The sequence below is a fragment of the Etheostoma spectabile genome, chromosome 12 (genome assembly GCF_008692095.1).
Source record: "Etheostoma spectabile isolate EspeVRDwgs_2016 chromosome 12, UIUC_Espe_1.0, whole genome shotgun sequence".
Lineage (NCBI taxonomy): Eukaryota > Metazoa > Chordata > Actinopteri > Perciformes > Percidae > Etheostoma > Etheostoma spectabile.
In genome coordinates this window covers 6,688,854-6,830,488 of record NC_045744.1, presented here as the reverse complement: position 1 = coordinate 6,830,488, position 141,635 = coordinate 6,688,854, and the positions used below count along the sequence as shown (strand labels likewise).

The 141,635-nt window shown below is 41.0% G+C and overlaps 10 protein-coding genes across 21 annotated transcripts; 4 read left to right on the top strand and 6 right to left on the bottom strand.

Moving 5' to 3' along the window:
- Window positions 1-992: 992 nt before the first annotated feature.
- On the bottom strand, window positions 993-2,090 carry arl14 (ADP-ribosylation factor-like 14). The gene has a single exon (XM_032531524.1). It carries the CDS (start codon window positions 2,018-2,020, stop codon window positions 1,466-1,468), a length of 555 nt encoding a protein of 184 aa, XP_032387415.1. The 5' UTR covers window positions 2,021-2,090; the 3' UTR covers window positions 993-1,465.
- Window positions 2,091-6,368: 4,278 nt separating this feature from the next.
- On the bottom strand, window positions 6,369-15,502 carry ppm1la (protein phosphatase, Mg2+/Mn2+ dependent, 1La). The gene is made up of 5 exons (XM_032531521.1): window positions 14,970-15,502; window positions 14,477-14,937; window positions 10,954-11,128; window positions 9,638-9,799; window positions 6,369-8,857 (listed from the first exon to the last, which is right to left on the bottom strand). The coding sequence occupies exons 2-5, from the start codon at window positions 14,873-14,875 to the stop codon at window positions 8,502-8,504; spliced, it is 1,092 nt and encodes a 363-aa protein (XP_032387412.1). The 5' UTR covers window positions 14,876-14,937; window positions 14,970-15,502; the 3' UTR covers window positions 6,369-8,501.
- Window positions 15,503-23,541: 8,039 nt separating this feature from the next.
- Window positions 23,542-27,048, top strand: LOC116699288 (inner ear-specific collagen). The gene is made up of 5 exons (XM_032531801.1): window positions 23,542-24,471; window positions 24,585-25,041; window positions 25,466-25,555; window positions 25,703-25,774; window positions 25,942-27,048. Exons 1-5 carry the CDS (start codon window positions 24,130-24,132, stop codon window positions 26,823-26,825), a joined length of 1,845 nt encoding a protein of 614 aa, XP_032387692.1. The 5' UTR covers window positions 23,542-24,129; the 3' UTR covers window positions 26,826-27,048.
- A 3,205-nt stretch (window positions 27,049-30,253) lies between these two features.
- On the bottom strand, window positions 30,254-35,902 carry LOC116699289 (T-cell acute lymphocytic leukemia protein 1-like). Its single transcript, XM_032531803.1, is given in 5 exon segments — window positions 30,254-32,323; window positions 33,256-33,344; window positions 33,775-34,240; window positions 34,243-34,322; window positions 35,628-35,902. Coding segments are annotated over 5 exon segments (1,224 nt in total). The 5' UTR covers window positions 35,687-35,902; the 3' UTR covers window positions 30,254-31,793.
- A 1,136-nt stretch (window positions 35,903-37,038) lies between these two features.
- Window positions 37,039-51,283, bottom strand: si:ch211-13f8.1 (uncharacterized). Of its 2 annotated transcripts, none has more exons than XM_032531790.1 (10): window positions 50,810-51,283; window positions 49,057-50,294; window positions 47,412-47,484; window positions 45,944-46,096; window positions 42,066-43,234; window positions 40,769-40,919; window positions 40,172-40,400; window positions 39,567-39,679; window positions 39,238-39,428; window positions 37,039-37,988 (listed from the first exon to the last, which is right to left on the bottom strand). In XM_032531790.1, the coding sequence occupies exons 2-10, from the start codon at window positions 50,258-50,260 to the stop codon at window positions 37,795-37,797; spliced, it is 3,477 nt and encodes a 1,158-aa protein (XP_032387681.1). In that variant the 5' UTR covers window positions 50,261-50,294; window positions 50,810-51,283; the 3' UTR covers window positions 37,039-37,794. The 2 variants fall into 2 exon arrangements, with proteins under 2 accessions (XP_032387681.1, XP_032387682.1); XM_032531791.1 differs by having other exon boundaries at window positions 40,769-40,916.
- Window positions 51,284-52,180: 897 nt separating this feature from the next.
- On the top strand, window positions 52,181-70,685 carry rc3h1b (ring finger and CCCH-type domains 1b). 5 transcript variants are annotated; one of them, XM_032531795.1, is made up of 20 exons: window positions 52,181-52,340; window positions 53,642-54,050; window positions 55,824-55,944; window positions 57,612-57,851; window positions 57,979-58,154; window positions 58,408-58,608; window positions 59,000-59,132; window positions 59,521-59,639; window positions 60,206-60,318; window positions 60,422-60,667; window positions 61,446-61,660; window positions 61,796-62,205; window positions 62,338-62,496; window positions 62,603-62,758; window positions 63,063-63,285; window positions 64,664-64,754; window positions 64,908-65,004; window positions 65,386-65,598; window positions 66,580-66,680; window positions 66,804-70,685. In XM_032531795.1, the coding sequence occupies exons 2-20, from the start codon at window positions 53,820-53,822 to the stop codon at window positions 66,958-66,960; spliced, it is 3,402 nt and encodes a 1,133-aa protein (XP_032387686.1). In that variant the 5' UTR covers window positions 52,181-52,340; window positions 53,642-53,819; the 3' UTR covers window positions 66,961-70,685. The 5 variants fall into 5 exon arrangements, with proteins under 5 accessions (XP_032387686.1, XP_032387684.1, XP_032387685.1 ...); XM_032531793.1 differs by having other exon boundaries at window positions 66,577-66,680; XM_032531794.1 differs by having other exon boundaries at window positions 64,661-64,754.
- Window positions 70,686-77,526: 6,841 nt separating this feature from the next.
- Window positions 77,527-80,954, bottom strand: zgc:110366 (uncharacterized oxidoreductase ZK1290.5). The gene is made up of 7 exons (XM_032531808.1): window positions 80,613-80,954; window positions 79,962-80,210; window positions 79,688-79,789; window positions 79,440-79,531; window positions 78,884-79,066; window positions 78,713-78,772; window positions 77,527-78,390 (listed from the first exon to the last, which is right to left on the bottom strand). Exons 1-7 carry the CDS (start codon window positions 80,686-80,688, stop codon window positions 78,295-78,297), a joined length of 858 nt encoding a protein of 285 aa, XP_032387699.1. The 5' UTR covers window positions 80,689-80,954; the 3' UTR covers window positions 77,527-78,294.
- Window positions 80,955-81,046: 92 nt separating this feature from the next.
- extl2 (exostosin-like glycosyltransferase 2) lies at window positions 81,047-85,566 on the top strand. Of its 3 annotated transcripts, none has more exons than XM_032531807.1 (6): window positions 81,047-81,117; window positions 82,382-82,833; window positions 82,959-83,029; window positions 83,197-83,312; window positions 84,503-84,948; window positions 85,208-85,566. In XM_032531807.1, the coding sequence occupies exons 1-5, from the start codon at window positions 81,110-81,112 to the stop codon at window positions 84,900-84,902; spliced, it is 1,047 nt and encodes a 348-aa protein (XP_032387698.1). In that variant the 5' UTR covers window positions 81,047-81,109; the 3' UTR covers window positions 84,903-84,948; window positions 85,208-85,566. The 3 variants fall into 3 exon arrangements, 2 of the variants coding, with proteins under 2 accessions (XP_032387698.1, XP_032387697.1); XR_004334406.1 differs by lacking the exon at window positions 81,047-81,117 and adding an exon at window positions 81,130-81,387 and having other exon boundaries at window positions 84,503-84,958; window positions 85,209-85,566; XM_032531806.1 differs by lacking the exon at window positions 81,047-81,117 and adding an exon at window positions 81,130-81,387.
- A 1,803-nt stretch (window positions 85,567-87,369) lies between these two features.
- On the bottom strand, window positions 87,370-93,288 carry parla (presenilin associated, rhomboid-like a). 2 transcript variants are annotated; one of them, XM_032531804.1, is made up of 10 exons: window positions 93,057-93,288; window positions 91,577-91,760; window positions 91,377-91,481; window positions 91,003-91,135; window positions 90,772-90,867; window positions 90,464-90,613; window positions 89,987-90,057; window positions 89,795-89,896; window positions 88,537-88,634; window positions 87,370-87,906 (listed from the first exon to the last, which is right to left on the bottom strand). In XM_032531804.1, the coding sequence occupies exons 1-10, from the start codon at window positions 93,134-93,136 to the stop codon at window positions 87,756-87,758; spliced, it is 1,170 nt and encodes a 389-aa protein (XP_032387695.1). In that variant the 5' UTR covers window positions 93,137-93,288; the 3' UTR covers window positions 87,370-87,755. The 2 variants fall into 2 exon arrangements, with proteins under 2 accessions (XP_032387695.1, XP_032387696.1); XM_032531805.1 differs by lacking the exons at window positions 87,370-87,906; window positions 88,537-88,634 and adding an exon at window positions 88,666-88,806.
- A 5,754-nt stretch (window positions 93,289-99,042) lies between these two features.
- fgf12a (fibroblast growth factor 12a) lies at window positions 99,043-140,100 on the top strand. 4 transcript variants are annotated; one of them, XM_032531809.1, is made up of 6 exons: window positions 113,255-114,413; window positions 115,660-115,707; window positions 118,586-118,696; window positions 123,058-123,161; window positions 136,255-136,453; window positions 137,310-140,100. In XM_032531809.1, the coding sequence occupies exons 1-6, from the start codon at window positions 114,218-114,220 to the stop codon at window positions 137,423-137,425; spliced, it is 774 nt and encodes a 257-aa protein (XP_032387700.1). In that variant the 5' UTR covers window positions 113,255-114,217; the 3' UTR covers window positions 137,426-140,100. The 4 variants fall into 4 exon arrangements, with proteins under 4 accessions (XP_032387703.1, XP_032387702.1, XP_032387700.1 ...); XM_032531812.1 differs by lacking the exons at window positions 113,255-114,413; window positions 115,660-115,707 and adding an exon at window positions 99,043-99,283; XM_032531811.1 differs by lacking the exons at window positions 113,255-114,413; window positions 115,660-115,707 and adding an exon at window positions 107,755-108,240.
- The last annotated feature ends 1,535 nt before the right edge of the window (window positions 140,101-141,635 follow it).

Genomic DNA, 141,635 nt, shown 5'->3' with positions numbered 1-141,635 from the left:
TTCCCCCGGCTTTACCATCGAGGCTCACTGGATCATTTCTTACTTTTGAACATCATCATGCTTTTCTACAAATGCCAAGCAACGGCGGTGTTCACAGTTTGCTTTCTTGTTCGCACAGTAGTTCATTCCATCCGAAAATGTGGACAGGACATTTGTCGGGATGACCAGGTCTGCTGCGCGCAGGGAAACAACACCACTGCCGTCACCTGTTGCAAGCAGTTCGTGGACAACACATACTACAACATCGCCATGGTCACCCGGAAACTTTCTGGGGTGCTTATTATGCTGCTTCTCTTCGCTGTGGGATACTTTGTCCAGCGAATGTTGTGTTCCAGATCCAGGCAGCTCACCCCGCCAAACAACGGACACCCAACCGTGACCACGTCACAGGACCCGCTCATGGAGAGCAGCACACCGGACCGCTTAATGCATCCCGCTCCAGCTGCTCAACTGCCCTCATATGAAGAATGCAAACGCCTGCCGACGTATGAAGAAACAGTGCGGGATGGGAGCAGAGGGCGGCCGGAGTTCAACGTGGGACAAGCTACAAGGACGTCCTTTGGATGAATTAGGGTTTTACCATATGACATTATAGTTTTGAGATTGTGTTTCATATAGCCTAATCATAATGGACATTTCAAAAACACACAAAACCAAACGGCCCAGGACGTTGTCTGCTATCTCCCAGCAGCCTCATTACTGTGCCTCTGTGCAAGAAGCGCATGACACACTATTGTATCGCTTATTGCTCCATTTGTTCTGAGGAATGAATCAGCGAGTGCTCAAGGTTAGTTATATTTTTGAATAAGGCACGCTTTATCAATATATATGGAAATATCACTAACTAATCTATAGCTATGGTGTATAAATCAGTAATAACCCTTTAATTAGAACAATTTGGGGGTTCCCATCTCGTGAAAAAAAATCCCTTTGGACACTCGCCTTGTGTTTTTGGCTTTTTAATGAATTATCTTGAAATTAATTTGTTACTTATCTTGCTGATCCTGCGTCAGTGAGATGCCTCCCTCAAGGCATCTAAGTTTATTGTAATAATGTAAATGTCCATGGCTAAGTGAGACAATTGATTTATGTTTAATAATTGAAAGAAGATGCTGCACATGGCTAAAATCCTTTCTACATTAACGTGTGTGTGTGTGTGGTTGTAATGCACAGTGACGGACGTCATGGTATCTTGTGTTTCCTGTGGTATAATAGTGTCACAAACGTAGCCTAATAGCTTCAATCCCTCTAAAGTTAAGTAGCTTGCAAGACTCTGTAGTCCCACCTGGTACACTGGGCCTCCATGTGCATTAAAGACGTGTAGGCCTATAGACTTAACCAAACGGTCTGATCCTTTTAATTGATTGTTCATTTAAAGGGATTTAGATCTACCAACAAATTTTAAAACTCAGTTCGTCATATTGTCAGTGGTTTGAAAAGAACACATTCCATATACAGTTATGTTTTATTTGACCATCTGGACCACTCGTCTGAAGGCCTCTTCAACTCCAAATCCTGTCGAGGCGGAACAAGGCTGCACGAACCAATCCCGATCGGAGCAAATCTTTCTCAAGTTAAACTTGTCCTTGATTTCAGTGACAGTCATTGCGCCGTTCACGTCCTGTTTGTTGGCGAGAAGAACCAGCGGACGGCCCCGCAGCTGCTCACTCCTCAGTATGTTCTCCAGCTCCCGCCGCGCTTCCTCCAGGCGCACCCTGCTCGAGCTGTCCACAACAAACGCCACAGCTGCCACGTCCTGGTAGAAACACGTCCAGTGCTCACGCATCTTTCCCTGGCCACCGACATCCCACACTGTTAAGGCGATGTTCTTCATGTTTTTTCTCGCCTCAAACATTTCCACGTTGAAGCCGATGGTAGGAACGGTGCTGACGCACGCGTTGTGTTTCAGTTTGTAGAGGAGAGTCGATTTCCCAGCGTTGTCCAGGCCCAGGAGGAGAACCTGGGCTTCTGGTTGTTTAGATCCTCGCAGTCCCATGGCGACGTGCACATGTAAAGACATGGGATGGGCACATCTTCCACTTACAGTGTCTTTTGACGTAGTGTTTGCTTAATGCGTTGCCCGGAGTTTAATAGATAAGCCGGTCGCTGCATGCTGACTGTAACTCACGGCTCACCGATAAGGTGCCACACCAGGGGGCAAAGTTTGCACCAACCCAAGGATATCCCTTGTTTACATACACTGTAGAGTTATGCAAACGTAGGCTATTGCATCTGTAAAAACAATGTTGTTCAGCATGTTATGCAAAAGACATTCTGCTGCCTACGTTCACAGTCTAAAATCCTATTCAAAAAGGATAATCATACATGATTTGCTATAGGCTGTTAATATTTCTGTGAATAAAACCCACTCTATGCTTCTGAATCAGAAAGAATAAAGGTAAAGGGAGACATGTTTTATTTATTTATGTAAGACCATGTCGCACAGTGCATTTGATACATTGCACACATGCAATACTTTGCCTGAATTACCATTCTGACACAGTTCAGGCATTTTAATCATATAAAACACAAGTTGCCCCAGTGCAGGTGACAATCAATGGGAACACTATCTGGACTTCACCTGCCAAAGAAAGAGATGCAGTTTCTAACCGAACCAGCGCTGTCCTGCTCTTAAATAAATAAAATAATAATAAATCTTTTATTTCAACATACAAAACAATTTCAAAAAGTGCATCCACCTGAAGTGAAATGTCAAGTGGATGTTGTAGTTCTCAGACGATCCACTTATACCAAACCTTTCCAAAAAGTTTCCAGAGCTTCTCAAAAACAGGACATAAACCCCTTTTGATATATATACAATCAGTCTGAATGTTTAAATAGGCAAATCTTCACTAACATGTTCAACATCACAACTTTATTAGGTTAATATACAATACTGTATATACATTATATATATATATATATATATATATATATATATATATATATATATATATATGACACCCCTTCAGTTGTTTGGTTGTCCTGAATCTAAAGGTGGGTCACCTCCAGTCCACGTTAAAACTATACCATCAAATCAATAAAATAAATACAATACAAGCATGTATTCAAATAAAAAAGGAAGGTAAACAAATGAAGGTTGGTCAACCATTGAAAGGATGCACTTGTTTTCCTTAGCACAGTGGGCCGAAGTGCACTGTGATTACAACCCCCTCTTTATAGCAGAGTGGCTGATGAGAGCTGTCATCACAATGTGTTTACTTACTCAACCCAAACTCCCTTCTTTCATTCGATCTACTCCTCATTCCTCTGAAAATTCAACAACAGAAATGACTTAGGTGTATTCATTCTTTCTAACTCAGACAAACATAACTCAGTTATGTTGGAAACAAGCAACTTCCCAAAGAAAAACCGTTATCTCAGTGCGCATGTCACATGGCTCTCTCTTCGCCTCCTCTCATCATTTTCCTCTCTTACAGTCTGGCACTAATATATGAATGTCTCGTTTAGACTAAATTAATAAATTATAGTGATCAGTCCAGCCAACTCTTCCATGTTTCGAAGACTATTTAAATCCACCTTGATTCCACGCGCTGTAGTGTGAATGCGCCATGACGGCGCATCTCCAACCCAAATCAGCATCAGTGGCATCCTGCTGCTCGGAAAACGCCAGAGCTTAAAAATGACACACAGTGTCCAAGTAGCCTAGGGGGCGCTTCCCTTAATTCCATCGAATAATATCACCAGTAGTGGAGATTTAGGTCTTGTATCAAGATCTGAGCCAGTTCTCTCCCGGCTTCACCCACACTCCACCGGTCGGATTGTCCATCACGTACACTAGCCCCCCGGCGTCACAGCGGCTTTGGGTCCAAGTATGGGGTGTTGACTTCTCTATTGCACGGGGGGAAGAGTGAAGACAAGCCGACTGACTGGTCACCTTCTTCTGAATGTGGACAACGGAGGCTGGAGTGCAACAAGCGTCGATCCGCTGACCCATGTCCACCGTGCCAACGCTGTGGAAAATCACCCGCGCTTCAATGGAGGATTTGGAGCCTTGCTGTCCCATACTGTAACTTAAATTCAAAGAGAATCGAAAGCAGAATAGTTTAACTCTTGCTAACGTCTGAGGGTTGGCTGAATGTCAACTTTCTTCCTCTGGTGGCTGACCCCACTTGTCTCACTTATTAAGAGGCAAATCCAGCCTAAATAACATTAGACAACGAGTTCCCGTAAGGTTGTAGTCAATCGCCTGAATGTGGCAACACGGCTCTTAGGCATTTGCATGAGTCCATGTCCGAGCTATTCTGAGTCCCTCCACCTGGTAAAGAGCGTCAATAAACTTGATATGACAGAGCGCTTCCGAGATGCCCGCGCCCCTGGGGGCTGCAGCGGTGTCGAGTTGCAATGGCACAGTCATGGCATGGAAAGCTATTTGTGGTCCAACAGAGGCATCCCAGAAACACTCAGAAGGCGTCACTAGTTTCCTCAACCTTACTCTCTCTATCTCTCTCCTCATTCTTTTGGGATTGTGCATCGCCAAATAAGTCAAAGTAAACTTGAGACAGGTGGTTGGTGGCAAGAAAGCACAGCTGATTCAAAGTCCTGGAGAGGTGATAAAACGCAGAAGAGGGGAAAAATACCTTTGAGCAAGGCACTTACTCAACGGCTTCAGTGGGTGCGCATGTGTTAAAACCCCATGTGGTGTTTAAATATACACTACCGTTCAAAAGTTTGGGGTCACCCAAACAATTTTGTGTTTTCCTGAAAAGTCACACTTATTCACCATCATACGTTGTGAAATGAATAGAAAATAGAGTCAAGACATTGACAAGGTTAGCAATAATGATTTGTATTTGAAATAAGATTTTTTTTTACATCAAACTTTGCTTTCGTCAAAGAATCCTCCATTTGCAGCAATTACAGCACTGCAGACCTTTGGCATTCTAGCTGTTAATTTGTTGAGGTAATCTGGAGAAATTGCACCCCACGCTTCCAGAAGCAGCTCCCACAAGTTGGATTGGTTGGATGGGCACTTCTTGCGTACCATATGGTCAGGCTGCTCCCACAACAGCTCAATGGGGTTCAGATCTGGTGACTGCGCTGGCCACTCCATTACCGATAGAATACCAGCTGCCTGCTTCTGCTCTAAATAGTTCTTGCACAATTTGGAGGTGTGTTTAGGGTCATTGTCCTGTTGTAGGATGAAATTGACTCCAATCAAGCGCTGTCCACTGGGTATGGCATGGCGTTGCAAAATGGAGTGATAGCCTTCCTTATTCAGAATCCCTTTTACCCTGTACAAATCTACCACCTTACCAGCACCAAAGCAACCCCAGACCATCATATTACCTCCACCATGCTTAACAGATGGCATCAGGCATTCTTCCAGCATCTTTTCATTTGTTCTGCGTCTCACAAACGTTCTTCTTTGTGATCCAAACACCTCAAACTTGGATTAATCCATCCACAACACTTTTTTCCAGTCTTCCTCTGTCCAATGTCTGTGTTCTTTTGTCCATCTTAATCTTTTTCTTTTATTGGCCAGTCTCAGATATGGCTTTTTCTTTGCCACTCTGCCCTGAAGCACAGAATCCCTCAGCCGCCTCTTCACTGTAGATGTTGACACTGGTGTTTTGCGGGTACTATTTAATGAAGATGCCAGTTGGGGACCTGTGTGGCGTCTGTTTCTCAAACTAGAGACTCTAATGCACTTATCTTCTTGCTCAGTTGTGCAACGCGGCCTCCCACTTCTTTTTCTACTCTGGTTAGAGCCTGTTTGTGCTGTCCTCTGAAGGGAGTAGTACACACCGTTGTAGGAAATCTTCAATTTCTTAGCAATGTCTCGCATGGAATAGCCTTCATTTCTAAGGACAAGAATAGACTGTCGAGTTTCAGATGAAAGTTCTCTTCTGGCCATTTTGAGCGTTTAATTGACCCCACAAATGTGATGCTCCAGAAACTCAATCTGCTCAAAGGAAGGTCAGTTTTGTAGCTTCTGTAACGACCTAAACTGTTTTCAGATGTGTGAACATGATTGCACAAGGGTTTTCTAATCATCAATTAGCCTTCCGAGCCAATGAGCAAACACATTGTACCATTAGAACACTGGAGTGATAGTTGCTGGAAATGGGCCTCTATACACCTATGTAGATATTGCACCAAAAACCAGACATTTGCAGCTAGAATAGTCATTTACCACATTAGCAATGTAAGAGTGTATTTCTTCAAAGTAAGACTAGTTTAAAGTTATCTTCATTGAAAAGTACAGTGCTTTTCCTTCAAAAAGAAGGACATTTCAATGTGACCCCAAACTTTTGAACGGTAGTGTATATATAAGTACAGTAATGCACAGTTAATGCAGGCCAGCTGGCTCTGAGATAATAAAGACTGAAGGGGGGGGAAACACATTCCAGATGAAAGAGTTTGTTTAATACTGATAGTTTGCATACAGAATTGTTTTACACTGCTTTTTCTTTTTACACTGTGCATCTGCTCACCATGTGTGAATCATTGACAGCTTTTCAAATTAAAGGGATGGGTCCTTTTTTGTAAACTTCTGGTCATGTACAGAAGGACAAAAAATTAATGTACAGTATATTGATTTGGCAAACCGCCAGACACCCCCCCCCAAAAAAAATCAACAACAAATAAGGCATTAGGTAAAACCTTAAATAAAAAAAAAGACTTCTCTCAATTGATGCAAAGGTCATGCAACAGTTGTAAAACATAGTTGAACACAAAAGGTATACGTCTGGTTTACTGTAACCTTCCTTGACAGGTTGTTGCTGTTGATGACACCAGTTGTATTGCTTCAGGAGCATATCATGTCACTAGCTACTAGCATTCCGGCTGTGCAGTTCACCATGCGCCGGTTTCTCCTGGTAGAAGAGGTGTGGAAGTCTGTTGCACCTCCTGTTTCGTGCTTTCAGGTCAAAAGGCAGCCAACATTGTGTCAATGGATACGTACTGTATGTGAGTACTTTGTTCATGAACATGGATAAGCCGAAGCACATGCCCTGATACAGATGGTGTAAAACAACTTTGATTGAACAGCTTACATTAGTTCCGCCAAGAGGTTAAGGTCAGCAAGTAAATCAGGTTGTACATACATTAAAACCCTCTTGTATTACTGAGGACATACAGTATATATGTAACAATTCACCATTCCAAAAAAATAAACATTTGAAAAGTGCAATTTTTGACATAACTGATTGTGTGTCTGTGTGCATGTGTTGTATGTATGAAGAAAGAAATACTACAACCTAAAATATAACTTCTGAGTATCACTAACCTTTGGTTTACTCAAAAAGCGGAAGTAAATTTAGCAGTTTCAGCCTTCAAGAACAAAAGTGGCCTGAGGAGCCCCCCTCCAGCACATTCATTGGTTCATTCATTATTTTGCTGGTTGGCTGCTGCAAACAGTCCCATCCATAAATTGGTCTACTTAAAAATAAAAATAAAGTTATAAGTTGTTAAGTTACTCTACATTAAAATCCCTAAAAAACTCAAAGTAAAAAGAAATGCCAATTACTAATTTAATTTCTTATTCCATCTTTAAATGATAAATTAGTAATTGCATTTTAAAATGGAAACCCATTGATTTAAAAAAAACTTTTAAATGTAAGTTTTTTTGTAATTCAAATTACTCTTGTGTCCACTTTTCATATTCCATCTCAATTCTTTAGTTTCCTGCTTAACCATTTACAGTTTGCAATTGTGTGTCTGCTTGAACTTAAGACAGTACTCTTTTATTTATAGATGTGTCCGTACCTAAATGTTTAATGAACTCCAACCCACAGAGTAGTAGCAGAATTGTGATTGAGTATTGTGACACTGTTCACAGCTGCCTGCAGCCAGAGGGTGAAACTACAGATGGTTAACAGCTACCATTTAAGTCTACAGGCGGCCAGCAGTTGATACTCAAAAGTTAGATTTTAGGTGCAGCATTACTTCAAGTTAAATAAAGGTATGGATCCACTGGAGTCTTTTTATGTTTGACATTATCCCCATAAAAAATGTAACAGACACATACATTACTTGAGAGCATCATTAAAAAGCAGCAAGCAGGGTGGTGTTTTAGCAAATACATTTTCAATAGCTTCCTGTGGTTGCACAGTAGTTTTTGAATAGGCACTAGTTGAAGCCTCCAGTGGAGCTGTACCATTCATGTGCATTAACGGTATACAGTAGTAATCACAGTCTAAAGTGTGCTGGTTAAGAGAAAGTATCCCCTGCTGCTCGGAAAACGCTGTGTTTATGCATCTCCACTGTTGGAGAACTTCAGTATTTTTTCATGTATTCGTTATTAAGTTTGCACATGGTTATGATGTCTGTATTGTGTTTGAATGCCCTTATCTCAATCAGAAACCTACAAACGAAACAAAACCCTAATTTGACACGTGTTTTTACATGTGTGCGTATGTCTGTGTGTGTGTGCGTGCACTTGTACAGTTCTCAGTAACCTTTAACTTCCTCCGGTCCTGATGTGGAAAATCATTGATAACATTGATCGCAATATGATCCCTAAACTTGAGCCTGACCTACTCCCCCGCCTTGCTGCTCCCCCCAGCTCCACTTTTGAACTTCACCACCATGACAGTGATGTTGTCGGGGCAGCCGCGGTAGAAAGACTGGAGGACGATGCTCTTGGCGCCAAAGTGAGGCTCGTCTAGCCGCTCGCGGACAAACCGAATGGCCTCCTCGTTGCTGAAAGCGTCCCACAGGCCATCAGATGCCAGGATCATGAACTCCGGTTGGAGCTTGTCCATGTCAAAGGTCATGATGTCGGGGTCGGGGATGACTACGTTGAGGTTCTTCAGCGGGTAGTCCCCTAGAGAGCGGGACATGGCCAGGATTCCCTGGACTCTCCAGGATCCATTAAAACTGATGAAACCTCCTGGAAGTGAAGAAATAAGAACAACAAAGGTTAGGCCCAGTTTATGATCTGTTAATATGGAAATACTTGAAGAAGTATAAGTGCTTTAAGTAAAAGTACAAATACCACACTGAAAAATACTCTAAGTCCTGCATTGAAAATGTTAATTAAGTAAAAGTATGTAAGTATCATCAGGAAAATGTACTTAAAGTATTTTAAAGTAAAATAACTGTTTAATCGGCCAATCATTTCAGCTGGACATTACATTTATAATAAAACATTGTATTTTACACATTGCATGTGTTTTATGTGCAAAAATCTTAATTTGTAAAGTAACTCAAGTAACTAAAGCTGTCAGATTAATGTAAAAAGAACAATACGTCTCTCTGAAATGTAGTTGAGTAGAATTTAGAGAGAGTGGCACAGAAAGAAAGGAGTCAAGTAAAGTACCTTACATGTGTACTTATGTACAGTCCTTGAGTAAATGTACTTAGTTACATTCCATCACTGGACAGAAGTGGCAGAAAACTAGACTGAGCTGGAAAAAGCTGTTATAAATACTGGAAAGATTTGTGATAACTTGATAGGCAGAGCTCACCTTTAAAAATCCTTTAATCACACAGCTTAGGTGTCTATTTCATCTAAATCTGAATCTAAATCTGTGCTTTGTTTAACACGATGCTGTTCCTAAACACACCCACAGATGGCGTCCAAGGAGCCTACATTCATCCACATAAGAGTGCAGTGCAGGTAAATTCAGTATGGGATGTATACTACACGGTTGTTTCTCTCATCATCTACCTGCCCTCTTGATCCTCTTGCGCTCTTTGAGCTGGTACGGCTTGTGGTCGTGTGATAGTGCAACAGCGTTCCCGTCTTTGTCACACAACACACCACGAGAGTCTCCGACGTTAGCCACTGTGAGCTCTCTGTCTGACAGCAGCGCCACAAGACATGTCGTTCCTGCACGGATATATAGAAGAGAAAGACAAAAATGAGAGCTGAGAAATACGTTTTAAGTAAATGCTACAACAATTCTGAATCAAATCTGGTTGCGTGTTTATTTGAAACAATAACAGAGGCTAGGGGGTTGACCACATTTTTTTGGTATCCTACGTTGCAAGTTAAAAATGATCCGTAACAGGTATTTGCAAGTATTTGTGCCAGATTACATTTAGCACACAAAACAAAACAAGTGTTGCTTACGGCAGCTGTTGAGAGCAAATAAAAGAGATAGAAAGTCAATAATTGGTTAAGGTTTGGGATGTTATACAGAGGCAGTAAAAGGCAAAGATAACAATGAGACTCACAACATTCTTGGACAAAGTCCAAAATGTCAGTATAATATATCTCTAGGAATTAAACGGTCAAGAGATCTCTGGTATGATAGTATCTGTCACTATTATATTTCCTTTGATGTTCCACACTATAAGAAACACAGTGATTTATAGGGATGAGAGAGAGAGAGAGAGAGAGAGAGTCATAAATGTGTCATATGCTGAATTGACACAATGTCAGACTGCCACCAAACCAATCAACACTGAAAAACAATGGGCCAAAAACAACCGCTTCTTGAGGTAGATGTATCAAATGCCACCAACAGATCAATGTGGTCCGTAGCTCTGAATTTTACATCAGAGCAAAGAGTATCAACTGCAGCATAATATAAATGCAGCATAATGTTACAACTCAGCAGTTATGCTTATATTACTATAAGTGTAAATAGAGGGAACCTGTGCTGAGAGGATATGATACAGGAAATTGTGAGATTTAGTGTGATCACTGAGGTGTTGTGACACGCCATGTCCTGTAAGAGGCAGAGGGCGTGGATGCTGAAAGAGACGAGAACTTGAAGAAGTAATTTCAACTTCTCTACTTTAACCAGGGCCAGGGTGTTAAATATTTCATGCAAATGTTTTGGATTAAACTGTATTACAATACATGTAAAGTGCACCAAAAGGATACGCCTTCATAAATGTGTGTGGGAGTTTGAGGTGTATTTTCACTAAATACTTTCGCTGATTATTTTCATTTCGCAAAACAGCTCTTCTTTTCTACACACACACACACACACACACACACACACACACACACACACACACACACACTCCCCTGACCTGCTTCATCGTGGTTTGCAGAGAGCTTGTCCAGCATCTCACGATCCACGGTGAGGATGCGCTGCTCCAGGATGCTGCCGTAGGAGAGAGCACCATCTCTCCTCTCTCTCTCAAAGGCCTGCAGCTGCTGCTTCAGGGAGTCTGGCAGGTGGGCCTTCACATAGTCAGCTGCAGCCTGGGGAGGAGGGGGGCACAAAGGGAGGAAGACATGTGGATGAGTAAAGCCAAAGCAGTTACCTTGAACCCTACAGAAAGTTACACCTTTCAGATCCAACTTTAAATACAATCAGTCTGAATGTTTAAATAGGCAAATCTTCACTAGCATGTTCAACATCACAACTTTATTAGGTTAATATACAATACTGTATATACATTATATATATATATATATATATATATACATACATATTAACGTATAAAACGTATAGATGTATTTAAAGCAAAACAGTTATTTTTGGTGCTTTCATTTTCTACTTATTAAGCTAAGAAAAGCATGTTCTTCTTTCTTCTATTCACGTAAGTCGCTGCACTGCATTTTATATATAATATTTTCAGATGATCGTTCCTCAGTTTAACAGGTCAACAGAATGGAATAAAGAATGTTGCAAAGTTATGACTGTTTTCCCCCTGGGGTTGCCAGGTAATATGGTCTACAACTCATTTAGAGAAGTGCTTTTTTCATTTCATACAGGACGTGCTCTTAGCTGAATTATTGAACAATCTCCTCTTTCTCCATCCCACTTGCCCTCCTCCTCCTGCCCTTAGTTATCTGCTTCCTTCCTCATTTTCTCTGCCAAGATTTCCATTATGCTAATGCTGTCGCATCAAATCTGAAATGGGAAAATGTAATGCAATCTTAATGTCCCGGTTGATACAGATGACATATTTCATATTTCTAATGTTCTAACCATGCATGACCATTCATGACCATGCATTTTAGTTTATGTGGCGCAAGAGTTTGACTTTAAATGTCTCTGCAGCATTTTCTTCATACGCAAACTAAAACTGACAACCGCTACTTCTACTGAGAATGTGTATCATTACTTAAATGGTATCGGGAGTAAAATGCAACAAAGTAATGAGACCTGGACATGATTTAATATTCCTAATGATCACTAGAGTGTGGCCATCTCTTCCAACTAACCCCCCCCCCTTTCTTCCTCTCTCTTTCCCATATACTGACAAGTGTAATTCATTTATTTAATTGGAGAGCGAAGCACTCAGTAAGCCTTGATCAGGAAAAGTGCTTCAAGTGTAAATTTCCATATGTCGTAAAGAGCTAAAAAGGCCAGGGCCAGTGCAGTTTTAGACAAATTCTTCACTGTCTGAGGATTCAATGGGGGAATGTAAGACGTTGGACCAACGTTATATTACAGGTTGAGCAATTTGTATCTCTTATTGACATCGCTGTTTATATTTAAATCCTATTTGCCCCTCGAGTCGTATAACACATTCAATCTTATGCAGCAAAGCAGTATGAAAACCTGCTACCTAGTCAAAAGTTCCTGCTTCAACAGCAAATAGTCTCAGTAAATCACGGCAAAAGGGGAGCAGCTGCTTGTGCTGACTTTTATAATTCCGGGCCATAACTTACCATCTCGATAAAAATACAGAAAAAAAAAAAGAAGGAAAACAGTGAAGCGTTTGAGAAATATCCTGCAATGTCCTGCATATTTTCAGAGCCAGAACACACTGCACTGGCAGAGACAGCCTTTTCTATCGGGCCATATTTGGTTTGGCGGCAAGGCTTCATTTAGTATTGGGGAGGTTTGTGTGAGTTTGTGTTTACAGTTGTGCCAAACTGCATGAAAATGCACAGCACATAAATGCCCTAGGAGATCCACGCATGCAGTAAAATATACTGAAAACATTAGCATTGAGAGTCCCAGGTAAACACATGCTTTCCCAGCATGAGCATTAGACTCATGTCTTACTTGTTAGTGCTTAGGTTTTGGACTGGGAACACTTTGTGTGTGTGTGTGTGTGTGTGTGTGTGTGTGTGTGTGTGTGTGGTGTGTGTGTGTGTGTGTTAGGTTTTGTCTCTTTCCTCCATTCCCCTGTGTTGCCGAGGGTCACTGGTTTCTCATGGCTGCCTATAAACCATATGTCCTGGGCACCATCTGTCACACCCCCACCCTGGTCCCCAGAGGTTCCAGTGTACGACAGATTTCACCTAATGATGCTGCTTGCGTTTATAATTTAGAGCCCAGTCTTCCTGTTTCACATCGCCTATTGTTGTTTCTTCATTATTGAGACATAAGAACAGATTTTTAGATTGAAAGCAAATCTATAGTGAGTCGAACAACAACTAGTCCATCACAATTTCCCACAGTAACATCTTCGGGATGCTTTTTTTTGTCTGAGAAAAACAGTAAAAATTCACATTTGAGAGGCCGGTGATGACATTTTTTCTTAAGAAATGACTCCCCCATTCTTTGGGTTTCTGAGGTCTTCCTTGACTGCATGAGATGTTTTAGTTTTGAGTAAAGAAAGTCCCTGCAGCTGCAACTAAGGTTGGTTTCTAATTTGAGTTCAGTTCTAGTTGGACTAATCTAAGAATATCTAAGAATATTCCGAAAAAACACCTTTCAGGCTCTGTGTACAAAGTAGTATATATAACTTAAAGATGACTGGCATGGTGAAGCATACTAGTACTTTTATCATATCTCTCACATTCTCTTAATTCAAATGTTCTCCTGCCGGTTTAGTGTCAAGTCATTCCCATTCACCCCTCTGTCTGACAATCTGCATTTTCACTCATTTGATTAGAGAAAACATACTCAGTACACTACCTGTTTGCAAGGTTGCAAACAGGTAGTTTGCTACTTGGTTGCAAGAGTTGACTATAGAGAGGGAACCAACCGACAGAGGAGTGTGTTTACCTATCTGGATTGCCCCTTCTATTCCTGTCTCATATACAAATATTTACTTTTCCCGTCTGTCCTGACATCTCTCACTCGTTCTCCCTCATTTTTACTCTTTCTTTCCTCTAAGGTTTTCTTCTTTTTTGAATCTATGTGTTCATGTCAGTTTGTTTTTTTGTTCCCTCCTTTTTTTTTGTCAGTAGTCATATGTTGTTCCTACTAAATAAGAACGGGTCACTCTGACATTGGACTCAGCTATGACAGTGTCAATGGATCAATGCACAAACATCATCCTGAGATATGGAAACACACACACACACACACACACACAGTGAGGAAGTCAAGTGGCATGTCTGTGCCCCAAAAACAACTCACTGAAATGGTGCTAAACCGAGAGTTGGCCTTGTCCTAGTGTTAGCCTATTTTCTATCTCATTATATGATAAATCTATATAAATGATGTATGGATTTAGAACAGGTTTTATTGAGTAGCCTAAAAAGCAGCACATACTAATCTATTGTTTGCGATCTTCCAGCCTGTCTCGACCTGCTCTGAATCCAAATGATGCGAACTCGACTGCAGCAGCAGATCTTTGGGTCTGAGTCCAAACAAGCCCAGTGATTACACCGGCCTGCGTACCCTGTCCCTCCGAGTCCTACCTCTCCACCGTGACCGTCAAATATCCCGAATATGGACGGGTGGCTCTTGTTGGTGATGTCGGTGAGCACCTCGAAGCGGTCCTCCATGTGATCTCGCCTCCCCTGAATGGAGTACACGGCTACGTTGTTATTCTTGAAATCCCAGGTTTTGGAGAACTCTGCGTCCAAGACACTGAGGCCCCCCAGCCGGTCATTCTGCATCATCTCCGCCACTTTCCCTTTCACCATTTTCACGGCGTCCCGGCTGGACTTGACGATGGTTTTCACCTCGTCCGTGTGAAAGAAATAACTCCACAGCGCCAGACTGATGCACAACAGAAACAATGTCTCAGGCCTGAGGAGAAAATAACGCATAATCCGACCCAGAAGAGACAAGAGCGTCATTGTGTCTCCTATCATCACACGCAACAGAACTGCAGTCCGTCTCTCTCTCTCTCTCTCTCTCTCTCTCTCTCTCTCTCACACACACACACACGCACACACACACTCTCTCTCTCTCTCTCTTTTGGCTCAATTCACTCCATCCGCTCAGCGGAACTATAAGAAATCGATTCACTGGGATACTACGCTGACTGACAAAGGCTGGATTTCAACATTGAAAGTAATGCTCCTCGGAGGACTGTCTTCTCTACGCCGACCGCATTTGCGCAAAGCACGGCAGACTAGTCAGCAGCTGCCGGGACACCGGGCCGAGAGGCGCAGAACAAAAGAAGACAGGCCACGGTCATCGACTCGATCCGATGTCTTGGTCCTATCTTCGGCTGTACAGCTGCGAGAGGATTCTCCGAGTTGAGATCTCTCACAGCCCATTGTAGGATGACGAATATTTTGGGTTAGACCCACCCCGACAAGAGACATGGGAGTCACCGGGGGGCGAGAGCCGACGATGTCCTCCTTTCCGCCGCTGACCCCGTGTCTTCTCTCGGATAGCCTGTGTCTATTCAGTCTCCGCATTTTTTTTTTTTTAACACACACACACACACCTCCATTTTTGGAGTTGTGTTAAACCACAAAAGGAGAGTGAGAATAAGACAGGTGTCCCGGAAGTCATATGTGGTTGTGTTAACAAAGCAAAACACGAGACGGCGCTGGTCCCAGTGAACAATGGATGGTTTTAAAGCCGGGGCTTTATTTTGAAAGTAGTTAGCAGAAGTAGATTTTTTTCTAGTGGCCAGCTTGTCACTGGCTCATTCTTCTGATGTTAGTGGGAGCTGACAAGCGCGCGCAGCTGCAGGAATGAAATGATGATGTCATTACATATCATACTGATATCACAACTAGAAACACATTTGTGGCCGGGTTGGTAGGGTGGTAGAGCGGGTGCACACAGAGGTTTATACCCCGACGCTGAGGTCCAGGGTTCGATTTCCCGCATGGCTTCTCTCTCTCGCTCTCTCCTATCTCAGCTGTCCTGGCCATTAAAGGCGGAAATGCGCCCCGCCCCCCCCAAAAAAATAAAAAATAAATAAAAGAAACTAGATACATTTTCACTCCATATTATCTTCCATTCATCACGGAACATTTTAGTGCCCTTCTGTCTTGTTATGACCAACTGGATATGAATGTAAAACTAGGACTAGAATAGAATATACTTCAAAATATAATATGTAGGCTAGACACACGCACATCAAGTAAATAGCCCACATGCAACATGTGGTGAATTCAAATTATAATGTAATGACAACAATAACTCATTATAGATTATAATATAGATCATTACTGCTCAGTGATTAATGTCAGACTGGGCCTTTGTTCAGATGTTGTTACAGCAGTCGTTGCTTTCACTCGTCACCGCCCCCTTGTGGCTCTCTGTAGTAATACATCTCTGACAGTCCCATTAACGTCACAAGGCAATTCAGTCACACAAAGCGCGCGCGCGCGCACACACACACACACACACACAGGGAAAAATTATATACTGTAGTCTGACTTTTTTATTTCTTTTGTTGACATTCTATACTATTACTTTTTAAATCTTTTTTTTTGACATGATCTAGTGTGGCATTTGTATCACTTTTTTCTACAAACTATGCTACGACTGTTACATGAGTTATTTGGTGAGATAGTGGGTGGCACTAGAAATTAGGCAGACTCTTACCAAAGTTTGATTCCCAGTCCGAGCTGGCCCTTTGGCATGTTCTTCCATACTTTCTCTAGCATACTATTTGACTTTTTATGACTTTTTTCGACACACCATATGTTACTTTTTTCACTTTTCAAGATACTGTATTATGACTTTTTTAACATTTTTTTAGAAATACTATACTATGACTTTTTTATCGCTTTTTTCAACATACTATAGTATGACCTTTTATCACTTTTTTGACATACAACTGTATAGTATGACTTTTTTTGACATACTATAGTGTGACTTTTTATTACTTTTTTTCAACATACTATACTTTGACTTTTTGATCACTTTTTTAGACATACTGTACTATGACTGTTTTATCACTTTATTCAATATGTGTGACTTTTTTTTGACATACTACAGAATTACTTTTTATCATTTTTTGGCATACCATACTGAGACTTTTTATGACTTTTTTTGATGTACTATACTATGACTTTTTTAACACACTATAGTATGACATTTAATCACATTTTGTTACATACTATAGTATAACTTTGAATTACTTTATCAATATCCCATAGTATGAATTTTTGACGTACTATACTATACCTTTTTAATCCCATTTTTTGACATACTATACTGTGACCTCTATATCACTTTTTTTGATATACTATAACCTTTTGACATACTATAATGTGCCTTTTATTACTTTCTTTCAATGTACTATACTATGACTTTTTATATACTAAACTGTGACTTTTATCACTTTTTTTTAAATACTATAATATGAATTTTTGACGTACTATACTATGACATTTTACCACTTTTTTAGACATACTATATGACTTTTTTGATATGCTACAGCATGACTTTTTAATCACATTTTTTGATACACTATAACTTTTTGACATACTATAATGTGCCTTTTTATTACTTTTTTTTCGATATACTATACTATGACTTTTTGGAAACACTAAACTGTGACTTTTTTATCACTTTTTCGGTACTAAACTATGATTTTTTTTTCCAATATACTATTGTATGACTTTTAAATCACATTTTTTGGCACATTACAGTGTGACTTTTTATTACTTTTTTTGACATACTATACTTTGACTTTTTGATCATTTTTTTAGACATACTGTACTATGACTGTTTTATCACTTTTTTCAATATGTGTGACTTTTTTTCGACACACTACAGTATTTCTTTTTATCATTTTTTGGCACACCATACTGTTACTTTTTATGACTTTTTTTATGTACTATACTATGAATTTTTTTTAACACACTATAGTATGACTTTTAATCACATTTTGTTACATACTATAGTATAACTTTGAATCACTTTTATCAATATACCATACTATGAATTTTTGACGTACTATACTATACCTTTTTAATCCCATTTTTTGACATACTATACTGTGACTTCTTTATCACGTTTTTGATATACTATAACCTTTCGACATACTATAATGTGCCTTTTTATCACTTTCTTTCAATGTACTATACTATGACTTTTTTATATACTAAACTGTGACTTTTTATCACTTTTTTGGTACTATACTATGACTTTTTTTCAATATACTATGGCATGACTTTTTAATCAAATTTTTGGACAAATTATAGTGTGATTTTTTATCACTTTTTTGACTTACTATACTTTGACTTTTTGATCACTTTTTTCAATATACTATGGCTTTTTTTGACATACTATAGTATTACTTTTTATCTTTTTTTTTGGCATACCATACTGGGACTTTTTTATAACTTTGTTTGATATACCATATTAGGACTTTTTCGACATACTACAGTGTGATGTTTTTCACTTTTTTCGACATTCTATACTATGACTTTTTAATCACATTTTGTTATATAGTATGACTTTTATCATTTTTTTGACATACTATACAGTGACTTTGTATCACTTTTTGAATGTACAATGGGGGAAATAAGTATTTGACCCCTTGCTGATTTTGCAGGTTTGCCCACTTACAAAGAATGCAACGATCTATAATTTTAATCATATGTACATTCTAACAGTGAAAGACAGAATCCCAAAGAAAATTCCAGAAAATCACATCATATGAATTTATTAAAATTGATAACCATCTGATGAGGAAAAACAAGTATTTGACCCCCTGGACAAACAGCATGTTAATATTTTGTAGAAAAGCCATTATTGGCCAGCACAGACGTCAAACGGTTTTTATAGTTGGTGACAAGGTTGTGCACATTTCGGCAGGGATGTTGGCCCACTCCTCCCTACAGACAGCCTCCAAATCATTCTGGTTCCGAGGTTGTCGCCTGGCAACTCGAATTTTAAGCTCCCTCCAAAGATTTTCAATGGATTCAGGTCTGGAGACTGGCTAGGCCACTCCAGAACCTGATGTGCTTCTTCTTCAGCCCCTCTTTTGTTGCTTTGGCAGTGTGCTTAGGGTCGTTGTCGTGCTGAAACCCATTCTCGACCCATCTTCAGCTCTCTCACTGAGGGAAGGAGATGTTGGTCCAGAATTCCACGATACATGGCCCCGTCCATCCTCCCTCATACGATGGAGTTGTCCCGTCCCCTTGGCTGAAAAGCACCCCCAAAGCATGATGTTGCCACCACCATGCTGACGGTGGGATGGTGTTCTTTGGGTTGTACTCTGTGTTCTTTGCCCTCCAAACACGACGAGTTGAGTTGAGGCCAAAAAGTTCTATTTTGGTCTCATCTGACCACATCACCTCTTCCAGGCCTCTTCTGAGTCGTCCAGGTGGTGAATGGCGAACTTCATGCGGGCCTGTACATGTTTCTTCTTGAGCAGGGGGACCTTGCGTGCGCTGCAGGATTTCAATCCATGACGGCGTAGTGTGTTACCAACCGTTTCTTTTGTAACTGTGGTCCCAGCTGCCTTCAGTTGATTCATCAGTTCCCCCCTTGTGGTTTTGGGATGATTCCTCACCGTTCGCATGATCAGGGACACCCCACGAGGCGAGATCTTGTGTGGAGGCCCAGACCGAGGAGGTTGGCGGTGGTGTGGTGCTTCTTCCATTTCCTGATAACTGCACCGACAGTTGATCTTTTCTCTCCAAGTTGCTTTCCGATTCTCTTGTAGCCCATCCCAGCCTTGTGCAGATCTTCAATCTTGTCCCTGATGTCCGTAGAAAGCTCTTTGGTCTTGCCCGTGGTGGTGATGTTGGATGCTGGTGTTTGAGTGTCGACAGGTGTCTTTTATACAGGTAACGAGGTGAGGCAGGTGTATTTGATGTAGATAATTGGTTGGGATTGGGGCTGTGTCTTAAAGAAAGACTAACTGGCTTGTAGGAGCCAGAATACATGCTGTTGGTAGGGGGTCATATACTTGTTTTCCTCATCAGATGGTTATCAATTTTTATAAATTCATATGATGTGATTTTCTGGAATTTTCTTTGGGATTCAGTCTTTTACTGTTAGAATGTACATATGATTAAAATTATAGATAGTTGCATTCTTTGTAAGTGGGCAAACCTGCAAAATCAGCAAGGGGTCAAATACTTATTTCCCCCACTGTACTATAGTATGACTTTTTAATCACATTTTGTTATATACTATAGTATGACTTTTATCACTTTTTTGACAAACTGTACAGTGACTTTTTATCACTTTTTGAACGTACTATAGTACGACTTTTTAATCACATTTTCGACATACTATACTGTGACTTTTTTATCACTTTTTGTGATGTACTATGACTTTTTTTCAACATACTATAGTATAACTTTATATCACTTTTTTAACATACTATACTGTGTCTTTTTTATCACTTTTTTCAACATATTATAGTATCACTTTTCATCACTTTTTTTCAACGCACTATACTATGACTTTTTCACCACTTTTTTGTTGACATACTATACTCTGACTTTTTTTAACATACCATGCTATAACTTTTTAATGGTTTTTATTTTTCCAACATACCATATCATTACTGTTTTTAACATAATTTATGTGGAGGCACAGTGGCTCAGTGTCATACGATACTATGACTTTTTTATCACTTTTTTTTTAACACTACACTATATGACTAGTTTATTTCATTTTTTGATAAACTATACTATGACTTTTTGTCACTTTTTTCAACATAATATACAATGACTTTTTATTATAGAGTGAAGAAAAAAATATATATAGACGACCAACTACCAGTCCACAATCCGTATTTCAGTACATAAGGGAACTACCTACAGGCTGAGCTACTGCCACACTAACATTTTTGACGAAATTAATACTAATTTAAACCAATCCCGCTTTTTTAATTATTCTCACTACTTCACCTTCTTCTTATGCAAGTATTCCACCAATCCAGTCCAGCTTTATCAATTCAGTTTTTCAGGATTCACAGGTATTTTCTGCAGGAAATGCATTTTCTAGTTAAAACAAACAGTAAATAACGTTCAATTAAGCTGAACTTGTCCTTCAGCCCAGTTCAGAGTTGGTTGTGATGAAGTGTCATGGTTTATCACGAACTCATCTAAAGATGTTAATTGATACAGCAACTTAGATTTCAAAACCTTACAGTGGGGGAAATAAGTATTTGACCCCTTGCTGATTTTGCAGGTTTGCCCACTTACAAAGAATGCAACTATCTATAATTTTAATCATATGTACATTCTAACAGTAAAAGACTGAATCCCAAAGAAAATTCCAGAAAATCACATCATATGAATTTATAAAAATTGATAACCATCTGATGAGGAAAAACAAGTATATGACCCCCTACCAAACAGCATGTATTCTGGCTCCTACAAGCCAGTTAGTCTTTCTTTAAGACACAGCCCCAATCCCAACCAATTATCTACATCAAATACACCTGCCTCACCTCGTTACCTGTATAAAAGACACCTGTCGACACTCAAACAACCAGCATCCAACATCACCACCACGGGCAAGACCAAAGAGCTTTCTACGGACATCAGGGACAAGATTGAAGATCTGCACAAGGCTGGGATGGGCTACAAGAGAATCGGAAAGCAACTTGGAGAGAAAAGATCAACTGTCGGTGCAGTTATCAGGAAATGGAAGAAGCACCACACCACCGCCAACCTCCCTCGGTCTGGGCCTCCACACAAGATCTCGCCTCGTGGGGTGTCCCTGATCATGCGAACGGTGAGGAATCATCCCAAAACCACAAGGGGGGAACTGATGAATCAACTGAAGGCAGCTGGGACCACAGTTACAAAAGAAACGGTTGGTAACACACTACGCCGTCATGGATTGAAATCCTGCAGCGCACGCAAGGTCCCCCTGCTCAAGAAGAAACATGTACAGGCCCGCATGAAGTTCGCCATTCACCACCTGGACGACTCAGAAGAGGCCTGGAAGAAGGTGATGTGGTCAGATGAGACCAAAATAGAACTTTTTGGCCTCAACTCAACTCGTCGTGTTTGGAGGGCAAAGAACACAGAGTACAACCCAAAGAACACCATCCCCACCGTCAAGCATGGTGGTGGCAACATCATGCTTTGGGGGTGCTTTTCAGCCAAGGGGACGGGACAACTCCATCGTATTGAGGGGAGGATGGACGGGGCCATGTATCGTGGAATTCTGGACCAACATCTCCTTCCCTCAGTGAGAGAGCTGAAGATGGGTCGAGAATGGGTGTTTCAGCACGACAACGACCCTAAGCACACTGCCAAAGCAACAAAAGAGGGGCTGAAGAAGAAGCACATCAAGGTTCTGGAGTGGCCTAGCCAGTCTCCAGACCTGAATCCATTTGAAAATCTTTGGAGGGAGCTTAAAATTCGAGTTGCCAGGCGACAACCTCGGAACCAGAATGATTTGGAGGCTGTCTGTAGGGAGGAGTGGGCCAACATCCCTGCCGAAATGTGCACAAACCTTGTCACCAACTATAAAAACCGTTTGACGTCTGTGCTGGCCAATAATGGCTTTTCTACAAAATATTAACATGCTGTTTGTCCAGGGGGTCAAATACTTGTTTTTCCTCATCAGATGGTTATCAATTTTAATAAATTCATATGATGTGATTTTCTGGAATTTTCTTTGGGATTCTGTCTTTCACTGTTAGAATGTACATATGATTAAAATTATAGATCGTTGCATTCTTTGTAAGTGGGCAAACCTGCAAAATCAGCAAGGGGTCAAATACTTATTTCCCCCACTGTATACAATAACTGTATTTTTAAACAAGCTCTGATGTGTAATAAAAATCAAATAGATTTTTTTCATTTTGAGTAAGGTGTTCAACACGACTTTTGTACAACCTGGTATTTAACCATATTTCTTAGTGTATATATAGATAGATTACTTTATCATTTGGGGAAATTAAGATGTCTTTGCAGCCAGGTACCTTAAATACAGTTTAATACAGTAATACAATACAAAGTACAGTACAATAGGATACAATCACAATAATACAAAAACACTGAAAAGGAGGGATACAAACACAACTACAGTGGGAATGCATTGCACTATAAAACATTTTTACAATGTAAAAATTAGATAAAGTGCAGAGATGACATGAGGCAAGGATATTGATATGATTGTAAATAAATATTATAGTGCATACAGTATGTAAGTACATGAGTGAGTGGAAATATAATTATTCTGAAGCGTTGTAGTTGATAGAGACAAATATGTAATGAGGAAGATGAGTTATAAAGGTTGACAGCAGCAGGCAGGCATTATTTCCTGTTGCGCTCCTATAATAGACCTACAATGCTGCACTGTATCCACTAGATTTCCTTGGATCGGAGTAAGAACACCCATGCATTGTACTGTTGTTTCAAATTAGAATCAGAAAACTTTTTTCTCCGTCTTGACAGAAAATTGCCTTGTGGCTCAACATACAGGGCAAAACAAACGTGAACAGTCAACATAAAATATGTTATGTTTACAATATTTCTACGTTCAAACATTTGGAAGCAATACTGCAGTTAATTGTTTGAATGATGTGATTGTGAATTTTATTTACAATGACATTGCAAACGATGCTCAGGGTATTACATGTGAACCTGAACAATTTTCTCTTGTATTTCAAATAGTTCTTGTTTACAGCCCAGCTTACATAAAACACATCAATGAAAAGTAGTGGATTCACGCAATTTGTCAGGAGATTTTCACATTCTTAGCTATGCAAGTGTAAAATGTCTGTAGTGACCTTCTCTGCCATTTTGCTTTTTTGAGTTGTTCATCTGTTCTTTTGCCACACACAGTATCATATGGCGCCTCATCAGATTTTGTGTGGAACCATGGCAACCAATGAGGACCTTAATGTCAGAGGTTTGAAACTACATCCAACACACATCCTGAGACACGTACAGTAAAGCTTGGTTCAGTGGGGCCCGGTTTCCATGAGGTCTACTGGACTCTTTGGGTTGATCAAGGAGGTGAACGGCTGGATTAATGTTGCCACGCCGTCTGTTGTGGGACATTGATCCCTCTCCCACTGGGTGTATGGTGATCCATTTTCTGCTTTGAGGTGCTGCCAAATGGCGTGATCACTACAAGGTGTCACACCCAGCAACTCTCATATGATATGCTATTCACTACCAACAATGTGCGAGTCTCTGTGTGAATACTGTATTTGTAAGTACACATGTTCTGCGAATGTGTATCATCGTGTGTAACATTATACTTCCGCTGTTTGTGTACAAAGCAAACATGTGTGCGAACAACACTTAAGCAGTGCGTGCACTCATGGGCCTTATCCCATATCACAAAGAATAAAGTCTTGCCTTGTGTACAACCTTCTTTATTTCATATCCCTCAGGAGTCATATAATCTGTTCTTTCCAGCCCACCTACCTCATAATAACCCCCCGTGTTCTGTCCCTTGTTCTTTATTTGGGCCACCGGGCCAATATAAGGAAGCAGGCAGCCCACATCAATCAGTAGTTGGAGCGGATGGAGTGAAGAGTCAACGCCATTTCCATCTTCAGGTAAACAAACTTGTCGCTTTATTACGCATTGTAAAAACGCACTGTGGTGCAATAGGAAAAAAACACTGCACCTGTATCTATATTCTTCAAACTTCCACTCTTTTCCCCCACAGCTTATTGTAGCCCTCAGTATGCCTTTCGTTCGCTTAGTTTTCCTGACCACTGTCCTTGCGGTACTGATGGCCATGCTGGCCTCCAGCGCACGGACCACACGCTGGCCCAAACCTCAGACCACCAAGAAGCCCCCTCGAGCTGGGAGCAGCGGTGGACGGACCACCACCACAACCCCATCCCCTTCCAGCAGCCTGCTCACGGACGAGACAACTGAGGCCACAACGGGCGCTTACTCCCTGTCCCCTACAGACAGCACCACATATTCCAGTGACACGTTCTCCACTGAGTTCCACACCAATGCCGTAGTGCCCCCCGGGAACATCCTTGGAAACTACTCGCTTGACTACAATGAATGCTTCTTCAACGTCTGTGAGTGCTGTCCGCCAGAGAAAGGCCCCGTAGGGCCTATGGGAGAAAGGGGGCCACCTGGACCACAAGGAGAGAGGGGCCCTCTAGGTGAGATGGATTATCCTTTGCAGGAAAAATTACCTTTTGGAAGTCAATATTTGTCCTCCATCATACTCCAGCATTTTTCCATTCTGCCATTTCAAGGCTAAGGTGCAGCAGCCAAGCCTTTTGGGGCACCACCTAACCTGAATATGTGGAACTGGTTAACTTTTCTCAGATCTAATGATTGTAGTTGGTCCCCAATTTTAAATTAAAGCATTTTGAGTGTCATTTATTATTTCCTCTCGTTTTCTAAAGTTTTAGACACCGACATGGTAATAACAATGGTCAAAAAGTATGTGAAATTACGTTTTTTCTTTAGTTTAAAAACATAACATTTTCTTGAGGGAGGACCCCTAAACACCTCGCCAAATTCGCGCACCCAAGTCTTCCACAAATGTAGGGAAACACTGTACTCTGCTCTGTTTTCCAGGGTTACCAGGAGAGAAGGGAGATACAGGACTCAGAGGACTTCCAGGACCAGCAGGACTACCTGGAGCCAACGGACTCAACGGCGACATAGGTACAGCGGGGCTTAACAGCAGGAGAGTTTTTGATTGCATCTCCGTTTCTGTCCATCTATCCCTCTCTCCTTTTTTGCAAAACGCTGTCCTGTATAAGCACGTTGTGGATGTCATTTTCTACGCTTTATTTATCAAAACTACCACAGGTGACAAAGGTGATAAAGGACCCATGGGTCTTCCTGGTACACCTGGGATCCCAGGAAAAGCAGGAGAGAAAGGTGTGTAGATGTACAATAGGTCATCTCTTTTAATCTTACCAAATTATATTAGATTAAAATATGTATAAGAACACATTATTTGTGTAAATGTATATTACCATTTAAAAAAGTAAAGCATTCTAATTAAAAAATGTATTATGTGAATGTAACCTCTCTACCTACTTTAGGTGATCCGGGCCCCAGAGGAGAGAAAGGTGAACGAGGCCTCAGTCTGAAAGGGGACCCAGGAGAAAGAGGAGAGCCTGGCCTGAATGGGACTAAGGGCAGCATCGGGCCAGAGGGGCCTATGGGTCCCCCTGGTTTAGCTGGGACTAAGGGTCCGAAAGGTGAACAGGGACCTATAGGTGACTGTTTACCAGGCGAGAAAGGGGACGTGGGTGAGAGTGGGCCCCCTGGTCTGAGAGGTGAGAGGGGCCCCCCAGGAGTTAATGGAACTGATGGTGCCAAGGGAGAGAGAGGGGAGCCAGGGCCTCCAGGAGGGAAGGGGGATAACGGTGCCAGAGGGCCCCCAGGACCTCCAGGAGGGAGGGGCATAGCAGGACTGAGAGGAGAAAAGGGAGCTAAAGGTGGGCGTGGGCCCCGGGGCCCTAAAGGCCCACCAGGTGAGAGCGTGGAGCAGATTCGCTCTGCCTTCAGTGTGGGCTTGTTCCCCAGCCGGTCCTTTCCTCCGCCCGGCCTGCCTGTGAAGTTTGATAAGGTGTTTTACAATGGGGAGGGGCACTGGGACCCAACAATCAACAAGTTCAACGCCACATACCCGGGGGTCTACTTATTCAGTTACCACATCACCGTGCGCAACCGGCCCGTGCGTGCTGCCCTAGTGGTTAACGGGGTACGGAAGCTGCGGACTCGGGATTCTCTGTACGGCCAGGACATCGATCAGGCGTCCAACCTCGTGCTGATGCATCTGACTGAAGGCGACCAGGTGTGGCTGGAGACGCTGAGAGACTGGAACGGAGTTTACTCCAGCAGTGAGGATGACAGCACTTTCTCTGGCTTCTTGCTTTACCCAGACTCAAATAACAAACCTACTGACGTGGAAAACGTGTGACTGCAACTGTTGACCTTTGATCAGCCATGATTGTAACTTCTTGTAGACCCTGCAACCTTCAGCCTATTCCACTGCCCTGTCAAATTATCTTGTGAATCAGCTACATGCTGCTGCTACGCTATCTGCTCGCTGCTGTCGTGCTAATCAAACCAAATGCTTTGCCTGCCTTGCTGTATTTGGAGATAGATGAGGCTTGATCATATTGCTGCATGCAACACTTCAGTTCTTTGTAACAATGCATTAAAAATGTCCACGCTTGAAATGGATGACCCTTGAGTTTTATTTATTTAGAACCATTGCTAAATGCTAATTCATAAGCCATTAGTCATTGCAATTAGAATAGATAAGCTCTGTGTCAGTGAGGCCAACACAAATTTGGAAACAACTGTAAATAATGCATAATTGCATTTGGTTCCCACTAGAGGGTGTAAGGTGTCCAAGTTATGTAAAGAAGAGGGATTGGTAAATGCAGCGATCAGTGCAGAGAAAGTAATAAAAAAGGTTGCAGACAATGAATTAGAATGGGATGTTCAAAAAGAAAACATTTTAAGTTCACAAAAAACAAATTAAGACTCAACATGTGGGGATAGGAGATAAATACTTGAGCCTTTAATTTAATGCAGATTCCACTCACACAGCAGGACGGTAAAGATAATATTTGCGGACTCTCCTACACAATTTCTCACTCCCACTCAATCACCAGAGCTCGAGTTAGAGAGAGAGAGAGTTAGAGAGAGAGAGAGAGAGAGAGAGAGAGAGAGAGAGAGAGAGAGAGAGTTAGAGAGAGAGAGAGAGAGAGAGATATGCTTGCACTATGTATTATACTCTGGTGTACCCACACTGTACAACGAAAAATAGCCTTGACTTTTACAAATGCTTTATCTCATTGGACTCTATTAAGACCTCTCTCCAGATTAAAATGATGACTCGTTTTCCTGTCCACAACAGCAATCCACCTGGAAGATAAATTGCATTTATGCATTTTTTTCTCTGAAAGGTTACTAAAACATTTTAAAGCTGTGGTGTATTTGTTAAAAAAGAAACAGCGGGGAGACTGCATCTCCACTTTTAAAATAGTTAAGTGTTATAAAATTATTACATTGTCCCAAAAACATTTGTCTAACTTTAACAAAAATCTCCAACAATTTGAAAAGAATATGTTTTATCACTGGAAATCCATGTCTCAATCTTACATGTAAAATAACTAAGAGATATTGGTAATATTGATTAATATCAATATTGTTGTGTTTTGAGCAGATTGCACCTGCCATTTTTATGTAATAATGTAGCTATATATATTAGGTTTCATATTTTAGGCTGCTTTTTCAACAAAACGGGGCGCAAGACAAGATTAAAATTCCCATTAAATGAATGATTAGGAACAATTAGAGTGACTAAATCTACATTGCTAGTTTATCTCTATATTTATAAGCAGAATGTTTTGGTGTTGTTTGTGTTTGAGATGTCAATAGGATAAGTGATAGACTTGGTCATAATATTCTGTTTTGATGTTGAACTGTTCCACCAAAATCAGTTATGAATTCATTATATATCTTCTTCATTATTCTCCAAGTCTATCTCACACACTGATTGTTAAATACAATAAAGAAATAAATCGGTGCACACAATGCACTTCAGAGTTGTCTCAACTTCAACATGGAGGAGTTATATTTTTAATTACGTCCAAACAAACATGAGCCTGTTGGTTTAATGTGTGTGTTTTATTAAGGAATAATTAAAAAGCAGGAGCTTTTTTCTTCAAAATCCAGCATGTAAACTCTGGATTTGAGGATGATTTTAAAGTCAAAAGAAAGATAAATTAACCCAGATTAATATTCTGATGTGATATGTAAATGTTTGCATAGGAGTAATAAAAGTGGCACTCTGAAATTAGTTAGATAGTAACTAAAGGTTGTAATGGTTTTATTTCTAGCCAAGTTTGGGTCTTGAAAAGTTAACTTTAATTGAGGGTATGTAATATTTTATGAAGAATAGAGATCAGAGACATAACACTGAAACTTGTTAAAGAGGAAAGCCTAGATTTGCATCTCCATCTACTGGTGAAGGACATAAATTTACCTCAAATTTCCACTATATTTACTTCTGCTGTTAGTGGTGATGATGATGGTGGTGTGTGTATGCATGTCTGTGTGTTAAAATGTTGTTTTGCTTTTTTGTTTATAGGTGTGTGTGTGTTTGTGTGTGTGTGTGTGTGTGTGTGCATTTATGTATTTTCTACAACTAAATATAAATAACTGCCTTGGCAGTGTGTGCCGTGTAATCTGCTCCCAGCAGGCTGGATTCCCACTGTGAGAAAGACAGTATATTGTTCCTGCAGCACCACAGATAACAACTCATTAGCATACTGAATCATTTGGCTGCAAGAGCCACTCTGCCACCCATCTGCACTGAGCTGATAAACACACACACGCACACCTTCTCTCTCTCTCTGTCACACACACAACACACACACACACACACACACACACACACACACACACACACACACACACACACACAGATCTGTGCAGAGCAAGCACAAACTCACACAAGCCTGCTCTAACAAACATTTATACACGCGCGCACACAAGCCTCCTTTCATCCCCTCCCTTTCAATCCCTCATACACACACTCCTTGTATCCCTCTCTTTCTCTCAGTCTGTGTGTGTTTGGAGAGCCAGGAACACTGAAGCAGGTAAATGTTTGACAGGTATTAACCCGGAGGGCCCCTCAGTGGCGTCCCAGCACAGCCAGAGCAGAGCACAAGAGAGGTCCCCAAACACCTGGATGCCTCTGATGCTCTCTGGAAGCAATTTCACTTTTCAGAAATGTCTAAAGAGCCGATGCTGTTGTGGTGGTGAAAAAATTGGCTGTGTGGAGTTAAGGAATATAAGGACGTAGACTTCAGAAAAGTAGCATTTATGTGGCAAAGCAACAACCCCTCTGCTAATTTCTTTTTAACGACCGCAGGTTGGTGAACATAACTTTTCCATTGCGTAAGTGAATAACTTTCAGGCGGTGGGAGTGTCAACCAGTGTGGCTGTTTCACAATGTGTACAGACACAACAGTGTGCAAACGAGTGCAGCGGAGGCTGTCAAAACCACTTTCACAATGGCAGGATATCCTGCAGGTCACGGAGCCATGTTAACCTCTACAGGAAGTTGTCACTTGTTGGGAGGAAGTGAGGATTCCAGCATCCATTGGGGGAGTTTCATGAGGAGGTTGTGGTTTCAACTCTGGACAGATAAGGTGTGGAACAGTTGCATGTCATGTTATGCCATTGCCTGCCTATAGGAATTTGTCAATTATGTTATGCAATTTTAAATAAGTGTAAAAAAGGTATAAAATAGGTTGTATATGATGAAATGGGGCAAAAATGTATCATGTTTTGACTGAATTAAGTTATAATAAGACCCACAACATGCTAGAGTGAGATCAAATACAAGGCTTTTCCTCTGTGTGTTTTATTCAGGAGTTTTGTATAAAAGTCATTGATTTAACATTGGATATATTTATAGATACAGCTATCATACAACAAATATGTCATTACCAAACGTACAATATCCCTTTACTGCAATTCATAAAATACCATAGTTACCAAAGGTACCAATATAGGCTACTAGATCCTGCTAAAAAAGCAGAACAACCAACCACAAGTGAGCAATACGTAACTGAATTAATCAGAAAACTGCTGGTGTTGTTATGATATTAACACTGGTGTGTGTGGTGTGTGTGTGTGTGTGTGTGTGTGTGTGTGTGTGTGTGTGTGTGTGTGTGTAAGTGTGTGTATGTGTAAGTGTGTGTATGTGGGTGGGTGCGTGCGTGCGTGTGAAATGCGGCAATGAAGGGATTTATTTGTGTACCTTACTAAACTACAACTGCATTACAGTTTTTTTTAAAAAAAACACTGAACATTCATATCAAAAGGACTGCATGAGTCATTTGATGATATGACTCATATTTTGTACACTTTAAGAAACACTGCATGTCTTGTACCTCCACAGCAAATTTCAAATAGATAGATTGATTCCCGGCAGTGAAATTGTTTAACTGTCTGTTGCCGTATTTGGTGTCGTTTTCTCACCACCAAAGTGTAACAGAAATAAATGGTACCACGTTTGATGTACTACGTTCAGTTGCTCGCTTTACATTTTGAGTTCACCTCGTCTCTTCGTTCCTCTTTCCTCATGTCATGTCTCCCAAAAGACCATTTTGCTAGTAAACCCATTGACAAACACACTACAGTACATCTCAAACCACATGACTTGAACTTGAGTCACTGTTGTTACATTGTGCAGTGGAATTATGATGCTATTTACAATACATACGTAACTGCATGGGTACAATGGAGTCCAGTCGGTTTATTTAAGGCCTCCAAATGAGGCAAACTTACTTTTGTGTCATTTTTCTAACACATTAAATGTGATGGGCATAAATCTCCAGGGTTTTATTCATTGATGTTTTAGTGCCATTTACTTGCAGCACTCTGCAATCACATTGAACCTACTATTGAAATGTCTAGTGAAGTCCAAATTTCAACATCACACAAATGTGTTAAGTTTCTCTTGATGGATATTTTGTGTTGTCTTGTTGTGTTTGCTTGATCTTTCTTTCTTTTTCTGTCTGTTTTTTAAATTATTTTAGAGTATCCAGTCTTTAGACTTTCAAAACACTGAAAGGTATAATCCGCAAGTCAGTCAAAGACATGAGACATGCAGAATGTACAAGTCTTTTGTTGGATCAAATTCAACCGCTCACCAATCAAACCAAGCTATTCATCAGTGCTGCCTCAGGTGTAGTGTGGAGACAGGAATGTCCTCCACTATCTCACTACGTTTGAGATTGATTCTCTTTTCTACACTGATGACTCAAAGCTAAGGGTTCTGAGCATATCCATCTCTATCTTAGTCCCTCTCATTGTTCTCTTCAGTCTCAGGGGTTGTGTCCGTGGTCTATTGGCATCAGCATCATCGGCGACTGGAGCCATCTGTAGGACGGCCGTTGCGCCTCAGATCTCTAGCAGCTAGATGCAGCGGGGGCCCCCGTGAAGCTGTTAGAGTCCTTGGAGCTGGAGGTGAGTCCTGGTCCTCCATAAAGCTCTCAGGACTGCCCTCGGCATCGCCATCAGGCAGGCTTCCACAACTGGAGCCTGGCGACATTGTCTCCAGAAGATCGTCCCTGGCCAGGCTTACCACTGTGTCCTGATGTGGTCCACCCTGAGGGCCCCCCTCGTGGGCCCCGACCCCAACCAGCAGCCCTGTTTCCCCATCAGTTGTGCTGCCAACATTCCTCCCTCCGTCCTGGTCCTCCAGGAGGTTGGAGAGGAAGCTGATGTACTTCATTGCAAGCCGCAGGATCTCATTCTTGCTCAGCTTCTTGTCTGGGGGGTGAGTGGGGATGAGCTTGCGAAGCTCCGCAAATGCCCCGTTCACGTTCTGCTGCCGCCAGCGTTCACGACTGTTTGTGAAGATGCGACGTACAATCTTTGGCTGGCCAGCTAGCAGAGGAACAGGGAGGAAAAGAGACATAGAGAGTAAGAAGAAGAGGCATTGATAGGATAACACACATATATAATATATGAGTGCAGAGCTGAAACCGATCTGTAAAAGGGTAAAGCAATAAAAAAAAAGTAAAAGTAGCCACAGGAGAACATATGCACACAGTTTTTGAGAAACAATTGTTTATAGGAAAAACAAACTAATTGATAATCCTAAGAAATTAAGATGCAAAATTGTCCGTCCTACAGCCATGGATTTTTAGATGATGGAGCTATGGAGGTTTGCAAAATATGCAACAATATGCTGTGTGCCAAATGCAAATGCAGTGCAAGAAATGCTTGGTTGGGCATACCAAACCCCAGGAAATGGTGTTGACGAGACTATGTGCTCCCAATTCCATTTTCTAGGTAATTTTCTATTTATTTAAGTATGATAAAATTACCCACTGCAGGTAGTCATCCTCCTACCCTCAACAATAGTGTCTTCTAAGCTATTGCCGCCCTTGGAACACACCCAGTCTATCTTAATCCTTCAGCCCACTCTGCAGTAAAACCTTGGCATGGAGGCAGCAGCACCCCCATTCTCCACCCCTGAATATGGCAGTGAGTGGGCAGCAAGGGAAAGGATGTTTCAAATTAAACCCCAAAGATGCCTGAAGAGAGCTTACTTTAATAGCGTGCAGGTACATGTATTTGATATTTAGATTGGCAGCATTCATTTGAATTATAGTGTATTTATTCCTCTGGGTTAAAAACACTTTTTTTTATTTTAGGTATCTTCTGCAACACTCAGAATTGGTAAGCATAGATCCATGTCAGTGGATGAATGGCAATGGAGATGAGGAGGGGACGCTTAGGAGACTAAATTGGCAGAAGGAGGACACAGCAGAAGTGCATCTTACCATACTTATAAAGATCTAAAATGCGCCTACCCTCGTCGAGTTCAACCTCATAAGGCGCCGGGCGGCGCTTTACCCTGTTGCTGGGGTACATGCTGTACTGCTCCGACTCCCCTCCGAGACTACAGCCACAGAAAGCAGACAAAAGGTGCACAGGTATATGAGAAAAAAAAAATTCAGCATAGATAATTTCATTTATTGCATATATCCCGCAATACTCCCCACTCCATGCAGCAGGAGCACATACACACACTCAGAAAAACACACAAACACACACACACACATACACACACATACACATACACACACACACACACATTAATAGGCTAATTCTCATCGCCATTGATGAACATATGCTAAATAATGTCCTCATAATTGAGGCTATTCACAAGCATCTTTAACACTTCAGTAGCCTGTTCCCGCAGGGCATAATGGGACAGCATCTAACAGCCATCAAACTTATAGTGAACACTCTCAATGATCAATGAAAACGTGCGTTATATATTATTATATTATGATTTTTCTTTTTCTTTTTTCTGTCTCCACCTTTACCTGTTGATGGCGGCGAGAGGCTGCGCCAGGTTGTAGAGCATGGCCCGGGCCGGGACAGGAAACGCGTTTGGGCTCAGTTGGACCATTCGAGCGTCGTCTCGTTGCGGCGGCGGCAGCGGCAGCGGTGGAGGTCTGCGAAGTTCCGTGATCGGCACCAAATGGCTTTCAGTCCTCTGCTCCAGCGCTTTTATAGCGTCCCTCCTGGAGAGCTCGATCACCGGCACTTCCCTTTTCAGGTCAAGGGCGTTGTGAGAGGCAGTTTCCTTGGCAACGCCGTTGATGATGATGCTGATGCTGGTCCCGTTGCTTGAGTTCTGCAGAGGAACGTCATCCGTCTCCTCAACCCCCTTAAAGCTCCCTCCCCTCTCCCTCTCCCCCTCCACTCTCCTCGGCTCCTCTTCCTCCTTGCATCCATTCAGTCTGGAGATGATGGACGAGTCCTCCCGCTTTCCAGGACCGGACTGAAATCGGGACTTCCAGGACGAAGCTCCGGCTGCCGTTTTTCCATCATTTTGATACCGTCACCACTCGCTCGAGTCCGCTGCGTCCTAAATAAGATATTCCTCGATTAATGTATTGATTGGAACAATATGCGACAGTTTTAATATAGTCTACATAAATAAGCTGTTGCTTCGCATGGAAGCTTATAGAAATATAAAAATCTTTAGCTTATGAGCATTACAATTCTGGTTCAAGGTTTTTATCATTATTATAGGCTATTATTACTATTTTCAATTGCAGGTTTAATATTTATAACATAACAAATGGTGTAAGAAATACTTAATTATGCCAGTTCATTTTCTTAATTACTATGCCTACATTTTGTTCAACATTTAAACTAAAATGAATAAATAAATAGGCTAAATAAAGCTGGAATGCAGACATTTTTTCCACAAGGGATGATGACACTGATGCTATATCACAACTCAATTTATAAATGCTTTAATTCTAGAGGATTCTTATCATTTTGTGAGCTGTTTCTTCAAGTTAAACCGGATGGGATGGGATACATTCATTTTCAATTATTCCAATTATTTTGCAGTTTTTAAACTTGGAAGCAGGGATATTTTTCAAATGTTATCTTGTTATTAACAATGAGCTTTATCTTTGTCTCTTTATGGATCTCCTATCCCAAGCTGGCTCGGCCTTCAGCACAGTCCACAACGTCCAGCTAATATCTCACTGTATCCTATTCAAACCGACGTTTGAGCTCTGCGTAAAGTCACATTCAAACAGCTATTAAAAAGCTAATTCGGCTGCTATTGAGGGGTGAAATGATCGTCTCATGGACAGAGTGTGCATGCCAGGACCACGAAGAGAGCTTGATATCCATTCTTCATCGAAATAAAAATCCCTCCTTTTTTTGTGTCTTCAGCAAATCCAGAAAATAACCCATAGAAAAACTTGGACCTGATCATTTCCAAAGATGTCAGAGTAGGTGGTGCAGCCCAATCCTTGTTTTATGGCGGTGTAGGCCATGGTGCTGTTGTTGTTAAAGCCGAACATCAAAGGCTTGTCATATTGAATATACACTGCTAGGTGTTTCCATAGCTAATTTAACTCGACAAATGTCCGAGGAATTAATACATCTTTTATTAAAAACGAACAACAGACCGTCAATAAAAAAAAAGCGCCCTTTTATTTCTGGGAATTCTTCCACAGGCCGCGCATCCGTTATTAGCCTGTAGACGTCCCGTACCGTCTCGACCATCCGATCGGACAATGGCATAAAATTGAGGCGAAATATTTCGCACATAACAGCAAAAAAAATCAGACGATGGCAGTCTAATTACAGCCTTTAGGAACAAGGAATACGCCGGTTCGAATAAAGAGGTGTATTTTTTTGCACTTACCGTTCCAGCCGTGTTGTTGATGTTACTGTGTAAGTGGAGCCATTTTGTGAGTGGGTCATCCATGTCTGAGGTTTTTCTTTTTTTTCCTGCCAGTTGTGGAGCAGTGTGTGTGTGTGTGTGTGTGTGTGTGTGTGTGTGTGTGTGTGTGTGTGTGTGTGTGTGTGTGTAGCTGAGTTATTCCTCACCGCATCCAGTGCGCTCCCTCAGTATGGGGAGCGGAACACAGGCCGCAATGTGGCCGAGTGAGATAAGCGCACGGCTGCGGCCTCTTCATTCCCGATAAGCTCCTAAACCCATTATTTATGAAATGATTCATTATTATTTGGCTGTCGTGGGCTATATAGGCTTGTGGAGGGCAAAGCTTAAAAAATAAATAAAAAAAAATAAAAAAGCAAACAGGCACAGCGCAACGGCCTGTAACAACGTGAGGTAGTATACTGTAGCCTGATCTATTATTGGAGGTGTTTTAATTTTTTTTGATGAAAAGAAACAAAAGCTCAGGTTAAGCTGTTGAACTATTTCTATTTTCAACAAAGGGGGGAGGGGGGATAATAAGCCAATTTATTCTGCAATGAGATAACTGATCATAGCAGAGGGTCGTTTTTTTATTTTGTCCTAAAAAAAGAGTATTAATCCATATCCATTACTGCGCCTTGAGGCTGGATGTGCTACTGATAGCCTACAATAGATTGCTAAATTGACAAGGGGGGGTAATTATGATAACGATGCCTTAATAAAATGGGACACAATTATTTATCAATCAATGAAAGTAAATGAATAAATGTGCTGTTGCATGTCATGGTTCGTGTTGGACGGCGGTTCCCCCAGGCCCATGGGGACTCATGTCTGGGGGAGATAAAAGCGTATCGGCTCCTGAACGCATCAGATAAAAGAGCAGCACGCTATCAGAGTACATTCAGGACAGCCTAAATGGTAGCAGGTACCTCCAAATAACGGATTTTACACACAATCTTCTGTAGTCTTCTTTTAGTCAAATACATTTATGAATTTAAATAATCTCATAAATTGTGTCAAATAAACTCGTGACATGGCAAAATATGGAGCGCAGACTGCGTCATTATGGATGCAAATGTGGATGATCTTGGCATCTTACACGTTTTTTAAGCCTAATGTTTAAAGAAAATAGCAAGCCCCGTAATTAGTCACGACCTTTAAACAGACCTGTTGAAGCAGTAGTCACGACCATCATCCCACATCCTGTGCTCGACTACACAGTCAGACAAAATCCTCTTAAAGTTTTTTTTGTAAAAATCTTTTCAGGAAACCTACATTGTCCCAAGATTTCTGTTTTTGAGGAACACAGCAATACTTTAAGCCCAAGTAATTAAAGATCCCAAATTTGCAAATCAACAGACCTAAGTGAGGCATAATTAATGAATGTTACAAAAGGTTTGACAAAATATAACACTTTTTATTAAAAAGAAAAAGGTATCAATTTCCTAAAGCAATGGGTGACACGTGTAAGTAAAAAGGAAGGGACCCTGCGGAGCCCCAGGGGAATATGATCCAGTGAAAAAAATATAGGAAATAGCTCTTTAGTTTGAGGGTCTCGTGGGCCAAGATTGCATTAATGGCACATGCTTCACCAAGTCAATCATCTGAAATAATCAATGGGATTACATCTTAAACATGTGACAAAATATAGTTTTAATCACAAAGCATTTAGGGTCTCAAAATAAATCCCTATTTGAACATTAGAAAAGTGGAGTTGTTAAAATTGTTTTGATTGTCACAAATACTTAGGTCAAAATAAATGCAGCCAACCCATTTTTGGTTTGTAAAATATTTTTTGGTAGGGTTTAAAAAAGATCCCTATAACAACCATGTGCAGAAACAAGTGGCTTATTCTGAAATTCACTTTCTAGCTATAGCGTAATCCTCTACTGGATCTATTTGGTTTAAGATTTGTCATTTTATTGATTTGTCGTTTTAAGTCCCTTGCAGTGTCATATTGTTGAACAATAGTTTGCATTTATAGCAAATGAACAGCTAACCCTGTTATCTCATGTAACCATTTTGATATGTTAAACTGCACTAAAATACACACTGGCTATCCACCCCGGGTTACAGTCCATCAGCAGGGTTTGCAATAGTGAATTATGATGGCTGAAGGAGAAATGGCTCTGTGCCATGCCTATCTTCCCAGTCAGCGCTGGCTGCGTCGGGCCGGTATGATCCGGAGAGAAGCGGTGCTTTCCCGGGTCATGAGCCGCGTCACATGGTCCAGACTCAGTCCAGCCACTGCCTCTCCGTTCACCTGCAGAATTTCATCACCGATGCTAAGGAGACCTATGTAGGGGCCTTCGCCACCACCGTCACCCACTTTCTCTACATACACACCTGGGAGGGAAACAACAAGAGGGCAAGAGGAAGAAGAAAGACAGATGAAATAAAAGGGAAGGAATTGTTGGGGCAAGTAGAATTTTAATAGAGAAAGAAAAAAGGTAAAACAGAAAAAGGAAGATAGAGGTTGCTTTTGTGTTTAGTGAGTCATACATAACTGTAATAATTAACAAATCAGCTTTACCACGAGTAAAAGCAGTAAATCCAAAGGCCAGTTTTTATCTGAAAAATGACGTTTCAATTTAATTCTCTTCTATTCTCTTTTTTCTATTATACAGTATATCATGGGAAGAGGGCCCGGCAGTTAGCTAGGGAAATAAAGTAACCACTGAAATGCAATAACAGCAAAACCTGAGTCATGATTTAAAGATTCCCACATTGTAAAAAGTGAGATTTCCATGTCTTTAACTATAAGAAGGTTTAGGTGCAATATAAATACTGAGAAAGTATCAGAATGCTCAATCCAGAGAAATGCAAACAGCCTGTAGTCAGAAACAGTGCCTTTTTAACATTAATATATGTCCCCCAAGCCTACCTATGGTCCCCCAGTGGCTAGAAATGGTGATAGGTGTAAACCGAGCCCTGGGTATCCTGCTCTGTCTTTAAGAAAATGAAAGCTCAGATGGAGGTTACCTCAGGTTTCTCTGCTTTGCCTGCCCAGAGAATTTGGCCCACCCATGAGAGAGAGACATCATGGCTTTCAAACAAGCAAAGTGGCAGTTGGTCAAGGCTACACCCCCAGCCTCCACCTTGCTTCCCCCCCCCCCCCCCTTAAAAGCTACAGACTCAGAAATGGCACATCCTAAATGAAAGCTCATTGTGGGACTGGCTCCAGTGGCTGTAATTCTGCACCAAGGCTGAATTTTGGTAAAGAGACTTCAGATCCAGTATTAGGGGACCACTAAGGTCTATATAAAAGCATCCAAAGACCACCATGTCATGGGACCTGTAAACCAGCCGTAAGAACTTCTGTAAGGTTGTTATTTCACAACTGTACAATATATAGGTAGAAAGTGTTGCTACAGTGCCAGTACAGTCATTCCCCAGCTGCAATGACGGGGCAGAGATGCAGACAGCGCAGCTATGGAAGACGCTTTTAGAAAGAGGGTGAACAAAGGATTCAAATTCAGACAGACGTGTGAAAAATAAGGATTTTTTTTAACCTTAAAACATGTGAACATGTTCTAGTAGAAACCCCAAATACAAGATTGTCCCCTTTAGAGACAATGTGGATTCAAAAAGTTACCTGTGTCTGGTCGACCTTTGCCCCTTGAGATTACGAAACCAAAAGGACCATTTGGGGGTCTGACGAGCTCCAGGAGGAGGGTCCCATCAGGAAAAGCATGGGTGACCCGGCCAACGGGACGTGCGATTCTGGAGGCTAGGATATCTTCAACGCTCAGGTCCCTGTGAAGCTCGAGCTGAGGGCTATCTGGGCTGTAACAGGAGAGATTTAGCTCTCGTTATTAAAAAATGAATGACGTAAAACAATGTTGGATGTGGTTTAATAACTTAAGTGTTTTGTTTTTATTTCTCTTTGTATTTCTCTCTACTTTATATTTCTATGCCACTTACCTGGGCGCCAGGCCGTACGGTATCTGCACCTCTCCCAGTATTGTCGAACGTTCTGTTCTTCTCTCTAAACTCTGCACAGAGGAGGCTTTGCGCAGTTGGGCTAGTGGCAGCACCTAGTGGCAAATAAATGGCACTGTAACAAATTGCGTTTTAAAAATTCACCAGTTTGGCTTTTGGAAGCATACCTTTTTGGTTCTAACACCCTCTATAACTAGCAATTGTGTGTTTGGCGACACGCATACACATTATGCAAATACACGCTGTAATTGGCTGAAACAGAAAGGTGTTTACATCTGTTTAGTGTACTCTTACAGCTGCCAAGAGGACAACAAGAATGGCAACCACAAAAGGTGCAAGAAAACAACCTGATTGCATTATCTGTGCTCCCATTGTCAGGCAGAAAGGTTGGTAATACTTCAAAGCCTTGGTTGGTCCACTGTGGCAAATAAGTAGTGAAAGGTACTTCAAAGTAGAACTGGAAGTTTAAAGACATGTAAATAAGACGTTTTCTTCCCACGGCCTTCACTTTTTGAGGTAAAAATCTATTTGATGTAGGGAAATAAGACCATAGACGATACAGAGCAGCACAGCAGTCTCTTGCTCACCGTGTGCAGCGTTTGCAGTGAGGGGGTCCTCTGCATGCGATGGTCTGCGGTTCTCTGCAGTGGTCTGCGCGTGGGGCTCGGGGAAGCAGAGCAGACCCGGGGGGCAGCGGGTATACTGAGCTGCTCCATGCTGCTGGAGCGACCTCCTTTCACCAGTCTCCCCACGCTGTTCAGACCAATGGAGGAAAAGAAGCGACGCAGGAAGAGCTTTGGCCGTCCATCCAGCTTTCTGTACAAAGAAAGTTATTTGACAGTGATGGAGACTCAAAATGTAGTATTATAGATATAATTAATTACAACTAAAAAAGGGATGGAGATTGTTTATGAAGAATTGTGAAAGGATTATTTTTGCTTACAGTGTTATTATTCTGCTATAAATGGCCTTAACAAGTAAAGGTCTTCATTACCAGAAGAGGGCAGGATTGTCTTGATATTCATCGAATATTTTTAATAACGCCATCCTGTGGACTGTAGGACAGGGTTTTAATCCCCTAACTGCGACCAGTCTGGCACGCTCAAGCAGTTTTTAGAACAACGCGGTGGGGGCAAAGGATTTATTGCCTAAGCTATGAGAAGAGCGTTGTTATCTTGGCTTACCTGGACCCGTCAGAGTTTTCCTCCCATAGGGCCTCAGCTTTCAGATGTTCTGCTCTCAACAGCTCCGCTCTGAGGTCTTCGGTCCGGGCCATAGCCAGGCCGCGCAAAGCAGGACGGCAATCAGGACCAGAACCCAGATCACTCAGACCTGCTGGTAGAAAAGAATGTACTGAATATTTTTAAAGAATCATTCTCAAATATAATTTTATATTCTATTTGCATTCAATTCTGGTATGTTCTGTTCTATCGTGCATTTTTTTTCTCTTCTATTAAGCAAAGGTTGAAATGAGATAGTGTGAATTCCTTAAACTAATTTCAGTTCTTGATATTTGAACTTCTGCAAAAAGTAAAGTTTTAGGTTGAATGTAACAAGTTATCAAGTCCATCATTTAAGTTCAATTTTAAGGTCTTGTTTTTTACTTGACAAGTAGTCAAATGTTACTTTCTACCACTTTCTCCATAAACATGGATATAATTCATTGGGAATAATAATCCAATAACATAATTTTCTATTCTACATAAAGATTAGTTTTATTTATCTAATTTTATATTTAAAGTGACCATAAATAACTTTTAAATGTTTCTGAAATGTTCCATTTGATGATGAAAAATGACTTGTAACAGCAAAAAAGACTAACAGTAAAAAGAACCCTATTTTTTAACCCTATACATATGTAGTTTTTATTAATGTCTCTGCCCGCATCGGATTTTTCCCACAAAGTCTCAGAATGATTTAGGGCAGGTATACAACGCTACAGTAACACATTCAAGCCTGTGTTATTGTATTCAGCCAGATAAAAGGTAGCAGGAGATGTCTTAATGTAGGCCTAAATGTATTTTTTTTTTTTATTTAGAAGTTGGCCTGCTGTAGTTATGGATGATACTGGGGCAAAGAAGAAAATTAAACAAAGAACAACTAAAAGCTATAAAAGAAAGTGAAAGACGATGGGCGAAACCAAGTCAATCTTGGTCGGGCTTCCAAAAGATGGAGACAATTCCAGGATTGTAAATGATTCAAAAACAACCCCAAATTGCCCCAATTGCCCCTCAGGTATGTCATATGTCTATTTCATTCTTTACAATGCACAATGTGGTTAGTGGTTGGCTAGTAGCCAACATTAATATACTATTAGTGTACAGTATTTTTATGGTGGCATTGCTAGTCAAGAATAGAGTACTTCTTTTCATAAAACGAATGAGGATTATTATTCAACGACATGTATAATACAAAAACAACAGGTACTGAAATCTCTACGTGACCTTCCAGGCTCTACTCATCGTCAAACACTCCACTCACCTGTGCCATCTGGAGTGGCATCCCAGACGTCAACCACTGGTAGGTCCGTGGTGAGCCGGGGCGGGGAGTACCTCAAGGTGGAGGGCCTGATATAGGGCACTGCGTTGCTTGTTGCAAGGGTCCCTTGGGCTACAGCCATTGCACACTCCCTTCTTGCCTCTGGAGAGTCCAGGAGAGCAGAATGCTGGGATCCTCCCTCACCTCCCTGATTGGAGGTAACCTGGAACTGTACTGTGGGCTGACCTGCAGCAGAGCGGTTTCTTGAACTTGACTTCAGAGCTGACTTTATAGGCAGCGATGGGGCAGGTGATTCCCTCAATCCATCAGATGCGTCCAGCAAATGGGGCTCCAGAGCAACGGGGCTATCTGGGGCAAAGGACACAGCTCTGCTCAAGTTGAGCCTGTTCCTGGGATTTGAGTTACGCCGCTGAGCCCAAGACGGACCGTAAGGGCCATGGCCAGACTCCAGCCGACTTTCTCCTTTCCTGCTCCTTCTCCTAAGTTTACCAAACCCTGATGATTTCCACCCTGTGCCGCTCTCTTTATTTTCCCCCAGCACGAAAGCACCGGCAAAAGTGACTGTTAGAGGAGCTTTAGGACGAGTACTTGCCTCTGGCTTGTTATGAGACACCCAGCGTGGAGCCGCATTCACCCGTGGGTCCTCAGGCTGCGGTGGCTCAGTGTTTTGTTGCTCTGGTGGTGATGAGACAGGCTGAGGCTCCCTGACTACAGAGCCACATGCCTCACATTTCTTCACAAGCACTATTATCTCTTTAATCACTGTCGTGGGTTGACCACCGACACCCACTTCTTTCTTCTGTAAAGGAGGCATGGAGACACTTCGGTGGCTTCGGCTCCTCTCTGAACCACTACTACTAGAATCTGTATTACTTTCTTTATTCTTGGACTTGGGCAAGCCAGACCTGCTACGCTGTCTCACTCTATCCAAGTACCGAGACTCTGCTTCTTTCTCTGATTCGTCCTCAAAGCGCACCCGTGTGGGTGAACAACCATACCGTCTGGATCGACCACCTTGGTCCCCGGGGGAAGTGTCTCCTTGGTTGGGGACGAGGAGGGGACCAGATACAGTTTGAGCTGCATGATCTTCTTTGGTTTGAACAGCTTTCTGCACTGGCATTGAATCAGTACACTCAACTTGCTGTTTCTTTCTGAAATAAATAACATGGAAGTTCATATTACAGACATTGAAAAGCAACATATTTTGTCTATAAGAGAGTTACACTTGTGTTGAACTAACTTGTAAGATAGTGTCTTATGAAAGTGAAGCTGAAAATGAAAGTGAAGCAACAGACCAGGTAGATAAAAGACCTCTTCAAATTAACATTTACGTATAATAATATTTGGTGAAAGAACAAATGACACAATAAATTGCAATGAGACATACAGTACATGTAGTGGCTACGTGTAGGTTTGCCGCACAGTCAATGTAGGATCTAATGCAATCCTCCTAATTCAAAATTAAGAGATTGCATCCTTCTGATAAAAGGTAGCCTGGCCTTGCCAGTATAATTTGCAAATATGCATCAATTTCCAAGGGGTGTTATAAACTGTGCAGACCAATATGCCGACCAAAGACTGCATGAAATAGCTCAGGATGCAATTAGATAGACCTCCAACCAATCACAGCAATGAAACGACGTAGAACTGAGTGACACGTGCAAGTTGAGGCAGTGTTTACGGTCCGTTTTGAAGCAGGAAAAAAAGAATTGCAGGGGAGTCACAAACTTTATCAAAATACAGCCACACAATAGCCTACACTAAAATGTGTGTCTAAAAAACATTTTAGGCGAGGAATAGGCAATACAGTCTTGATTCATATTTGAAACTAACTAACTAAGAATTTAGTCTATATCAACATTTCATTTCCGGGATTGTTCCGGTGCCCGCCGTAAATTCCGACGGATGTCTCTCATTTTGGCCGGATGTCCGTCACCTTCTGCTTTCTTTGTGTTGTAATTTGAAATTCCGGTCAATTTCTGAGGACTATGGTTAACTGCTCCTCAGATCTCTGCAGGGTAAATCCAGACAGCTAGCTAGACTATCTGTCCAATCTTTTCTGTTGCACGACTAAAAGAACCTTTGAACGTACACGTTCCACCAGAAGACATTCCTTCCCGAGACCACTTTGCACCGGCGCTGTTGCCCCATCCGGCAATAACAGCCACTCAAACTGATTGTGATTGGTTTAACCCTTGTGTTGTCTTCCCGTCAAAATTGAAAATCAACACTTTTGTTGACACTTTTTATAATTTTTTTTTCATTTTCTCACGTTTTTTCAACACTTTTTTACGTTTTTTTCAATGTTTGTCACTTTTCGACGTTTTCAACACTACGTAACACTAACTTATTAACTATAGTTTTACAGTTATTTTTGGAATTCGTGGTCAATACATAAGGAAATTATACCTAATGTTTGAATTAGAAAAGCAGAAATTAGGAATTACTTAGACTAAAATTAAAGAAATGTATGTCGATGAATAATCACAGACTGGAATATGTCAACCTTTACTCAATACTATTTCAAAACCCCTTCATTCTCCAAATGCTATAAATTGAATAAGACACCCCAAAATTGATGAAAGTAGAAATTTGTGCTTGCCAAAGAGCGTTGTGTGATTTTGGGTAGTTAAAAAGAACATTGATAAAGGAAAACGGGTCAATTTGACCCAAGGACAACACAAGGATTAAAGAAATCAGAATCAGCTTTATTTGCCAGGTATGAGGACACATACGAGGAATTTTTTTACAAGCCAGAGCTAATTTTTCTCCCATCCTGGAATGCTGTGTGGACTAGCCAGACCCTTCTCCACAGTACTGTGTAGGAAGGTCTGGCAAAGCGAGACTGGTTTGAAATTAATCCAAGTTTTGTAAGCCTGCTAAATTGCAGTAGAAGAAGAATGCCAGTTAAGTTCAGTAACTTTGTTCAGAAACTACATTCAAGCATGACGCTCCTCGGTCAGTCATCACCTTAAACCTCCTACAGCCATAATGCACTATCTATTAAAGGCAGTGCATTTTGGAACACACTTCCTCCAACTATAAGGGAGCGTCCCACTTTAGCCTCCTTTAAGAGCCAGGTAAAGCTGTAGCGTTGAGCTAACCAAACATGTAACCACCGCTAACTTGCGTTTCCATTTTTCTACGAATGAATTGTCCTGTTTTTTCTTTTTGTCTCTTCTTGTTTTTATATACTAAATGTTACTATCCTATGTCTTTTTTACTGTAACTCCAACCTGCCTATTGGACTGCAGATGGAAATTAGCCCTCGGGCTACGATCTAGCACATTTACGTGTACTGTTGTGCATGTTCATCAATGTGCATTGTCCTGAATTAATAAAATAAAAAATTAAAAAATTAAAAAACGGCCTTGCATGAGATAAACAGTTGTGATTGGTATTTCTGTCTGAACAGGGAGGAGCCAGATGTATCTGCCAGAGCAAATGAAACATGAGCAAAGCAGATTTGTCTGCTTCCCAGGCTAGATATAAGGGGATTTCAGCAAACAAAACTGTGTGATGTATACACTATTTCATGAACAAAATGACACCAAACATGGTCTCAACATTGTAACAAAGCACATCAGGTTCCAAAGCTTCTACTTATTTTCAGTTATGCAACATTAGCTTTGCTAAAACAGGCCCCGTGCAAAAGAAGACAACGCAGAGAGAAAGATAAGAATGGAAAGCTGAGGGATAAACAGATAAAGGAAACTAAAAGACAGAGACAGTGATAGCATCAAACCATCACACCACTGTGGATGCAAAACGGCCCAAACACAAGTGGGACACACACAGTCTCTAACATCTAACTTGTGAATATGCCAAAGAGGTCATAGCTGATGTAAGTAGATACTTACACAGTGGGTCTCTGATCAGAATGGGAGCGCCTGCAAGGGCGATCGCCTTTAATGTGATTGGAGCGAGCCTTGAGTCTTGCTCGCTCCAGAAGCAGCTTGGCTTGCTCATGTCTTGGGCTCAGAGGATGTTCATCACTGATTACAAGAAGTGACCTGATGATCGACAGAAAGACAAAATAAGAAAAAAGAATTTAGACGGTGAAAACAGCAAGGGAATGTATGGAGTTGAATGTGATGGTTATATCGCCATCTGTTTGAGTGACATTTTATATCTGATGAAGTCTTTAAATGTGCAAAGCAACATCACATTCTCCGCAGATTGACTTGACATTGAGTAAATCAAGCTGCGCGTCCTAAGCTGTTTTATGTAATATAGACCGGGGCGTGGCACTGGCGGTGAGCAGCAGGACGAGACGTCATCCTTCCATCTATCCTTATGCAGACTAGCTAAGCTGCTCTGCATTGTGCTTCATCGTCTGAAGTCATCTTTATTCCCTAGCCCAGTGATAAAGATAGCATGATACACCAGCCATGTGGATTATCCTTGTAATGGACTGAGTGTGATTCATTCTCTCCTGGGTGTCAGGAGAAGAACATATTGTATTTCAATAGATTGTCGCTTGTCTGTTTTGGTACCTCATGCAGCTGTTTTATTCTGCAGTTAATAATGATGATGAACATAATAGTAATAATAATAATAATAAGTCCTCTAAAATATTGCCTCACCCACAAAACATAAACTGAAAACCCGATCAGATGAACGATTACAAAAAGTAATGAGCCAAACTTGATGTTTAACAAATGTATTTATCAATCCATATATTCATTTTGTTTCACTTACTTAAAATCGAATTACGGCTGGAAGAAATAGTCAAACGTTCTCACCTGGAGAAAATATGGTTCTCGCTATCAAACAAACTCAAACACTCATACAGGATTTGGCATCCCTTTTCTCCAATACACTGATAACTCAGACAGAATAGCTGTATAATGTTGACGACCCCGTTGGGAGTTACATGATGCAAGGTCCCGGGAAAGGTTGGTGAGATAAGAGGGTAGCTGTGTATATATCATTTTTTTTGTTTTAACACTTAAAGTATGACTGCTTCAAGTATGGCCTGATGTTTTTTTTGTCTGGGGACTCATCCACAATGATTACAAGGTTTTTAAGACTTTATCTCTACTCACAAAGTAACATAAATACACAAAAGTAAATATCAGCTTCATCAATAAACTGTATTTTGTATATTCATATTTCTTTCTCAATATATTCTATTTTAAAGAGTTCTTTATGATATTGTTTATATATTTGTTTGACATGTCAGCTGCTTCAATCCAGGAACATCAAATAGACTCTAACTTGCGTAGCTGTAGAATGGAATTTACAAGGGGAGGCTATACGTTGTGCTTACAGGAGTTGTATGTCACCACCCCAGCCAAGTACATAAAGAAGCTTTGAATTGCTCACCTCAAATATGGTTCAAGTTCTTGAGCAAGAATGGCTGAGTCTGAGCTGCGTGAAACCGCATGGGCACCTGGGACTGACACAAAACAGAGAGGAAAAGTATATATCACAGCAGATCTGATGTGAATACAATGTGGATGCAAAAGCTTTAAAAGTGATCCAAAGGTTTTATGCCAATAAAACATGGATTACATATAGTTGTTCCCCTCTACATTTAGCTATCCTAGTGTTTTATTCTAATTTAGGTTATGTTCCTATTAAGTGTCTCATGTAGTACTTGCTTGGGGGACACACTACTGCCAAGAAAGCCATCAGCTATAATGTAGTGTAGTCTCGCATTGCCAGACCCATCTCAACAGCGCTGTGTCAGCGATGGAGTATGATCTGGCTACACAGCCTATCTATTCTGGGAAAAGAGAAAAAAGGCTCTGGCTTGTTTGTATTTCTTTAAACCAATCACAACCGCCTTGGGCGACGGTAAGCCCCTATAGCGGAGATAGGGGGAAGGATACCCGGCATCAGTTTTATCCCAGCAATGTACATCCGTGGTGCCAGCAGGGACATGTTGGTATTAAAATAATTGGGTCCTAGTAAGATCAGAAGGATTTTCATAAACCTTCATGCCATTAGATCCAGTGACAGTCTCATACGTTATCCCTGACTGATCCTTAATGTCAGTCACAAAAACAGCACAGCTTACGTAACCAGAGACAAGAGGGAAACATCACCTGATCATCATGGATTTACCCATCTGGATCGCACGGACTGTATTGTTATTGACACACTCAGACACGCACACACGGGACACATATACAGTATCACAAATACATAGTTTGGGAAACTACAAAGTCTGTCACCTAACATGAGTACAAAGACATCCATTAGCACACAGATAGAGCTACAAAAGCAGGGACACTTCCCCCATCGCTTTGACTGCTAATAATAGCAACATCCTCATGCACATCTGCACAGCTGACATCTGTTCAACACTGAATCAGCCAAGTTACATACAGCATTTCTATAACATCGTCGGTAGACAGACAAAGGCTTTCATAAGGAACTTTAAGTGGTTGCGAAAGCTGGCAACCATTCTCAGCAGACAAATATGTTATACATTATGAAAAAGCTTTATAATGTTTTTTGGGAGAGATGCCTTTTCTTGTCTCCACTCTGTAACAGCAACAGACCACCTGACCAGCAAACAACATTTACTACACTGCCCAAAGAAGTGAAAAAACTGTGACTGTTAATGAAAGAGTAAACTGAATCTTTCATTTAACCTGTGTGGACTGTTTCACGTATATACACATACAGGTAGGCCTCTTTCTGCTGGGTTTTTGGCTGTTTTATTTTAACTTACACAACAGATTGTAATGGATTGTTACGGCTCAGAGTCAGACAGTTTAATGTCACCGTCAGAGGCTTTACAACACTTTGTCAGAAATATGTTATGTGATACAATCCTTTTATCAACAAACTACAAAAAAAAAACTCAAGATGAAGAGGGGGATCTTATCTGTGACTCGGCACAAAGTTGGTCTCTGAAACCCTTAAGTCAAGCTTATTTAGCCTTATTGATTATACTTACTTATTTGCAACGTTTTCACATTTGACATTAACTACATACCATTTTCCTTAATAGACTTACCTTCACAATCCACTCTGCATGTCGTGTCTCCATAATAGCCGGCACTTTCTCCCCCACTCTGCTCTTTCTCCTCTCTGCAGTTTTGTTGTCTTTCCCTTAACTTTGCATAAGCTCGCTGCTTCACCTTCAATTTCTCATCAAAAGTGAGTGCATCACTTTGTGAAGAAATGCTCTCCCAGCTGTCTGAACTGCACAGTCCTTTGGCTAGGTCAGCATCTAACTCCTTCTGCTCACACCTGTCCAGGTAGCACTCCACGCTGTCCGAGTGTTTGAATTCTGAGGATGCTTCACTATCATCCACCACAATTCCCACATCGCTCCTGGTGCTTCTTTCGGCTGGTTTAGACTTCCTTTGAGGCTCTGCGAGTGCTTCTGTCTGAGTATGGTCCTTCAAAGGTAAGGTGCTGGGTGTGGTGTTAGGACCAACACCATTTAGAAGCAATGTTTCAGGGCGTGCCACTCTCCAGAAGCCCTTGGGTGGTGCCCAGTGTCTGGTTGACGTGGAAGATGTAGAGGAAGAAATAGAAGATGTTGTAATAGCAGTGGAAGCAGGAATGGAAGAGAGCGAAGGGAGAGGAGGAGGAGGGGATGGGTCATCCTTACTGCTGCTCGAGTTATCAGACAGAAGACTCTCCAGACTGGTGCCCTCCCCGAGCCCACAAAGCTGGCCTGTCAAAAAACTGACCTGGTCCTCATTTCTCTCTGACCTCTCGTCCTCAGCTTCCTCTCCCTCTTCGAACCCCTTCTGTCCTCGTGCTTCAGCTGGAGGGCTGTGGATCTGGAAGCTGACTTGCACCTCTACTTCCTCCTCTTCATCACTACTGCTCAAGTTCTTTGCAGCACTTGATCGCCACGAGAGGGCAGGCAGAGATACCAGACCCTTTCCTCTGGGCCTCTGTCTTAGAAGGACTTCGGATGAAATCTGCCCAGTTGGACTGCTTACTAAGACCTCTGTTTCAAACTTTTCTCTTTCTTTCTCTCGATCTTTCCCTCTTGTCCTTCTCTGTGTGAGTGACTTCACCTTGGTCTGTAGTGCGTGCACAGCAGAACTCTGAGGAGGAGGAAGTTGGGTGCTCAGAGAGGGTGCTGGGAACACAGGTTCAGGGACAGGGCCAGTGATGAGTCCCCAATTAATGGGAATCCCAGTAGGTAAAGGGGTACTGGACTTTGCTTGGATCTTATCAACCACCTTCTCTTCCTCCATTGGCCGGTCATGCACAGAGTAGCCCAGACAGATCCTATAGATAAAAAAGAGAGGTTTTTGTAGGTGTACTTATTGTACATCTGCTCTACATCTCTGTTACCAGCTACATTCTATCTGATCTGCCTGGTGAGGAGATATGTAATGTGGATTCAGTCACGTTGACTTATCCACTGATTACTTTGCAGTGCACAGGATAATCCTCTAGAATGAAAATAAGCAAATGCTGCATGCAACTGAGCCCCTGGACACAAAAAAACAACATTTTGAATGTTTGTTGTCAAGCAAAATCATCAATGTGTACAAAACAAAACTGTCTCTATAAATGAGTAATACATAGTCAATAAAAAAGCAGTGCAAAAATGTATTATTCAGCTATACGAAATGTACATCTCCAAAGATTTTGTGTCCTTCTGTAGATCATAACACCTCGCAATAGGCCAATACAACATATATCATAAACATTATGAACAAAGTAACCTTCACAACACATTCACTTAAGCCATATTTACATAAATGGACTAACACACACAGTGAATAGTGTAAGGCTACCTGAATATTTATTGAAGATGGTGTCCTTTAAAACAGAGTTCCAGCGTTGACCATGGTAACAAGGTTGTCATATAGATTCTGGTGGAACTGCAAAACTGAAAGTTAGGCTACCATCCATTCTAAAACCTGCATGCGCCAACCGTGCAGATATGCAGCGCGCATCTTCAGGTCGGTCGTTAACATTCTCGAGAAGAGGGAGAAACTTTCATCTTCCGATAAAAAGGGAAACCAAATGCATGCACCACCTCTCAGTGATTCTCCGGATCCTTGTGGTGTGCTTCCTCTCAGCTGTTTACACTGCTCCTGGTCCAGGCAGTGTCAGGCGAGCCAGCGGCATCTCAATCATGATTGGTCCGGTAATCCCTTCAGAAATCACTGGGATTAGACAAAATAGGAATACAAAAATGCCTGCTTTAATTTCGTCCATTTCTAGCGAACCCGTTGCAGAGTGAGCTCGTTGCGTAAGGCATCCAGACACACACACCCGACTCCCTGCACAGATGCCGTAAGCCAATGGAAAACATCATACAGAAATGGGCTTTCATCGAGATACCCACAACTGTCATTCCTGAGATAGTTGGATGGTTCTGAAGACCGGCTACAGAAGGCATAGGCAACGTGTTTTTGATAATGTAGCCTTAATTGTAAAAACATCTGTCGGCTGATTCCTTTTTGTCAACACCTTTTCCCTCCCTCTATCTCAGTTCATCCAAATCAGTCTCTTTCTCCCTCTATTTCTATCTCTCTCTGATTTCATGCACGCTTATGCACACACACATGTGCTCGTGCACAGTTCGCCTAATTGGGACAATGTTCTACTTGTCAGTTGTCACAGTCCCCAGATGTGAACCAACCGGATCTGACTCTGGCACATGCTGCTCAGTTTTGGTGTTGTGGCTGTGCATGCGGCCCAATGTCAGTAGAGGGCGCCATTAGGTTGCACACACTAGCCTTCACTTCACATTAACAAACACCATGAACTAGCCTACCATTATATCCTGAACCTAATAGTCCCTCAACATTTTTGCACACAACTTGCATAAACAATATAGCCTTTCTTATTGTTAAACAGTTTGTACATTTGTTTAAATTATATATAGGCCTATAGGTTATTGTAATATTTATATTTTCTGTATGTTCTTAACGGTAACAGTAGGCTTCTTCGCTTTATTGTGTATTCCTTTTAATATGTTTATGTAGCATATGCACCAACCACTAAGGCAAATTACTGAGTGTTAATGTTAGTTACTTGGCTATAAATCCTATTCTGATACTAATAAGCACATACGGCCAGACCACGCACAAGCAAACACACGCACGCGCACACACACACACACACACAACACACACACACACACACACACACACATCTTGCACAGCTAGCTGTAACCGGCTAGCGAGCCTGTTGACGACTCGAGTTGACACCCTCCCCAGACCTCGGCAGCAGCTAAGCTGCACAGTCGACATGGCAAGAAAATATCGCAACAATTTCCTAAAGAAAGATGAAAATCTTCCAAGTCTTTTGGAATGAGTGAGTAGAATCGAGACTAATCATCTATCTGCCCTGTTATAAACTAACTCTAGATGCTGAATATGTAGTTTTAGTCACATTTATGACGCATAGCTATGGTTAGTTGTAGCTAACACGAAGGTAGCTAACATTAGGCTAACAAGCTAACCGCTGCTAGAGGGAGGAGTAAGGTTTGTTCGCTAGAATGTTAGCCTTCTGTGTTCAGTCAGAGAAGAGTATGAGTTATCTGCTTCTCGAAATGTGATAGAAACACAATCTTAGTGGGATTCTTAAAACTCCGAACTCAAGTAAATACATGTGCCTGGTGGGTGCATGCAATTGCAAAGCATTTGGGTTGCTGGTTAGTTTCGGATGCTAGCGTTACATAATCTCGCTGTTGCAAGTCAAATGGTGTCACTGCTTCTGCTCTTTCTCCAACGTTATCGTTTCCTTGACCAGTACACGAGATACTAACTAATGTTCTTGGTAGTGTACTGGATTCATAACGACAGCTACATTTCGAATAATGACTATCATGACCTACCAATAATAACTTTTAGATTATTAAGTTGTTTTGTTTTTTTAAATCAGACGACGTTTGCTCGCTAGCCACCCATAGCTTAGCTTGCTAATAGTGAGCTAACGTTACCTACAATCAGCTAGCTAAGGCATAGCCTCATATTAACGTTAGCTACAAATTATTGGGTGCATAACCAACCATTCAAATGGTTACTGCCAAGATAGCAAACTATTTGACCAAAAATAAAATTGTTTGTAGCTTAATGTTTTGTAACTCCATTAGCAAACGTTAGCTTCATAATAAGTTAGATTGCGCAGAAGAACTCGGTTGTTAGCCTCTTCAGGACCCTTTGTCCATAGTCATAGTGGTTAGCAGGTTCTAAGTAGGCCACAAAGCAGTTGTTTTGATCCTTCTCAGACGCTTGTTTTCCCTGTATCTTACAAATATGTGCTTTATTTATTTATTTGTTGTTTTGTGTTACGGCTGAATACCGTATACCAGCGAGTAAGGAAAGCCAAATAACACTTTCGATTATAGATTTATAGTATAGTGATTTATCAGTAACGTTAGTCCCACGAGAAAGCTACTTTGTCATCCCACTGCCTTTAATGCATTTATCAACTACAGATGCACTCATACACAACCATGTTTTATTAATACACTTAGATAATGTTGAAATTATATCTGATATAATAAAACGATTAATTAGCTAATGTTAATTTGACTCGTATGCACAATAATTTAAATTCCAATTGGTGATTGATTGCACAATTTTAATTTTCATTGTCTTTCTCTTTTACAGTATTCATCACGCGATGTGATACAAAATCCACAATGTGTGAGGACATTTAAGAACAATTGAGTTCGGAAGAAAAATTCTTGATTCCAGTGGAATCTTTCATATATTATTATTAGTTTTTTTTTTCTCTGTGTTAAAGCTTAAATACATTTACACCCACTTGTCCCATCAACATATAACCATGCCAGTGCAAGCACCACAATGGACAGAGTTCCTGCTGTGCCCCATCTGCACACAGACATTTGAGGAGACTGTTCGTAGGCCCATCAGCTTGGGCTGTGGACATACTGTCTGCAAGATGTGCCTGAACAAGTTGCACCGTAAGGCCTGTCCCTTTGACCAGACAGCCATCAGCACAGACATTGAGCACCTACCTGTCAACACAGCCCTGTTGCAGCTGGTGGGAGGCCAGGTAAGACTCCTGTTTGTGTTTGTACACTTGCTTGGCTATTTACGACAAAGATCCTGTGTTGATTATTTATTCAGAACCTTTGCTGATGCTAACATGTGATGAAGAATAATAGCTCTTGGATGTATTTCGAACAGTTTGATACCATTCCCATCTTGACATTATAATGTTTTCTCTAATAAGTGTTTATGGACTGTATTCATCTGTTACGTAGTAGCTATTACATGATGCACATAGCTTGGAGATTCCTTTTATGAGTCATACAACAGTCATTGAGCACTGACTTTAATTTTGTTGGTTTACTGAGTTCCGGGGACAATCATTAAACCTATATTTCTCTGAGACGGTGACTGACCAATAGAGTGATGCATAGCTAATGGGGATTTGGCTTTGTTGGCCAAGTTTCCAGGTATACACTCATAATGTCAGTGTATTGACAAGGAGCCTGTTGTGTTTCTGATATAGTCATGACTGTGATGTCTTGTCTCTTAGCTGAGTGCCTTGCATGTCTGTGCTCCTACATATTAGGATACAATGTACAATAAAATGAATTTCCCCTAATCAAAATGGAAGTTGTTGTGATAGCACTGTACCGTTGTTGTTAGGGATGTGCGATATGGAGAAAATAAAATATCACAATATTCTAGACCAAATACCTTGGTGTCAATATTGCGACAATATTGTAAGGTTGACAATTGGTGCTTTCACAAAATATTTTTTACAATACGATTTTAGATAAATAATCATCAATAATGTTGATTTAATGACTAAGTGGGTAAATAATAGAAAAGCTAGAATAGTCTGGTAAGTTCAGAAAATTACATCACTTTACTGTAATGCAGCCTTTGAAACCAGGAAAAGACAACACTTACTATATTAAGATACCCAGAATCTAATACAATATCTAGTCTCATAACACAATGTCAATATAATATCGATATATTGGCAAGCCCTAACTGTCATTCATTAAAATAATCTAATTCATCATTTGAAATGCCCAAGAGCTGCAGGTTGTTTTGGTCAGTATCAAAGCCAATGGTCTAAAGTGAAGATGGTTATTTTGATTCTTTGGTTGATAGTTTCATTGGATTCCCGGTGGTTATTTAAATCGGTCCATTGCAAAGCTTGGAAAAGGAGGCAGCTACAAAGCGCACAGGTCAACCTAAGCATCAACATAGAAACATGATAAGAAATGTTTCACTCCAGTGTCTTAGCTCTATTTTAAATAGTGATTATTCGCATTGTCAACTGGTATAAGGGCATTTCAACAAGTTACAACATGCGGAGAAGGGAGTGCAATGCAGTGATTTTTAAAATGTGAAATCTGAATTTCCTGTTGATTATATGTCCATACCTTTACCACAGTGTAGGTAGGTCCAGTGAAAACTGCATAAGTGGAGCATACTCTAGTCTTCACTTCTCACCACGCCTCCAATAGGACAATAATAGCTATTTAGGACAGAGGGCAGTATACATTAATATTGCCTTTATTCTAAATCTCTGGTTTTGTTTCAGTAGTATGTGCTGTTTGTAGATGTTTGCAGCTTAAACACATTTCATACATTTGACCATACCATTTAACTAGGTCCCCTTTATGCCAAAATATACTTGCACACTTGTACTCACAAAGAGGTATTTCAATATTAATTGCCACACTCAGTTGTGTCTAGCTTATTTAGCCAAAACATTAGACAATTAAATGAAAATAGTGACTGTGTGGCTTCTGTTATTTCTGTGGGTTGTCTTAATTATTTTCCCCTCTGCGTCCTGCTGCAGGTTCCTAAGGCTCAGCCAGTTGCCTTGATTACCAGTCCAGAGGACTCGCAGCATTATGAAGAGGCCCGGCAGTGTGTGGAGGAGCTGGCCCTCTACCTCAAACCTCTCAGCAACACCAGAGGTACTAAACACACACACACACACAAATGCATGCTTTTTACTTTTATAGTTTTCTCTACCTTTATAATCAGTTGACACTCATGCTGCCTTAAAAAGAAACGCTGGAGGTTGTTTCTAAGGTGGGATGTCCATTACTCAATATTCTTGACATTCAAAGGGTTTAAAATAGAGAATACTGCTGCTAGGTGACTGACAATGGACATGGCCTTGTTTCCTTTTCAAAAATGGTGTGTACATTTTGTTTGCATGTCAGTGACATGGCAGGAACAAGAAAAGGGTAGAAAACAAAAAAGAATTATAAAACTGAAGTAAATTTATTATGTACATTAGAAGTACAAATTTTGAGCAATTTCCTCAATCATTGGTCAAGGTAATCATTGAATATGATTAAATGAAAGAATGAATTGTTAATTGATAGAAAACAAGAAAGATTGATTAATTATGGATTAACCGTCCAAGTATGTAGCAAATTTATTTCTTGTTAAAAACAAAAATTTTTAGGTAGTTCATTAAAACGAGGAAATTGATGGTTACGTTACGTAGAAATGCTTAGAATTGCTGCAGATTCTCCCTCTCCATCTGAAATAATTCCAAAACATTTAGCATAGTAATTCTGTTGAACCTACAGGCATTATTAGAGAGCAAACATCAGAGACATGCAGGGTGCTTAAAACAAAGCCTGACTCATTCTTGTATCAACGAAGGTGTGTGTTTTGCTTAATGCAGTTTCCTGTTGCTAAAAGTTGTAAAATGGGATGTAGCCATGGTAAACTCTTTTAATGTGGGGTACAACTACATCCTCCAAAATAATCTGAAAGTTGAGTTAGGAGCTCGCTAAAATAGTTTCAACAAAAACAACTTTTTTTCACCTTTTGTTAAGGTAAGATTGACTGCATTATTTTTAGCTTATGAACTGGCAACTGAGAGTGTATCCAGTGCAGAGGTGGGTGGAGTAGCCAAAAATTGTACTCAAGTAAAAGTACTGTTACTTTAGAATAATATGACTCAAGTAAAAGTAGTCATAAAAATAATTACTTGAGTAAGAGTAAAAAAGTGCATGATGAAAAAACTACTCAAGTAGTGAGTAACTGTTGAGTAACGTCTGATTTATTTCTTAACACAAGCATCAACCAGACCGACAAAAATACAAAATAATCATATTTAGGCAAATTATAGTCCATCCAATCAATAAAATAAATTAAAATTAATTTAATTAATTTCCTGGTTTGCGTTGCCTTGGCGACGTTTTGCTTCTGACGTCTTTGCTACGACTGTAAAGCTAACCTGTCGCGCTGCTGAAACGAGTATGGTCACAGGACTGAACAACGACGTGTGATTGGTTAAGCACAGTCACGTGGTAGAGCCTTCCGCGGAAGACTCTCTCTCTGTCAAAATAAAACATTAAAATGAGACGTACGCTGGGGTAAAAACAATGAAGCGTAGTAACGAGTAACGAGCTCATTGTAGCCTGATGTAGCGGAGTAAGAGTACAGTTTCTTCTTCACTAATCTACTCAAGTACAAGTAAGAGTAGAGTGATTTAAAACTACTCCTAGAAGTACAATTTTTTCAAAAACTTACTCAAGTAAATGTAACGGAGTAAATGTAGCTCGTTACTACCCACCTCTGATCCAGTGTTTACCATTTGTCCTGTCTAATCTCTTTCCAGGTGTGGGCCTGAGCAGCACGGCCCAGAGCATGCTGAGTCGACCCATGCAGAGGAAACTGGTAACTCTGGTCCACTGTCAGCTGGTTGAGGAGGAGGGTCGCGTTAGAGCCATGAGAGCTGCCCGCTCTCTGGGGGAGCGAACCGTCACCGAACTCATCTTGCAGCACCAGAATCCACAGCAGCTCTCCTCCAATCTGTGGGCCGCTGTGCGTGCACGAGGATGTCAATTTCTTGGCCCGGGTAAGTTGTTTTCCATCAAATGCGAAGTGAGTCAAGCAAATTCCAAGACGTATATCCTCTGTAAATGTTGGCTTTTGGCAATCCGCTGTTAGTCATGGTTTTTATGTTTGTGTTTTTCCTTCCCCAGCCATGCAGGAGGAAGCTCTAAAGTTGGTTCTTCTTGCTCTAGAAGATGGCTCTGCTCTGTCCAGGAAGGTGTTGGTTCTCTTTGTGGTCCAGAGACTTGAGCCACGCTTCCCGCAAGCCTCTAAGACTAGCATAGGCCATGTGGTGCAGCTCCTCTACAGGGCCTCCTGCTTCAAGGTAAGTCACTGACAGAGCTAGAAGAAAATTTCAAACATCATTTGAGGCAAATTGGATATGTCAAGTGGTGCCCGCTTTCTCAATTTTAGAGCAACCCTTGCTGGGAAGTTACCTGAGGTGTTCTTTTAATCATTGCTAATCCAAAAGTGTGTTTGGTGGTAATTCGGATGTTCTCTGTAAAATAAGCCAAACAGAGCTAAAACTAACAAAAAAATTCAACTCACTCTGTCCTTCTTTCTCTGTGGCTACCAAGGTGACCAAACGTGATGAAGATTCATCTCTGATGCAGCTGAAAGAGGAGTTCCGTACTTACGAGGCTCTGCGGCGCGAGCATGACTCTCAGATAGTTCAGATTGCCATGGAGGGTGGGCTGCGCATTGCACCTGACCAGTGGTCTTCTCTGTTATATGGAGATCAATCTCACAAGTCACACATGCAGTCTATCATAGATAAGGTGTGTGAGATAAGTAAATGTTTGCTTTTGTCTGTATCTCGTGTGTTTGTTTTGACATCATGGTACATAAAAGGTATAAAGGCTAGATTTAGTGACTTTTCAGACCCTCTTCATTTCTAAAAAGCAACTAGTAACAATTTCAGACTGTCAGCCAACACAACCACTAATCTTTATGCAAGTGAATTGTATTGATGTCACCAATATGGGTCATCTGGCAACCTTTAGCAACTTTTGGAGTTAGTGCCAGCTACTTTTATTGGAAAAGAGTTGTTACTTGTCTGTTATGCTATACGTTGTTGTTTCTTAGCTCCTATATCCTAGATAGAGACGTCCCGTCTGCCCTAAACCTGGCAAAACATTTACTCTGTTTTTTTTCCTGCTTCTGGCATAGCTGCAGACCCCAGCGTCTTTTGCTCAGAGTGTCCAGGAGCTGACCATTGCCCTACAGAGGACCGGAGACCCAGCCAACCTCAACAGACTGCGTCCCCACCTGGAGCTATTGGCCAACATTGATCCCAGTCCTGGTAAGAAACAAGCAGACTTCAAGAATTTTGGTTTTGTGAACAATGTAAGGAGTAAGTCAATTACATGCAGTTTCATAAGCTGGAATGCAAACGGTAACCTTTGCATCTTATTTGCCCTCTCTCGCACACATTGTGTATTGTCCCAATATATCTTGTCTAAAAAATTGGGTTACAACAAGCAGCTGGGATGCAAAAATATGTCGGGATATGTCTTGGCCAGAGCCCAGCTGTTGCCACACAGTTTAACTGGCCACCAAAACATTGTTTCCCTTGTTAGATTTTGTCTCACCCCAAAATATTTGGGTATATATGTTTTATCAGACAGATAACTACCATCAAATCAAGTATTTAGATTAAAGTCTGTTTTTCTCGTCTTCTGTTTCCCCAGATGCCCCCCCTCCTACATGGGAGCAGCTTGAGAAAGGGTTGGTAGCAGTGAAAACAGTGGTGCACGGCCTGGTGGACTTCATCCAGAACCACAGCAAGAAAGGAGCTGACCCTCAACAGGTTAGTTTATCCATTGGACCACCATATCTTGTATCTTGCTTTATTAATCCAGGCTACACCCATGGGAAATTAAAGTCCTACCACCACCATAATTTAAACAACAAATGAGGGAATATATTTTGAGAGAATGGTGTTTATCGCTTGTAGAATTCCACATGACAAGCTGTTAAGGCTTGTAGTGCTGTGATGTTGTTTTTTCTTTGATTTGTTACACATCCTTATATCCACTCTGAGGTATTTGATTAAAAAATGTTGTGACAATGGATTTTGTCAGTATCACCCAGCCCTAACTGTCATGTCTAATATCACCACTATTGAGTGTTAAAGCAACACAATGCAACTTTTCTCTCTTCGGTCCCCCTGAAGGTTGTCTCAGCCGCACTATCTATAGTTCCAATGTGACAACCTGTGGGAGGACCGAAGAGGGAAAAGGTGCATAGTGTTGATTTAAGCTCTGTTTGTTGTAGTGCTAGGCAACGTCCTCAAATAGAGTTTCACCATAAAAAGTAGTGTTCTCTACTTCAGCAATACTTGATGTCTCAACCATTCTTGATGTCTCTCTATAGCCTCCTCAGCACAGCAAGTATAAGACATACATGTGTCGTGACATGAAGCAGAAGGGAGGTTGTCCTCGAGGAGCCAGCTGCACCTTTGCTCATTCTCAGGAAGAACTGGAGAAGTGAGTCTGAATAATATCAACATCTGGCTTTTAGATTAGGTATTGTATTTTCTCACCACCCAGCGTTTCTTATACATTTTATACTGCATTTCATGTTTGTCAGGTATCGTAAAATGAATAAGCGCCTGGCAGCTCGCCTCCCTGGCTCAGGAGGGCTCATGCCAGATGAGGGCCTTCCTCTCGATGTAGCAGTGACCCGGAAGCCTTCACCCCTTACCAACGGTAGTGGTGGACACTCTTTGCCCCAGCTCATTGCCCGTGGCACTGACACAGTCCCATATGAACTGTTGCGTAAACCCATGAAGATGGATGGAGGGAGTCCCAGTGCTCCAGGATCACCACCTGATGGGTCAGTATAACATTTTTATTAAAATAATCGGCAGCCAAAGAACAGGCAACCTGTGCCATGAAGTCTGCAGATTTTTCTGATGGGTACCAGCTGATTGCACTGTGCAGGGTTAGATGCATCCTGAAATATAGTTTAGACCCAAACATGTTTTTGAAAAATTAGAACTTGGACCTTAAGAAATGATGCATTACTATAAATTAAGTTAAATTGAGATACTTGCAGTATTCATCGAAGAGAAGTAAATTGTATTTAACAGTATGGCTTGTTATCAATGAAACGTTTAGAAATGTACCCCACACCCTTTTTTGTTAATGTACAGTATTAACCGTGGGGTGTGGTATCTCCTTGTAATGCTGCATTTATGAAGACTGGAATGTGCATACACATTCCAATCAATTAGCCTTTCTTTCGGTCAACTTCCCCTATAATGGCAAATTTTCCGTAATGTCTGTTGCTCTCCGGACCTCTACCAAGTGCAAACAATAGTCGGTATTCAGTTAAGTACATGGTATACGGTATAGTATGGTATAGGTCAGTAGTTGCTCATGGCGTGTCTGCAGAGGAGAGGGTGAATATTTTTGTTCAATCTGTAGAATAATGTTTGAATAAAAAGTTAAGGACAAAAAAACTGTCTGCAGGTTGACAATTATTTATTAAGCATCATCAACATTGCAGTCTCTGCCACATACCGGTAGTTGTAGTTAACTGGCATACTTGTTTTTAGCCTACTGACTATGAGCCTGTTAAATTTTCTTTAATCTGACATTTATTCCTGTAGCATGGACCCTGGGCTACCCAAACCTGGTATGCCTCTGCCACCTCATGCCATGGCCCACCAAAGGATGCCAGTAGACCACCTCTCTGGGGTGAAGCACATGCCTGTGGTAGCCAGAGGTTCACCAGTGTATACCCAGCCGCCGCACCCTGAGATGTGCTATGACACCCGCCCACCACCTTCTGCTTCTCAGTATGACCCCCCACAATACTCCACAGGTAGGGCTCAAGTAAACGGTATGATGCATAATGAATGGTCTCCTGTGTTTGTTACTAATGAAAATGTTTTTTACTTTATACTTACAAATAATTTAGGAAAATTATATTAATAATAGCTTGCTATTTTCTTCTCAGGGTACCCCTACCAACAACCACAACAGTATGTCCCCCGGGATTACATGCGTAACCCTCCTCCCCCCAGTGAGTCAGGACCCCCTTATCAGGACCCCTACCCTGGCTACGGTCCTCCAGATCGCCCCTACCAGGCCCCTCACTCTGGTCCACCTTTCTCTTACCCTCATCCTCCACACCATGACCGAGGTCGCCATGGGACCTACACTGGCCCACCACCTCCCCCACAGCCTTACCCATCTCAGAGGGATGGCCTGGTCAGAATGAGTCCCGCACCTCTGGATATGCCCCCCCCATCAGCAGGACAGGCTAACTCCCTTTATCACCAGGAGCCCAGTGCCCGTGATAGATACCCTCCAGATGGCTATTATACACAGAATGCCCAGCCTCCACCAATGAGGTCCTATGGCAGGGTGAGTTTGTTTGGATTGTGCTGTTCTTCTATGTGCTGTTTGCCTTCAATTCTTTGTGATGCCAGCCTAGTTTCAAAACACTAAAATAAACTCTAGCCGTTCAGCTGCAATATTTTTGTGTTTGTTTCGCAGGGGCCATCATATAGTGGTTCACAGCCCAGCCTGGACTACCTGCACCGACGTCGGCAGGAGCTGTTATCCCAGCTGGAGGAAAGGAAGGTCATCTCCCCTCCACCATTCGCTGCCTCCCCCACTCTTTCTCATCCCTTTCCCAGTGACTACCCTCCAGAGGTTAGCATTATGTGTATCTCTGAAACTGGACCAAATCATACACAGGCATTAAACTGTAACATGTGATACATTTAAGTATTAGTGACAGCACTCTCTCTGTTTGCAGTATGGCGAGGAGAGCTCCAAAAACATGGTGAAATGCAGAGAGCCTGACTATGCAGGGCAGTACTCTCCCTGGTCTTGTGAAACCATTGGCTCCTACATTGGTACAAAGGATGCCAAACCCAAAGACGTTATGGTTCCTGGTACCATGGACATGATGGTGAGTTGAGATAGATAACTGTTTTTAACCATGTCAATATTTGAGGTGGGAAAATGATGTGTTGTGCTTCCTTTAATCAATCAGCATTGATGCACAAAACCTGAAGGGGACTATAAACTTGATGTCTAAGTGATTGAAGTGCAAGCTAAGTTATTTTATTAGGTGTGTTTGACCAAGGGTAATTCACCAAAAGAAACACAAGTAAGTGTTTGTCACGTAAAGAAAGAAACATGTTGCCCCCTAAGCCTTTTCCTCAGATCTCTCCATATCCTAACTCATACTCTCTATACCCTGTGACTGGCAGAATGCTGAGGCTAAGGGTCTGAGGGAACCATCGCTGGAGGCTCCTCGGAGGGGTGCAGAAGTCAAAGATGATGACCCTATTATCCCATTTGGCCCCCAGCCTACTGTGTCACGCTTTGGTGCCATCTCCCGCACCTCAAAGATGGGCTACCAGACCACAGGCCCTGTGCAGGCTATGGCCTCCACACCTCAGAACCCAAGCTCTAAACATATGGCCATGTCAGGTAAGAAACAACATATTAATGTATAATCCTATTGATATTGAGAGTTTGATCTCCATCTTTTTGTGTCAAAATGCATAAGTCAAATTTGAAATACTAAAATATATCAAAATGATTCAAACATAAAGGATCTTGAATTAAATTGGATGTACATACATATACATTTGTACCATGTGGCTTTTTATACTATAATCATGTGCAATATGTAAATCGACTAGGGTTTTAAAATAGTTACTTCAGTACAAATTCAAAGTAATGTAGAAAGTTGTCTCTCCATCCTACCTGGACTCAAAGTTCACGGAGGTTGCCAGGCTGAGACCACAGCATCCACAACAATGGCGCTTGTCTCACATAATCAAACGTACTTCACAGCACAGCGGAGCAGCTGATACTGGCTATCTCTGTACTCAACTGAAAGGCTCACTTTTTTGGCTCAGTTACAGAAGGAACCACTAAAAACACATCAACCTCGCCGTCCTCTCCACCCAACAGATAGACTTCCTAGGCTTAAAATAACAGTAGGAACTACTAAACACGATCCTCTCTTCTCAATTTACAGCGTCCTCTCTTGGCTCAAGATAACTCACAGTTGTCGGCTACGGCCGCTGAACAGGCTACATGTTGTAAACAGCCGTGGCCAGCTTGACTGGTCCTCCGGTAGTGTTAGCCGTTAGCATGGTGACGTTAGCCTGGATCCCTTTACTGGCTGTGTCTAAATTGTTTTTGCAAGTAACCAACTCAGATACTCTAGCTATATAATTCAATCTGAGTACACAAATGTTGAAATTACATAAAATGCTAGTTCCTAGTAGCCGTGATAAATTAGCCTGAAGCTAAGGCTTGCCTGTTCAGGACGAAATTAGCCAACTCGGCATCTTTCAAACATATCTCCAATATTTACCTAGGGTTTTTTTCTGGTCACGCAACTGTTAGAAACATGCCGTGTTTTTTTAGGTTGGGTAGACTCTATCTCCATTGAGCCTGTTAGTTTGTTTGCTGCTTTGATGGCTGTACTACAGTCCAGCTGTAGCAAGCTGGGTTTACGTTTTTACAGTTATATCTGGCAGCCCTGCCTGGCAGTTGATAACACACATGCCAAAACAAGGAGAAAATACTGGCATTAGCATTGTTTTTAGAAAATTTCAACCTAGCATATTTCCTTAATATCTGACGATGCCTTTTTGGATTTATTACATTAAATATATTACATATTGGACCTTCAACCTATACATATTAAACTTTACTCATTTTGTCCACACTGACCACTCTTAACTCTTAAACCAAACCTTTGTAACATGTCTATTTTACCTAACTGTGTTTTTTAATCATTACAGTTTGCTATAACAAAAAAAAACTGACAACCATTTTACTACCTCAGCAGAATACACATATGGGAGCCATGGAGGATGGGGTGGAGCTTCATACCCATCCCACCAGACTGCCTCCTCCTCTCAGGGACATTTCAGTGAGCGGTGAGGCCTGCAGTTGTTTTCCTATAATCTTATGATGATAATACTTATCAAGCTTTAAGGAAAATATCAGAAATGCATGTGTGAAAGTTCTTGACGTATAGAGATAATTGCAAAGCAGTTGTGTTCATGTCTTACGGTATCTCACCCTTACAGCCTACCTATGGCAGCCACAGACAGAGAACAGTTAAAGATTGAGCTGCAACAGGTCAACCAGCAGATCAACCAACAGACCCAAATGCGAAGCATGGAGGTGTGTATGCTCTCTAACTAACAAGTGGACCTAGAAAGGTCTGGAAAGTACAGGCATTGACTTGATAATTTCTACAAGATTTTGAATTATTTCATTGTATAAATTGTTTTTAAATGCCAGAGGAGATGTATTTATGTCTGCTATCATTTTACATAATTGATGTGGCACTTTGTTGCGCAGCCTGGACACCAGTTAAAAAAAAAAAAGGTTCAATCAAAATAAAAGCAGTTGGTAATCATGCTGCCTAGTCATTATCAGAATATTAGCAACACTGAATTATCAAAAACAGGTTTTCCATTTCAAACTGCACTTCTTCTGAGTATTCCCAGAAATTTCCAAATTGCACAATCATCCTCTTCACTTCCTGCCTCGCCATTACAGGCTGCCAGTAACTCTTTACTGCTGCAGAGGGAGGCCAGTGCATTGGCAGGCCAGCCTGGGCAGCCCGGCCAAGGCCAGGTGTCAGTAGCTCAGCAGCAGGCCAAGTGGCCAGCAGGGGGCGCAAGTACAACAGCAGTCTCCAGTGAACAGCTAAGCATGGAGCTCCACCAGGTGGAGAGAGAGATTGGCAAGAGGACCCGTGAGATGGCTTTGGTAAGGGGGGTGGTCTGTTGAGCAACAAAAAGGAATGCAACAGTCTAACCATGTATGCTGAAAGAAGTTGGGATCTGGGGGGGAATTATTGATTAGGGGAGGGGATACTTCAGGGCATCCCACTAGGGCCCCAACAAAATTGATACTCAGTCTGTTACACCACAATCTCTGGACAATGCACGGGGTAATTTAATTTTCTTTTCTTTAAGAATCCCTTTAGCTTCTCCTGTGGCAGCTGTGTTACGCCACCATTAGTCTATGCCCTTGATGTTCAGCTTCCGGGATTGCTCACGTGCAGCAGGAAATTCTGCCGAATGCATCTGTATTCCGTTTCCTTCCGCTTTCTTGGAATGTTTTTTTTTTGGGGGGGGGGGGGACTTTTCCCTTTTAATACTGACAGGGGATAGACAGGAAATGGCCGCAGGTCTGATTTGAACCCGGGCCGCTGCAGGACTCAGCCTACATGGGGCGAAAGCTATTACTGGATGAGCTAGAGGCCGCCCTGTATTGGAATTTAAAATTAAGTGGATTAATGAGGACTATTATTAACTGCTCCTCAGATTGCTCCATGTTAAATTGAGACAGCTAGCTAGACTATCTGTCCAATATGAGTTTTCTCTTGCACGACTATTTTGCAGCGGCTCTGTGCTGAGTTTAGCACCGCCCATGACAATTCTGATTGGTTTAAAGAAATGCCAATAAACCAAAGCACATTTTCCTCCACTCCCGGAATGCTATTGATAGTAGCCAGACCCTCCTTCAGCGCACTTTGGAGGAGAGTCTGGCAAAGCGTGACTATACCACCAGATAATACACCTTATTATGCCACTAGTGCTATGTAATAGTTCAGTTGTCTGGGCCATGGCTCAAGTCCTAAAAGATAGCGACTGTGTAGAATTCAGTTGGATCAATTAAGCACAATGTTTAGTCAAAAACAGAACTTTTCAGCAACTAAGTATGTTTTGTCCATCTCCAAACCAGGAAAACCAAGTAGCCCATGAGGTTCAGCAGTACAAGATGAAAACAGAGAATGGACAACCAGAGCACAAAACTCAGCTGGAAGAAATCTCCCTGGCTCTTGGGTGGGTAAACACGTACTTGAACATAAATGTGTATATTCCCTGAACATAAATGTGTTTTTATCAAAAGCCTCCCAGTATTACTTGTTCTCACTTGTATGTTGGTTTTCTCTGTCCTTAATTCAGCGAGGTGTCAAATGGCTCCAGCAGTCTGCAAGAAAGTGCAGTGGGCGGGTCCATGCTGTCACTGACCAATAAGACGTCTGCAATGAGTCTGTGCTCTGATCCAGGTGCCACTGGGTCAGAGATGCAGAAGAATGGCGTTGTCCATTCCTGCTCTTAGGCAGTACACACTTATACACACACACACACACACAGACACACACAGACACATACACCCATGCACACACTCAAGATGCTCAATTGAAAAGCATGCACAGGCACACATACACCCATTCTATTTAGAAGATGAGCAGTATCTGCCGTGATATGAATTTTCTTTCTTTTTGTTCTGTGAATGAGCTTTTTTTTAATGACTTTCCTTGCCTGGAAACCAGAGCATATGATAACATTTCTTGTGTGTTTAATTATTTTCTTTTTTTTTGTACTGGGATTATAGATTAACAAGGCTCACAATAGATATATCAGGAAGAGACAATGGTGGTGATGTTGACAGTTGTACCGGTAATATTGTTAAAGGATAAGCCTATTTAATCCTTAATAAACACAAAAAAACACATTTGATCGATCCTCTCCCGATAAGAATTGGTTTTTGTTGTACCAGAATACATGGAGATGAAGGGTTAGATACAGAGGAGCAGATTAAAAAGCACTTTCACATGCACTCTGAGGAACGTTTCTTGCAATCTGGCGATCTATGAAGGTATTGTAGGAAGCAGCAGAAGTGTGTCACTTGGTTCTCAACCCCAGAATCGTAAAAAAAAACAAAAAAAGTGGTTGCCCAGATCAAGATGGTCTGAGGAGGGAAAATTGGTATAATATTTCACCAGTATTCAGCTGAAATGGAGATGCAAGGTGTTTCAGAAATCACTTTTGCACCACATGTACGTCCTCATCTGCCACAAGAAGTATGGTTTTATTAGTGCATTTTATGAACACATCATATGTCTGTTTCATACTTGAAAGCAGTATATTATATATTTAATTGAAGCATTCTGTTTTAAAGATTGCAACAAGTGTTTTTGATAATAAGCTTTCCACGTTTTCTATAAGGGAATCTACTATGTGCTTCTCTTGGTTGTGATGTGACCTAATGTGGTTTGGTTACAATGCCTTTCGCCTGTGCTCCTTAAGGCTGCATTCAGTCCGATTGCGTTGTGAGATTTTTCACGGCAGGCTCAAAACTGTAATTTGTTTTGGGTGAACGCATACGATCAGGCTGAGAGGAAGGACATCTTTCTGCCTTAGGAGTCAGGCGTATGAGTATCTTTATAACATAGGGTAAATAAGGATTTCCCTCCTCAGAGCTTCTCGTCTCGCCACTCAAAAGGCCTCCCCATTGGGATTATCTTGTCATTTGTTCTCCTAACTTCTATGAAGTTGCCTTCCCTTGTTGTTGTTTTTTTGTTCAATTTTATCTTTTCATGCTTTACGTTGTTACGATTTGGGGTGTGTGGCTTACCTAGTGAAGGCTTTATAGAGCTTAGCTGAAAGCGTGTCCTCTGTCATGAAATGGTTAAATTTCAAGTGAAACTCAGACTTAAGGTAACTATTGTAGCGTTTTTAGCTACACAGTACATTTGAAATCATGTTTACAGCCGAGGACATTTGTGTTGGTTACGAAGGGGTGAACAAAACAAACGCAAATAGCAGATTTGATGAGTTTGTTCATATCGCATTGAGTATATTTAAGCATCTTTATTGGGGAGTATAACAATATCCTGTTTAGTATCACATTTTCCTTTTCACACCTTGATGTCATCATCACCACCATTACCACTGTTATTGCTCTTCCTCCATCATGTAAATTGTTTACTGCTGATGCTCAACATGGAGCTCTTTGCCTTTTGTAAACAATCGGCGTGATTGGCTACAGTTTTACAGCTCTGCCGAGAGCGAGCGAGTCCTTGTGTTTGAACGGTTGGATAGAGGAGACGCTCTGGGTCAAGTCATTTACGTTTAACGTTGAGCCTTCGTTTTGGTCAGACGAGGGTACTGAGAAACTGACCGTTTGACAAATCCCTGATAACCGATGAGTCATAAATAAAGATACAAATGTTTTGTGTCTCTCATCTGGGTTGTTTGATGGGCATCTCTTTCAATTTGTCAGCGCCATGATAGTGGATGTTTGGGTTTTTCCTTTTTTTTTTTTTTTTTTTCCTACCACACTTCAAGCCTCTGGCTGCTCCTTGCTACATTTATTATTTAGGTACACAGCTCACTTATACATATGAGTATGTATACATACATTAATATACTAAAGCACTATTAATGTGCCACCTCTTATTTTACTCGCTCAGCATTTATATTAAATGATCTCTACTTAGAATCAGCAAAATGTTTTTGTTTCTTTTCGTTTGACTTGTTTTCTGTCCACTGGTTGCCAACACAGACATTATCCTTTCCCAGACGAAGGACTTCTGTGCGCATTGTGTGTTCACTTAATCTTTTGTGTTCAAACAAAGATGTTCTTTATAGACTATGCTTCCGAAGAAAAATTTATGGAGACGTTTGTGTGTGCTAGATTGTATTGTAGAATTTACCCTACTTCTCTCCCCCCCCAACAACACCCTGCCCCCCTCTCAAAGTGTGCTGTACTGGGTGATAGTTCTGAGGTATTAGAAAAGTGTTGGGTTTTTCCCCCCCCTGCCCCCAAGAGGATATTCAGGAAGTCTCTGATGATAGGTTGGCCTTAAATCCTCTGGTAATGCTCCTTTACATTGTCTGCTATGGGAGTACGAGGCAATCTCAAAATTACTAATTAACACTGAATTGGCATGATAGAGAGTCCTACTGATTCTACTCTACTGGACTCTACTGTAGTAGATCTCCCCTCCCTTTTGAAAATGTCATGTAAAACAGCAACATGCAATAATGCAAATCTGTTGAGATTTGAAGCAAAATGTGTTTTTATTTTTTTCTAAGGAAATGTTGCCGTAGCTTGGTTTGTAGTTCTTTTCTCTATCTCTTTTTTTCTGTTTCTGACATAGTTGAGTGAATTTACTGACCTGCAAGTCTTACAGTCTTTAATGCATCATCTGATCTGAAAAAAAGTCAACAGCTAAGAGTAAGACATTTACACACTAGTTTGGTTCTTCTTTGTCAAGTATTCACAAGAAAATCGGCCCACCGACTTAATTCTGCTGTAATGTCATCAATTGGCAACACATGGTGTTAATTTAATACAACTCTCTAAGTGCAAGTCAACCAAAACTACCAATGCTGATTCTACCTGATAGGTCCCTGCAGGTCTGACTGAGCCTGGAATGGCTTTAGATTATAGAACTGACATACAAGGATGCATGGGGTGGTTTACTGTGTAGTAAATAGCAAAGATGTTCATTTCAATCTCCTGTGTGTTTTTGTTTCTGAGTGGAACTGCTGCCTCTGCCCCTCATTTACATAACCAGTTATCCCCTCCACTCCCACCCTTGACCACTGAACTCTGTTACTGCTGTTTGAGGCTCACATTTTATTCCCTGACTTTCTGGGGAAATTCGCAAATGGCTATTTTATATGATTACTCCCTTGTAAAATATCTCTTAAATTAAGGTACAGGTTTGATTTCAGCAAGAAAAAAAGAAGTTTTTATATGTATATTATACTCCATTAAGGAATGTCTAGAATTATCTTCCTCCAATGTGGATGTAGCCATTATTACGCCATTTTATGACTTTGTAAGAGAATTCACTGTGTGAAAATTGGTTTGCATTTTTGTATAATACAATCTGCTTTTTTTTTTTTCGTTTGATACGAGAGGGAGGTCAAACTGGAAGTTTGAAGAGAGAAAAAAAAATGAACCTGTGAAATTGAGAAAACAAAGTGTAACTTATGTACAACAGTGATTCTAAGCTGAGGGGAAAAGATTAAATGATATTGCTAACTCGGGATGTTTGTGTCATTGCTTTAATTGTTAACAGAGATCAAGAAAGTTGGAAAAGCTGTAGTTGAACATGTCTTTTTTAATTCCCCCTGACCTTCGGCCACTTTTTGAATGAGAGAAAATTAAGTTTTGGGTCAGTGCACCTTGACAACATTGGTGTGTTAAGGGGGCAACAGATTTAACCAGAAGAAGTTTCTGCTTCTCATATTAAGTGACTAATGAGTATATTTTTACCACACCAGCACAGACTGAAAAAACATCTCATGCATACCACATCATATAAATTCAGGGCTTACTTGCTGTCTTGGTGAGAGTTGGCTGATAAGATCTATCCCACTTATGTTGGCACTGTAACAGCCAGGCTAAGCTGTTTCTTAGCTAAGCAGCTGATGTAGCTTCATATTTATCATACAAACATGACAGCTGTATCAATTTCCTCGTCCAACTCTCAGCAAAGAATTAAAAAAAAGTGTATTTTCCAAAATGTGGAACTATTACTACTTTAAGTAAATCCTCTGAATACGTCTTCCACCACTGACATTCAGTAATAATCGTCATCTCATTATTATGAATGGCCCGGCATACAGACATCATTTGAGTCCAAATTAGTATATTTTCTCTCAAAGTAAAAGTGTGCGTCTGCCAAAGGCGATACCAAATTTAAACTTTGGAAGTTTGTAAAATTTCATAACATCCAAAACCAAAATTAGCAGGCATTAGTTAATTATTTCGGCAGTAAATATACCTTGTGTTACTCCACGTTTGTTGGATCCCAGGACACGTCTCCCACCGCGCAAGTTCTTTGGTCTCCTATAGTGTCTTCCTCCTCCAGCTAGAATCCCAACACCTAAAAAAGTTTGGAAGAAAAGGTAGTGAAAATGTCAAACTTATCAATATGATATTAATTATAATAAATACAAGTTGGAAAGGAATGTAAGACATTTACAATTTCTTTCTTAATGTTATCTACTACACGCTCCTGTTTGGTTGACTTTGGTATTGTAATGACTTCATTCCAAGAGTAGTACGAGAATAATACTACAGTGACAGAAATTTGACCAACAAGTTTATTTTTATTTGGATAGTGAAAGTTTTGACTGAGGTTGTGCATGCATTTTGTACACACACACACACACACACATATATTTATAATAATAGAACAGAAACACTGCAACAGCATCTAAACCTGAACAGATAGGGCAAACTAAAATGCCAATACAGTTCCCCCTTCCTTGTCATTGATGGATCCTCCAGCGGTTGCAGATGTGAGCAGGTGTGCGTCCATACTTCTGTGCCAGGGGGGTCGCACTGACCCATGGCCAGAGGGCAGTTGAAACGCGATCCCCTCCTGACGGCAGTACTCCATCAGCTCATTGGGCTGCTGGTACGGATGGTACTCCACCTGATGCTGTGTGCTGTTAGTTGATATAACAATGCTTATTCTAACAAGCCAACAGTCCAGATTTATGTGACCCAAATTCTCTCATAACTACGTCTATCCCCTTTTGGACAAGGACCATGTCTATCTCTGGGCTTTTTTCAGAGAAAAAAAACAAAACACTTTTCCCTTTGTGAAATTCCTTGATTAACATGTGGCACCACATTACAGTCCTGCTTTAACTGTTCCAGGTGAGGAATCATAAAGTTCCTAACCCTAATAGAACGACACACTGTGTGTGTCACACATGATGTTGATTTGTTTCTAATTTCACGGGATGAGATGACCAATATAATTAAAACAGACAATGACCTGCTAATGTATTAATAATTCCATTCATTCTTTCATGTTACTGCAGGGGCCACGGGTTTGATTCCGACCCGTGGCCCTTAGCTGGATGTCATCCCCCTCTCTCTCCCACTTTCCTGCCTTAATCGGTCCTATCAAATAAAAAAAACAATAAAAGCCCAAATTTAGCTTTACATTGTGTTTTTACGCTGTTCAAGAAGTTCTTACAAAGCTCTCCAGGACTTAGCTCTCAGTTCTTTCTGTTGGAGCGACCTGGCTGCTTTAAGTCGGGCCAGTGCAATATGCAAACATATGAAACGGACAGACAATGTCTGAAACACGGATGATGCAAGTATGACAGAAATTTGGAAATTAACAGACAATAAATAGGAACAAAACAAAAAAATATCCTAAAAAAAATGAGATCCATTCTTTCACTTCTTACCGAGAGAGTCCACTCCCATCTGGGAGCAGGATTTCTGAAAGGCCTCAGGTTACTTCGGGGTACCCCACTATCTCTGATAACTTCAGCCAGGTGCACTGTCACAAGGGTCAAAGAGGCGTCACCACACTCACGGTCAGCATACAGAACAGTCTCTTGAGACAATCCTCCGACTTGAGATGTGCCTTAGAGAGAGGGAACAGACACAATTTAGACAATGTTATGCTTTGACGCTGTGGTATTCTGCATAGTGGACAGTGAGAGGCTGACTGTACGTAGCATAATCCACAATTGTTGTAATGAAACACACATCTGGCTGGTTGCACTTCCATTTACAGGTGTGTCCTGTACTGATAATGTTTCAAAGAAACTTTTAAAAACATCAAAATGATACTTACTCATTACAAGTATTTGGCCTTTGCACCCAATTTGAAAGTTTGAAAAGTCAAATCTTGTGCAGAAGACACGGGTTTCCTGGAAGACTGAAAAAAAAAAACCTGCACAATCTCCCAAAAAGAGGTTTGTTGCTCATGAAGTGACTGCCAGGCGCTTCTTTTGTCAGCCCCTCCTATATGTATGGTTCCACCCACCTATGTCTGAATAGGCAACAAGTGACTGGGTGCTTTACTTATGCACACCCAGCATGTAGTCTCTGAGCAGGTGTGCTATCTGGAGAACAGAGGACTGTACCCTTCAAACACAACTCCCTCCTGACGACAGTCCTCCATCAGGGGATTGGGCTGCTGGAAAGGATGGTACTCCACCTGGTGGATCAAACCAGTTTTTGAGAGGCATCAAAGGAATGTTGTTACATGGTGGCATTACACCATGTGTTGTTTAAAAGCCATGGTTTCTTGAGAGACTGAATCAACCTGACTGAACACCCCCCCCCCAAAAAAAATGAAGTCCCTCAAAAATCGGTCAGTTCTCTTCAGAGTGTTCTGTTGCTCGGGAAGTGACACTGCCAGGGGTTTCTTTCTCACTGTCCTTCTTATATCTTAGCATAATAAGGTGGGTGGGTAGACCCCTCCCCCCCACAGTCAGTTCCAGAATACTTAGTGGGTGCTAGGGAGTATGGTCAGGCATTGGGGTCATTCCACTGAGGAAGTTTTTCTGGGTCTGGATTTGAGTCCTTGTTGAGAGTGGTATCTATCTTACCACCAACACATACTTGTCTACTGTGATCTTTACACGTTTCCTTCCAATAACATCATTCTGACTTCTTTCACAAGACCAGATCATGGTGCAGAGTTGTTTTTATTTTATATTGATTTCCCAAATAACATTTATCAGTCTGTTCCATCCCCATACCATCCTACTTTACCCACCAGCCATAGCCAAAAAAGAAGACATAATATCGGCTAAAATAAAATACATGCACGCATACCGTTCCCAACACATACCGCAATCTGCAAATGAGGCTTTTAAAGGCAGTGACTGGGTATGTTTAAAGTGACCTGCCCATATAGGAAATCCTGAAAATGGAAAAAAAAGATGAATGACATCCTCAGTGGTAAAAAGGATTTATTTAGCTAACATCATCATTCTTCCAATGTACAAAAAAAGTTAATATGTACATTTATTTTATCAGTTTATTTATCAATCAGTTTATTTATTAATCTGGAGTTTAGAATGCCAACACAAAGAAAGCGGAAGGTGAACTGACATCCGGACGAAAATTATATATCTATACAGTATATTATATACATATAAAGTGAACTGAGTGACTTACCATACCATACCAACTTTATTTGTTAAGCACTTTACAACAACCAAAGTTGACCAAAGAGCTGTACAGAAAATAAATAAACCTATTTATAATTAATAACCATACAATTAAAAACACACAAAGTAGCAAATAAGAACAAGTAAAAGAAGTCGACATCTTACTATGTGTCAAAAGCCAAAGAGAAAAGATGGGTTTTAAGAAGGGTTTTAAAAACAGATAAAGAAGAGGCCTGTTTTACATGCAAAGGCAGATCATTCCATAGTCTAGGGGCAGACACAGCAAAGGCACGGTCCCCTCTGAGCTTACGCTTAGTTTTAGGCACAGTCAGGAGCAGCTGATCATCTGACCTGAGAGCGCGGACGGGTTTATAAGGGTGTAGAAGCTCAGAGAGGTATGGCGGGGCAAGACCTTTTAGTGTTTTAAAAGCAAAAAAAAGAATTTTAAAAGGTTTCCAAAATTGAATGGGAAAAGCCATTTGTAGGAAGCAAAAATGGGGGAGAGGGCCCCCTGTTTACGTGTGCCCTTTAAAAGCCGGCTGCTCCCTTTTGTATATCGGGGAAAAGGGTGATGGAGGCCCCAAATCCCCCCCACATATAGGGGTTTCCAGTGGGGCCAGCCTTTGGAGTTAAAAGGCATGGATTGCGTTGAAAAAATGGGCCTTGAAAAAATTTTGGTTTTATTTTGGCCATTTCCCAAAAATGAAAAAAGTTTGGGTTTTGGGAAAACCCCTGCTTGATTTGATTGAAAATTTAAACCCGGGGTTTCCTTTAAACCCCCTTGGGTTTGAAAATTTTAAAATTTAAATAAGGGTCCCAAAAGGACCCCAAAAATCTACAGGCAGGGTCCCAGTGGTGCCCCCCCAAAAAACCATCACTTCTGTTTTTTTAAATTTAAAACCTTAAAAAATTTTTCAGAGCCATCCATTTTTTATTGGTCAAGAAAATTAAATAGTTGTCCAACGGGTTTTTGTTTTTTTTTTAAGAGGACATAAATTAAATTTTCCATCGGCAAACAGGGGGAAAAGAAATGCCGTATTTTTAAGTTTTGGAAAACCAAGGGAAGCAAATAAAAAAGAGAAAAAGCGGGAGGGCCGAGGACCAAACCCCTGTGGGCCCCCAAACCCAAGGGGACAGAGGGGGGGATAAAAAAACCCACCTATGCTAAAACAAAAATTTCGGGGCCTTCTAAGTAGGCCCCCAAAAACCCCATCCAGGGGCTAGGGCCTGTGCCCCCCCCACGGCTAAAGTGAAAATAAATTAACGTTTTTTTTCCGTCAGTTTTTGCAAATTTCAGGCCTAAAAAACAGTTTAAATTCAACCTCTGATTAAAAAACCCTCCCTCTTGACCCTTCATTTTTGGGAAATTTCAGGCCTTTTCAAATTCCTTTTCCCTTTTAAAAATCTTAGAAAAGATTGGGGCCCCGTAAATTATTTTTTGAAAAGTAAAATTTTTGGGCCCATTTAAATTTTTGGGGCCCTTTTTTGGGAAAGAAAAAAAAATACTGAGGTTTTGAGGCGTTTAAAAAGATATCTTTAAAAAAACTCTTAAAAGACGGTTTGGGGAAAGGGCAAGGTTTTAAAAACCGGAGGGAAAAACCCCCTCTAGAATTTTGCTTCCAAAAAGGCCAAAAATTTGGACGGTGCCCAATCTTCTTTAAGTTTTTAAAGGAAAGGAAATTTAGAAAAAAAAGGCCTAAAATTTTGCAAAAAATTTGGACGGAAAAGGGGCAGGTTTTTAATCAGAGGGGGGTTAGAAATTTTTTAAAAAATTTCGGGGGCCCACCCCCCGAGGTAAGACCTTTTTATAACTTTTAAACATCAGTTGGCCCCCACAGGGGGGGGAAAACCCCTTTAATTAGTCGAGGGGGGGACAGACCCATTTGGAAAAACCCGAGGGTTTTCAAGTGACCAAAAAACCCTCCTCTAAAAAAAAAAAGGGGAAAAAGGTCAAAATGATCAAAAAAGCCGGGCAGGGGACAGAAAATTGAAGGGTCTAAAGCTAAAGGTGAAAATTTAGCCCTAATAGAAGTGACCATCAAAAAAAAAAAAGCAAAAAAGGGTTTTCACAAAATACCCGGGATGCCTCCCAACCCATTTGCGGGGCATTAAAAGGTGGTCAATGGGGTTAAAAATAAAACATGAGGCTTGGGAAAATTTGCCCGAAAATATTGAGAAATAATTTTTTGCATTTTTAAACCTTTTCCCGGGGAAATGACGCCAGCAACCTTTAAACTTTTTGAATAGACACCTGCATTTTGGGCCTTTTCCATTTTCCCGCTCAGCTTACGTCACCACGTCTAGAAATATGGTCAGGGGTCTTCACCCCGGGGGCCCCAAATTTTTTTTGGCTGCCGGGGTTTTTAAGGACCCACAGTGTTTTAAAAAAATTTGGGGCAGGTGGAGGGAAACCATGGCAAGGTTTCTTTTGTGAAATACGGGAATCAGGAGTGGATTTTTGCCAAAACCAACCGAAAATTTTCCCAGCAGGGGAAGGGGGTTAACATGCGACAGGCCTTTCAGCAGCGCGAGGTTTTAAAGGGGATGACAGGAAAGGACCCCGTCTAAAATAAAAAGGCCTAGGGGGAAAAACTGGCACTATCTTAGATTAAAACAGCAACCCAAAATTAAAAAAACAAGATCAAGTGTGTGCCAGTTTTGTGGGGTTTCATTTCCAGATTGCAAAGATTAAAAAATAAATGAGGTTTAGAAAACCCTTGTCATTGGCTTATCAGGACAACACACATGAACATTAAAATCCCCAACAATAAGAACATGATCATATTTAGGCATGATTTCAGCCAGAAAAAACAGAAAAATCATTTAAAAAGTCCTTATTGTACTTGGTGGGGGGGCCGATAGACCACAGCACACAACACTGTATGAGAACGACCAATCTCAAATAAACTCAGCTCAAAACTGCTGAACAGCTGATAACAGCAATATCTGCGTACATTTATAATGACTTTTATATACAGTTGCTATTCCTCCTCCTCGCCAGATTTTCGAGGGGAGTTAAGGTAGCAGCAATCGTGGTTTAAAAATTCGGTGAAGGCGCTGGACTCACCATCACTCAGCCATGTCTCAGTTACACAGAGGAAATCATACCATTTGGGTTGTTCTTGTTAACAATTTGTGAGATTAGGGTTGTGGCCATTCTGAACAGGAAACAAATATGTGTCTGAGAATTTCTCCAATGCGGGTGTGACAGATGTTGTGGTAATATCTACTAGAAACAGTTGGAGCTGTTCAGGATTTAGCTAAATTTGCCATGATTAAACTAAGCCTTATAGTGACGACTATATTCACACACTCATTCCCCGTGGTGGATGAGATGGTAAAGACACGTGGTTCTGCCTGTATAGAATGCCGACCTTATTGGTCAACAGAGTTTGTGTTTTCAAAAAATGGTTATTGCGCCCCAATAAAGTGTGCGGGGCAGCGACTTATACACTGTCCCATACTAGCAGCCTAAAATCTGCTATTTTATCTGCTTTAATATGTTTAACTGTTTTTAACTGCTCTTTAATGTTTAATTTCTTATACTGCACTTACTATTTTAATCTTTTTATGTAAAGCACTTTGAATTGCCCTGTTGTTGAAATGTGTTATACAAGTAAAGCGGCCGTGCCTAGCAACATCTGGCGGCAACGTCGTCGATACAGAATACTGACAAAACTAATTCAAAGACAAGCACACTCTGGGGATTTCTCGCATAATGTTACTCCACATTTGTTGGATCCCAGGACACATGTCTTCCATCATGTAATCCTCCCAAAGCGGCCATGTCCGACTCCTCCAGCTGAAACCCAAACACCTGTGTGTGAGAGGAGAGGTAGAGGAGGAGGAGGAGGAGGAGGAGGAGGAAACGGGTGAAATTACAAAATGTATGGCTATATATACTATTTTAATAATCTATATTTTAAAATCTGAATCTATGTTTTTATACAGATTCTTTTTTCCTTTCTTAATATTGTGTCTTAGCCTTATGATGTTTCTCTTTTTTCTTTCAAATGTTGTCATACCTGCTTGATCGGTGGCAGACAATAACAAATCATCTTTAACCTTTTCTAATCCATAAACTATTTTTTACAATCAAGCAAAATAGCGTGTAAAAGTTTTTTTCTTTTTTAACTGACTTGAAAGTTTTCTTGAATCCTCTTCTTTTTCGTAGATTTGGGGATTGTAACAACTCCATTCTAAGGAAAAAGCAGAGAAACCATAGCAATGTGTATAAAAAAAAAAAAAAAAACCCCAATGTGATAGACCAATTCAACATAGGGCGGGCAATATCTGAACAATGTGACAACCTGAATACTCCAGCGGATGCAGATCTGAGCAGGTGTGCGTCTGTATTTTTCTGCTATCTGGAGAACAGTCGGGTTGCTGAGGACTTGACCCTTGGCCAGAGGACTGTACCCTTCAAACACAATTCCCTCCTGGCGACAGTACTCCATCAGGTGACTGGGCTGCTGGAAAGGATGGTACTCCACCTGGTGGATCATATCATTTTTAAGATGTTATCAAAGGCATGTTATTGCACGTACTGTAGACAGTTCTGTTTCACATTTACTTGAATACTCCACCACTGCGATTAACAGCACACCAAAGATTCTTGTTTTGAAGCATCTCATTACAAATTTACCTAGATAATCCATCCCTGATCATGTCGCTAAACATATCTCTTATTGGTTCATTTCATTTTTTTTTTAATGTCTAACTTGCCCTCTAAAAGATTCAGGTACTGTACACAAGTTATTGAGTTATTCCGGAGAGGAGGGGAATAATCTCACCCGATTGCCTCTATAGGCTAAAAAAACCCCACATAAATCTAATTGAGGGTTTTCTGGGAGAAAAAAAGACTACCTGGTTGACATGTGGCACGACAGTACAGTCTTCCTTTAACTCTTCCAGGTGATGGACCAGGAAGTTGCTCACTCCAATAGCACAGCACAGCCCTATAGTGACCAACAGGGATATGTATGGATACACAGGATTATGCTCTATGAAATACCCACTCTGACAGTAGGCTACTCTATCATAAAGATGCTTGCTGTAGTCACTTATTGCTCACTTTCCAACTGTTTTCTAAGATGATCTTTCATGTTCTGTACCTTCTTTATACAGTTCCTCCAAAGCTCTCCAAGTCTCAGCTCTCATCTCCCTGTTGGAGCAACCACGTTGCGGGGACTCTGGCCAGTGCATCAGGTACAGATCTGAAAAGGGGGCAGATGATGATTTAATGAAAGACTAAAAAAGACAGGAAGACCACAAACTGCATGCAACGTTGGGGAATGAAGACTGTCATGATATCAAAAACAATTATTGTTGGATAAAGTTGGTACATCTCCCATGATAATGAAAACATAGAAAACACACAACCCATACCAAAATATTCCACCCCCATTTTGGCGCAGGAGTCAAGGCACGCTTTCTTTGCAGCTTTGTAACCGTAGTCCCCGTGCCACAGTTTATTGGTGACCCACAGATCACTTCGTGGTATCCTGCTTTCTGTGATAGCGTCACCCAGTTTCTTCTCGCAGCCGTAGCGCTTTGCTGTGTCAATGTGGCGCACGCCACACTCAGTGAGTGCATACACAACGGCATCATGGGAGTACCCGCCATCATGTGATGTGCCTGGTAGAGAGAGAGTCAAGTCAGCTCAGTTCCACTCAAAGGTTAAGGCATGAAAACACATTTACATTTAGACCATTGTTAGCAATGATAGGCTAGATCTTTTTAATATTCTACAAATCAGAAAGTGTGAAAGTACCTTTTGAAAGTAATAGTAAACACAACATATATTACAGTTTGAGCAAATATGACACAAAATGTATTGTTTTAGGAAAGTTATCAACTGTAGTTTGTTTATCATATTAGGTTATCTTCTCCAGAATGGCATATTTAAAAAATAAATAATATATATATATATAATGCTTGATATAAAATAGCAAGCACACCATAAAGCTAACTGTAAAACATCACATTGCATTTATTGTGTTTTATGCATTAGTGTTATCATAACACAGTAAAACTCACCTAATCCAAGTAACGGAATCTGCAGACCATTGGAAAGTGGGATTGTAGGACAACTCAGCTCTGGTGCGAAGGTCATGTTCCCTGGGCAGTGCTGAGCAACTTGAAATACAAGGAAGTGTTATTCTCTTCTCTATCTGCAAATACCCTCTATATTAAAACCGTCTATATATCTGCCCCCAAATCGACTGTAGGGATACTTTAGGAATACCCACAACTTCCCTAAGTATTTTTTAAATTACTAATTGCTTAATTCAGTCAATTTACCACTAATAATACGTAAGCTACTTGAAATTTGATACAAGCAGTACTTTTTGTGAAGTTATTAAGGAAGTGTTTTCCTGGTTTCCGATCGTTTTCAAAACAAAGTGCGCTAGCATCTCTGGAGTGGGTGGAGATGTGCCTCCAACGGAAAATCAAAAGACATGTTACTTAAGCCAATGAGTACGACGTAAATTTAGCACAACAAAAATGGCGTCGGTCTCCAAAGGGTACCAAATATGATTAAGTGAGTAAAAATTGATGTACAAGGCTGTAACGTATAACAAACAAATATAATATATCGCTATATTTGTTTCAAGTAGTTGGCTATTCGCAGGTTTTCCCAACAACCCAGTTGTGCATTTGTTTAGCTAGCTAGCGTATGACGTCCACTCATACCACGCTAATGTTAAAATGTCAGAGCTCCTTTCCTTCAGGCTCTTTAGTTAGAGTTAGCCAACATGGCGACCATGTAACGTTAACGCAAACGGACTATGTGGAGTGCCAACAAAATGAGGTGAGTTTTTCATTATAGAAATAAATTAAACAATTTCTACCGTGCTTAATGCAAATAACTATTTCTTATGTGGCAGTACGGTCAACCCACGGGATGGCGCTATGTATACGTTATTTACAGCTATATTACTGGCTTAAGATGAATTGTGTTAAAAATGTAATGGTTGCATACTAACCTTAAGGCAGTTTTGGGGTAACATCAGTGTCACATTTATTTTGCTTTGCTTACTGAACTAATTCAGTTTGTCCCATTAACCCATTAACAAATTCAGTTTGTTCAGTGGTGTAGGAAATGATTCTGACCCCATACGAAAAACTATCCTGAGACTCACCTAAAGGAAATAGACCTAACGTTGCTGATGTTAGCTTGTTTACTCACCACAGTTTCACCTTACAGGCTTTTTATATTAAGTTTCTTTGTCAATAATCAACGGGTATGTTCTGAAAGCTTCACGTGGACATGCAAAAAGTGATTCCAAAAATGAAGTTGCGAAAGCATGAGTGTAAAGCCATACCTCTTATAGCATGCATTCACTGTTGCCTAAGTGAACTCTGTTGTAAATGCTTGCAGGGACTTGGAGCACATTTTAACCCTCGTGTTGTCTTCCCGTCGACCGTGCAACGTTTTGTTTTTCTAGGTCCAAATGTCTTTTTTTTCTTCTTCTTTTTTTTAAACGTTTGGTTCATTTTTTATTGACACTTTTTGTCACTTTTTTCCCACGTTATAGATGCCACACTCTGCGTTTCCCCCACATTTTTAACGTTCAAATACTAGTGAATAAAACGCCTAAATTCATTTAAAGCAGTGAACTGATCATTTGTTGTATTCGTACAGACCGTTTCAGGGAACCTCCACTTTATTTCATTTGACAATTTGTTTGAAAGAAACCCAAATTTATTATTATAGAAACCTTTTGAAAACTGGTCAAATTTGACCCAGGGACAACAGGAGGGTTAATGGGATGTTCTGCCTATATGTGCCTCCTCTGATGCAGGGTCCCCCGATGCCAAATGGGGCTCCGGCGAGCCTATTTGGTTTGGCCAATCCTGCTGCTACTCCTGGTTGGTGCGGCATTGACAGCTCTGCTGCCCCCTGCTGAGGACCAAGGAGGTGTTGGTGGCCTAGGAGTGCTACGCGAGGCAACATCACACAAAAATAATCCTAGGAAGGACAAACCTGGTGACAGCATAGGGGAGGAGGAGCAGAGGTTCACCATCATCATCCAAACTTACAACCGCACAGACATTTTGCTCAAACTCCTAAACCATTACCAGGCAGTGCCTCATCTGCGGCAGATTATCATAGTCTGGAACAACATTGGGGAGCAGACACCTCTGAAGTTATGGAACTCTTTGGGGCCTCATCCGGTCCCTCTGGTCTTCAAGGAGCAGACTATCAATAACATGCGCAACAGACTACAACCATTCCCTGAGATTAATACTGATGGTCAGTATATTGTCTGCATATTGTTTATGCTCTGAGATGAGGCTATGCTTGTATAGAACTATATATGTTTTACCTGTTTCAGTATTTTTCAGCGGTGACCGTTTGATTTTTGCTTTGCTCCTTAGCGGTGCTGATGCTGGATGACGACACCCTGGTCAGTGTTCCTGACATCAGTTTTGCTTTCTCTGTCTGGAAGGTAATAAGCTTCAGGGACAATGTAGATGAGAGTGATTAACATTATGCAACTACACTGGATTTGGGTTTAAAATAATTATTGCTTATGTAAATAAAAATTCTTGAGAATCATGTGGTGCTGCACCATCAGCAGGTACAGCATAAGCTGTTTTGTCTTTGGTTATGCAGCAATTCCCAGACCAGATTGTTGGGTTCGTCCCACGCAAACATGTCTCAGCACCAGGAGGAGCGTACAGTTACGGCAGTTTTGAACTGCAGGACCCAGAAACAGCTGGAGGTGACAAGTAAGTTGTGCTTTTCTTTTGTCATAATTTCTTTTTTTCCAGCTAAACATAAAAATGCACTTATTGGTTCCTTGTTACTTACTTTGTTCTTACTCAGAGATGGGCGTAAAAAATACACATAAAAGTAAATTATATATACTTGCTCACCAGAGGTCTGACCTTCACACCCCTTCTTTAAAAGGAGGAGCTTTGCTAATTTCTAGTGATGTTAGATTTGTTGACAAATAGTTATTTTTAATGGAGTTTACTCAATTCACAAGCAAATCCTGCGTCTGTATCATGCATGCACTTGTCATCAGAGCCAGGTTAACTTCTGAGAGCTGCTGCTCCAGACTCTGGTAGAGATGTGCCGATACCAGCGTTTTAGGCAGTATCAGTATTAGGAAGTACTGGAGTTTATACACAATCCTATACTAGGTATAAAAAATAAATTAAAAAAAAAAACTAAAGAAAATCTACGTTAAAGTAGTTAATTTATGTTCTTTTCTTTTATGACTGACTGCCAATCTGGATAAAAAAAGAAAGTTTGTTCATGTTTCACAAAGAGTTTAACCTGACTTAGACCGACAACAGAGATAGAAATCCTATCACATCCATACAGTGAGAGTAGTATACAGTTGTTAAAACATAATAAAATATGACACACTGGTATCAGATCAGTACTCGGTATCGGCCGATACGCAAGTTCAGGTGTCAGGATCGGTAACTGGAAGCAAAAATTGGTATGGGACCATCTCTAGACTCTGGTTGAGCGTGCACCCCCTGAGCCCCCTAAGTTTATACGGTTGTGGCATGTCACACTGTCTATTTATTTATTTATTAGACGTAAAAAGCTAAGAGAGCTTGCAGAATGTAGCAAACTCATTGCGCTGGAGCTGGGTAATAGCAGTGCTAAATCAGGATTTTTTGGAGGTGGGAGGCTGCAAATTCAGGGATGCATGCTGGGTGGTTTCTGTCGGTCAAAGCGACCATCGACTGACTGAACAGCCAAGCTATTCAATTATTTTGTTACAAATTAAATCTTTTTTTTCCCTGTCCAGCTAAATGCAAATTACAAAATAATCAAAAGTAAATAAATTTGTATTTTAAATACATTTAATTTAAATGCTGCCCATCCTTGGTCTCACTTTGATGTGAAAGCTCGTTTTCTTTTGAAATACTTGAATTCTTTCTTGATCCACTCACTGCAGGTACTCCATGGTGTTAGTTGGTGCTGCCTTCTTCCACCGCCGGTACCTGCAGCTCTTCCAGGACCAACCTCAAGCAGTGCACGCGCTGGTGGATGAAACGCAGAATTGTGACGACATTGCCATGAACTTTGCTGTAGCGCTGTATTTGAGGAAACACTCTATAGGCAAGGTTAACAAACCCTCCGGGGTCTTTGTCAAACCTGTAGACCTCCGCAACCTGGAAAAGGATGCCAGGAGCGGGTACCAGGGCATGTGGCATCGTCCTGAACACCTTCTTCAGAGATCCTACTGTATGAACAAGCTGACGCAGATCTACGGCTTCATGCCACTCTGCTTCTCCAACCTGATGGTGTCCCAGTTTGGCTTCCCCAGCTACGCCAACCATAAGAGTAGAGGCTGAGCTGCCACACAGCTGATTGTTTTGGATGGAAAGAAGACCGACTCAAGTAAGTCTGCGTTGGCTAAATAACATCTGTCTGGAATCAGGGTTAGGTTGACATTGGTTAGACACTGCTGATCCCTGCATGTGTAGGAACCTTAATTTCAAATTTCACGGACAAAATATTTTAACAGTATTGCAACAAAAAAGTGTTTCAGCAGTGGGTGATATACAAAATAAAATGTTTTTTAATAAGAATGTTTAGCTCAGTGTTGTGTTCTTTTTGTATCTTGTGATACTGAGCTGTTTCATCACTGCATTCGCAAGACTATCATGGATTTAGGACAATCAGAATTTTCTAAACATGGCCCAGTCTGAGGCATAATCTATATTTGATAAAGTAATCTCTATATCGTTACCAAAGCTGCCTTTCTTTCAGTATGAACAACCCTCTCAGTGGATTGTGGTTGTTCTACAACCAGCAGGTGTAACCATGATTTACAGCTCTCTGATGCTGTCCTGTAAACATTTGTTTTTACTACATTTATTTAGTTTACGGATTGTCACTTTTCTGGTGAGCTTGTATGAATTTGTAGGTACTGTTATTAAGTATGTACTGGTCAAAAGAGCGTCTGTACCAAAGGTGTGAATTTATGAATAAAATACAGGTATTTTGTACATTCTAGATCATTCTTACTATGCATGCATGGACAATCTTTTTTTTTTTTTTTAAATGTGTGCACATTATAAAGACTGTATCATGTTAATAAGTTAAATAAAGCCAACACTCTTTGAACAGAATTTGTGGATGATTTCATAATTATCGGTAAATGAGTTAAGGAGGAACTACCGTTTGTTTCAGCCTGGACCATATTTTCCTATGTTTTTGTGTCTAAGTGACTTATGGGAACAACAATCTTTGACATTGGTCCTGTATTAAAGATGCCCTGCCACACAAAACAGTTGTTAACTTGCATTTCTTTTTAAATGTTAGGTCCATATGTGTTTAAGTTGTAAATGTGAAAATGAACTGCTACCTACTGTCAGCTCTAGCCACTGAAAAGAGACAAGCTGAGAAATCAGACCGATTACAACAGTTGGTCAGTCTGTCATGTTGTCTGAGCTCATTACTGTTCATGAGCTCACCCAGTTGGGTAAAGGAACCTGATAGCCAGGCTTTCATTGGCAACTGTTAGCCAATCAGAGTCAAGCAGCTTAGCTCATTGAATATTAATGACAATTGGCACAAATCCCGCTGAGTCTTCTTGCTGGCTTTCTATTCCATGCTAGAATGGCTTGAAACAAGGTAACCAAGGCATTTTTTCCCCAAAAAATGTTTGAGTCCATTGTAGAACTACAGACATTACCACAAAGTCATTAAATACGTGTGGCGGGGCAACTTTAAGCAGTAACAAAACAGGCTACAATGTAAGTTATGGGGCAATTATCCAGCTTGTATTTACCTTCACTAAAGTGCTTGTTTTGCCACTGAAAGGCTCATATTAATATTCTGTCTGACAACATTATGGAAAGAATCCATTCAGAGAGAAATTTAGACCCTTTTTGTTTAACCAGAAACAGCTCTGAAGTCGCTAGCGCTTAAGCCACCAGGCTCAATTTAAAAAAATAAAATAAAAAAGCTATGCTTGTAGCGCAAACATATTTTCACATGTAAATCAGTAAACTGTGTTTATTTCAACCAGAAATAGTTATGATGGTTGGAAAAGGAGAAAGACGACCACAAACTGCTTTTCATAGTTTTTTAGTTTGTCAACTTTGAATAAAGTGTATTTTATGATGGTAAAATTACTGTTTATTTACATGGAGCCTGGTGGGTTTAGCAAACGTGATTTCACGGATGTTATGTTTAAAAAAAAAAGGATCTTACTCTTTAACAGAAAGTTTAAGCTCCTTAGAAATCTCTTCCATAATGTTGTCAGACATTAATCTGAGCCTGTCAGTGGCCAAACGAGAACGTTTCTGAAGGTTTATAATAGCTGGACAACTGCCCGATTAACTTGCATTGTAGCTTGTTTCACCGCTGCCAAATCCAGTGATCTTGCTTAATACTGGACCAATTTTAAAGATTGTTGTTCCCATCAGTCAAAAACATAGGAAAATAGGTTGGGGGAAAAAAACGGTAGTTACCCTTTAAGTCTGTGAACAGAGGTCAATATCCTGAGATAGGCTGAATGATTGAAGATTTTTCTTTTCAGGGCTTCCAAGCTGAATTACTGACATATTGATGCATCTTGTTTCTGACGAACAGTATCACTCCAGTGTGTAGAAGTAAGAGTTCCCACTTGTTCCTAATTATGTGGTAAATTCTTGTTTAATGACTAGTCCCCTCTTTAATTAAATGCAAATATAAATGCATCGTTAACTCCGATTGTTTTAATGGCAACATAGGACAAGCCCACAGGACTGCGTATTACACTGAAGTCAGCAAATAATTCAGTCACTGAATCATATCAGCACTCTGTTTTTACTGCCCAGGCTTATACAATTGCTTTCAATAATATTAACCGGAAAAATCTAACTTTAAAACACCCATGCATATTAAGAGGTAGGAGAGTGACGATAGGTTTTATTTTGAAGGGGTTACTTGTAGGGCAGCAGATGTTATCAGTCTACAGAGTAAACATCTGGATTGCACCACAAGGTGTGAGGTCTGACCTGTTTTTTTTTTTTTAAATGTCCAGTCTCTGCATACCATTACATCTGCTTATGGTCATAACAAACCCTGATAAAAAACTATATTAATTAACAATTACACCCAACTCCCTCTTGGTGGATAAAGTGTCCTTGCGTATTTTGGGGTAACTGTGGACTTCCAGTTCTTTCAAAAAGGATCCGGAAAGACCTTGCAGAGTCTCATTGTGGTCCAGGTCCACCACCACCACTGACCCCAGGCCCACCTCCTGGCCTGGATCCACCGGCACCTGGAGAACGCATGTCATGCCACAGCTTCACAAGAGGCTCCCTTTTCCTCCAAATCAGTTTGTGACCATACGCCACATACCATCTGTAGGACAGAAAACATGGAGACGGTTGAGATGTACTGACTGCAGGATGGGATACTACCAAACTATATAATCCACAATAAGAAGATGAACGCTGCTCTAAGTATCTGAACAAGCTGAAGTTCTAGTATATTGTGAATAACTGAGCAACAATGCATAATTACAGAATATAGTAAATACAGTAATCATCAGCTGTTATCACATGAAAGAAATCCCATACTAATGACAACTGAGCCATCTATTGCACATCTGCTGATGGAGACAGTTGTTGATGGAGTGTTTGAAAGGTCTTGAAAAAGCTAGTGATTTAAGATTAATTTTTTCAAACTATAAAAACACTTTATGGTGCCATTGCTTTCTCACCTGCTATTAATAATGAAGTCTGGATGGACCTCAACTACACCCACACGTTTTACACTTTCACTGTATTTCTTACAATTTGGGTAACAATCCAATTATCTCTTATTGGCATCTGATGTATTTTGAGGATAAATGTAAGATTTAAAGGACATTCTGCACCATTATAAAAAACATAAGTTATCCATTTTCTATAGTTTTTGCACATTTGTTGTTTACTAAAGCCATAAATACACTATTCTTCTTTTCAATGAAAAATAAAGTCGGCCACTCACACTCCAAAGAGGGCGCCTCCAAGGTGAGCTGCGTGGTCAAAAAGCCGCCATCCCAGTATGAGCCCTGCTGTATCCATGGCGACGAGTACTTTCAGAGCCTAAATGCAGACCAATGACAGGAACCTGACGTCACACACAATGTGCTGCACCAAATCAAGAACTATTAAGCTACCATGCATCCCGACATGCATACAGTACTTAGACATTCGCTTACATGCACAGGACATTGTCCGTTTTGCTCATGCAGAGAGTTACATCTCTTATCTGCAGCTAAAAAAAACAATAAGGGAATGTCAACACCCTATTACCAAACTATTTTAAATCACATTGCACTTCAGACTTGTGTCTCTACTAGTGCTGTCAGTTACACGCGTCATTAACGACGTTAATGCAAACCCATTTTAACGGCATCAATTTTTTTATCGTGAGATTAACGTTCTTTTTGGCCTAGCACACTTTGTAGTTTTTTTTCACATGCTGTTGCAACAACTAGTACTGTTAGAAAAACTACAACACCACATCAGATCTAGCTAAACTGGAAACAAAACACAGGCACGCCACACACACTGGTTTGGGATTAAAAGAGTAGTAACGTTACGTTTTGAGTAGATGTCGAGCGCGAGATGCCGAAATAGACGCCAATAGGATTCTGGATGGAAAGTTTACTTTTTAAAAGTTGCCAAATGGTTCTATTGACAAGACCAAATTGATCTGTGTGTTTGGTCGTTGTGAACTGAGCTACCATCGCAACACGTCTAGTCTGAAATACCACTTGATGGCCAAGCACACAGCTGATGTGAATTCTCCCCCCCTCTTCAAAGTATTACTTTCACCGTTTTATTGATGGACAGTGTTAAATTGTCTGGGAGATCATTTGTGAATGACTGCTCCAAGTATGAATGTTAGTGTTGAATTGAACACTACAGTAGGCTATATGCCGGTGTTGTTTTCAATTTAAAAAAAATTTGCACAAAGCAAGCCGATCCACTTTTCCATGTTGATAAGAAGAAAAAAAAAGGGACAAAAAGAAATCAAGGACATTTACAATAGATAAAAATGTGCGATTATTTGCAATCGTTTGACAGCACTAGTCTCTACAAAACAACCACCTGGGAGTACACACACACACACACACACACACACACACACACACACCACACACCACACACACACACACACACACACACCACACACACACACACACACCACACACACACACACACACACACACCACACACACACACACAGCATCACTTACATTTCCTGCTGTGAAAGTGATCATTGGGAGGAAGATTATTCCTAGTTTGGCCTCTGGCACCTTTGCACAGACTGCGGCCAGTACTGCCATGACAGCGCCTGACTACAGATCAGACAAAAGACAGGTCAAAACGTTAGGACTGCTGTAGTTCTTTTAAATCAGGATGTATGAAGATTTGAGCAAAAATCGTACTGCTCCTAATGATGGATGGAGACGTCCAGTGGCAGTTTTACACATGTAGCTGACCATGGTAGAAATCACACCTGAAAATACACATCATAACATCACTCTTTCTTCCACCAAAAAAATGTTATTCATCCATTTCATCATAGATACCATATATTTTACCAACTGGTTCCAAATGTTAAAATATCCAAATGTGTTAAGCTCCATAACTAATGAGTCTAATGAAATGCAGAGTAATTTACCTAAATAGCAAATATGTAATATGTACAGTATGTCTTTTTAGTTTCCTAAATGTCTCTCATTAAATTTGATGTCTTAAAGATTAAGTTACTTATAATTTGTATTACTTAAATTGCTGAACCTAAATAGATTATGTAAGAGATTAAAAGGGATTTGGGTTTGACAGATTCAATGCTGTTGCAATACTGGATTTATAATCAATTCAATGTTATCAGACCCCAGGTCTATCTTTATTTGACTCACCAGCAGACAGGTAGAGTGCAAGAAACTGCTCCTTCCCTAAGAGAGAGACAATTCCTGATGAGAATGTCCACAGGACATACATGTTGGCAACCATGTGGATAATGGAGTAGTGGCTGAAGCAGGACAGGGCCATGGGAAGACACCGTGTTTCTGGTGGGGGACAGAAAAATGGACAGAAACAGAGAACTTGATCATGGGCAGTGGATCCAGGTGCACATTTTACACAGGCAAGAAAATCCTTCCTTTTACTGTCCTTGTGTAAGCCATTTGTATTATGTAATTGATTTTAAAAAAACATGCATACTCACTGGAGGCTGGGTTGGACGTGAAGTACTTAATCATGGTTCTCTGCATTGAAGGGATGCGCCAGCAACACAGAACTACAGCATTTACCGCAATGATGCCTGGAAAACAGTGATAAGGAAAACTCCTGACTATGAAGAACTGTGGGGATTATATTCAACATGTGTAAAGGTGTGGATGCTAGCTATTCAATTTTAAGAAATACAATGACAAAAGGAGTCAGTCTGCAACATTACCGGTTACAGTCTTCTGTCCCTCTGTGAGACTGCTCCAGAAGTCATCTACCATGGACATAAGGAGAAGGAGCTGCTGCTGGAAGCCTGACAGTTTGTTCCACCAGTCATGCCAGTACACCATGTCCTGAGACCCCTGGTGACATTGGAAAGGTAACATGTGATCTTGTGAAGTGCTGTCCCTGTCCCATTTACACCTGTTTGAGCCCATGTCGCCTCACACACTCACTCACTTAGCATCTGAGATCAACTAAGTCTGTGAGTCTTTAGTATTTAGTCCTCAGGGCTCACTTTGGGATTGGGCCTTTTACTACATTGGTTATAGACGTTAACAGCAGTGGAGGAGAGAGACAGCAGTTTGCATCATTAAACCTCACCTGTAAGAGTTTTTCTGACTCCTCTTCAGCTTTTGCAGTCATAACTCTTGACTTCAGGGTCTCATATTGCAGAATGGCAGCCGCACCAAAGGAGCAGCCTGTAAACTGACATAGAGTAAGACAACAACCAACGGCATCATTCTATCCCAAACCAAAGTACTGCATTCATCTCATTCTAGTAAAAGAATGGGAGGACCTACTCCTACTGTGAACATCAGGGGTTTTAAAAGTGTTGGTCGGGGGACTTTGGGAGGAGGTGGGGGACCTGGTGTGCCAGCCTCAGAAGGTGAAGCTTTTGATTCTTGGGTGACATTTCCTTTCTTTATATCCGGCCTTTTGGCTTCCCGACGGAAACTGCACCTCTGTTGGTTGTGGGGGTACAGCCTGCCAAACAAAACGTGTAGACACACAGTGTTAAAACCTAATTTACAGATAGACAGCTTTGGTAAATACACAATAACATGAACATCTGTATGATATAAGGCAAAACAATATAAAAGCCACATAGGGAAAAAAGCATGTAACGTTCCTATTTTCTTGTTGTATTGTCTTTGAAATGTACATAATAGTGAAAACTGGCAGCCCACAGTAAAAAAGTATAAAATTTGCCTGTTTTGTCTGATTTGTAGTCTAAAACTCGTTAAATTTACAATAGATTGAGATATTTTAAAAAAGAGCATCAATCTGTCATAAACCGGACTCAAAGGATGTTTGGCAAGAAAACAAATGACACGATTTACCAATCGGTTAACAATTTAGTCGCTATGTTATAATATTATACAATGTTAGTGTTACTATGTCCAACACACTTTTCTTGATAATTTCATTTAAGAACCATATGTATAAAATGTATAGGCTAACTGGAGCTATTCTAGATGAGTAGGGTAGGGTAACAAAACTCGGTTCCACTATGGAACCGGATCCTACGCAACCGATAGGAATCGGACCGGATTAGAAACCAAATGTTGTTTAATGTTTCGACTAAAATATTTTCCCTCTGTGGCTCCTAAAACATATCAAACTTTCTCTGTAGTCTATCGTTAGCTAGCTACCGTAAATGTAGGCTAATTTTAAAATGCCATATTTCCCCTTTGGGCTCACCAAAACGGACGTGTAAGCCTTTCGTTGGTGTAATTTTTCAGTTTTTCAAGAATCGGTTAGGGAATCGGAATCGTTTTAAAAGTACCAGTTCGGCATTGGAATTGTAAAAATCCAAACGATACACAACCCTATAGCTAGCTAGATGAGAAACCATAATCTGTTAATATTTACAGTCTATGTGAGAACCATGTATGCTCAGTTAATTAGGCCCCATGACCTAAGGTTTAACTATTGGTCATTATCATATTCATTTATTAGGCTATAGATTTAATAGGGTAATGTTAAAGGCAGTATGAAATACTGCTCTGAAGCTAGCTAGCTATCTCTGTCACGGACAGGGCATGTCTTGTAGCGTTAGCAACATTTTCACTGTAACAGATGAAAAACACCGCTGTCTTCAGTCCCGTGAAGCTCTTTTCAATGACACTCGGAATAGTTTACGTGACGTAACGTGTTTAACGTTAATCTTAACGTTAATCACGTTTGGCGAGAATTGGACAAACATACAAAAACACGTCCTGTCCGTTATTCTTGTAAAGGCAAAACCCTTGTCACGGGAACAGCTTTACATCTGCCCACCTGGAGCTTTGTGAAGTAGTGTTGTTGGACCTGATGAACTCTGTTTTAGTCCATTTCATTACACATCCTCGCCACGCCATGTTTGTTATGACCTCCTGCCTGAAGCCCCTCCCTCTCACACTAGAGCTAATGCTGCTTTCAGGAACTCGCGTAAAAGCTCCGACCTCTGTTTTCCACCCGCGTCCACTCTTCTTGGCATAACAAAGTACTTTTTTAGGAGGAGTGGAGAAAGGACGTTGTGTGTGTGTGTGTGTGTGTGTGTGTGTATGTATATATATATATATATATATATATATATATTCACATTCACATTTATTCACTATTTGTAAATATGTACACACAGTTAACAGTAATAATGTGGCCTGTATGTTGATACTGTATTGACTGTACTGTAAGCATACAGCGCCAATAAAGAAAAGAAAATTCTGATTATGAAATAGTGCAGAGAACTTGAACGCAGCAGAAGTTGAAGGTCTCTGTTGTTCCGCCACCACAACATATTTTTGTTTGTCCAGGTGGCACTCCACTCCCCTCTAGTGGCATATTAAAGTAGACATTTGTCAGATAGCCAGTGAAGGCACAGTGATGGGAAGTGCATATCATAACAGTACAGTACAGTTTTGCGGAACTTTACTTTCAATTTTGTTCCATTTTATGCTTTCATTCCACGTTTCATAGGAAACTATTGTACTTTTTTTTTTTTTTTATATACACTGCATTTATTTGTCACTAGCCTGTAGTCTTCCACTGGCAAACCTATCGCCACAGTGCTGTGTCAGCGTTTGAGTATTACTGCCTGTGGCAATGCAAAACTAATGATCAGTTTGTCAAATATGATGCATAGGCCCTTTTTACAGTACAACAGTACACATTTTAACACACAGCAGAAAAAGCACAGCTAAAATGATCAAATTAAAGATGGCTGCATTGCATTTATCTGCTTCAGTCTCAGGGTCCTGGTTACTGTGCATGCTGGCTCTTGTCCAGGCTTATTGGGATAAATTAAATAGGACAGAACCATTGTATAGATTTAACTACAAAACAGTATATAGAGCAGCTAAAATTACACATTAATGCATCAATAATACTAATCCAATAATGTAATACAATATCACACTCTGTCAGGGATAGTTCTGCATAATGCATACTTTTGATTCTTTAAGTGCATTTCCCTTTAAATACTTTTGTACTTTTGCTTGAGTAAAATTTTTAATGGACTTATACTTGAAGCAGTATTCTTCTATTGCCATATTGATACTTGAACCTAAGTAAATGATCTAACTACTTCTTCCAACACTAAATAGATATCTAAAAGGATACATAAAAAAAAAGGTTTTGAGGAGATTAAGAAGACGGAAAGAGTGAGAGCACTCTAAAAATAACCATTATATATATATATATATATTTATATACTACCGTTCAAAAGTTTGGGGTCACATTGAAATGTCCTTATTTTTGAAGGAAAAGCACTGTACTTTTCAATGAAGATAACTTTAAACTAGTCTTACTTTGAAGAAATACACTCTATACATTGCTAATGTGGTAAATGACTATTCTAGCTGCAATTGTCTGGTTTTTGGTGCAATATCTACATAGGTGTATAGAGGCCCATTTCCAGCAACTATCACTCCAGTGTTCTAATGGTACAATGTGTTTGCTCATTGGCTCAGAAGGCTAATTGATGATTAGAAAACCCTTGTGCAATCATGTTCACACATCTGAAAACAGTTTAGGTCGTTACAGAAGCTACAAAACTGACCTTCCTTTGAGCAGATTGAGTTTCTGGAGCATCACATTTGTGGGGTCAATTAAACGCTCAAAATGGCCAGAAAAAGAGAACTTTCATCTGAAACTCGACAGTCTATTCTTGTCCTTAGAAATAAAGGCTATTCCATGCGAGACATTGCTAAGAAATTGAAGATTTCCTACAACGGTGTGTACTACTCCCTTCAGAGGACAGCACAAACAGGCTCTAACCAGAGTAGAAAAAGAAGTGGGAGGCCGCGTTGCACAATTGAGCAAGAAGATAAGTACATTAGCGTCTCTAGTTTGAAAAACAGACGCCTCACAGGTCCCCAACTGGCATCTTCATTAAATAGTACCCGCAAAACACCAGTGTCAACATCTACAGTGAAGAGGCGGCTGCGGGATTCTGGGCTTCAGGGCAGAGTGGCAAAGAAAAAGCCATATCTGAGACTGGCCAATAAAAGAAAAAGATTAAGCTGGACTAAAGAACACAGACATTGGACAGAGGAAGACTGGAAAAAAGTGTTGTGGACGGATGAATCCAAGTTTGAGGTGTTTGGATCACAAAGAAGAACGTTTGTGAGACGCAGAACAAATGAAAAGATGCTGGAAGAATGCCTGACGCCATCTGTTAAGCATGGTGAGGTAATATGATGGTCTGGGGTTGCTTTGGTGCTGGTAAGGTGGTAGATTTGTACAGGGTAAAAGGGATTCTGAATAAGGAAGGCTATCACTCCATTTTGCAACGCCATGCCATACCCAGTGGACAGCGCTTGATTGGAGCAATTTCATCCTACAACAGGACAATGACCCTAAACACACCTCCAAATTGTGCAAGAACTATTTAGAGCAGAAGCAGGCAGCTGGTATTCTATCGGTAATGGAGTGGCCAGCGCAGTCACCAGATCTGAACCCCATTGAGCTGTTGTGGGAGCAGCTTGACCGTATGGTACGCAAGAAGTGCCCATCCAACCAATCCAACTTGTGGGAGCTGCTTCTGGAAGCGTGGGGTGCAATTTCTCCAGATTACCTCAACAAATTAACAGCTAGAATGCCAAAGGTCTGCAATGCTGTAATTGCTGCAAATGGAGGATTCTTTGACGAAAGCAACGTTTGATGTAAAAAAAATCTTATTTCAAATACAAATCATTATTTCTAACCTTGTCAATGTCTTGACTCTATTTTCTATTCATTTCACAACGTATGGTGGTGAATAAGTGGGACTTTTCAGGAAAACACAAAATTGTTTGGGTGACCCCAAACTTGTGTGTGTGCTTCAGAATAAAAAATAAATTAAAACAGATGTGTTACTACTTTTTTCTTCTACTTCTTATTAAAACATTTGGTGAGCACACAGACATTTGTTTTCATTAAGACAAGCGTAGAAGCCTTGGACTAAACGGTATTGATGGCACCTGGTGTTGCTATCGGCTTCTGGAAAAGTTCCACAAACTCCTGACAAGCTTGCCAGGGAGTCCAGGAATAGGCGAATAAGGTAGAATCTACAGTGAGAAGGCTGCACTGCAGTGTCTGCAGAGTAACTATAGGCTCTCCTCCAGTGCAATATCTGCACTCAACTACCTGGCTACGTTAGCTATAGACAACAATACACAGAGAAATTACCCATTATAGCTAGAAAAGAATAAAAGAAGTTTAGCAGCAGGTAATTAATCTTAACTGAAGCGGTCAATACATCCCGTGGGGACATTATAATACAATCTCACTGCTGTGAGACAATTATATAGTTATACAGGAAAGTCTAGAGGTTCCAGGTCAAAGATACAGTGTACAAAGAAAGAAGAGCGATATGCCTTTGCCACTGTATGGACCCAAGGACACACTGCCAAGTTAGATGATATCCCATAGGTGCAAGTGTGGGGCAGGGTAGGACAGGAAGATGTAGGAGGGTAGGAAGAGAAGGAACGAAGAGAGCGGAGAATAGAAGGGAGGGACGACAGCGATAGGAGTAAGCATGTAAGGGACTGAGGTGGGGAGGCCGAAATAAGGAACAGAAAGGGAGGAGAGTGGGCCAAATAGAGGGCGAGAATCATAAATATTTAAGCAGCGTCGAAGTTAATTTAAGAGCCGTATGACGCTGCAGTCCTGCTATACAACAACTCAATCCTCACACAAACACATTCATCTCTCTCTAAATCTGTAGAGGTGCCTTTCTGATCAATGCAGTGCGTTTTTTTCCTTCCCCCAGCAAAGGTATCCTCTTTCAGGTCCCCTCATTGATTTGCTGTGAAACGACGCCAGCCAGGATTCGCCTGTGTCGGCAACAGGGCGGCAAGGTCTCGGTCACGTGACAGGAAGTGTTTGAAACCCGGAAACAACTTGTCATTCATGTAGGACACTCATTCATCTTACTGCAGATATGTCTAAATAGAGTAAATAGTCAAGAAACTCTGCTGTCCAGCACCCATATTTGTGCTGTGCTTGGATCCACAGGCGGACGCATGATGCTGAGAGCGTCGTTTGGCCTTGAGGCTTCTATCTCAGCTCAGAAACATCTCCTACCAGCAAAACTGTCTTTATATACCATGAGAAAAAACTCTAGCTGTCCTCATAGCGTCCCATCAGAATGCTGACGGTGAGCTTTCTAAGACAGTGATCAAAGGGCCGGGTTAAATAATACCACACTGTGACGGTGTTTTTCGCTTTTTCCTGCATACATTTTGAGATTTGGTCAGTGTGTGATTGTGGGATTCTTTGGGAAGCCGTCCGCATCTGATTTATATGAGTGAGCAGTGTGAAGTGGACACTGAGTGGGATTTCAGAATCTGTTTATTTTACCCAGAATACAACAAAGGACAGCACAACAGCGTCAACCTCTCACTTTTCTGAGTGTAAATGTCTGTTGTTTTGTTTTGGGGTTAAAAAAAAAACAAAAAACATTAGAGAACGAGCGGGGCACTTGACTAAATATGAGAGCAGCGCACTCTTATGCACAAACTGTACCTTTGTTTACAAATCTGCCCCGGCAGTTCACACCGAGTTGATTACTCAACACCAGCAACTTCCTCAAGAGCTTTTTGGCACAAATCCATTAAAATTGAAACCGCCAGCTCATTCTGAAAGCACAGTGCAGCCTTTGTATACTGTATACTGTACACAATGTCTGTCAGAATTCTACTGCAGTATTATCAAATAACAGGCCCAATAACGTGTCAGATGCTCAGGACAAGACTATTGATCTGTGATTCATTCATTAAATATTGATAGCTCTCAGAAAAATATCATCTGCAGAACGGTATAAAGCAACATGGTACAGTACGTGGTCAGCAGGTGTGTGAGGACAGAGCTCATCTCTGTAATCATTTCTTTATTTGATATAGCACCTTTTACAGACAAAGTCACAAAGTGCTTCACATGATGAAAATAATTGAAAAGACCAATGAAAGTCATTTAAAAGATTAAAACCTAAATCCCAAATAAATGTTTTTGTTAATTCAGCAGAGAATGGTTAACAAATGATACATGAAAAAGTGTCCTAACACTTGGTGAATTTAGGATAATACATTATACTTTAGGCCCACTCTCACTGGTGTAACAGCATTACATATATTAAATGGCCCTGACACACAGATGATGAAAATTGCAACGGCTGTTTGATTTTTAATAGGTTTAAGTTGACCAATTACCAACAGCCTTACAAATGAAGCAAGTTTAATCTTGAATCATTTCTAAATTTCCCCATATTTTAAAAGTACATGTTTAATGACCGACTTGTGTTGTGGTTGTGTTGTGCTGAGGTCTGAAAGTCTAAAATGTATTTGCAGCATTCTGGTTCTGGGAGGAAAAAAAAACCTTGAGCTGTATCATCTCGTTTTCGAAGGGGTCCCAACATACTGTAGCCTACTGTATAACACACTCATTAATGTGTGGTGTCTTGTTAGGCCACGCAGGCTGGGCTTAGTATGCATGGTGCAATGATAATCATTATATGTTCTTAATTAGTGTTTTAAATAATGGGGCAGCATCCACCTAAAGAGATGGACCATAATTATACTGAAGAAATGTTGAATGGAAAATCAGGGTTTGGTAAAACGGTGTTGTCAGCATAATTGTCACAGATTGGTTTAGAATTTATAATCTATAACACACACACACACACCACACACACACACACACACACACACACACACACACACACACACACACACACACACACCTCCCTGATGCTTAACCTGAGCCCTCAGTCCACACTTACTCAAAAACTCTTGCAAACGTGCTCACGAGCTCACTAAAGAGCTCATCCTCTGTCGCTCTCGCGCGTTTCAGACAGGGTCCCAGAAGGTGCTTATTTTGCAATTCTATCACTTGAAACAAGCAACTTGCCTCCCTCTCTGCTCGGCGGTCCCAACGGAAGAAGCGAGTGCGCACCAGCTCAGCCCAGTGCACCTTCCTCCAGCCTACGACCGGCAGTAGGCTATCATCAACCTCAACACCGCAAGGGGACATGGGTGATAAAAACGCTGGTAAGAAACTTCCACGTGTGTATGAATAAGTTATGAGCTCGTTTTGTTGTGGTGTTTAGTTTTTTTGGGGGGGTCCGTAGGGTTGCTTATTTGTGTGGATTTTTTTTAGCACATACTGCGGAACACAAAAAGCATTACTTTTGTTATTATATCTGCAGCAGGACATCACAAAGTAAAGATGCACTTTTATATCCTGGGTTAGAACTTGAGCCAGGGTGCGCATGCATGACTCCTATAGGCTACTGTATGTGCGTTAACGAGCCCCGGACCAGCGCATGTTCCAGTGGTGCAGCGCGATGCTGCCGCTGTGTATCCGGCTCCATATCTCACCCCCCCCCCCCTGCCATGACTAGTTTTCCCCCTCTTGCATTTTACACCTTTTGCAGCAATATGGTTAACGGCTTTGGTCTCGCTGTCAGAGCTTTCGTTTATTCTATCGGTGCGGTCAGCTGATTCAGAGAGAAACTGCTGGCGCTCCACTTTTTCTTCTCCGGGGAGATGAGTGTGTGTTCCCCGGGCAGCGGTGGCGGTGTGGCCGCAGCGATCAGCAGCATGCGGCTTGTTGACAAAGCTGTTCAACTCTGCCAGTAATGGGCCATAAAGGCTGTTATTTAGAGGATAGAGGATGCCATATGCTTCCAAGCAGCGTAAAATATGTCACTCCGAAACGTCTTGTTGTAGTGTTGGCTGTGGTTTTGCAGGATAGTTTAATGATGCATGGGGTTAAAGCTCAAAACAGGCGCATCCCCCTCTAAAATTATATTTGGACATGGGACAGAGTGCCCTTGTTTAACTTCTTGCTCATGGTCATCCTGATCTGTTTCATCAGTTCACAGTTTACAGTAAAGCAAAAACTGCTGCAGTATAAAGCAAACTAGTATACAGTATTTCAGAGTAACTGGGCCGGGGGCTTACCTACATCCTCCAGCTGTAAACGTGACTCACCCTTCCTAAATCCACTTTATGGCCTCATTCATTGATCCCACACAGGGAAAATTAAGTGTTCACTTGGGCAAATATGAAAGGCTTTACTGCCATGCATAATAACAATAAAGAAAAATAATTATATATTTATATATCTGCTATTGTTGTTAATACTTCCCACTTGAGCACAGTGTTTGCATCCTTGTATTGTATTCCAGGAGCAGCGGCGTGTACAGTAGCTTTAGGATTCCTTCAGATTGTTGTCATCTCATTTGAACTTTGTGTCTACTCTGTCGTCTCTGTTTAATAGAACTTCTTTATGCCACATGTGCACCGTGGAAACATTAAACACAAATAACTCCAGGACACTTCAATTTAAAAAGCCGCTAGCTCAATGCAGTACATCAGTCTGACCTCACAGTATGAGGTATATCTTCCTTTAGACCAACAGTTTGCACTGTTTCCGCTTCCATTTTGTGACTAATTATGATGGCAGAAAAACCTATTTCCTTTTTTATTTATCCTGTATTAAGCACATAAGTTAGTGATTTGCTCGCTCTACACTAATGTAGCCTAGGGAAGAGCTGGGACGATTGCAACGCAGGACGGATGAAACATTCCAGTTTCTCAGAGTGAAATGATGATAGACAGATTTCCTCAGGTGAAAACATAGAGCACGTTAACCTCCTTCTATCAGCCAAATATCTTCCTGTTATTTCATTTTATCACTGAGTTACAGCCGATAAACGTGTTTATATGGTCAAAAGTAAACTTCATTAACGGTTACATTTTTCCAATTTGTTTTTCATTTAAAGGTTTGACTGCATGCTTATTCAGTAGACCATTTAGTGTTCTCCACAATCCCAGACGTTCATATTGCATGCTTCTTCACATGGAAAGCAAACCAGGCTGTAATGGCATATGTCTATGTTGAGTAAATGCACAAATATCTGTGTTTATCCCTTGTGTTGTCTTCCCGTTATCCATGAACATTGTCCTTCCAGGTCAAAAGTGAAAATTAACTTTTTCTTATGCTTTTCAAATGTTTTTGTCACTTTTTCCATAGTTTTGGTGCTTTTTAAAAAACCTGAGCTGGTTTAATAATAGGTTTTACATTTATTCTTGGAATTCATGGTCAACAAACCTCATTTTTATCAAATTATACAAATGTTTTTAGTTAAAAAGGCAGAAATTATGAATTATTTTGACTGGATCACAGGTGGGTATATGTCAAAGTTTAGTCCGGATACTATTTTGAAACCATAAAAAAAGAATTCAAATGCTATAAGATTAAATAGAACACCCAAATAATTCAATGAAAGTAATCATTAACGTTACCTGAACAAGGTATGGAATCATCCTTGTTATTTTTGGGCGATATGGTTGAAAGAAATCCATATTTCTGATATAAAACACTTTGAAACGGGTCAATTTGACCAGAGGACAACACAAGGGTTAAACAATTATTTATGGAGGTGAGACATGGAAAAGCAGTTTTAGAAAGATGAAAATATATTTGGGCCCACAGGGGGGGTCAAGTTTTCTCATGTTATCCTGTGGAGACTGACGGGCTGTGTTATTTGGATGTCCAGTGGTCTAACCCACGTAAAAACCTAGTGAAGTGACATTTTACACAGTAGAAACATGATATAAATGGAAAACCAACTATTCTAGCTAAAAAAAATGTCCGATCATCCACAGTGCATGATATTTCAATAAGCGCTTCATACACACTTCACAATGTTGACGATGAGTTAACAGACATTCACAAAGACGTATAGCCCTGCAACAATCAATCCAAAACAACACCTTTTGGAAGTAACATTCATGATATACAGAAAAAATATTAAAGTTTATATGGCTTAAACTGTATGTTTCATTCATCCCCCCATGTTGTTTCATTGGTCCCGTCCAGAAGGGACATATAAAAAATTATGCACGTCCCACTTTTGCTGTAATCATTCCTGAACGGTTTCGTCCAAAGCTGAAAATGCAACAGTATTTGACAGATGACACGTGCAGGTTGCTAGTGACAAAATATTAGCTTTCAGTGCGAAATGACCGCTTTGTAAATTTTGTTTAATTAAAAGGTGTTTCAACTGTCCTGGCTCTCCCCTATCTTGAAATATCTGTTAGATTGTGTGTTAGTGTTACTGTGGCAGTACGTTTTCACATCTGTCTGCTGTGACCCGTCAGACTGGTCTCCTCCGTTATTTGTCACTGTGATCAAACTAGTTTCCAGGACTATAGTTTTTCCGGATTACTAACCGGCCAAGAGGGCAACGGCTCTGGGTCCCTGAAAAACCCATCTTAACTCTGTAGCAACTTTATTCATTGTGATGTTGTTTGGGAAAAGGAAAAGCATGCACCATTGGTGCACAATATCAACATAAGGGCCTTAAATTGGCTCCTGCTTTATTACCTGATCTCGAAGCTCGGTTTAGAAGAGGTCCCCTGTTTCAAAAGCTTGTTTTAAGCTGCTACTCTGTTGACATGGTGCAGATTCCTAAATTAACTCATTTGTGTGTCATTAAATAACCACACATAAACCAGTGGGTAATGTAATACTTATCATAATGCACTGTGAGAGGGAGGAATGGGTCATTTACCCTTGCAGAGTCCCCAGGCAGGTTAATGACAGTCCCCTCATGAGGTATAGTCATAAGTCAAGATCAAGCATATTTCCATGAGTGTTTCGGTGGTCTGATGGATGTGACATTCCTCACTGACCCAGGTGTCTTTCCTGTGCACACCTCTTAAAGAAAAGAGGAGAACCTTATCATAAACATGTACACACAGCCATTCAGTGCCGCGGATTCATTTCTCACATTGCTCCCCTCTCCCCCATCCATCTTTAATATCCCTTCTTTTTCTGCTTTTCACATGACTGCAACTTCTTAACCACTCATTTTGTATTCCTCCCATTTCGCATTTATGGGATGTAAAAAAGCTAACCATGTCTTTAATATTGTGATGCTGATACTTGTTTGTGTGTCGTACTCCGATTGAGTCCCTAACCACGAGTTTGCAAACTTGTCGTTTTGTAAAGAGATTATTGGCAGCTTTACATAATGCAACCATTAACAGTTTTGCTGATTTGAGCAACGCAGACGACACATTTGCTTTGCAGAATATGAGAATGCTTTCTGGCATTTCAGCAAAGGGTAGTTAGCATCAGCGGTGACTCAGGGCTCTTGTCCAACACAGTGTATGTTTATGTTACTGGCTTCTTCCGACACAAAGGTCGTCTTCTTTTTCTTCTGGCTGAACATTTAAACCAATACTTAGATAATTTAGGGCTATAGATGCCAATACATTTTCACATTTTACAGAAGTTGGAGGTTTTTAAGCACTATAACGAACCATTGTTACAGGTTTTAGCTCCAACCAAGTGACATATAGGCTACTTTACTTTGTTTGATTTGATTGCTGACCATTTTCCAACACAGTGGTGATGTTGTTTTGTTTTCTTTGAGTCACTTTGTTGAAACTTTAAAATTAGTTGTGATAGACAATCACGTCTGCATATTTTGTCAAATATAATGGTGCAAGGCAATGTAGCTGTTTGTGGTAATTGTTTTTAAAAAGTCCTACACACAAGAACATAGTTTTGACAAAAACAGAAACAGACATGATAATAATGGTGCATTCATGTCCAAATGCAAAGTCAGAATTTCAATGTTCCCAGTTGAACATTTCAAATAGAACTCCCCTGAAGTCGGATTTCTGACTTGGAAAGTCGGGAGAACCCCCAGACATCCCAATCCAACATGGCTGCTCTATGCCTCATTAAATCAGGCCTAAACACAGTGGGCATTCTGTCCAGCTTCTGTCTGGTGACTGCATAATACATTGTTATTGCTTTGGCTAATCTGGCTAATAAAAAGTGCTAATTTACAGTATATACTGCACGGTCCAGCCGTGTTGGATTTTGAGGTTTCGGAGTCGAAAATCCGATTTCTGGGGGTGTTCCAGAAGAAATCCCTGTTCAAATGGAATGCACCAGTATATCCATGCCTTCGACTTCCGTGGTCAACGGAGCGTAGCATAAAGTATGATACTTTAAAGAAAACCATACTTGTAAAATTGTAAAACAAAGACTCAAATATTTGATAGTCAAATACTTTGCATAACATTACTCTTAAACACGAGATTTTAAATGAATAAGTGGCTTTTTCATATGATCTGTTCTGTTTTTTTTTTAATCTAGCGTGCCCCACTGTGGGCAGCTGTGCTGTAAACACTTCCAAACAACTGAGTCATCCACCCAGTCATTTTACACTTGGACTACATGTTGTTATATAATAATATATTCTGTAGTTTAAATTTCCCTTTAAATTTAACGTTGAATAAGTAAAAACCTGCATATAAACTTATGTTGTATATATTGTGTATAGTGTCTCTGCCTGTTTCATTGGAACTTTATTAAACAGTGAAATATTAAATCCAAAATGTAGTTGTAATGGCTGCACCGTAGGAATAGGAAACTGGGAAATTCTAGATATGCTGTGCATTGTTTTATAGATATTTCCATGGAATGATATTTGATCTATGCTTGGGTGCACAGCATGAATTTATAATTATGGAGCCATTTGTTGGGTTGAATAGTTTGAGATTTAATGTGCGTGAAATACAGTAGTTCTGCTTTCTGCCACAGAAACCACACACACTTTTAGTTAGTATTAATAAATGAATCTAAACTATAAAACTAAAAGCACAACATGTTTTTCTTTGAAATGAAATGACATGGAAGAAAAGGACATCTAAATCTGAATTTGCAGTTACTTGTCTTCTTTTAATGTGACCCGCATACATTTCTATGTGAAACCTTTTGATTGGAGTTCATGTAAAGCTGACATAACCGTGCAAGGTGAACATTTTAACCTCACTTCTGTTGACATACAGTATATAGAAGGGTGAAATGAGAGCTGGCTGCTCGTTCCACAGTGTCATCACAGACAGATCTGAGTTTGCTCAAATACAGACAGGACAGGACACGTCTTTTTTTGGACAAGGTAAAGTTACGACACACGCTCAGTGAATGAAGACGGGTCATACACCAAGTGTCACACGGGGTCTGAAGCTAAGGATGTGCAATTGGAAGAAGGGGAATTTAACATCTAAATTTAGTTTTCCCAAGGATGGGGTAATCCAAGCCCCTTACTTTTATTATTTTAGGTTAATTTTCTTACAAAATCTCTCTGAACATTGGCCTCTTACTGCTCAGCCACCAAAGTCCACATAAGAGAATAGAGGAGCCAATGAAAGTGTGAATACACTCATCTGAGTCCCCTTTAGTGTTTTTACTGCGCTCAAATCAATATGCTTGGCTATTTTTTTTATTGCATTTTAGTTCCTCCCTGTGCCTTGTGCTATTATTTCTTCTTTCTCTCTCTCTCTCTCTCTCTCTCTCTCTCTCTCTCTCTCTCTCTCTCTCTCTCTGCATGTAGTGGTGATTGGCTCTGCAGTGGGACAGTTAGTGGGAGCTGAATATACAGCACCATCACCATATCTGTGACTCTGGGTCTGATGCCAGCTCCCCTCCCTCCCCCCCTCCTCCCCTTACACCTCTCTGACCTTTTTGTATTTGCATTGATGCTGTTGTTGAAGCATTTTGCTGACTTAAAACATCCTTTTATGTACATTGTACATTTTACAAACTGCAAGGGCAAGGTAATTAGTGACGTATCTGTTGTCATTGTTGTGCAACGTTATGAGCACAAGGAATTATGAGATCTACCTTAAAATACTGTAAATACAGCCATGCGTTAAATGAATGTTGAAGTAAAGGTTGTACAAAGTGTCTTTGTTCACTACACAGCCTCCAGAACAGCAAATCCAAACATTTGTGTTTTGTTTTTAGAGAATCTGAATACTTGAGAGACTGGTGATTATACATGGTCTCATTCTCTGTCTCCCTTCCTCTCTCTGCTTCATGGTCACATCTCAGTTTCTCTGCATGTTATTTGAATCCGAGTGCTTTATCTTATGGCACCCCCTAGAGTAGAAAGTTGCACATAGTTTTGCTTTCATGACAACTCAATGCAACGCGTCTCACATTCTGGGCCAATTTTGTCTTTTGGATCATGATTGGTAAACCTAAAAGATCTTTAGAATACATTAAAAAATAAATCAGATTTAAGATAGCACATAGTTGTGAACTTTATACATTTGAAACCACACGCTTTCGAGTTGCTCTGTCCATATGCATTATTCTAAATGTCTTTATTATTGCATTTTGAGGAACATGTTTTTTCAGCGTAGCTCCAACAACTATTGTCTTATTGTTGATTCCATTCATTTATAAAAGTATTAAGCCAAGTTTTTAAAAAAGTTTTTAAGAGCAACTGATGCTGTGAGCTCAAACTGACGTATTACTTTAATATGGTAACTAATTAGACAAAGTATCATCTAGTTTATTACAGTAGAAATAAAGCTTGCTATTTTTGATTTGATTTGATTTTGTTGTTCTTGTACATAACTATCCTGCTGCTTAATTATTTCTTTCCGTTTTTGTTAATAAAAAACCTTCAGACTTTTGCTCTAACCTTACATTTTTTGCTTGCCTGTAGAATTGTTGTGCCCAGCAGGTACAACAAACAGTGGACTGTTGGCTTACTTTGAAGTACTTTATCAAAGTACAAGTAGCCCACTTCAGAGTTGTATTTCCATTTTCATCTACTTTCTAATTTTCCCCTACTCCAATTCAATTCAAAATACTGTCCTTTCTACTCTTTTTAAAATGATTTCCACCTTGACAAACTACATCAATGAAATGCTACGTGTCTTTACATTGATTCATCAAGATTCACCCAATTAAATACTTAATTATTACTGGTACACAGGTCAGGTTTTCTGTACCTTATATTTTTTACGTATAATATATTCAAACAATATGTATAACGGCTATACTAAGTAACATTTTCAAAAGGTATTTCTAAAACGTGGCATTTCTTTTACTTAGGTACACTATCAACAAGGGACTCACGTCACATGACTTCTTTATGTAAGTCAGTGCACGTGCACCGGTATAATGGCTGCTCCTACAAGGAAGCTGTTATTCTCTATAAAGTCAAATTTCGGCTATTGTTTCTTCTTTTTTTCCTGTCATACCCTTTTGGAGAACGCGCAGGTGCCGCACTGTTCGGAGCCTGCCGTGTGGGGTCCACTGTGGAGACCCGGGCTTTCATAATGCAGTGCCTGAGCCATAAACTTTCCGGTATGCTCATCACATTGTGAAACCCCCTTTGTCTTTAAAACGGTGGGCTGCAGATGACGTAGGCTCTGCGTTGCACGCTTGCTCTTGATCTGGGGGTGACAAACAGAGAAAAAGATGAGAAAAACATCTGTGCAGCCAGCAGCGTCAGATCGCAGCTCTGCATTACCTCACCCGGGGCCGGCCTGCCACTTTACCCCTGCAGTTTAACTTTGGCGTGCATGCTCTCTCTCTCTCTCTCTCTCCCTCACTCTCTCTATCCCTTTCCTTTACTCTTTCCTTTCCTGCTGTTACGTCCGCTGCTGTTAAAGACGCGAAGACAGGAGGCGGGTGGGGGGTGGTGGGGGGATGTACAATTAAGAGCACATTGTAACGTCCTTGCGTTGCCTGCCGTGGCGGAAGAAGAGTTTGCCGTGAACGCGAATGACCGAAGCTGGACGAGAAAGGGACAGACAGAGAGAGAGAGAGAGAGAGAGAGAGAGGGCTAGAGAAATAAAGAGAGGGAGAGAGAGGGAGAGAGAGATAGATAGAGAGAGGGGAGAATCACTCAAGATGCCTCGTTTTAGCGTAATTTGTCCCGCAGACTGTGTCCTTCCGGCGTTTTGAGGGCTGCTGTGAGCCTAGAGAGGCTGGCTGGCCGCCTACGCTATGCTGCCTGACCCTGCTGTGTTGTGATAGCGTTGCCCGATTGTTTGGATTGAGGAAGGCTCCCATCAACCCAAATCAATGAGGATTCTGAGGCCATTCCTTCAGAAAGGAGCGCATATGCTGCAGTGTTTCTGTGGACAACGATCGAAGACGACCACTATCACCAACGGTGAGAGACAAGCAGAGACACACCATAGCTTTACAGCTACCTTCGCTTTGCATGCTTTCTTTCTTAAGTGATGAAAAAAAGAAAAGGGGGGGTATAGAGAGAGGGGGGGGGGGGGGAGGAAAGGGTGTGTGTGTGGGGGTGGGTGGGTTTCATTGGCCACTCGAGTATGTGAGTAACATCCTCCGAGTCTGCAGTGGAGAGAGCCTCGTCTCCTTGTGCTCCTTGTATCTGTCCCGAGTTTTGTGTGCGGATAGCTGAGAGAGAGAGAGAGCGAGAAGAGGGGGGGGGGGGGGATACTTTACAACACCGAGCTATATTTGCAGACTAGCGTGTTCCAGTGCTGCATATGAAGCGGGCCAAAAAATTGACAATGCAGGGATCAAGTCATTAAACTTCAGGAGCCTGGAGAGACCGCTTTGTTTTTCAGGGCCCCGAACCAGCAGCGCGGTTCAGCACCACGGACAGCGCCGTAGCAGAAGTCCTCCAGGGGCACCCAAACTTTTCCTGTCGGGATTTCTTGAGATCAGAGAATAGATTTTTATCAAACCAGGACCCCGCATTGGTTAGGTTTTGTCCAAAGATTCCCATTTGACAAGACAGGTAAATATAAATGTAAAATTATACCCAGCTGTCTCTTCTCTTAGGCTGTAACTACTTGAATGCATGTTGAAAACTGGAGCAGCTGCATTTATCCTAACCATTCAAACAAATACGTTTGAAAGGGACTTATTATGCCATATGTCCACTGTGAAACAGAAAGTCTGAACATGCTCACACACAGCCAGCGCTCAACATTCTCTGGCAACAAGCCTGAGAGGCCTGCCATGTCCTCTACAGTCAGGTCTCAGTAATTCACTGCATTGCTGCTGTTTACCCATAACTACACCTCCAAAAGTGATTTAAAAAAAACATCCTACAGTATTTGCAGAGCGAGAGTAATGCAACACCTCCTCCCGTCTCCGCCAGTCCCTTGCACTGCTTGGGATCCCCAGTAGTTTCACTTCGGATCAGCTATCTAATTCAGGGCAGACAATTAGAAACTCCATTAAGCACATTTGATTCCTCTGAGGAAGTTGGACCAAAAGCAGCGCACACACTGGGATCTGTACGGCTCGGATATAAAGCTCCATCAGTCCTCCTCCTGCATCTCTGCTCACTGTCAGCTGAACCGCATGACCTCAATCAAAACTTTATGAGTCAGCTTAAAGGTTTTGACACAAAAAGGATGTAAAAGTAAAGATCCTTTGACATGAAGCTTTGTCGGGTGAATGTTTTGTTGAAAGAAAAAAAAATAACTTGAAAATTCCACTAGATTTGGTTTCATCCATTAGAAATGTAATCTTTTTTTGATTTCTCTGTTTTTGACACACACACAAAAAAAGAGTTGCCCTGTGTCTCCGCTGCTCATCCAAGACTGTAACCTGTCATTTCAAAATAGAGCTACAAACTGATGACAGCATGCCTTTTGGATTTTAAAACAGACACTACCCTGCTCGTGGATGATTTATCAGCCCGTTATAACTCAAATTTAACTTGTCTGTCCGTTATACGTCAGCAGTCACACATACATTATTCATCAGTATGTAAATCCCCCATCAGACAAAGACTTAACCTTGGCTGGTAATCTGATTGCATCACTCACTACAAGATCATCTAGAGCAGGAAGAGCAGGAAGTGTTTCTCTCTCCAGGTTTAGGAACTGTGCCAAAATCACCTCCCAGGGATTTTAGGTAAAGGCTGTTTCTGAGTAGGCGTAAGTGTTTGCACCTGCTTTCCTTTGTAGTGTCAAGTATGCACCTGGCTTTTCTTGTGTTAAAGTTAGTCGTTGGGGGTCTGGATTGCATGAGAACTTGTCCTCACGCATGGTAATACTTTTGTCAGTTTCTTGGTAACATCATAACTTTGGGAACAGCTGTTTTTCTTCTATGTGGTGAGCAGAATAAAACCCTTTTGCGTGCTTGCCGAGCGATGATTTGTGTTAATGACTAACTTAAAGGTTAGGTTATCTTAATAGTCTTAACCCTCCTGTTGTCCTCAGGTCAAATTTGACCCAATTTCCAAAAGTTTCCATATCAGAAATTTGTGTTTCTATCAACCCAAATGTCCAAAAGAATTAAATGGATGGTTCCATATGACTCTCTTTACACGTAAAAAAAAAAAAAAAGATAATTTCACTACTTTTCTTTGAAACTGGGTGTTTTATTTAATTTTAGGGCATTTTTTTAAATTAAAAGAACATTAAGGAAAGTGACAAAAATTACAGAAAAGCTTAAAAAACGTTGGGGGGGACGTAAAAAAATGCAGAAGAAAAGTGACAAAACATTGTAAAAGGGAAGAAAAAAAACATGGAAAAAAGTAACAAAAACGACAAAAAAAGTGACAAAAGAGGGGGAACAACTAAAAAAAGTACCAATGACGAAAAAAGGGGGAAAAAATATTGGAAGGGGGACAACGACAAAAAAAAGGGGGAAAGCATCGGAAGGGGGGGGGGTCTCATTCAGTTTAAAAAAAGAATTTGGAACAAAAAAAACTAAAAGTTATATAGTGGGCGGGAAGACAACACGAGGGTTAACCAGCAGTGGATCTTCATCTCGCTTGTGTTTGTCTGGTTGTTTGGTTTTTTGCTCATGACTAAATTTTGAATGTAGTACGTATATTATGTATCTGTTTGCAATGCAGGGAAGAATCACTTTGGTTTTTGTTCACCTATCCAACGTGGGCTTTGTCCAGTTTCCAGCATCACGCTTACCTTGCCTCTTTGCCCCAGAGACAGCTGAGCAGACATCACACAATGAAAACTAGCACCAGCTTTTGTGAGTCAACACATCTGTGAGGGAGCTCAAGGACACATTGGAGTGGTTCATTCTTTTTCCACAAGAGGGCAGCAAATATAAAGAAATCTTTCTGAACAAGTTACTTATGTCAGGGACTTGGGGCTTTGGTTGATTTCTTTCAGTTTTCAGAGCTATTGAGTTCCTATGCTACAGTGTATGCAACATGGTTCATACATAAAATCCAATAACTAGCATGGTCTGATACCATAAAAACAGTGTATATTCAACATGTTTACCACTACATGGCTGCATCATTTGAACACAATATTCAGAGTACGATAAACGCAACAGACCTATTCACTTGGTGGCACACTGAGAATTTGTTTTTAAAATGTTGACATCACACGGTTTCTACAGATGAACTACCAACCCTCCACAGAATCAAATTTTTCTAATTGACAATATAAATGATTTAAATATACGGCCAGCAGTGCAGATCATAGCAGGAGGGTTTTATTGCACGTGGACATATCTCAGCTGGAATGAAGAGAACAATGGTCTCTGGTAGAGATAGGAAGTCTCGCAGAGCTTCATTAGGGAATACTTTATCTTTTTCTGACAAAGATATATGTCCCATGCCTCTATAGCGCTCTGCACCACAAAGTCTCTTCCATTTCTGAGAAAGCTCACTCCAACCCACCAGTTTTTTTTTTTCCTTCTAAGAAATGTATATCACGCTCCTGCATATTCGTTAGAATGATAAATGATGTATTGAAGTTATTGATTTCTTTATACCGCAGTGACATATTCCTTTCTACCACGCGTACTGGCAACTCAATAAGAATGGATTACAGTTTTTGATTTAGACTCATACTAACTTTTCTTTTGCTGTCTGGGAGAAGAGTGTAGCTGCCCTCCATCTCTCTCTCTTCCTGTCTCTCTCTCTCTCTCTCTCTCTCTCTCTCTCTCACACACACACACACACACACACACACACACACACACACCAAGCAAAGGTACTAGTGCTTCACATGCAACACTTTCATCCATTATATTACAATCTTACGTAAGAGAGGGATGGGGGGGGGGGGGGCAGACAGTGGAACTGAAAAGAAAATCCTCTCTCTCTCTCGATCTCTCTGAGGGATGGCTGGGTTTGGAGAGAGAATGTCAAACCGAGCCCAGAAAAAGCCTCTAAATGTTTCATGCCGTTTCATCACGGGGAAGAGAGGTTTGCTATGCTGCTGAAGACTCACGTGTTTATCCTCCCACAGTGTGTGTGTGTGTGTGTGTGTGTGTGTGTGTGTGTGTGTGTGGTGTGTGCGTTGCCCAGCCCATGCACTGACAGACATTTTACCAGAGACATGCTCACAAGCACACAGACCCGTGTGCAGGGCCTCTTTGTCGACTTTGCATTGATTTACAGCTGATCCTAAACCATCATCATTCGCTGATTTCCAATGGAAACAGAACCCCTTAACATCAAGCTGAAAGCGATATATTGGTTTACATTGATCGTTTGTGTGTGTGATCTACATGTAATAGAAACACATGCCGAATAAGCTCTCATACATATATTCATGTATGCACTCCCTCACTCCTGGCTCACAGTGATTTAAAGGGCAGTTGTCTAAGCTTTGAAGTTACAGTATGTTTCATGATAAGGACTATTGTGCTGTTGTTGACAGTGTTCCTTGTAGTGTTTGCCCACGTCATTTTCATAAGCCCTAAATCATATCTATTCATGTGTCATTGTCTGGGTCTTCAGTGTATCATTTCTGCCTTGGGTTCATACTCCGTGTGCTGAAACCTGTTGCAGGTAATCCTTTTAGCCCCTTATGCGCTTTAAGGCATGTGGCCACAGGGGTTTTAGAAAAGAAAATGCGTGCTTATATCTCTTAAGTATAAGCTAGGAGGATAAGAAGGCTGTGCATCAGCCAAAGCTGCAAGATGTCTGCACACTGCCTCCACAACTGCTCGCTGACCGAATTCAACAAGACAATGGTGAGAGCCCTTGCTCCCGTTTAGTTGTGCACATTGTCCCACATTAATAAATAAACTTTAAAAAAACAAATCACGCACGCGCACCCACTTTCCCCTGCATAAACACCCACCCAGCACTTACACCTTTCACTTTTTTTTTCTTCTTTTTTTTTTTTTTTTTTTTTTTTAAATGTGGCTTACATTTTATTGACGTTTTCATCATCTAGCCTATACCCCCCTCCGACAATTCCTAATACAAACCTCAATCACGTATGATTGCGTTAAAAGAGTGGGGAGGAGGTGGAGAGAGAGAGAGAGAGAGGAGAGAGAGAGAGAGAGAGAGAGAGAGAGAGAGTGTTCCACTCTTGCTGTCTGCGATGTAACACACAGGCAACATCCATTCGGGGCGCACAGGGAATAACGCTCAGGCTACTTATGCTGTGCTCTACAACTAATTGTCGCTTTTTGGACGACAATCCCTCCCTACATGCTCAAATCACATCCCTGCAGCATCCTTGCAGAGTAGCCTTTGCTGCTCATTCCATTTCTCCAGCTGCATTTCGAGGTGCCGTCGACAGAACCGGAGACTGGGCTCACGTATCGGGGCTCCTGCACAGCCTCCTGGACGGGCAGCGAACGGTCTCATTCATCGATGTGCATGGAGTGAATAAATAGGGGGTGGGGAAGTTCGGATAATTACTCCAGCCACGCACGAGCGTCTCGTGCATGACTTTAGGTTGATGCGAGTTATTAAAAGGCGTGTGGAAGCCAGAGGAGAGGCTGGTGTGCAGATGAGGATTACTAAATCGTGCTCGTCAAACGCGGCGCTGTTCACCTGGAATACCTGAAGCTTTTCAATGACACCCAGCTGCGTCAACTTAACACTGTTGCATGTTCCCACTGCTGGAATGTCGGCCCCTGTGGCCTAGCTCCTAGATTTATGTTTAATATCAGACCGGTGGCCGTAGATTCGAAGCCCTGAGTGTCAGAAAGTCGCGGCGGCTGAATTAGGCTACGTTACCGTCCCCTCAAGAGGATGCTGCCTGAGGCGCAATGATGCCCGGGACTCGGAGGGGTTACTGATCAGGATGACATCTGGTTGAACACACTCGTGGAGGTTAAACACAGAATCAACTCTCGCTTTTGTTTTGAGCCAAGAAGCTGCACCAAGATCCGACTTCTGCCGAACTAGACTCGGTTTTCAGACTCGGTTCGGGGAGATGGCCGCAATCGCGAGCTCCCTGATCCGGCAGAAACGCCAGGCGAGGGAGTCGAACAGCGACCGGGTCTCTACTTCGAAACGTCGCCCCAGCCCCAGCAAAGACCCCCGCTCTATTTGCGAGAGGCATTTCTTGGGGGTCTTCAGCAAGGTCCGATTCTGCAGCGGCAAGAAAAGACCCGTTCGGCGGCGACCAGGTCAGTGCTGTAGATTTTTTCCCCCCACTAATGTGTGTTACGTGTGCGGTTTTCCACAGCCCCCCCCGGAGCATTATACTGCAGTCAAGCGCTCCAATCTGAACCGAAGGAGAAGATAGATTTTCTCCGCGGTGCGAAAAATCCACCTGTTCCATTAGGTCTTCTTGTTGTCTGTCGACCCCCCCCGCACGACACATCAGTCCCCCATATAGCGAACAGCCGGATTGTATAGGAAATCTTTCTGCTGTGACGTTACCCCCTTTATTTATTGTGCTACTGCTCGGATCTGAATTAATTACACTGGAACAAAAGTAATGCTACTGTATCAGTCACAGCTGTTTGTTCCAGCAGCTAGGCTGTATAATATATTTAAGCCTTCAATTTTACATTTTTGCAATTTTCACACCCCCTTCCCTCCAAACACACGTTCACACACACACACACACACACACACACACACACACACAACTTGGATACACTCAAGAAAGCTGCTTTAAATTGCTTAATTCAATATTACTGCCGATCGGAGTAGGGGAGATAAGTTGCACCGCAGTGCACCAAGGCTCTTTTGAGATTAAATGTTTTAATGGTAAATGTTTATTGCAGAGAGGGAGCTTTACTGCAGTGAAGGGAGGTATAGCCTCAGTGATTAAGAGCTACTCCGGCTGTATTGATGGACATAGGCTCCATGCCTATTACCCTCACATGGTCTAGCCTTCCCCTTTTTATACCCACTTGGCTTTTGTCCTGGTGCACAGATCACAAGCCCCCCGTCCCCGAATCCAGATAGTTGTGTTTGTGATGAACGACAGACAAGTCCACTCAGAGTCCTGTAGACCGACTGATGAGGAATGAGGACAGACGGACATCATTTTTTAAGGCAGAAAGGGAGAACAGAGACAAACGCCCAGCTAGACAGACTAAATTTAAAGCCTTACATTGTTCAGCCTAAAATCAGACAGACAAACAATCTCAGCGCAATAACTGACACAAAATGTCTGAATAGAAACATAAGCAAGCAGACAGACGGACAACAAGCCAGTCAGGGCTCCAGACACTGTTGGTCAGGTAGGTTACTGACAGATACATCCCAACATATGCTGCATTTTTTTCCAATTGATCATCCTCATCTTTCCACTGATGCCTTGCCATATATTTGCATATAAACAGCCGATACACTGGAGAATTTATGAATTCTGCCTGTTTAAAGACTGTTGTTTTTCCTTCTATTCCCCCCCTTCGTAAGATGCACCCTCGAAACCTCCACAGGTGTCCCATAAGGGCTGCAGGCTAGGTCAGTAGCTCAGCCTCCATCTGTGTGTGCTGTGTTTCTTCTCGTCTCCACCCCATCTCGCGCCCATGTCGCCTCCCCCTCGGCCAGTGAAGGAAGGGAGGTGGGGAAGGGGTGGGTTGGGGAGGGACAAAGAGGGAGGGGCGGGGGGCTTCAACACCTGTCTGACAGCCGACGAACCTCTCCCTTGCTGATCTCTTCTTTTTTTCTGTCATCTCTCCTTCTGTGTGGCTTTCTTGGGTTCTTTAAGCTTAATTTATTACCCGTTGTTTTTCCTTGTAGCGAAAGCTCTCCTTAGTCGCTCCTCTGTCTCTTTTCTATCTTTGTCTCTGGCTCTCCTCATTTTGTTTCTGCCTCATTCTCCTTGTCAGTCTATGTCGGATCAGTCTTTAACCTCGCTACTTGTTCTGTGTCTGTACTGCTGTGTAAGTGTAGTAGAGGTCCTTACCATAGTGTATTTTGGTGTATATCGATATGTATGTTTCCCTCTGTCGAACACTGTATGAGAACAGGTGATCCGCACCATTTCATGGTCATAATGCCATTTGTCGACATACCTAAATGTTTTTGTCCTTCTGTATTGGTATGAAGTAAATTTATTGATGTTTTAATGCCCCCCCACACACACAGAGAATGATTTGCTCTATGTTGCCTCTAAAAAGACATTTTTCATGCACAAACATGTAAACTCTGGAGTTTGGCTTGAAGCCTGATTATACCCGCACACAGCTAAATGCTGAGCTGTCAACGATTGCTTGGGCCCACGCTGAGGCCTTAATTTACGGAAGTGTAGTTATCACGTGATTTACTGTACACACACACACAATAATGAAGGGCCTGTCCCAGGTATTGATGGCCCCATCCCAGGGGTAGGTGAGTTGGGGACTGATGGTCAGGATGATGTACAGTTGAGGTGAACCCACTCTAGTTGGGGCTTTCGTCCACACACACACACACACACACACACACACACACACACACACACACACACACACACACACACCACACACACACACATGTTTTCTGTGAAATATAAAGAGGTCATATAAACCACTAATTATTGCAGTAAAAAGCTTTCATGTAAAAAGTTAACATCTGCTGGTACTGTTAAAGACAGATGTGGATTTTTTCTCTCTCCAGATACCAAGTTTGAATGTGTGTTGTTCTGCTAACTCATTATGTACCCGACTGGAACACACTGAATTGCATGACCTCCAGGTCTTGTTATGAGGTTGAGAGGACAGTCACACTCACTCATATTCCCGTTTTGTAATCACATACATCATTTATCAGAACATGTTGTGAGCACTGCAAAGCAAGCATTTTCAGTTGCTGAATGTGTATTTAGCCACACATGTGAAACTGAGCAATTCACTTGTAACAAAATGTCTAATTTGTTTCTTTTGTCGGGTTGAGAATAGACAAAGAATAACATCCCGCATTTGAGTTAGTGTGATGTCAGATTTTAATGGAGCTTGTCTCAAAACCTCTGCCATTGCAAAAAAAAACACATTACGGTTCAGCTGTACTTTTTCATTATTTCACAGTAAACTTTAAGAAAAATATGAACACATTAGTTACAAATACATACTTTCTATCTCTATCTGGAGAACAAACTTTACCTCTCTAGCGTTTCTATGGCAAAAGCCACAACCCAAGCCTTGTTTATGCTAATGGAGTCATCTGACTCTGACAACTGCTTTTGCACAAAATTAAAAGAGCTGACAGACTGCTGAGTCCTCGCATGCATCTTTCCTCAGACCTGTTTTTTTTCCTGGCATTGTTTGAGGCCGACAGTCTCTCTTCCATGAGCTAATTCTCACCTGCTCCCCTGAAGTGTGAGCGTCGAGCAGCACCCTGGCCAGTTCCCAGATGTCATAGCCTCAAAGTTAGAGGTGGTTTCAGGGTTATTGCACTGGTGGAAAAGAAACTCTTAGAAACATTAGGTCAGTTTCCTTTTGGTTAAGAAAACCCGCCTGAATCATTTTTGGTGAACCTATTGCCGGCAAAACTCAGTGGCATCAACCCAAAAGTGCACAGTTGCTTCATACCAAATAAAGAAACCATCGGCATGTCAGTGTACATTACAAAAGAGACTATAAAAGGGTTTTCAAATTATGCAAAATCAGTATTTTTCTGTACTAGATACAGTGATGTTAAAAGAAAATAAGAGCATTCTCATTGATTTTCTGTCATGGCGCTGCCATTGTTAAGGCCTTTCCATCAAATAGCCATGTTGGGGATTATGTGCTACAACAGATAACTCATTACAAACTGTCCATCATAGTTGTGTTGATATTCAACCGCTGTTAGAGCTAAATTAAGGGCTGAAGTGTTTCTAGGGCTGTAAGTTTAATTTCTTTTAGTTTTTTTTAGCACGCAATCCGGAGGCTTGATTGTGCCAGATGAACAATATGATTTTTTAAAAAGGTTAACTATAAATTGACTATTTGATATATTTAAATAGATTCACTTCATGAAGTAATTAAATTCATTTTGGATTTGAAGTATGTAAATCAATTCATTCTAAAAGGCTTTAATCTGACAAAAAAAACAGTAAATGTTTTTAAATGCTTTAAGCAATTGAAGGGCTGAGGGTCTGTAATTGTTCTGCTGGTACTCTCCAACCTCCACTGCCAACTTGTCTTTAATTAATTAAACACTGTACATTTTATGTCTGTGAAACGGGTTTGTGAAACATTTTAAACTGCTTGATATGAAGAGCTGCGAGTGTCACAATTATAAGAATGCTGTTCTGACATATTCTTGGTGGGGATGGGGCTGCTGCTTGTCCGATGGTTTTTGTGTACGCGTGTGTATATGTATATGTGTGTGTGTGTGTGTGTGTGTGTGTGTATGTGTGTGTGTGTGCGTGTTTCAGAGCCGCAGCTGAAAGGCATCGTGACACGGCTGTTCAGCCAGCAGGGCTTCTACCTCCAGATGCAGCCGGATGGAACCATCGACGGCAGCAAGGATGAGAACAGCGACAACAGTGAGTGGAGCGTAATGGAAACTATAGCTTCCAGCATAAAACAATAGACGGCAATGAGTCACTTTTATAAGCACAGCTTATAAAACATGGTTATATATTATATAACCACATTTTATAAGCTGTGCTTTTATCATTTTGAATTCTTGCATAAACAATGCTAGCCTAAAGCACTTCAAAATTTGTTTTGAAAAAAAAAAAACTTTTTAAACTTTTAAAAAGGAAAATATTCACCAAATAAGGCAAACGCACTCTTTTCTGCATCTAGTTATGTAATAGTACATGCATGAGATATAACTGTAGACATAAAATCTATCAAAAACTACACAAAAGGGTTTATGAATTATTATCAAGTTATCAAGTTATCGAGAATATTCAACTACAAACCATTTTCTACTGGTACACTGCATGATTGTTAAATGCCACATTTTTTAATGATTCGGCTCTGAAGCGTGTGCGATTATCACAGCAGAAATTCCTTCCTGGAAAAACCCATTGCTCGAAACAATTGTATCCCCACAGCTTCACTTCTAGTCACAAAAATCCATCCCTAAGCCACTTCTTTGCAATATTTCACCAGCAATTGACTTTCCTTAGTGGACTACCAGTGAATAAATAGTCTCTAGGGAATAGGCCCCTGAAGCTATCACGCCCCCTTCCACTCTCACAGGAACAGCCAAAAGGAAAACCAGCAGATTCTTTAGAGAGTCTTCTTTATAAAACATATAGGCTTTTGTAACTGTTTCCTATGGGAAGCAAAGGATCAAGAAGGAGATATGTGTCAATTGTCAAAGCGATAATGACGCCACTCCCAATCTGAAGTGAATTGGAGTGAATCCAGAAAGGAAAGCAATAATCACCATTATTCTCTCAAACATCCTGCCAATCTTAAAAAGGAAGCCAGAGCCAAAGCTGTTCAACGGTAGCAGTTATGCGGCAAAAAGAACGGTCTCTGCCCGTCACTCTTCGTTTTAGAGGAGATAAATCTACAGTATGTTTGGTGTGGAGAAAGGTTCTTCGAAACAAAAAAGGATTACTGCGCACAAAAAAAACAAAAATGCTGTGATGCATTTCCTCTGTGCACCTTTAACATCATTGCTCGCTTTTTTTAGAGCCTCCATTGTGTTGTAAAGGTTTTGGCTGAGAAGGTGTGGTTGTATGTGAGGGTTTCCCCACCTTTAGGTAATCTTCTTGTTAAGCAGTGCTGCTGGCCCAGGGATGGAGGAATGCAGTGAATTATTCAGCCAGAGGAAACTAAAAATACCACCTTCTCCGTTTGTACCCAATAAATAATTCTCTATATGGGATGCCTCAGGCTCAGAGACGGTCTGAAGGAAGACACAAAAAGAGAGCAGGAGCTGCAGCGAGAGGAATGTGACACGTTTTGAGTAAACAAGACGGAGACAGAATTAAGAAAAAAGTGACTAAGAGATAGAAATGAATGAAGAAGGCTTGCTATTCAGGTCTTGTGCTGAACTATTGATTGCCCGGCTGGATTATCAGAATAATAGATTACCCCCACCCTTGAACCAACACCCCCCTCTGACCTGCAGCATCTTCAGCAGCGGCAGATGGAATACAGTAATTTATTTTCTGGGGGAGGTTGAGTGAAAGCGATGTGATTGAGGAGCATGACGGCGTCTGCATACTAGGTGCGACCTGAGCCCCAAGTGCGTTTCAATTCCATTTTTTTTTTTATTATTTGCTATATTTCTGTGGTGAGAGGAGGGCACAACTGAATAGCAAGTAGACTTAGCTGGAGAAATGCGTAAAAAACAAATGGAATTCTGCTTTAATAAAATCATGATCAAGACTTGTTGGACCCAAAATATTCAATAAATTGTGACAACTAATAGAATAGATTACTGCAGTATGTAAAACTGCTTCAGTGGTAAGCGTGACAGGCAAGCAGAGCTACAGTTAACTTACTGCAAGGGCTGTGGAACACCATTCAATTAATTAACGCCCAAATTTGAGCAGTTTTTAATTTAATTGTCATCAGTTGATTGCCTGCAGTAATTACCTGCGCACACTGCAGCTCAAGAAATATGTTGCTAGGTATGAGACACCTGCCATATCTGCCTCTGATGCTCCTGGTAGATGGATGGGATGAACCAAGAATCTTTCCATCAGTGAACCCCCGTCTCTAATTTCGAGCACTTTATGAACTTTGGCATGAAGGGGTGTCACCAAAATATAAAAGACACTAATAAAGACAAGTATATTAGAGCGCAGACTGACACACCTGTACTGTATGAACAAGCTCTCCCATCTTTGGATTTGCACTTCTCTCTGGATTTGGAGACATGCCCTTGGCACATGACGTTTGGCTGAGTGTTTTCTCTAAAGCTTTCCAGCAGGGCTTATTTCCTTCTGCGCCAGTATTACTCACATCAAATGCACTTCCGTTAGTCTACCTGCAGGATTTGCTTGTAGTTGGTTACTGCTCCACTGGAAGACTTGCCATTTCAAGTATTTAACTTTATTGGGTAGATTGAAGCCATTTTGTCTGGCCCTTCGAGGATAGAAGATCCCTGGAAAGCGCTTAACACTTTCCCTACACTATTCCAGCTGCTCTCTTTTCTCAACGAGAGGTGGAAATCAAGTTATTAAGGAAGAGGAATGGCCTTCAGTATGGTCGTCAGGTACTCAAACTGTATTTTTGGATGGAATTATGGAATCCATCAACCACTGGAGCTGCGAATAGAAAAGCCGGACATTTAGAAGGTAGCTAAATGACAGCTCCTGTCAGTTGTGTAATCCTTTGGCAGGCAAACGAAACCGATGGCGGCACATTATAATTATAGCAAAATAGTGAACTAGCGTACTATATTTGATGCCTCTTTTACTCGCACTTTTCAAGCCAAGCTATTACAGTAAGTCTTTTGAGGGCCCTATTGCAAGTACTGTACGACTGCTGAGTAGGTTTTGATAGATGCTCTGGGGTGGAAGACTCCTGGGTTTTGGTGATACGTGACAGAAATGTGGACGGTGGCTCTGAGAGACATCGCCAGTCATCGGAGCGACAAAGGCAGCAGCCATGAAAGGCAAATGGATTCAAGAGTGAGGGAACAGACGGAGGGGAAGGTGACTGTTATGACAGAAAAGAGATTGAGAAGGCTGAGAAAACAAAATTTAAGGTGCTAATGGACTCACATTCTGCCAGAGTACCCCGAGCATCCAGCCCCTCAAGGGCATGCATAGCTGCAGGGATGGCCAGTGTGTATCACTACAGGGGCCTCAGGGCAGAGTTAAAACCATTGGCAGGCACGTCAATATTTATCGAGTGAAACTGAATCTGCTCGGAGGACGGACCCTTGTTGGCACGTCTCCTCTCGCCCCTGCCAGCTTTATCTGATAGTCCCCATCGCCACCCGCAGAACAATCATCCCAACAATACAGTGTCCTCACACCTCCATCACACCAACGCCTATGAAAGTCACAGGCTCAGATTCAATTAAAAACGTACCTTCATAGATAACAGTCAAATAAAACTAGACTTTACAGATCATTAAAGTCTCTTCGATGATCATTATATAACTATAATGTTGCGTCATCTGCATGGTATTATTCTACATTAAAGGCCCTGAAAATAAAAAAATCAGTTTTGGATATTTCACACAAGAGATTTGTATCTGCACTTTTATCAGTGCTTGTGTCACTGCTTTAAAGTGGGGGGGCTCAGTTGGAAAAAGCTGATGTTACAAACTACCGAGCACCAATCAGCATTCAATGGCCTAATAATTGATTAAACCACATATACAAAAACAATTTTTTAAATAAGTGTTTTTGTCTAAACTTTAACTTTCAACTTTTCACTAATGCCAACTATTTCTGGTTGACCAGCAGTTACATACAAGACAGTACTTTCATTAAGCAGAACTATGTGCTACCTCCGTGTGCAATTTTACGCGAATGATCCAATAGGCTATGTTGTCTAAATAAACTAGTAGTTTACCTATATTTTGGAGTAGCTTGCTGCTAGTTCGACTACATTCATATTTGCATAGTGATTAAAGTAGTCAATTACTATTTTAGCCAGTTATGTTAACTAGTGCAACTACAATTTTGGGCCACAAAAGAAAAGGAATGATTTTGTTTCAAATTAAAAAAATATTTAAATCATTTTGATACCAGAAACCTTTCAATTTCTGCTTTAATGTTAATGCTTTCCTGTCATAATGAGGTGTCCCCATTGTCCACGTGCTGCCCTGTTCACTTGACTGCTGACAGGTAGACAAACAGAGACAGAAGCTGTCGTGTCTAAAAGAGTAAAGTAAAGACTCAATTGTCCTATTCTGTCCGTTGTCTCTTTCTTTGTATCTGCCTGTCTCTCTCCCCTCCTCCGTCTTTCTGTTCTGCAGCCCTGTTTAATCTTATTCCTGTGGGTCTAAGAGTGGTGGCCATCCAGGGAGTGAAGAGTGGCTTCTACATTGCCATGAATGGCGAGGGCATGCTCTACAGCTCGGTAAGATCCAGCCCCTTGCACCAGACTTCTGTTCAAAGCTTGATCCTGACAAAACACCCCGGTTGGAAGGTTTTCAGCTTTACCTTATTGAAACAGAGCAGCTCATATCAGTACCGGCAGCAACAACTTGGTAGACTGCAGACGTCACTGCACCCGCAAAAGTAAATGACAGCAAAACGCAGTAAAGACTGAGCTGCAGTGGAAACTCTAAGCTGCAACACCTGTTTTTTGGATTAAAGGCATTCATTTTGAAAGATTCTGGTGATTCTGTTAATATCCGAAATCTCCCAAATATCTAAAAATTGCACTGTGCAGTGCTCTGTTTCATTTAATTTTTTCAGGTATTTTTTGATATTAGCCAAAAATACTGCATCATTATAAAAGTCCTTGAAAGGTCCACTTGATGAGAAAAAAACAGTTCTCACCACATTAGCAGTAAAACTCCTTTGGGTTGTGTAAAAAAAAAAAAAAAAAAACTAATTTCAGTACTCAGTGGGGGAGTAAATATTGTGAAGATGGATAGTTTATTTGCAGTGTAGGATATGAGAAGCATATAGGCAAGTGTGGGTAGCGGATGCCCAGGCGGGGGTGGACCCAGTCACGGATGTCAGCTGGAGAAAACTGAAAAGCTGAAGTTGTAGCTGTTGAATTAAGGATGAAGACATGATTCTGGAGCATGTTTGTGGGAAATGGGGGAGGCAGAGGTAGGTATGGAGACACGAAAGATATCCCTAGTTGGCATGGTTATGCAACCGCCAGTCTCATGGTTCCCAATCCAGCAGAACAGAAGAAAGAAGAGGATGGGGGTGGGCTGCATTACCCACACAGCCTCTGCTGAGGTTTGACATTGTGGTGGCTGTCTGATCGCCAGACAGCTATGATGATGAAGAACTGGAATTCACAAACTGCCCATCAAACGTTTTCCTTTTTCAAAACACTCATAAAATCCGTGAAGGACACAGTGAAGCCAGTGTCTGCTATATCGCAACTTATATTTATTGAAAAGAGAGCTGATTTACTGCAAGAAAGATCCAGGAGAACATTTTGAAATAGACCAGATAAATGGTGTACACATGCTGCATTTAAAAGGACAAGTCTAGTAAATTCAGAGCCATTATTTTAGCCAAGCGGGCATTCTCGCTCAGTACAACTTGAGCACAAATAAGCACTCACAAGTTCAGAGAAGGACATACAATAAATGCGCAGGCTGTTATGACTCACCCAGGAAGACAGATTCATTCATAACTAAAGGCTCATGAACAAGTTCACAAATCACAGCCCTACTATGAGGCTTATAATATCCCTCCACCCACCTATTTACATCTAATTAAAGTTAATTTCTGCCCAGACAGCCATCCCCCCCACTCCAAAGAGACACAAACACATATACCCTTGATGAAATCATCATTTACATCAGATTAAAAGATTATTATTAATTACAAGTCATTCAGGACCTTGGTGTCAAACTGCACTAGCAGTGACTGTGTATCATTGTAATCACAATTTTGTACAGAGGAACTTATTTTTGACCTATCACAGGGATAAGGGGATGTTTGTCAGAAGGCAAAACATGTTTTGCGGTAACAGTAGAAAAGGCATTTTAATGTAAGTCATGCGGTGATTGAACTCTCTTGCCATATGGAGGCAGTTCAGTTTCTCAGATGTGAAGCATGGGAAATTAGAATGCACGAATGCTGGCGGTGGGCTGGATCACAGGTAGGCTTAAAAGCCTTGAAGAGCCACAGAGTGCTCATAAAGAGGCTTAATTAACATGCAAAGCTCAAATAGCTTGTTTCTCTCTAACTCCCATTTAGCAATACAGATTATGTTTAAGAGGCACATTTCTGTTCTTTAGTCACACTTTCATAAGAGCTATTGTGGTGCAATCACAGCTACATAAGTCCTTCACTTTCATCTTCTCATACTAACTTACATATACCTTTACTATTGTTTGCCGGAGCCTTTACCCCCCCCGCCCCCATCTCCCTCACTTATTAGCTCTTCAAGGTCTCCATTAAACTCTTTTGCCTCTCCAAGCTAAACTTTTACACTGCTTGTTTGTCGTTGTCTTGTTTTGTCTTCCTAACATCTGAGAGCGAGATACATGGCTCTCTCTCCCTCTGCCCCCCCCCCCCCCCAGGAGATCATTACTGAGGGATATCTTCCTACCCGTCTAACACTCCCTCTTTTTTCTTCTTCTCTCCCTGCTGCTTTGCACTGTCTTGTTAGTGAGCGAATGTGACAAGCTTTGTCTTCTGTGTGAGATGACTGAGAGGCGGTTGTGTTGCAACTTTGAGAAGCCTTAGTCTTTCATCTAGGTTTTTAGGCATCTAGCCAGTCCGTTTGCCGTCACTGTTGATCATTTAAGTTACGTACATGCTGGTGACTGGTTGGCTTTTCTTGCCTGGAGTGCAGAGCTCACGGTTGAGGCAGTTGCTGATTGGAAGATGATTCAGCCATGGGTGAGCAGGGTGATAATGCTTGTGTGGAGTGTTTTGCGATGAAGTGCGTGGGGGCTGAGCATCTACAATAAAGAGCTCTCTTCCATTATTTATAACACTTCTCAATATGACCTAGTTTACTGCATAGCAGTAACCACTGTTCTCTATCTGTGCTATCCATCTAAGACGAATATCTGTCGATAGCGGCACAATGCACTCACACAGTCCGCACGCAAGCACGCACGCATGCAGCTTGATCTTTTTCTGTCTTGAAGAAAAATGGTTTGGATTTCAAAGCATTCAATTTAAAGTCTGTTTATTTGGAGCGCATTAGGGCTGCAACTAATGATTAGTTTAATTATCAATTCATCTTTAATTAATTTTTTTCAGTTTGATACGTTAATAATGGCCATTTCCAAAGCCTTAACAGACATCTTCAGATTGTATTTGGACACTGGTAATAACTGTTTGGCATTTTTGGTTATTTTCTTGACAAAAGACCTCAACAACTAATTATCAAAATTTGGGGGGTTAATGTTCTGTAAATCTACTGTACATGCACATTGTAAAGTTGCATGCATGTGTTGATGGTGCTAAGTAATGACAAGTAAATAACAGTGCCCTCTGGAGGTAAAGCAAGAGAAAAAGGAAAGTAAAGAGGACCAGGATGTCAGACAATTGGAGCATTAGTTTGTTTGTAATTTGATTTGAGCCATTAACCATTACTGTTCTTTTCCGAAGGATGTTAAAGGGACGGCAGGACAGAACATTGTTTGAAAGTGATTGACTTTCAGAGTGAGCAAAGAGAAAAAGAGCAACAGTGAGGAGAGGGACAGAAACATTGAGAACGAGTTTTCAGTTAAAGTCTAGACAATGCCTGACCTGAATCTCTCCCAGAATAATAATGAGCTCCCTGGGACTTCCATGGCAGAACTGGGATTCTCACTGAGGCCAAATCTCTCAAATACACAAGTGCCTCAGGCCCATATTTAAATGGAAATCCCCCCCCCCACCCCCACCCCATATCCTCTGCATCTTTACCAGAATCAAAAGGACGCCTGACGGCCGCAGCAGGCTCCTTGATGCAGAGGCAGAGAGCTCAGATGGAGACAGTCGTCTGATTTGGATGCAGGACGCGTTCATCCCAGTTCTGTTGCCAGCCACATTTCATATCCATTACATCTTGCTTTCTTTTTGTTTCATTTTACACTTCCTGCACCCCCACCACACCTTCCACAAGCTCCCAACACAAGTATCACCTCGCTCATATATGTTTGAATGTACTGCATTATCTGGGATTTTAGCTGTTAGCTCCAGACAGAATTATTTTGTAAATTACATTGATGTCTTTGTAAATTCTATTCTATGTTTAATGTTATGGGCCTACTCCAAAAAGCTTTGGAGTAGCTTATTTGGAGTTCCCCATTTTGCACAACCTACTTTGTACCTACTGAAATTGTGTCTTAAAGTGCTCATGTTATGCTAATTTTCAGTTTCATAATTGTATTTAGGTTATACCAGAATAGGTTTACATGGTTTAATTTTCAAAAAACACCATAGTTTTGTTGTGCTGCACATTTCTGCAGCTCCTCTTGTCACCCTATGTGTTGAGCTCTGTTTAAGCTACAGAGTGAGGCATCGCACTTCTGTTTCATCTTTGTTGGGAGTCGCTCATGCCCAGTAGCTAGGCAAGGACAACTAGCCATTCAGAAGTATGAGGGTGTGCCACGCTAGCAGCTAGGCGAGCATTATAACGTGTGTTACCAAGTGACGCACGTTCGTCATGGAAGTAAAGGCTGGACTACAGTAGAGCTGTTTGGAGCAGTTTGTGAACAGTGTTTTCTGTTGGGATTGTAGGATGGTAAGTCCCTGGGGGGGGGGGGGGGACTTTGGGCTTTTTCACTTTGTAAAACTATTACATGCACAAAAACAAATAACTCAAAACAGAAAAAGCAAAAAGCACAATATGAGCACTTTAATGATATGTGTAATTAAACTGACATCCTGAAAACCAGAGACACCGACCCCCCCCCCAACCCATCATTTGTTAAACGGAATCTCACACTCATTTGATTTGATGCGCAGGTCTAGCAAACAAATAAGATTTCCCTAAAAGGTTTTGGCATCTCTTCTCTCATCCTGTTTCACCGGTCAGTCTCTTTTTCGTGTTTTATGACTTGCATTAACTTCTAATTTGCATTTCTGCTCTGTGCATTTAGCACACCTGCCAATTACATCACCCAGTGGTGGAAGAAGTACTCAGATCATTTAAGTAAAAGTAGCAATACCACAGTGTAGAAATACTTTGCTACAATGTAAAGTTCATGCATTCAAAATATAGGTTCTCATAACGCAGAGTGGCCCATTTCAGAATAATTAATGTATCATTGAATTATAATTATTGCTGCAATAATATATTTTATTGTTATAGCTGGTAAAGACGGAGCTACATATTACTATATATAATGCCAGGAAGTTTGTCAATTTCCCCAAGGAATCCATACAGTCTTATCTTTATACATTTGTTGATTATATTTTGTACTATTAATATGAATCTGAAGTAACTAAATGTCTCAAATAAGTAGTGGAGTAAAATGTACAATACAATATACCTTTTGAAATTTAGTGAAGTATAGGCCTAAGTAACCTACAAAGTGGCATAAAAATGGAAATAAAGAAGTACCTCAAAATTGTAATTAAGTACAGTAAAAGAGAGTAAATGTAATTAGTTACTTTCCAAAACTGAGATCACCTATGTACAGTGAATGCTTGTGTGTGCTTGTAGAGGAGGAGATGTAACTTGTAGAAGTTGTTAGAAATTTAGTGCACAGTCTTTGGCAAAATTGAGGTAAAATTTTGTGTGGTAAAACATTTACGTTCTGTCCTGACTTTTATGGCGTTTGCTCATTGGGTCTCAGGTGGACCTCGGTTTGTTTATCATCAGCTCGCTAATGATAGCGAGTGTTCCGTCTCACAGGACCAGTTTAAAACATCCTTCTCCTTTCTCCTTCAGATCCCCACAGAATATAAATAAGTGCCCTTGTAAATAGTTTACAATCAATAAGCACGGCCTGTTAGCGCTGAAATGCGGCACATCTATTTTATTTTTTTTAACTTCTCGTTTTCCGCGGTGACAACTTTAGTTTATTATGCATTCCTGGCAGAGGAAGCGACAGTGCAAACCTGTTGGTATGCATTTTAAATGTGCAACAGCATGCATGTCGAGCATGCATGAGTATGTGGGCACATGTGGCCGTTTGCCAATGTGCTTTTCCTTCCCTGTGTGGTTCTTTGCTTCACACATGTCCATTAAGGAGATCCCATTAATCACAAGAGACTCTCACCCGTCTCTTCACCTCATATTTTTGACTTAGTCATCCACAAACAAGGTGCTCTGTCAAAGACTTCAAAGTCACTTACATTCCTCCCCTATCATTCCCATGCCACAGCCAGGGTGCTTTCTAAACTGCTCCTAGCCTTTTCATAGACAGTAACAGAGTGTTGACCTTGTGGATGAATTGAAGGAGAATTCTACTGTGTGTCAGCAAAGCAAAGTGACTGATTGGGAAGGGTAGAATATTAGAGCGCACTGATGTGTTTGTGTGGGTGGGTGGTTTTTTGTATGCATGCTTGGCCTGATTTTGGCTCCAAAACGATGAAGAAGGGACAAATCCTGCTGGTATGTACTGAATCACTGTCTGCCCCCTACCCACTCAAACACATATGTTCACAGATAAACACACACACACACACACACACACACACACACACACACACACACACACACACACACAGTGACCTCCAGTGCCCCAACACCGACAGAGACCTCTGCCGTTTGACGGTGTGTCCTCAGGCCCAGATAAAGTCAGCAGCCAGCCCTTCACAGAGCCTGTCCTGCCTCCTGCGGACCAGCTAGACGTTTCCACACAGCCGACCTCACCTTCCCAGATTCATTTGCACAACCTGCTATGCACTGCTGTGTCTTATAAATGACCAGTCACACACAGTGTGACTCAATTAGCTAAAGTGTGGAGCCATGGGAGCAAGGATACAGATATGCATACTCTTAACAGCATTGATTTTGATAAGGCATTTAAAGCTGCAATAATCATTATTTTTATATAATGGGAATTGCTTGCAGGGAAAAACCCACAGAATTGCCACCTGGTTGCCATTTCCCTTGACTCCACTTAGCTTTTTAGCATCTTTCAACTAATTGTTTTTATAGCTTTAGGGCCCACAACTGTGTTAATTCACAAGTTCTCTTCAACCCCGTTTCCAGTTGTAAAGGCAGCTGTTTAAAAAAAAAAAAAAATCTGATAAACCAACTGTACACTACCTGCACCACTCACACTCTCACACACTAGCCATCGTATCTTTTTTTTTTTTTTTTTTTTTTTTTTTGACACACCTCTGACTTGACCGCCCTTCAAACTGACTGCTGTTAGTTTTTAATTTAGCCTCTTGCCACGAGGAAGCGTTCAGATGAGTAATGATGACCTTACACCATCCTGTCAGCACACCTTAATTAGCTCACCTGCTTTAATAAGTATTAGAGCTCGGTGATATGGAAAAAAAATCTAATGTATTGTTGACCAAATACCTCAATATTAATATTGTGACAATATTGTAGGGTTGACAATTGGTGCTTAAAAACTATTTTCATTTTTTGATGTAAATATTTTTTTATTTTTTTATATTTTATAAACAATAATTATGTTTATATAATACCTAAGTGGGTAAAGCAAATAGAAAAGCTAGAACAGTCTGGAAAATTAAAAAAAAATGTACGTCACTGTAATCCAGCCATTAAAACCAAAGACAGATAACTATGATATTGACTTATATTAACTATGACACAATATCCAAAATCTAAGATGACATTCAGTCTCGTGTCACAATATCGATATATTGCCCAGCCCTAATAAGTATAGATTTAGCTTAAAAAAGTAAAGACACAAATTTTCCAGCATATTTCAAAAGGTCAGTGGCACCATTTGCTTCATAGATATTCACATGTATTTTTTTTACTTTCTCCTTAACTTGCTGCCTTGATAATTTTTTTTTCTTTTTTTAATATATTTTTATTGAAGGAATCGTTTAAACATGGGTTGTACAGGGTAACAAGTAAATGGTAAAGAGTCTTCCCTCAGGGTTTTCTGAAAGTTTAAGCAACAACACAGCAAAAGCCAACAAAGCCTAAGCTACCCCATCCCCATCCAGCAGAAGATAAAAAAAAACAAAAAAAACATTGTATAAATAACTAAGAATAAGTAAAAATGCCAGCAGAGAGGAAAAATGAAATAGCGACAGTCGACAAACAGAGAAAAAGGGAAGAGAGAAGCTTCATACTCAAGTGCAAGTGGTGTCGCCCTGGCCGTTATTTGACTCACACGCCTCCGACCACTTGACCAACAGAGGATGCCATATTTTGTGGAAAGTTCTTTCTGTGTCAGACATCTTATAGCGGAATCTTTCCATGTGTAGTACGTTCCATAACTCTTTAAGCCATTGCTGAACGGGGGGGGGGGGCTGGTCTCAGATTTCCACTGTTGCAAAATGATGGGCCTGGCCAACAAAGCGCATAGGGACATGGCTTGCCCTTCATAGTTTGTAGAGTTGGGATTAGACACCACTGAACCAAAGATGGCAAGGAGTGGGTCAGAGGCAGTAGTTTTGTGAAAGGCCTATGAAAGGTAGTCAAATATGAGAGACCAGAAAAGAGTCAATTTTGGACAAGACCAAAACCAATGAGTGAGGGTCCCTGAGTGGTGTTTACATTTAAATCACATTTGGGAGAGATTTTAGGGTATATGGCATGACGCCTGGCTTTAGCGTAATGAAGCCTGCGGACTACTTTAAAAATTGTATTAAAGAATGTCTAGAGTTTATAGAACTGCCATGAATTTGATCCAGAATCCCCTCCCAATCTGAAGTTGAAATTTCAACGCTACGTTCCTGCTCCCAAACGTTCTTCAGCTTTACAGTGGACACTCCAACGTGGGCCAATAGGGTACCGTACAGGGAGGAAACAGTGCCTCTGCTTCCTGGTGCAAGGCGTCTAAGACTATCCAGTGTGTTGTGGTTGGGCATACGTTCGTTACATGGTATGTGAGTCTTGATATAATGCAGAATCTGGAGGAACCTTAAATGTGTGTGGATGGTAAGTCATATGTCTGTTGGAGATGTTGACACAACATTAGGTCACCTTCAAGGGATAGGTTCTGTGTGACAAAAATATTTTTGGGCTTTCCAGGTGGAAAAGGCTGGATCTATCAAAGCAGGGGAGAAAGTATGATTGTGACAGATTGGACTATCTATGTAAACTAAGGGCAAGTCGAGAAAAGTTTGAATTTGTTTCCAAATTTGAGTGGAGAATAATTGGATTTTTTATATAAAAGAGTGTTTATTTTTGCAGGATTATTGAGAATTGAAGGGAGGGAGGTGGCACCACATGATCTGAAGCCAAGAGGGTACATCTACCTGATTGAAGTGGGTTGTCGGCGAATCCTTACGCCACTTAAGTGTTGTGTTCAGATTAGCACCCCAGTAATAAAACTTAAAGTTTGGTAAACCAACGCCTCCCTCTGCTCTACACTTAGACATGTGTTTTTTGGATATTCTGGCTTATTGGTCCATATAAAAAGGAGTATATTTTTGAGGTATTAGAAGGGAATAAAGACGGAAATACTCTGGAAAATGTATAAAAATCTAGGAAAGACCACCATTTTTATGGCGTTTATGCGACCGACCATAGACATGGGCAATGTGTTCCAAAATCGGATGTTCTGTTTCAGTTGTTGTATTTTGGATTCCCAGTTACTGTTGAGAAGTTTCCCATACTTGGTCCCTTGCTATTTGAATGGAGAGGTGTGTAGGTAACTAAGGTCAATCAAGTCGGATATGGGCATTAGCTCGCTCTTTCCCCAAATGATCTTATAGCCAGAAAAACTGCCAAAAGGTGTCAATAAGCTGAACTAACGCTGGAATGGATGTTTTAGGGTGTGACAGAAATAGTGTGATGTTGTCAGCAAAAAGGGATATCTGGTTCTCTATAGCATGAAGTTTAATTAGGGCTATCTCCTGGTTAATTTGACTAGCTAGAGATTTAATGGCTAGGTTGAATAGATAAGGAGAACACAAGCATCCCTGGCGGGCACCCCTGTGGAGACGGAATGGTTGGGAGATGTCACTGTTAAGTATTGAGGCTTGAGGGTGTGCATAGATAATTTTTATCCAATTAATTAAGTCTGTACCAAAACTAAAATATTTCAGGGAAGTCAGCATGTACGTTGAATGCAATTACCACAGACTCCTTGTGTTTCTGGTATATGATGTTAAAAGATGACGTAGGTTGAAGTATATATGTCTTCCCGGGACAAAGCTGAGTATTTTTGTTTCCATCTTAAAGGAGAGGTATTGGACAATAGGATGACATTTCCAAAGGATCCCTATCGGTTAAGGATCAGGGCAAGGTTAGCACTATACAGTGAGGGAGGCAGCCCCGATGTTTCCTTGGAATGAATGAACATGCGCAGTAGCAATGGGGCAAGATTAGATGAATATCTCTTATCAAGTTCAATGGTGAACCCATCAGGGCCGGGGGCTTTATTATTAAGAAATTGAGAAATAGCAGTTTGGATCTCCAGGGTTCAACAGCATCTATTGCTTGAGCTGCCGCTAATTTGGTAAATTGGCTGTTCTTCAGAAAATCTTTCATTTTCTGGGAATCAGCAGATTTTACTTTAAACTGGTACATGTCCTCATAGAATGAAGCAAATGCTTTGTTCATCTTGACTGGGTCTGTTGTGAGGTGACCTTGAGGGTTCTTATTTTATGAATGATGCATGCAGCCTGTATGTGTCGCAGCTGTCTTGCAAGGAGTCTCTGGGGTTTGTCACCCAGGTCAAGTAATTTTGTTGTGTTTTAGCAAGCAACAAGCCAACTCTTTGGGAAAGGATGGTGTTATATTCATATTTTAAGTTGGTAATTGTTTCAAGAGTGGCATCAGTGGGGTTATGCTTGTAGGAATCTTCTTGAAGAGAAAGCTCATGTTCTATATGTTTAAGCTACTGCCTCCGTTCTCCTTTTACTGGAAACATTGGCTATGGCATGTCCCCTGATGACCACCTTTAGCGCTTCCTATAGGATAGAGTAATTGACGTCACCCGTATAATTGTCTTTAATAAAGTGAAAAATCAGTTCTTGTAGGAAGTTAGTGAACTTCTCATCAGATAATTGCATGGGGTCAAGGCGCCACCGTTTACATCCAGCTCTAACCTCCCCCACTGTCAGAACCATGGCCAAAGGTGCGTGGTCAGATTACAAAATAGGTTGGTATGTTCCCGTTTCCACTGACACCAACAATTTAGAGTCCAGTAAAAAATTGTCAATGCAGGAGTATGACTTTTATACCGGAGAAAAGAAGGATTAGTCCCTCACAGTTGGATGCTTCCGCCTCCAAAAGTCAACTAGATTGAGGTTCTCAGTCAAAGAGTTTAAGCGAATGGAGGAGTTTGATTTTTAGAGGGATTTGGAAAATTGCTTCTCTAGAAGAAGACTTAACACGCAGTTGAAGTCTCCCAAATATAACATTAGTACTGGAAATGTCTGGAAATTTGGGTTGTCAGAATTGGGCACATACAGGTTGTCAAGTGTTATTGGGACAGAATGTAGGGTACCGACCACTGTTAGAAACCTACCGTTAGGATCAAAAATTGAGGAGAACTTAATAAAACATGTTTCCTGATTATAATGTCCAACCCGCTTGCTTTTGAAGTAAAATTGCTTTAGATAATTGGTCTACCCAGCTGACCTTAAGTTTCCCTTTAGCAGTATGCTTAACGTGTGTTTCCTGAAGATACATCTGCCGAGAGGGTTTTCAAATGTGCAAATACTTTCTTTAGCATGTTTGCTAATATGACCAAGACCCCTTACATTACAACTAACTCATTTATAACCCCTATCTTGCTCCTGAGCTGCAGGAATATTATGTGCTATTGTCTAGGTTTATAAAGTACAGTAAACATGGATTGTCAGGGAGAAAGTTAGAGTAGCATGGAGTAGGTAGCAAAAAATGAACACACAAAAAATAAGAAAACCCTAAACAGAAAAAGGTAAACACTGGCAGTGGTTAAACACATATAGAATCGACTGAAGAACGCCAAATCAGGGAAAAACCTAAGGCACTAACATCTAGTTATTGAACCGAGAAATGCCACACAGCCTACGGGACTAAACTTTTACGCATTCAAAAGGACAAACTCATGGCAGGTAGGATAGGTAGCCTCTGCATGGGCTACGACGCCCGGAGCCTGGGCTGTGGCACAGCTATGAACGTCTGAAAAGCTTCATCTAGAGGTCAGGCTGTGGAAGGCAATATGACGACAAAAACTTTTGAGCCTCCTGCGGGGAGAAAAGCAGTTTCTTACCATTTTTGTGTGACAAACAGCTTAGCAGGGAAGTGTAGAGCAGGTTTGAGACCGAGATTGTAGAGCTCTTTCGTGACTTCTCGATAGTCAGACCGCTTGTTCAACATATCAGGGTTGTAATCCTCGAATATGAATTGGGTTGCCACGATACCGGAGTCTGACCCTCATCTTGCGGGATTCGCGTGTCACCAGGTCTTGAGTTTGGAACCTGTGGAAGCAGATGACCACTGAGCGGGGTTTCTCGCCCGGGCCTCGCTTGGAAGTGAGGGCCCAATGGGCACAATCTAACTCTGTTGTTGACGTAAGAACTTGTTCCCCCAAAACCAAGAGACCGGCGAAGAAGTCTGTGGGACAGGAGCCCTCAATAGACTCAGGCATACCGATGATACATAGGTTAGTCCTTCTGCTCCGTCCCTCCAGTTCCAGAACCTTAGCCTGTAGCTTGGCTTTCGTTTTGGCTAGCACCAAACAGCTCGACTCCAAGGCCAAATTCACTCACTGACTGCAGTGGAATTTGACTCGAGGAATAGCACTCATCTTTACTGGTCGTCAAATATAGACTGAATCGTATCTAGTTTTGACTCAAGGGTTGAAAACACAGATTTGAAGTTGGACAAAAGGGCCGCTCTGTGCTCCACCAGCACGGCAGCTATGGCTTTCATGTTGGGTCTTGCGGCCTTCTTCTCATTGGGATTGATTGTCAGGGGGTTAACAATTGTTGGTGTTTATTCATAAGTTTGTAAAAAGGGGGCCAAGTACTCAGAATTTATATAATAGATGGGAGCGTGAAATAAGCATGGTTACTCCATGCTCATGCAGACCGGAACTTTGCTGCTTTGATAATTAAGCAGAGACAGATAACAATTTCCACTGTTCACCATTATTCTAATAGGACTTATTACTTAGATTCCAAAGATGTGTGCGTGTGTGTGTGTGTGTGTGTGTGTGGTGTGTGTATACACACACAGTATGTTTACTGACCTTGGCAATGTCCTCATGCTAGTGATGAGGGCCAATATTGGCAGAGTGAAACAGACTTTATTAAAATCCTCTGTCTTGCCTGCTGCTAATGTCTGCATGTGATATTTATGCGGATACAAAAATGTATTTGGTGTGTGAGCAGCATTGATTCATGTGTACAGCACATACTATTTGCATTCTTAAATGCAGGAGCCCACATCCACATACTGTATCTACATCCTTCAGTCTCTTATCTTGCAGGAGATGTTCACACCAGAGTGCAAGTTCAAGGAGTCTGTTTTCGAGAACTACTACGTGATCTACTCGTCCACTGTGTACCGGCAGCAGGAGTCGGGCCGGGCCTGGTTCCTTGGCCTCACCAAGGAGGGACAAGTCATGAAGGGCAACCGGGTCAAAAAGACTAAACCCTCGTCACACTTTGTGCCCAGGCCCATTGAAGGTATGAGAAAGCTTGTTGTTTGGAACAGCATTGAAATGACCTTTTTAATGTTTGGTTTGTTCCTTTGTGTGGCTATACATGTACATCCCATTTTCTTTAATTACTTTGGAAAACATTCCAAAAAATGTCACATTCCCCACCCGTTACATGACAATGTGGTATGAAAACTGCTTCCAATGATTTTAAAAACTAAATGCATTCTAAGGCACAGGATATTTAATATGTCTTATGTTAAGCATTGTTTTTATCAAACCAACCCCAACAATCAAGAAAATACTTGGTTGAAAATAATGGTTTAATTCTTGAATTTAAAACGTTTTGGTTAAAGAAATGACAATCTAGTTTAAAGTATGTTTTAACAAGGAGAGTTTGCTAAACAAATCATCTTGCAATGACACTTTTGTGCATTTGCTGCAATGGATTACCTATTGGAAGCAGGTTTTATTGCCTTGTTAAGTTCCAGTATTTAAATTAGTAGATCAGTAGTTGCTCTTAAGTTAGCAAAGAATAAACTATTTATGCTTTTGGGTTGGCAGTGATTTTAACTATACATAATTGATGGTCAGACTCAAAAAGAGAGTATTTTTGAATATCACCTCTAACATGTTTCTAGTGAGAGCCGTGTTTGATACAGATCATGAAAACTTGTCAGGTAATTTGATAAAAAAGTGCTTACACAGTCCTGCTTCTCTGCCTGGTAGAATTATCCCTCCAGCCTCACACCTGACCTTGTCTCTGTCTGCACATCCATCTCTTCAATCTGCTATCCATTGTCCCCTTTCTGAGCTCCTCCACTCTTTTTCCTGTCCTCTCCTCTGCCTCCTTCTCCTTTCTTCTGTTTGCATCTCCACTACAGTTTGTATGTACAGGGAGCCGTCAATGCATGAGATAGAGGACAAGCACCGCTCCAGGAAGAGCTCAGGGACTCCCACCATGAACGGAGGGAAAGCTGTCAATCAGGACTCCACATAGCAGCGGGGGGAGGGGCTTCCAGCAGGGGGAGTGGTCTCATCCTGACTCAAGGGGAGAGGCCATTGGAAAACTCATCGCCCCCACCCTAAATTACGCACCACCATCCCCTGTGAAAAAAAAAAGGCGTTGTGGCGATGAGGAGCTATTACTCTACACCCAAGACAACAAAAACAAAACTGAACTGAACTCTTGCCTGTGAAAATCTTTTAGATGAATTAATATGAAACCAGAGGAGAGATATAAAAAACATTTTCAATCAGGACTTGACCAACATTTTATGCAAAAGAGAAAAAGCTGTGATAAATGAAAGAATGGTGGTCTCTCTTCACGCAAATACAAATAACTATCATTTTCAATTGATTCTGTGAAAAACAAGCTTTAATACATCTTTTCTAAATGCTACTGCACTCCCACATGCTTTGTGTTATTGTTGTCAGTAATATCTATAACATCATCATTCCTAATCTGTTGAATCTTATCATCTCAGTTAATATCATGGTCACTGGCTCTCTTTTGTTTTTAGGACTAGTTATTGGTTTTCCAATTTCTCTCTCTTAGTTTGATCCTGAAAGCTCTGTCACACGACCTGCTCTGTTGTGAAGGTAAGACTGAATGTATTTGATAGTTCTCTGTGTTGTACTACAACAGAAACAGAGTGCTTAGGGTGGGATGTAATTTACTCAGGTGTGTACTGTAAGTGTGAATAAAAAGACAGATAGGGCTGTTTCAAGTACTCCAACAGGAAGTCCCCTATATTGTTCTGCAATGATGGGACAAGACTGATTCAAGCAATATAATAGAAAACCGTCTAGTATGTCTCTAAACAATAGCGATGCCAAGCTGACAACGCATCCCTGTGGTTGGTGTGTTTGTCAGTAGAGAAGACTGGCAAAGAACGTTGTACAAGTAGGTAAAAGTTGGTGTCAAAGTAAAACTGTTTTGATATCCATTGAATATAGTATTTAACATTTGCAAAGATTATTAGGTTTTTAAGTGAAAAGATGTCCAAACTTGTCACAAATGGCAAAGAATAGTATTCTCTCCAAACCAACCAGCATCAGCACTATGAGCCATGGCCAAAAGAAAATGGCCACTTCACATGTACACCTCAAGAAACACAGACCCCTCTCTCTGCTGTTAGCTAGGCTAAAGATATAACCATATAACTGTATTCATGCCTTTAAACTATATGGACAAAATACTTCTGCCGTTCTTTTCTGAGCAGGAGAAGAATGACAGTTGTTTGGGCAGGGCCAGCAGAGGACATGTGTTGACTAGTTTTAAAGACTATTTCTGTTACTTGTATTGTGAAAACATTAGAGATTTCTCAACACTGGTGGACAAGGTGCCTGACTGACTGTTTAATAACTTGCTGACCTGACTTGTCAATGTTTTCAATATACGGACACAATCATTAAGACTTTCTCATCACAATGGAAGCAAAATGTCTCATTGAGGAACCAGTTCGCCTGGATTTAGCTAGGTTTGGGGAGGATGACCTACCATCCCGGTGAGAGTATCTCACCGAACTCATACAGTCTCCATCCAACCTGGTTTTGTGACCCATGAAATGAGCCATTTGCTGCATCGTGGAGGAAATCTTCTCTTTCATAAATCAACATGCTGACAGGGCTGTTTAAACAAGGTGAATTGACTGGTACACCGCATACACCGTGTAGGCTAAATAGCTCATTCCCAATCCCCAATTAGTTTGACTAACTCAGGAAGTCCTACAATTGTTCCGTGAATGGGGCCAGACATAAAATACTGGCCACTCGTTGTCCAGCACCCGTTGCACAAAGCTTGGCCACCGGTGTGGTGTTTAAGGAGATCGGGATGAAGTCGATGGTGTTGTTTATCAATAAAAAAAAAATGGCAGTGTACAGCTATGCCTAGCCAGGTAAGGAAGGTTGCAAAGGGGATTACAGGAGCCGAGATGAAGCATGAACATAGCATGAATAAGAGATGACGTAAGCTTGGTTCAATTTTGAGGCGAGATATTGTTTTAAATTTGGGGAGAACATGTCCAAAACCTTTTATGCAACGTTTTGATCAGTATTTTAGCAAGAGTTTATACAACTCTCCTGTATCTGGTTGGAAATCATATGCTAAATTGATGGTATTTACAGTAAATAGCACACATTCAGTTGCAGGGAGCAAACTGCAGTGGTATATTATCATGGATCTGGTGTAGTAATTGGGCCAGAGTTAATGGTGCAAGTTACAGTTACTGTGAGAGCTGAGGGTAGATTAGTTCAATTTCCACAGCACCTACAGCGTAACGATGATACATACAGTATATCAGACGTGACACTAAAAGTCAAAAGGAAAGACCAGCATATAGAAGTATCTTTTTATAGAGGTTTATATTGGTGCAAATGGAATACATGTCGACTTAAAGCAATGCATGAAATTGGATGTACTCTGTGTCAACCGTTGACGGCAGAATGAGAGGATTTGAGAAAGGGATGACTAAATAAAGCAGGTAAAAATAGATGATGTGAGAAAAGGAGAGCACTTTTCGGGGGGGGGGGGGTATTCATGTATGAAAGGGTGAGCAAAGACATTGGTTGTATGTGATATTAAGTATTATTTATTATTTTTATGTTTGCAGATGATTTCACTGCACTGGAACATGCTCATATATGCATTATGAATTGTGAGATAAAAAAATATGCATTGATAATAAAAATCTGAATGAAGTTAGTGATTGTTTAAGAATAAAGACTATGTTATCAAAAACCTTTCACCTATACGCAGTGATTGATTCCCCTTTAGGCAGTGATTGATTCAATGTGTTGTTGATCACTCTCTTTTTTTAGGGTTGGTCACTTTACAAGTGAAGCAGACAAACTAATTCTATCAACTTGGGGTTTTTATGCGGTTCAAATTCGAAGAATAATCCGCTTCATCTATTAATTTGCCGTGGGTTATTTATCTTCTCACTAGCCCCTAATTCCAATATGTCATTTTGGGATAGCGCTCCTTCGCCCTTAATTCTCCCGTTGTCATGGAAACAGACCCTCTGTGCCGTCTGAAAGGAGAATGAAGAGGAGGAAGAGGAGAAAGATGATGGCTCCCCTGCTTTTAGGATGTGGCTCGTCTTCTTTTGCGTAACAGCAGAGTTGGAGTATGGGGGTGGGGGGTGTTGGGTTTCTTTTTCTCCATTTCTGCTGAGGACAGTGTAAATGTATAGGTACTCACAATAAGAGAGAAAGAAGTCTCTCTCTCTCTTTCTTCTATGCGCCAAAAAACCGAGGAGGGACAGAACAAGACCCAGAATCAGAATCAGAATCAGAAATACTTTATTGATCCCGAAGGGAAACTCTGTGTTTGTAGTTGCACAATATTATAAATAGTGTAGAAATACAGAATAAAGAAATATAAGGAATTGGATACGTACGGTATTTACATAAAGGAATGTATTATACATTATTACATAATTCACATAATTAAGGATTTGGAAGGTGAAAAGTTAAATAATAATAATAATAATAATAATTATGGTATTTGAGATTGCACACATGTCAGGCCAGTGTTATTGCACAAAACAGATAATACAGATAATATTGTCCAGTTTCAACCTCTCTAAGGTGTGTGGTGTGTGTGTGTGTGTGGTGTGTGTGTGTGTGTGTTGTGTGTGTGTGTGTGTGTGTGTGTTGTGTGTGTGTCAGACACTTAGAGGAGGAGTTAAAAAGTTTGATGGCCACAGGCAGGAATGACTTCCTGTGGCGCTCTGTAGTGCATTTTGGGAGAAGAGTCTGTCACTGAAAGTGCTCCTGTGATTGAGCAACAAGCCATGGAGTGGGGTGCGAGACATTGTCCAAGATGGCATGTAGTTTGGACAGCATCCTCCTATCTGACACCCCCGACAGAGAGTCCAGATCCACCCCACGACGTCACTGGCCTTGCGAATCAGTTTGTTGAGTCTGTTGGCGTCCGCTACCCTCAGACTCTGCCCCAGCATGCAACAGCAAAGAGGATAGCACTGGCCACCACAGACTCATAAAACATCTTCAGCATTGCTGCAGATGTTGAAGGACCTCAGCTCTCTCAGAAAATAGAGACGGCTTTGGCCCTTCCTGTAGAGGGCTTGAGTGTTCTTGGCCCAGTCAGTTTATGTCCAAGTGCACTCCCAGGTATTGTAGTCCTCCACGATGTCCACACTGACCCCTGGATGGGAAACAGGGCTCACTGCTGCCTTGGCTCT

Coding starts and splice junctions, on each gene's coding strand:
- zgc:110366 (XM_032531808.1), bottom strand. CDS start 80,688: ATGACCTTCGCACCAGAGCTGAGTTGTCCTACAATCCCACTTTCCAAT. Junction 79,790..79,961: donor AATGGGGGTGGAATATTTTG/GTATGGGTTGTG, acceptor CCCCCTTTTCAG/ATCTGTACCTGATGCACTGG. Junction 78,391..78,712: donor GGATTCAAGAAAACTTTCAA/GTCAGTTAAAAA, acceptor TCTCACACACAG/GTGTTTGGGTTTCAGCTGGA.
- rc3h1b (XM_032531792.1), top strand. CDS start 53,820: ATGCCAGTGCAAGCACCACAATGGACAGAGTTCCTGCTGTGCCCCATC. Junction 58,155..58,407: donor ACAGGGCCTCCTGCTTCAAG/GTAAGTCACTGA, acceptor GTGGCTACCAAG/GTGACCAAACGTGATGAAGA. Junction 62,206..62,337: donor CAATGAGGTCCTATGGCAGG/GTGAGTTTGTTT, acceptor TTTGTTTCGCAG/GGGCCATCATATAGTGGTTC.
- ppm1la (XM_032531521.1), bottom strand. CDS start 14,875: ATGATAGGAGACACAATGACGCTCTTGTCTCTTCTGGGTCGGATTATG. Junction 9,800..10,953: donor TGCAAACCACGATGAAGCAG/GTCAGGGGAGTG, acceptor ATATCCGTGCAG/GAACGACATGTCTTGTGGCG. Junction 8,858..9,637: donor CAAGAGGATCAAGAGGGCAG/GTAGATGATGAG, acceptor CTTCACTTCCAG/GAGGTTTCATCAGTTTTAAT.
- LOC116699288 (XM_032531801.1), top strand. CDS start 24,130: ATGTTCTGCGAATGTGTATCATCGTGTGTAACATTATACTTCCGCTGT. Junction 24,472..24,584: donor AACGCCATTTCCATCTTCAG/GTAAACAAACTT, acceptor TTTCCCCCACAG/CTTATTGTAGCCCTCAGTAT. Junction 25,042..25,465: donor AGGAGAGAGGGGCCCTCTAG/GTGAGATGGATT, acceptor TCTGTTTTCCAG/GGTTACCAGGAGAGAAGGGA.
- arl14 (XM_032531524.1), bottom strand. CDS start 2,020: ATGTCTTTACATGTGCACGTCGCCATGGGACTGCGAGGATCTAAACAA.
- parla (XM_032531804.1), bottom strand. CDS start 93,136: ATGGCGTGGCGAGGATGTGTAATGAAATGGACTAAAACAGAGTTCATC. Junction 91,761..93,056: donor ACTACTTCACAAAGCTCCAG/GTGGGCAGATGT, acceptor TTTGTTTGGCAG/GCTGTACCCCCACAACCAAC. Junction 90,868..91,002: donor GGGACAGAAGACTGTAACCG/GTAATGTTGCAG, acceptor ACTGTTTTCCAG/GCATCATTGCGGTAAATGCT.
- fgf12a (XM_032531809.1), top strand. CDS start 114,218: ATGGCCGCAATCGCGAGCTCCCTGATCCGGCAGAAACGCCAGGCGAGG. Junction 118,697..123,057: donor GGATGAGAACAGCGACAACA/GTGAGTGGAGCG, acceptor TCTGTTCTGCAG/CCCTGTTTAATCTTATTCCT. Junction 136,454..137,309: donor TGTGCCCAGGCCCATTGAAG/GTATGAGAAAGC, acceptor TCTCCACTACAG/TTTGTATGTACAGGGAGCCG.
- extl2 (XM_032531806.1), top strand. CDS start 81,365: ATGTGGAGTGCCAACAAAATGAG. Junction 81,388..82,381: donor TGGAGTGCCAACAAAATGAG/GTGAGTTTTTCA, acceptor CCTCTGATGCAG/GGTCCCCCGATGCCAAATGG. Junction 83,313..84,502: donor GAAACAGCTGGAGGTGACAA/GTAAGTTGTGCT, acceptor CACTCACTGCAG/GTACTCCATGGTGTTAGTTG.
- si:ch211-13f8.1 (XM_032531790.1), bottom strand. CDS start 50,260: ATGGAGGAAGAGAAGGTGGTTGATAAGATCCAAGCAAAGTCCAGTACC. Junction 40,401..40,768: donor GAAAACTCTGACGGGTCCAG/GTAAGCCAAGAT, acceptor TTCTTTGTACAG/AAAGCTGGATGGACGGCCAA. Junction 39,429..39,566: donor CCGTACGGCCTGGCGCCCAG/GTAAGTGGCATA, acceptor CTCCTGTTACAG/CCCAGATAGCCCTCAGCTCG.